Raw genomic sequence first — 126,109 nt, 5'->3', positions numbered from 1 at the left:
CCTGGGCTTTGTGGGGTTGTAGGACCTCGGGGCTGGGGATGTGGGGCTGGGGCTAAGGGTATGGGGTGCTGGGGGCTCGAGGCAGGGGTTGTGGGACAGGGAGGAGCTGTAGGGGCTGTGGATTTGGGATGCGCTCATGGGATGGAGCGTGTGGGTGGGAGGCTGTGGGATAGGGGACGTCCGAACAGCGTGGGCTGGAGCCCTGTGGGACGCGGATACGGGCTGGGGGGAAGGGGCGAAGGGGATGGGAATAGGGGATGGTGCTGCCTGTGGGGCCGAGGGCACGAGGAGGAGGGGCTGGGAGCGGAGCCCCTGGGGTCTGCAGCCCGCGGGTGTGAGGTGAGGCTGCAGCGGGGGGCTGGGGTCAGTGCTGGTGTCCCTGGGGGGCTCAGCTGGGCGCTGCCGGTGGCTGCAGACTGGTGTAACTGGGACAGCGCCGCGTGCTGGGGTCCCGACCTTGGGGTTAGGGTGCCCGCAGTGCCCCGTGCCTGGCTTCCCGCGGCAGGGACAGCCGCTGGGTGAATTTTTGGGGGCAGGCATGCAGCTGGGCACCCCGCAAGGCGACCTCCTGGGGCACACTCGCCCTTTTTGAGCCGTTTCCATCGCTTGCGCTGTGGCTCTTAAACCCCGGCGGCTGCTCGGGGGGCGGCTGTGCTGGGTGCTGAGCCAGCAGGTGGGGGCACAGCCCCTTGCCGGAGCGCTTGCAGTGCGGTGCCGTGTCCTTGGCTCCTTTTTGCAGCCCTCACACCTTTGTTAGGGCTTTTCCCCTCCCTGTTTTTTCGGCATCTCCCAAGGAACCCCCTTGCTGGTGTGTTCGGGCTGGCAATGCAGCTGGTCCTGTTCCCTGAGCGACTTGTTTACGGCGGGGAGGAGGGAGGAGGTGTGAGCCCGTTTCTGAGCGACACCATCGCCGTGTGGCCCCGCTGTCCAGGATTGTGCCCCTCACCTCTCTGTAGCCAAATTTGCTTTTCCTTTCACATACCCGCATCAGGAATCTGCTCCTGCACGCTGAGCCGGGTGGCTGAGACGTGCCGACACGGGTAGCTCGTGCAGTCCTGGTGCCTTCGTTTGCTTCTCTGAAATGCAGATGTGCTCTTGGGTCAAAATGCAGTCCTTTTTAATATACTGAACGCTCCAAGCCCTCGTTTGGAGTGGGGAAATTGCTGCGAACGCTCCGGGCTTGTCTGCGCCAGAAGATGGATGTACTCGCAGGCTGTTTAGATAAAGTGGAGAGGGTCAGCTGAGTTAAATACACACCACGAGTGTTATCAACCTCTTGTTCTAACAGCTCCGCCGCGCTCCCAGGCAATGTGTGGTGATGCTGGCCACCTTTTTTCCCTCCGGTAAGACGACTGCTCGCGCTCCTGGCTGATCCGTGGAGCGGGCGGGCTGGAGGCCGAGCGGCTTTTCGCATGGAGATGCCACGTCCCATGTAGGTGCGCGTCTGAAGGACGGTGAATGTCACAGCTGGCACTTGTAGCTGTTGTGTTCCTTAACTCAGCTGCCCCAAATCCCTCTGGGTTGGCACTGGGACGTGGTGGGGATCGTTGTGGTGCTGGGTGCAGTTGCAGCACGCACTCCCCGACTTGCCGTGCAGCATCTGCAGCAGCAGCCCTTGGCTTACGAGGGTTGCTGTGCCTGTGTGGATCCCGACCTTTGCACCACGGTTGCACAAGCAGCTGCCGGCTGCCCGGCGGTTATAAACCCCAGGGAGTGGCACAGGGGCAGCCCGCGCTCACCGCAGGGAGAGATTTGAGGTGGTGGCACCCAGGGACCCTCTGAGGACCGGGGCCCACGATGTGGGTTAGGCGTGGAAAAGGGGCTTTGGGCGATTTGGAGGCTTTCTGGTTATTTGCAGCGCTCTGTCAGCGTGTTGTGCTTTCCCTTTGGGTTGAATGGCTCCACGTGAGGAGACGTGTGCTTGTTTTACAGCGACAAGGTTTTCGGAGAAAAGCAGCCACTAAATCGACCTGCGGCGAGAAGCCTGGCTCTTGTTTGGGACAGGCTGGGCGCTGCTCACAACCCGTGTTTCCGTGGCGTTGTCTCGGTCTGCACGGCTCGTGCGGTGGTAATAAACTGCTGAGCGTGCTGCTGCGACAAGGAGATGGCTCCGGGACGTGCGAGCGCTGCCTGTACAACTCGTGTTAGCAGCCGCGCTCCTCCGTGCCTCCTCGCTACGGCAGCAACAGATGGCGTGTTGCTGATTCCATCGGGGATCGAGTTTCCAGAAAAAAAAAGAAAAAAAAAACACAAAAAAGAAAGGAGAAAAAAGCCAGACTTGAGTTTCAAAGCAGCTTTCAGTGTCGGGGAAGAAATGTGTGCAGTCGTCTGCACGTGTCGCCCGTCTCTGCTGTGGCCGGCCTGCCTGCACAGGGTGGGATCGGCTCCTGCCCCGGTGCTGAGCCCGTCGCTGCTGTCCTCGTTCCTCCGGAGCACCCTGACACCGTGCCCTGCTTCCCAGGGGCAGGGAGGGTGCTGCAATGAGTCCTGAGGTGTTTAATTAGCGCTGACCCTGCCTTTCCGCGCTCCTTCCAAAATAACTTCAAGGGCTCGGGAAGAGGGAACGTGAAATTTCGTCTGCCTGCTGCCCGATGCAAAGACAAAGGTCGGGGAATTACAGGGTGATGGGGAGGGAGGTGGCAGAGAGCCGCCCACGTGCTGCCGTCCCTCCTGCCCCTGCCGTCCCTCCGTGTGGCACCGACTGCAACAGGTCGGGAAGGCTTCGGAGGAACTTTGAAGTTGAAAGGTTTGCTCTGAAGTCTTACTCCTCTACCTTGATTTTTTTTTTTTTCCCCTGATGGTGATTAGGTGCATTTTTGAAATTAAAAACAATAAATATGGACTGGACGTGTGCCCAGGGAACATTGCAGCGCTAATGAAGTGGAAGGATTAATGGAAGATGTAAATTGGTGGAGAAGGCTAAGGTGCTTCCCTTGGTGGTTGACTCCTTAGGAGACTGCGGAGCAGGAAAGCTGCGTACAGGAGGTGCTCTTGGTGCTGGCAGGTGAAGAAATGGCAAAGCAGCTATCCAGGGCAGGAACCTCTTTGTGTCTAAGAGAATTTAGGGTGCAAGGTGGAAGCATTCAGAAGTGTCCCCTGTGGAGACGCGGGTCCTGCTTCAAGCCTCTGGCAAAACGGCCTCGAGCTGCCTGGGCCGGCCAAACAGCGCTGCGTGGTCGGGCACCTGCAGAAAGCGGCTTCATGGCACGTGCTCGGCTGCTCCTCAGAGCCTGCGGGGCAGGAGGAGGGTCTGTAAGGGAAGGTGAGGGTGCTCCCTGTTGGGGGCGGGCAGGGTGAGGGAAGCCAAGGCTTTCCTGCGCCTCCCCTGGGGTGGGGAGACCTGCCCTGGGTCGCTTCTGTTTTGTGTTTTCCCTTCCTCCAGCGGCTTTTGGCAGCCTTCCTCTTTTTGTGCAGTCATTTTGATGGCTGGTGCTTCTGGAGCTGGCTTTAATGATCAGGATGGTGTGCTTAAATAATGACAGAAATCCCCCGATAAGGGAGCTGGGAGCTGTGCTCTGCCCCTTGGAGCTTGTTCTGGGCAGTGAGGGCTGGGCTGGGCTGGCAGCTCCCTTCTCCTTTCTCCGTCTGATTTCGGATCTCTGATGTCGGTGTGTTTCGGTTCCCGTTCTGTAGCAGGGACAACTCAAGGCTCTCTAAATTCCATCTTGGTTACTGAGGCACTGAGCCCTGCTTTTCCTCTGCAGTCCTACAGCATTTCAGGTGTCCCAAAACCACAATTTGGGTTAGGAAATGCCTGCTGCTAGGCCTGGTGCAGGATGGTTCCTGCTATCATGTGTGGTCGGAGTTGTGTTGAGCTGGGGAACCGGCCTGGCCTGGGACAAATAAATCATCCCGTGCCATTTCCCTGCTGGTCCACAAGCCGCAGAAGATGCCCCCAGCAGTAAATCCTGTGAAAAGTGTTCTTCATCACAAAGCTCAGCTGCCCGCCGTGTTTATTGGGATTTAAACGTGAGCTTTGTCAGGGTCTGAGGCCTGCGTGCTTCCTGCTTACATCACCGAGCTGAGCCCTCCGGGTGCGAGACGTGCACCAACTCCTAAGGAAATCAGGGATTTCTGCAGGTAAGCAGGAAGCAAGACATGATAGACCGTGATAAGTCAAATGAGAAGGGAACGCAGAGGTAGAATTAAAGATAAAGTCTCTCCCCAGGGGGCTGATGTACCACGGGGTAACGCTAAAAATATTAGGCAAGGAAATAAACCCTGGTGGAAAGGCGGTGCGACCAGGAGAGGCAGGTGGTGGGGAGGAGGAGAGGGGAAGGAGCTGGGGTTCTGGCTTTTGCCTTAGCAGCTGGTGGGGCTGGCAAAAAAGTGGTGGCTCGCCAGGGGTTGGGGTGGCCTCCAGATTCACCGGCACAGTGCGACCATCGGGATCCTGGGCAGCTGCTACGGAGGGGGTCCAGCAGTGTGCACGGGGGATGCACTCTGCCTAGAACATGCCTCGGGTCTTAGGGGGCACTTCAGCCTCAAGGCTGCACAATTTTGATTTTTATTTGGCCGTTCCTTTGGGAAGCTGGAGGCAGGAAGCACGGAAACAATCTGTGGCTGGAAGCTCAGGCTGCATTCAGGAGGTTTTGCCAGTAGCAGTGAGCGATGAATTGTGCTACGGCCAAACCCTGCAGAAAAAGCTGGTTATTTTCCTCCACTGATGTCAGAAGACCGGACCTTTGTTGATGGGAGGGGAAACTGAGGCTGCTGTTGAGCCACAGATTGTGTACGTAACCTGTAAGTGTATCGGGGAGAAGCTTGGGCTGTGAATTGGGATTTTTTGTGTCCCTCTGGTGTGGGGAAGGCTGGGGCTGTAGCTTCGCAGAAGCTGCAGCAAGTGGTGTAGGCAATGTGCAGTGGGTCGGCCTGGTGCTTGCCTTGGTGTAGGAGATGTCACAGTAAGATAGTTAAACACTGAAAGTAGCTTCCCATAGGCCAGATGTGCCTAGAGTTGGAAAAATGGTTTCTATTTAAAAAAATAAAAATCAGGGCTTTGTATTTGGGAAGAGAGGAACGGCCACGCGGGAGGTCGGGCTGAGGCTGTTGGTTGTGTGTTCGTGCTGTGTTATCACACCACGTGTGGCCAGGGCTCACGACTAAGAGGGGAGTCCTGCAGTGTTCAGCTGAGGTGGTGGCGGGGACAGCAGCTCTGCTCCAAGGTCCTGGCTCCCAGGGCTGTGTGAAGGTGCACACGAAACAAAACGCTTCCTTATCTTCCCCCAGAAAAAGGAAGTTGCTCCTGGTGCGTTCCTTTAAACCAGGGCTGTGCAGAAACCACGGCTGGGACTTTCACTTTTCTCGGGGCGGTAACAGCATCTCACCCACTTAGAAACTGGGTTTGCACCCTGGCTTGTGAGCACTGCAGCAGGACAGATCTGTAATCGGGTGCGTGAGCGCTGGTACTGCCAGGGGTACGAGCAGCAGGGGCGTTAGGTGTGTGCTGCTGCTTTCTTGTGGATCGTTCCCTGAGCACTTCCTAACGAGCTCAGGAAGGCTGCGATCACTGGCAGTGACCCCTCAGCGTTCTGTATCTGTGTGATCCTATAATTCAGCTTCAGAACATCTTTGCTGCTTCAGTCAGCACAACTCTGCGATTAGCCTCGTGGCAGGGTTGGGGTTTCCTTGCCGGGAGCTGGCTGCCCGGCCTCGGACGGGTCACACCAGCAGCGCCCTGCGTTGCTCGATGAAGCTGCTCGTGCTGCGGGTTTCCCTTTGTAGGGCTCGGCTTCTGTGTCACACCCAGGCTGGAGCGCACGTGAGCATTGTGCTGTGTGTGAGCCCCCAGGGAGAGGCACGCAGAGGGCAGCAGCCCTGCTTGGTTCGGTGTGGGTAGCAAACAAAATGTTCAGGAGATGCTGGAGGAGCTGAGCTGAGTGGGTACACAGCAGATGGGCATCGATCGAAGTGCCCCAGCCTCAGGAAAATGCTCTGAGCATGGCACAGGGATCTCGGCTACCTCTGAGCCAAGTGCCTTCGCTGCCGGGCAGGCAGGGCCTCCAAGCTCTCTGCTTGTCAGCCTGCTGCTGGCTCTGTAACGTAGGTGGGTGTCCAGGTGAATTCTGCTGGCTCTTCCCTTCCCCTCGCTCTTTGCCCACGTGCTGAGCCCGTCGGCATCCCGGGACTGCTCTCTGGGGAAGCACCAGCCTGATTACTGCACACAGAGGATGAGGGGGCAGCAGCCTAATTTTGGCTTTGCTGTAAGAGCTTAGCAGGAGCATTCTGAAACCAAGCAGGGTTCAGAAACACCCACATGTTCACACGGGTTACCCCAAATGCTCAGAGAGAGGCAGGGGGCTAAGACGTGGTGTGAGGATGTTGGACGGGTCAGGTTGTGCTGAAGATGTCAGAGCTGAGCCAGTTATCCCCTGCTGGCAGGTGTCAGGACCCAAATCATGGCAGCATCCCCTTGTGCTGCAGAGGCTGGGACAGGAGCAGAGCTGAGCAGGCACACGGCACGGCTCCCAGGGTGTTTTCCCAACCACTAGGTCACGTTCCTGCCCAGGAGTTTTATTACAGCGTTAGCAGTGCTTGTGTGACTTATGCTCTGCCCCATCACAGGAGGGACAGCAAAATGCATCTGTGGCATGCGTTTACTTATTTTCGTGCCCTGATCTGCCTGGCTCGAGAGCTGGCCGGAGTCTCCTCGAGGGGTGTGAGAAGCCCAAGGACTGCGAAGGCGGCTCGTGCTTGGGGTGCCCACGGGAGCACTTGGAGCCAAGTGCTGACGGTTTGGTTAAAACACCAGCTGCAGTCCTGAAAAATGTGCATCTTGAGGACTTCAGGGCTCGTTTTATTGATGCTGGAAGTAGCAGCTGCGTTCAGGGCATTCGTGCAGAGGGATTTGTCCGTGGTTATCTGGGTGAAGTGGGTGTTTGTGAGACTGGAGTGGACCGAGTGGCTGCTTGGGATTCCCTGAGGGCTGTTTGAGCTGGGAGCCCCTACCACTGAGCTGGGTGGAGGAATTTTGGGCCCAAACCCACAGGTCTGTGAGTAAATGAAGAGGAGATACTCGAGCTACAAGATGCTGACGTTTCCATAGGGTTCCTTTGGTCCAAGAGCCCAAAACTGGAGAAACGTCTCTGCAGGTCTGAGTGCATCCAGAGCACGGGGTGTTGGGAAGGCAGGAGCTACACAGAGTTCATCTGGATGCTGGATGTTTAAGGAATGGGTTTTGGCACTCAGGAGGAAAATTTGAAGGCTACAACCGAGCTCGGCCAGCAGTTAGCTGCTGAGAGCAGTGGTCTTGTCCTCCCCTGCGTTTGTTCCCTGTTACACACTCGAGTATTTGCGGGGCCGTGCCAGAGTGAATCGCTCCAGCTGGCGGATCCGACAGAAAACTTGGTGTGCAACAGCCCGGATCCCAGATCCAGTGGAGGAATGGCAGAGAGCTGCAGGTGCAGAGGGGCAGGCTGTCCCCTTCCCTCTTCTCCTCTTTGGAGAGCAGCTGTCCCCATGCAGCCGTCCCTGTCTGCGTCTGGGCTGCCCCAAAATTTGGGGAATTTCTGTATTTCTGGAAGCGGAGCTGCTCCACGCTGTGACGTAGGTCCTGCGCTGCTCTGGCTGATTGAGGCTGCTTGGCAGAGAGCTGAACTTTCTAAAGATGAATGTACAAAACAGCGTTTGATATATTGGGAGCAGCTGAGCCAAGAAACAGCGCTCATCCAGCGCTCCTTTTTTTTTAAATGTAGTGCATTGTTTTAGTCAGACCGAAGGAAAAGCGAGCAGGCTGGAAAAGAAAGAAGTGAAAGATGGGACGCAGAATAGAGGTAACACATACGGGTTACACCTGCACCCATCCCACACCAGAAGTGAAACCCCTTTCACAGCTGCACTTGGACAAGGACGAGACGAGCTCCTGCAGGCTGAGCTCCTCCATCGCAGCTCCTGGCATGAGCAGGTAACGCGTGCTGGTGCCTCGACCCCCAGGCCAGCCCTTGGCCTGCCGTGAGAAGCTGGCACCGAGCTGACTTCATCCAGTTGTGGGGGCTCGATTCGGGGGATCCTTCAGCCCAGCGGGCGAGCTTTCTGGTGGGTGCCTGCAGCAGGGACAGGGGAGCCTTCCAGCACCTCTCTCATCCTCCAGCCTGCTCTCTGCTGTCCCACAGAAAGCTGAACCTCCGTGACACTGGATGTGGCGATCAGTTCAAGGGGAAGCATCCTCTCGAGGTGCAGGAGGTGCCTTTGGGTCTGGTGGTGGCTCTTGGCCCTGTCTGGTACGGCGGTGGCGCTGTGCTTTGCCCTGAAGAGCTGGCTCCTGGGCAGGGCTCGGCCTTGGAAATGAGAAATCCTATTTCACAGAAACTGGTAAAAATCAAAAACTGTTGAGGATTGATTTGTTTCTATAGCAACAGACTGGAGAAGCTAATACAGCTGCTCTCCGCAGAGAGGGGAAAAACAGGAATTGAAATGTTAGTCCTCCTGGGACCGCCGCTGTCAGCAAAACAATGATCTTCGATAGTCTGATGAAGGACTGAGATGCTTAATTAGAGGCAGGGAGGGCAGGAAGATGCGGGCTACGCTAGGGAAGAAAGCAGTGCTGGAGGGTGCGCACGTGGCCCCTGTGGTGTGCGGGACCTGGGAGCCTGTGCGAATCAGCACGGCTTCTTCGAGCAACGTCTGAGTTTTTTCAGGGGACCCCTCTGTGGAGTGCACTGCGAGATGGCCTTTGAGAAGTCTGGCTGAATTCTGGAGCTGAATTTTCTCCATCACCCCTTAACTCAAACCAGGCGTGGAGCTTTGGATGCTCCACAGCGACAAGTGCCAGGGCAGAGCTTTCTGCAGATGTTTGTCCTGGAAGGAAATCGTGCAGAGCACGCAGGCTGCCGGATCAGGTGCTTGAGCTTAAAACTTTTTCAGTTGTCCTGTGTGCGTGTTTGGGTTGGTTTTGACTTCACTGTTGCTTAAACGGAGAATTTTAGCAGACTGTAGTATATGACAGCACCCTTAAGGTGGCTGCTTTCCCCGGTGGTTTAGGAAGGTGAGCTTTTAAAGTGTCTGAGAAGCCCTGAGGTGCCAAGCGCACAGACCGTGTGTATGCACACATTCCTGGCTTGATTTATCCCACCTTGCGTGGCTGTTGAGTGCTTCAGATTGAAATCAGGACGTACATCTGAAACGAGCAGGATGTTAAGGAAATTACCAAAGCTGCTTTTAGGGCAGGGGTGCATGTGCAGGGCTTTAACCTGGCTCTCTGAGGGAGGCTGGGTTGTTTAGCTTAAGGAAAGTCAGGGCTTGAGTTCGTGTTGTTTAGGTTTGGTAAACCTAGATTGCATTAGCACTCTTCCCTTGTTATTCAAACACATGGTTTCTTTTAAAAGGAAATTAAATTTAAAAATAAACCTCAAGCTTTTTCCAGCTAGAAGGAAGTGTCTGTAGTGCTGCATGCTAAGGATGCAAGAACACAGCCCTGTCTAAAAGCAAGTGCCATAAATAATACGTAAATACATTATCTCATCAGATTTATATCTAATCCTATTGCCTGTTGTTTTTCAGACTCTTTTGCCAAACAAGCCTGAAAATGTCATAGGTGGCCTTTCAAATCTAATATTGAAGTGGGTTGGAAATTAGGTGAAATGACTTTTGCCTCATCCTAATTAAGGCACTATGAGAAATCCTTTCAAGTTTGGCATCGCGAAGTAAATTGCCTGGTTTTGAAATGTAATCCGATTAAAGGAGGCTAGTGCCTGCTAGGGCTTGAAGCCTGCCCATGCGACGGTACAGAGCCTGGTCCCCAGAGTCTTCCTCGCTGCTCTTAATTTTGGAAATCAGCACAATTTTCCCATATTTTTTTTTAGGAGGCAGGAACAGGTTTATGATAAAGGCTTGACTTGTGGAGACTTGAAAGCTTTGCACTCTGTCTTGGTTCTGGTGAAGCGTTGGCTGACCTGCAGCAGTTGTTTAAATGGCCTCGCTTCGTCCTGTGATCCCCCAAGGATGACTTCAGGTTGTCTTGGAGCGTTGTTAGTAACTACCTGTGTGAAATGCAGAACTGCTTGCGTTCCTCTTGTGACACTGGACTCCTCAAAGCTTTGTTTCAGCCTGGCGGAGTCTGGAGCCGTATGCCTGAAGTGCTGTGGCTCGTCTCCATTCAGTTAAAAACAGCTGAAAACACAGAGTTTGGAGGGCGCGTGCACTTAGTGCTGGGTTTGGTGTGTGGGGAGTATTTCCTTTAGCCTCAACAGGAACCGTTTCACAGAGAGTGAAACAGGCCGTGTCCTTGGCATTCCTTTTCGCTGATGATAGAGACCTCAAACGAGGAGAATTGGCTAAAACAAACAGTGCTGCCTTTGGATCATCCAGCCTGGGGGACGTCCTTCTAACACGACATCCAGTGTCGGTGCTGGCAATGGCCTGGCTGCGGGGGAGCTGCGGGAAGGAGCCCGCTCCTGCTTTCATCTCCAGCCTGGAAATGAGTCGTAGAGGTGAGAAATCTTACCCTGGGTGTCCTGCAGAGCCTGCACTCCAGAACAGCAAATGGTCTCTGAGGTTAACCCATGGGAGTGCGAAGTGGTTGTGCTGGGTGAGAAAGGCTTCGGTGGCGGAGCTGGGTGGAAGCCGTGCAGCCTGCCTGCAAATTGGGTGTTGCTCTGTCGCCACCGGCTGCTCATAAATGGCTCAGAGGAGCCCTTCTGCGTGTGTCTGCCTCCTCCCAGAGGGCAACAGCCTCTGCAGGAGGGGTTTGCTGTGGGCAGAGGTTGCTCCTTGTGTTTGAGCCCTAAGATGCTATAGCTTGTAAGTAAAGCTTCAGAATCATTCAGAGGAGAGGCAAGTCGCTGTTCTCCTCAGCCTCCCTCTTTATTCTTACCACTATCGTAGTGCCCGTGGTCTCATCCTTGTGGCTGGGGCTTTTCTAACCCGAGCTGCCCCTGTTTGACTTTGATTCCCATGTCCAGAAGCAGCAATGTGGGCTCCGCCGCCTGCTCGTTCGTGGTGTCCCTAACCGGCTCTGCAGATGCAGAGGTAAAGAGGGTGAACGTCAGCACTTGAGGTGTGGTTAGCAAATGGAAGAAATTTGAATCCCGAAGTAAACTGTGAATGCTAAATGTTGCAATTAAATGGCGTGTGGGTAAACATACAGTACGGTGTGTTTTCTTGTGCATTGACCTTAACTGTCTTGTGGGACTTGAGTTTTTGATGTTATCTGAGTTGGAGGTAACTAAAAACCCAGTGTTCTCATGCTTGCTTTGTGCTTTTTATTTTAAATTCCTTGGGAAAGTTGGGTACAATCTAATGGTCTTCAGTGCTGCTCTAAGATAGCTATGCAGAGCTGCTTTAAAAAAAAAAAAATAAATCATGAGGAGCTTGTGCTTTGCATCTCAGAAGCTGTCAGTGGTGGGAAAGCTTTTGAAGCAGTCTGAAATGCCTTTGCACCCTGGGTATGAATTGTTACAGCTGAGAGGCAGCTATTTGCTGGGGTGGAGTTGCAATGACCCTCAACTTGTTGAGTTAATGGAGAGTTTTGTCCCTGCATAAGCTTATAATCTGGTGGTCTGACTTGAGCATACATTGATACCATACATTAAAAAGTGAGGCTGGAAGAGGCTGGGCCACTGGAAGCAGCTCCTGGCTGGGAGAACTGTATTTAACCAGGAAACGGCCCAGAACTGCTTTTGTGCACTTTCAAATAAGCGGGCAGAAATATTTTAAGGGCTCTGAAACATTATCTTGCGTTGTAGATGTTCCCCATAGACAGCGTGTCTTCCTGGTGAGGAAGACGGATGTTTATGGTGCTGGCTTGTCATTGTGTGCAGAATCAAGTCTGGCAGGTGGGTAAAAGCAGAGCTGGAAGCTGAAGGTGTGCAGGGAAAGTGGGGAAGAGCTGTTGGTTGTGCTGCCTGTTCAGCAGTGCCAGGGATGCCGTCCCCAAGCTCTGCAGGAGCGGTGCCTGCCCTTCTGGCCTTCCTGCAGCTCCCCGGAGGCTGTTAGCAGCTAAAGGACCCTGGCATTTAATACATTTCATTTGCCTGGCTGACTTACACGCCTCTGTTTTTCAGCTCTGACCTTCTCTCTGTCCTGCAGATAGCGTAGACAAGTAATGACAACCTTATGGGAGCTCTCTTTGTGTTCAGAAAACTACCTCTGCCCCTCGTCCCAGTGCCTACTTCTTAGCAGGCCGGATTTCACCAATGCTCCTGGAGGAAAAGGATGTTCCTTTTAGCTCCCAGCCCGGATTTCTTAAGCTTCCTTAAGAACTATCATCCTGCAAGTCTTAAGTTGATGCTTTCTGTTTGCTTGAAGCGTGCCAAGAAAGAGCAGGAGCTTATCGCAACGCTCTGACCAGTGTGTCCTCAGTGTTCCCAAGAAGCCCCTACAGGTCACTTCTCTGTTTGCCTGCTTACCACTGCTGCCTTTTGCTCCATTGTTTCCCTGTTACTTGCTTTTGGGGCATCCAGTTAAAAAGCTCATCAAGAAGGAATTTACTCTGCAGTCAGTACCGTGGTATGTAGCCACCTCGTTTGTGCGTTGTTGGCGGTTCCTTTCTGGCTCGGCTCTGTCTTCTTCAGCCTCTGGGGACCTGTGACTAGGTCGGGGCACTGGGATTTGCCTCGTGCTTACAGCGAGCTCTGTGGGTGAAGCCGTGTGGTGGTGGTGGTGTGGCCGGAGGGCAGCCGGCCCCAAACGCTGAAGCGGGGGCGTTGCGGTGCCTCTGACTTCTCCTCTGCCACGCTCCCTTCCTCCAGGGCCTCCTCTCCCATCCCGTTGCATTCAGGCTTTGACAGAGTGAATAATTCGCTTTTTACTGAAGCTCAATGCTTCTCCCTGCTCGTATTGGTGCCCTGTGGGGCCTGGTCCGTGCGCGTGCCCTCGCCCTGCCCTCGCACACCTCCATCCAAAGGCCTCGTGTCGCTGCCATGAGGGAACGGGGACGCTCTGTGGGCCCCCGCCTAATTTGTACGGTCTCCCTAAGGCAGAAAGCGCACTCTCGATATAGCTGCTGGTAGAAAATAATTGTGTTTGCCTTGTAATTGGTGTAGGGAGGGGTAACTCGCTCCATTTCTCTGCCTTGGCGTTGCACGGCCTGCTTACCTGCTGCTCGTCTGCCCCAGGTCAGGCACCGGTGACATGAAAGGGACGAGGGACACAGTGGCCAAGGGGGGGTCTGGGTCTGTTGTGGCCTGAAGGATGGGGGAGAACACAGAGGGATGTTTAATTTCTCTACAAAACACGTATCTAAGGCGTCACGAACCAGGAGGAGGCGTCTGTGTTTTGTATCACCTTCCTGCGTGTGAGGCTCCCTGCTAGAAATCCCAAACCCCTGCTGAGATGGATGTGGGGTCAGATCCTTGTGGGTGCTGGGTATGAGTAGGAATTCGGATCTAATCCTGTTGATTTGACAATGAAAATATAGATGGGTTGCAGACTATGCAGCAAGGGTGATGTGCCCTGCCATCCCCAAACACTTCATCGGTGCCTCAGTTCCCCGTGTGGGGCAGTGACAGGCACTGGGAATGAAGTGCTCTCTGCCAGTGTTTTTTGCCCGAGTTCCTTTCGGTGATATTTTTGCTCCAAGCTCGGACCTTTGGTGAGTCTGCCTGTCAAAAGGGAGCGGCGCAGATGGACGGGTACAGCTCGAGACACGCTGCTCTATTTCTGCTGCTTGACTGTCACGTCCCTTGGGGTTCTGTAGCCTGGTAAATGAGCTCTCACGAAAGGAGAGGGGGGAGGGAAGCACAGGGCAAGTTTGCCAGCTGTAGCCAGCCTAGGCGCTGCAGCGTGAGCTGCTTTGGTATTTTCTGATCAGGAAATTGTGGCTGCCCAGGCAGCTCGCTGCCAGCTTTCTGGAAGTGCTGGGGAAGGGGACGCCTGGCACCTTGCTGTGTCAGCAGGACCCTGCACCAGCTCGATGTGTCCTGCTAATTTTCCCTGCATCCGCTTCTATTTTTTTTTTTAACCGTTTACCCCTCTTTTTAGCTGCATTTTCCCTACCTTCAGCTGTATCTTCTCCAATAAGTACTGTGGCAACAGTACAGCTTACCTCCGAATGAAGAGCAAGGAGTGCTTACCTTAGCGGTGCTGCTGGTTCCAGTTCACCGTGCTGTAATATCGTCAGCTCCGGGCTGTTTAATAGGACTTCCATAATGCTGTTGGCTTTATTGAATTCCTGCAGGAATGTTTTGCTTCCTTTTGTTCATTTTCTTTCGAAACCCATCCAGTCAGATGCGAAAGAGAATTGCTAAATACCAATTTCACAATGAATCGAGCTCATTAAAAGGATTGGAAGCTTTTAGCAATTGTTGTCAAACTTCCCCTGTCCCTTGGAGGTCAGTTCCTCCACCTAGAGCTAGGCAGCTTTTTCAGCTCCAGTGCTTCAGGTAAAATGCTACGTCTGAGCATTGGGTAGTCGAGGTTTGCTTCCTGACAAATTTGGGCATTCCAATTTGGAAATGCGGTTAATGGGGTACTAGTGGAGGCTGCATCTCAAATTCATGTGTGTGCATTAGATACTAGAGGAAAACTCCCTTTAAAACGACTCCAGTGAGCGTTTTCCCTTCTTTCCTTCTGAAATCTTATCTTTTCTGAGATCCCTTCTCAGGAACAGCGATGTTGGTGAGCCAAAAATGTGAAGGCTCCAGGGGGAGCCTGTGGGTGGTGACTTTTGAGTATCACCTTCCTTTCTTCCTTTGTCTCTTCCTAGAAATGTGCTGCCCTTGGACTGTGCACGGAGGGGGGAATGCTCCCTGCACTGCAGGGCACTGCAGACATCAGAAACCAGAGCTCCTGGCCATTCATCCCTGCAGATGCTCTCGTTTTCATGGTTGAATTTTTTTTAACGTTTTTTTCAGCTAAGCTTTGTTTAGATCTGGCCCTCCATCCTCTGTCATCAGTGCCAGCAAGCAGAGCCCATGCTGTAGGAGCTCTGCTCCATTGCATGTAATCAGCTGGAAATGCTCCCGTAATGGGAGCGGATTGCAGAGCGAGTGCCTGTAATGGTTTTAAGAATAAAGGGCAGCGTTTGCACTCAAACCAGAGCTGGCTCTTCTTCCCCTGCAGCTATTTGTTTTGCCTCCTGCTCCGAGGAGCTCTTTGATGTAGGGAACGTGCACAAGTGACCCATCCTGCCTGTCTGCCGCTGCATAATGCAGGAGGTGACAGCCCGCCTCACCCCCCACCATACATAAAGCTTAAAGAAATGCATTTGCACTGCCAGGAGCCATCTGTAAGGGTAGGGCCTCTCTCTTCCTAGCGGGGGATTTCAGCTCGGGTGGATGTTTTCCTGTTAGTGAAACCAACCTTATTCTGTGTCCTTACAGCAGGAGCCTGGGGTCTCAGAGGTTCAAGGCGGTGGCCTCGGTTCTTGTGCCATTGGGCTGGGTTTTGCAGCCTGGGATGACCTCCTGCTGCTGAGCTTGCCTTGCACAGCTCCTGGACTGATCCTTTGTGTTGCTGTCGCTTGGAGAACTTGCACAGATCTCCTGCTGTCTGCTCAGCCCGTCTCCACATCACAGGAGCGAGGGGTTCTGCGTTTGGAAAGCAAAGGAGCAGCCTGGCTGTCGGAGGCTCCAGTGCTGTGTGGTGTGGCTGCCCTGGTGGAAATGCTGGCTTTTTTTGTTCGTACTTCACGCTCTCAGGGCTGTCTGGGGTTGGGCAGTGCAGGCTGGACCTGCTGGCGATCTGTTGTGTAGCTATTGCTTCATGCTGAAAATGAGCTGGCAAAATGAAAGCACGCGAGGGGTGGCAGCTGGGGGTCTCACCCCGTGCCCCTGCAGGGGGCCAGGCACATCTCTGGCTGCTGCCATGTGTCAGCCAGCAAGATGGGCTGAATTGCAGCTTTGCCCCTGGTTCCCTTGCCAGCAGCTCTGCCTTCTCTGCTGGGTATGGCGAGAGCAAGCTTCTGCTTTTGGAGCCTGGAGCTGGGCTATGGTGGTGTGCGCGGCTTTGTCCACTGGGTCTCCTGCGTTTGTCTGGCCCTTCTGTCATGTGAAGGTCCTGCTGTTCCCTGTCTGAGCTGTCATCACATAGTTGAGTTTGGGATTGGTTGCCTTTGAGGAAAATTTACCTTTTTAACCTTTATGGGCTCCAATGTGTCTGGTAGGTTGTAGGGAAGGATCTGGGTTTGTTGCCTTCATGTTTAGCACTTTAACTGTTCAATCGCACGCATGCAGAGTTGATATTACCAAATAATTGGCAAGTGCTGAAGAGTAAGCCCTGAAGCTTTCAAGACAGAATGGCTTCGGTCTTCTTGTTGCAGTCCTGATGCTGAGAACAGGGGAGGTGTGCAGGGCGGTGCAGACCTGTCCTGGGGCTCGGACTGCGCGTGGTGGCATCAGTGTCCCCTGGCTGCTGCTTTTCCAGGCGTGCCTACCTCCAGCTGCCTTGCAGGTGTGCATCCCTTCCATGTGTGTTGCATTTAGCGTGATGGGGTTAAGTCTCTCAATCTTTCTGTCCTGTATATTCCATATCACAGTTGAGCACCCTTAGTAACGTGCCAAGTGCTCTACTGGAGGGAAGGGTGGAGGTAAACGGGAGCCTTAAATGAGGCGGTAGCTATGACTGTGCGCTGGTCTTCCACCATGCAGTTGGCTCCGTGTGTTATCTCCATGTCTGTTCCTTGAACATGACGGAAGGTACCCTGAAAGTCCTGGAATTCCCACCGGTGGCAGTGTGTGCCTTCCTCCTGGGGCACTGAAAGGAGTCTCTGTGGATGGAGTGCTTTGCACTGGGCTGGACGTGTCCCTGGGCTGGAAGTACGCAGGATTTCAGTGTGAAGGTGGGCATCGAGGAGTTGCAGGTTTGCTGACTTTGTGCCAAAATGGCCCTGAAGGAGAACCAGAGGAGTAAATGCTTTTACGCCTGTCATCCAGGTTCTTGAGTTTAGTAGGGAGCTGAAGTGTAGGGGGGTGTGGAGCTTTAGGAGAGGCGCAGATACCAGTTAAACAGCAGCAGAACCACTTTTGCCTTGTGCCATGATCAAAGCAGTCTCTGGAGAGCAAGGGGAGTGGACCCCAGTGTGGAGGTGGCAGAATCCTCTAACGGCCTCGGTGCAGGTGGGTGCTGCTGGGCGCCTTTGGGTGCTGGCTCCTCGAGGACTTGGTCAGCGGTCACCCGAAGCCGTGCCATTCCCAGTGCACACACATGGAGCTGGTTTGCTTCCTCTGCTTTGTCCATCGAAGGCACGTTCCCACCATCGCCCTGGCTGAAGGCACGGATCCTTCTCTTGGGAAACCTCAGCTTTACATCCCGCTGCTGGAAACTGGGCGGCCTGACAACTTTGCTGCAAAGGAATTTGTTTTTCTCACATGCCAAACCTACTTTTGGCCAAAACTTTGAAAGGAAGGAAATCCAGATGCGTGTAGGAGATTGAAAAGTTACTCTCACAAGAACTGCCCCCCAGTTTTTCTTTGTTACAGCATTGCAGGGCTCTGGTTTCTGCCCTTAACCACTCTTTCCTACCTGAGAAGTAGCTGGGATGAGAGACTTACTTTCCTGCTCTTGTTTTTTAAAATATCCACGAATTTTACTGCTTGATGTGATGCTGGATGCTCTTAGTCTCATACTTTCACTTAGCTGCCCCTCTTGGGTGCTAGGCAAAGCGTGGGTGGCTATTTCCATTAGAAGTTGCAGATCATTAGTTAAGATTGGCTGCTGTTTTCAAGCACCTCTTCTGTGGAAACAACAGCCCCTGATGAAGGTGCTCTCCGCCAAGGAGAGCGGCTCGTGGTGTCCAACACAGCCATCTGCGAGTTAAAGGCTTTGTGAATGCAGCTGGTGAAAGCACTTGGTGGCTTCCAGAAAGCCTGCTCGATACACAAATGCAGCTGCAAAATAAATAAATTCTCCCCGTAAATGTGTCCATGTGTCAGGAAGCTGCTTTTAGGTGGGGACAATACCTGTACAGGGAGATCCATCCTCACCCGTTGGCTCTTATTTCCAACACAATTGTCCTTCCTCGATAGATCGGCTGCCTGACTCGGCTCTGGGTGCTGTCAGCCCACGTTTCTGTAAGGAAAGAAGATGTGCTCTGACCGTGTGGGAGATGGAGACAGTAAGATGTGCTTTGCTGCTGTGTGAACTGCTGAAATGGGGGTGTTACCTCTGATGCTTCGTCGTGCTTTGCATGGGCTGGCACACTGTTAATCCCAGAGCTGCAGGACTGGGGCTGGCACTCCGTTCATCCCGGAGCTGCAGGACTGAGACTTGTGCTGACCGCCAGGAATGAGTCATCCCCATGTTAACAGCATCTTTTCTGCAGAGAAGCTGGCGTCGTTTTCTCAGTCTTGGAAGGAGCCCGGAGTTAGCACGCTTTGTGGCTTTAGGAATGATGCTTAGCAGTCTTCGGCGTGTAGCTCAGCAGTCTCTAAGTGGCTGCACATTTATTGCATGTGCCTCTGAGCTGTGGCTTTAACCTCTGCGCCGTGTCTCGAGGATCCAGGTTTCCTGGAATGGTGTGTGCAAATCCCGGCAGGATCAATTTGTCTGCTCGGCTGCTTTTGTTCTTCTCACGTTTGAAAACCGGCTGCTTTGCGCAGATGTTTATGATCCCAATGTTCTTTCCTTATAGGTGTTGCTCTCCTGCTCCTGTGCGTTAATTGCAGAGTAAATTTCTGCTTTGCAGCCCAGAACTAACTGCGTTTTCGTGGTGATTTTCACGTATCATGAGTGCTTTCTGGAAGGGAGAAGGATTAAAAAGCAGCGGGTACGCAGGTGCTGACACCGTAGCAGCTGAACAGTCCTGTACTCTGCAGCACGTTAATTCTCATGATTGGGTTGGCGATCTCCTGCTTCCTCTAATTTGAGACTTTTAGGCCCAACAGCAAGGACTCGGTGACTTCCAGCAGGCAGGAAGCGAGGCAAATAACCTCATGGGCGTTTAAGAAAGCGTGCTGAGAATTGCACCTTTTGAGCTGTCTGTACACAGCCTCGCTGCTCTGAGGGCTGGCAGCCCTGTAAATCCAGACCTGCTCTTTACCCGTGATTGTTTGAGCTCTGTAATCTTTTTCTGATTCACTTCACCATCAAGACCTTTTTCAGAATAACTTACTGCTTGCAGTGAGGGGGATTTCTCTGTGCTTCTCCTGGCAGTTTTGGGAGCATTCTCTGCTCTGACTTCCCTGTTTTTTCCAGTGGGAAAAGCTGGTGGCCTTCAGCTCCCTGAGGCCTTGCAGACCGAGCTCTGCAGTGTGTCCTTGCCGATGGTTCTTCTTGCCTGTGGTTTCCCCAAGTCCCGAGGCACTTGAGAAGCACGTGTGGCACTGGCTCAGATCACTCAGCTTCTTCCCTGTCATTCAAGTACATGAAGTTGCATTTGAGTCTTGTTTTCTGTGAAAAGGAAATTTTTGTTCTGAATCATTGCAAAAAGGACTAACAAAAAACCCACAACAAAACCCCACAAAATGACACAAGCCTTATCTCTTCCCTTTGGATCCCTTGGCCTGTAACAGAGCTCTTCTGCATTGTGTAGAAGGTAATTACTGCACTTGGTTGTGAAACGCTTGGCAATGTCGTCATGTTTGAAGTGATAAATGTGGATTACCGCATGTGTTGTTTTTTTCTGAGAGAATGATGGAGGCAGTGATGTTAGTGGGAGAATTTTTGTGCATAACAAATGCTTCCTGGGCAGGACTGGAATGCAAAGCGGGACTTCGCGCATTTACAGTGCTGGGATTCTCTGTAAGGCATCGTGCAATCATCCTCTGCGTTACGTGGCCACCCACATTTTCTATAGCAGGTCTGATTTTTTTTTTTATGTAATGGATAAGACAACACAGCTGTAAAATGGTGATGCCAGGCTCTTCAGTATTGTGCTGTTAGTGCTAACTGCTGCAGAAAGCACAATTCCTGATGAGCCTGAAGTACCAGGCGAAATTAAGCTCCCCTTGATCTGGGTGCTTGATGTTGGCCTGAGCAGAAAAGCTGAGGCAGATGAGGGGAGTGAGTTCCTTGGCTCACTGGGTTGGGAGACTCGAGTTTGGGAAGAGTCAGCAGAACAGAAAAAAAAAACGGGGGCTGTGAATGGTGCGAGAGGGTGGCAGTGCAGGCAAGAAGATGAGAGGAGAGCAGCCAAGGAGCGCTGGGTGGAAGCAATCATCCCAACTTTATAGCAAAGAAAAATCTGGACGAAGAAGTTTAATGACCTCTGTAAGGCAGAGATCACTGCTTTGGCTTCCTTTGCAGCCTCTCCGATAGCTGGAATCTGAGTGGGTTGCTCGTGGAGCTCCTTCCTGGAGCCTGCCAAGAGGGGCTGAGAAAGTATTGCTTGGGATTTAGCCACGTTCCCTCCATCCCAGGAATATTCTGCTTTAATCTCCTCCAGCCTGCATCAGCAGTTTATTTTTGGAAAAGCTATTGTGTTCTCGAGTGGGGAGGCACACGAGGAAGGGGTCGCAGCTCTGTCCGAGCCCCGCTGTGCCCTGCTTGTGCCTGTCTGTGAAATGGGCGCAGCGCTGCTTCTTTCCAGCAAAGCCGAAGCCCGCTTTCTAACCTTAAATTCTCACACGAAGCATTTGAGTTGTTTGTGTTATCAGTCTGCGAGCAGGAAATACCAAAAGAGGATTGTGTTAGTGCTGCAAGAATCTGGGGGTTGTGTGGATATTACGGGCCGGCTCTCCTCATCCTCTGGGCAATGCTCTGGGAGTTCATCGGCCTCCAGCCCTAACTGCCCCTTGGGCAAGCTGTCTCTAAGGCATTGAACTTGGACTCCAAACATCTGGGATCAGTTCTCATCTGCTTTAAACTTCCTTTGTGACCTTGAGCCGAGATGTTTGTGTGTGCTGGCCCCAAAGCAGTGACAGTGCCGGTGTTGCTCATTGTGTCTTCTGCACTGAGCGTGTAAATAGACCGGGGTGGCGATGGCCTTCAGCTGCCTGCACACACGGGGGTCCTGAAGTCTTTGAGTGCTTCTGTAACCCAGCTGAAACTGCAAACCAGCTCTGAAAACTCATTTGACTTGAAAAAGTTGGGTAGTCCTTCAGAGCAGTTGGCCTCTGCTGTAGCCCGTTGCCCCCAGACAATTTGGTGAGTAAAGTTACTACGGCCAGGAAGAAAGAAATGGAAAAGCAAGAGGACAAATATCCTCTTGTTTAAAGGAACTCTTGGGTTGGATCGTGACCTAAAGCAATGTGCTTTATTCAGCATTTTTTTTTACAAACAGGAAACCTTATTTAAAAAGCTACAGCGCTTGCTGAGTCACGGAGCAAGAAAAACTGAATGCAGGAATTAGTTCAAACAGAACAGATTTTGCAGGTTTTCAGAGCTGCTCTTGTATCGTTTGTGGTCAGTCTTAATTGCCTTCAGCAGATCAGGAGCGTTGCGTGCTACCCTGGTGCAGCAACAGGGAGGTGAAATCTGGGTGATCTCTGGAGAGGTTTGCTTTCATAACAGATGCAGCAAGTATAAAAGCAACCCCCCTGTGATGCAAAGGGCTTTTGGGGAACTGGGGGAGAAAAGAAAGCAAACACCAGTGGTAGTCGGATTGGCTCCAGACCTTCTCTGAACTTTACTGGGACCTGGTATTTACAGTGTTCTCCTTCCCATGCAGGGATCTGGTTTTGTGTTTAATTAGAAACAGCCCCAAATCACACTGTACGTCGATAGGACTTGGCTTTGTGCTCTGCTTCTCTCCACGCTGCTTCCATTTTTCACATGAGAAGGCTGGGAGCTGGAAGGAGACCTTTTCCCAAGGCTCCGTGACGCAGCAGGGAAGAAAACCCTGGCGGCTTCGGAGTTGTCATCCCCGCACTGGCTCGGCGTTAGGATTTCCTGAGTTTTGTTCTGTCTTGTCTGGTTTTGCTGAAGGCAATGTTTCTGCTGTCCTGTTTTTGAATGACTTCCCTTCTGCCTTGTAAAATCAAGGCAACAGGTCTGTCAGGAGATGCCGTGAAGGTGAAATCAGACATGGAATATCCTGAGCTGGAAAGGACCCACGGGGATGGTTGGGTCCAACTCCCGAATGACTCAGTCCCTGACACTGCACGATCTCACAGCATCACACATAAGTGCTCATCTATTTTTCTTGCTTCATTTCTCATCTGAACCAGGAGGAGGTAGGCGCTATTCCTTACGTATTTGTCCAGGAAGAGTTCCCAAAGTGGGGCTGGCTGAGCAGGGCTTCTTGGTGTGCTGTCTGTATCAGAAAGCTCAAAACGCCTGCGGGAGCGACGTCGTTCCCAGGAAGCCTGGAGGCAGCTTGGCTGCAAGAAGTGCAAATCTGTTCTGCTTTGTGCAGGGGATCCTGGAAGGGTTCTTTGTAGACTGCTTCCAGTTGGGGATTTTCTTGCTGTATGTTCTCAAAATGTTGTCTCTGCCGAGCTCGGGGTGTCTTCCTTTAAATAGCAGAGCCCATTTGTTCAAGTCGTGTTCTGGAGACGTGTGCGGCTTCGAAGTGCTGCAGGCTGATTCAGGGATGACAGCAGGGTGGTGAGTGGCTTTCTCTGCCTTTTCTCTGAACTTTCTTGGACGGTTGAGTCCTGGCTGTGACCTTGGCAGATATTTACAGCTTTTACCCTGGTCTGTGCGCTGCACATTAGGAGTTGGTAACCTCCTGATGCTCACAAAGCCTCCTGGTGCGGGCAGGTTCTTGCTGAGTTACTCCCATTGCCATAAACCTTTGTAACCTTCCCTGTCTGGCCTGAAGAGGTGAGACAAACTCTTCATTCAAAGAGCTAATCCCAGAGTACCCACCTCCTCTCCCATAGTGGTGGTGGTAGGGAGCGTTCCTGTTATTTTCCTACTATTTTATTTCTGGGAGCTCTGCCGTGGTTCCTACAGGTAATGTCTGAGACGTCGTTCAGCTCATCCCGCAGATGCACCAGGCACTGCGAGTGCTGCTCTGCAGGAACTGTGGGGTCTTTCAAAATAATCTTCCTGTGCTGATGTTTCTGTTTCTGCAGCCTGTAGTAGGCTTCTTTTCCTGTGTTTAGATCCCAAATAAGAAACTCAGGATCTTATCTTGGCCTGTCACTCTAATGCTATGCGTTGCGTAAATAAAAATGGGCTGGAAGATTTGGTTTCTGTGAAGTCAGGAGAACTTCGTGGTGTTCCTATGGAGCTGGAGAGGAAGAGAAGGGAGGAGACTGATAGACTCCCGCTGCCGCCCTGACATCTGCATATAAATAGTTCTCCTCTTAAATCCTTTCCAACTGCACTTTTGGGTGATTTGACCTTTCTTTGATAAAAGCTTTCTGTATTTCCAAGACCGGGTAAGGGTGGGGTGGAAGGGAAGGATACAACAGCTCTGTTAAAAATATCTTCACATCCCAGCAGTAGACTTCTCCGGTACCCGGAGCTCAGCGTTGAACCTGCTCCATCGTGGACTCCAAGTTTTCTTTTCCTTTGAGTTGCTGGAGGGTGTTTTGAGGTTTTTGAGTACTCTAAAACATTAACCAGAAAATGCCTGAGGAGATTTTAGGGAAGTGTTTTCCTTGCAAGGAAGCCATGCTCTGGTGGAAGATGGCTTCATGGGTTCCACTTCCCATTCTTGCTGCCCACTGGATGGGTCCCTTTGAGCAAGTGACTTGGTTGATGCTGGTGACACTACTAATCCTGGTTTTCTTTCATAAATATTCCTTTCAGCTGAAGTTTGAATGGTGCTGGCTCTTTGTATGTCTGCTCTGTAGGTTTTGGAGCTCAGCAGCAAAATCCAGCTCTGTTTGGCATGTAAAATGGTCGAACCTTCTGGCCTTGGTCAGGTTAGCAGCGTGTGTGGGGGTGTGTGCTGTATTTATAACTGCTCCAGACTATACACAAGGCTTCTGGCACTAGCTGTAACCATAAATTGCCACTTTAAATCCAGCAATAAGTTGTTTGGGCCACCACACAGCATGAGCCTGCTGCCAAAAGTAAACCAGGGGCTGCGAGTGACTCAGGTCCCCTTCGTGCTGAGGACTGTGCAGCTGGATGGGGTAAGGCATTTCCTGCACTCCATCCTCTAGTTCCTGGTGTCTCACATCTCCAGGACACAGTTCAAGCCATCGTCCTGCAGCTGATGCTCGTGGCACTTGGAATGCACTGCGTGCGTGCGGGGACTTGCTGTTTGCTTCTGAAGCTCAGGGCGGTGAGCGGAGCAGGAATGCCCCTGGATAAACCTCCTGATCCTTCCCAAATTGGATTTTGTGGCTTACTTCCCTGTTCCCCTGGATAAAGTTTCCCCTTAGCTGTGGCTCCTCCAGTGGAGCTCGGGGCTGTCTCAGGACTCCAGAGCCCTTTATAGTGGTGTGCTGGATCAGGCATCGCGCGGCGGAGAGAAACTTTCCATTTACTTTCCATTTCGCAGGGTGCTCGTGAATCCCACCTGAAATGCATTGGAGAGTGAGTGTGTTGCTTAGTTTACTCCTGAATTTCCGCTTGGTCTGCACAGGATCTCCGCTGGTTTGGTGCCTTTCCTGCTGCTTTTATACACTGGCGTAGCGTTTTCTGGCTGGGAGCCCTCTGGTAATGACTTACTTTAGAAAACCCAGTAACTGCTCGGGCTGTCTCTATCATACAGTGAGCTGTGGTGATTACGTGCTGGGGAGGAAATGAAGTGATCAGGGAAGGCCTGCTTCTTGGGGGGGGGGTGGGAGCAACAGTTAACTTGATTTAAAACCAATTACATGGGGGTTTAGGGGGTGCTGTTAACTTTTACCCCGAGTTTCAAAACAAAATAAAGGAGCAAAGTGTACTCCTTTAGGGAAAGAAGGGTTGTCTAGGCTTATAAATCCTGTATAACTCTTGGAAGTATTAAGTTTGAAACAGTCCAGCATACAGGGAAGGATGGGTTGGGATGGGGAGGAGGGTGTTGAGGACAGGTTTGTTGGCTTTGAGGAACGTGACCATGATGGGTTGGGTTTGTGTGCCCTTTCTGGACGAGGACGGTCGCGCTGGTGAGGGGTGCCTGACCTGGTAGCAGCAGAACCCAGCTCCTTCAGCAGCAAGGTTGAGAGCAGAGCCAGCTTCTTGCACGCGTGTTCCTGCACTGTTTTAAATAGGACACTGTGGAGGGATTAGAGGGCAGATTAATCCTGAAATCCTTGGTGTTCGACTTCTGAACAAGGGAGGGAAGTGTTTGCAAAAGCTCGGAGACCACCTACTTTTTCGTATAGACTGCTAACAGTTGTCAGATGGAAATGAATTTTGGGCGGTATGAGGTCAGTGTGGATCCACACCAGTGACCAGGAGCAGGCTCTGCATCCCACAGTCATCAACTCACACCTCTAGGGACTTGGCATGGGGGTAAAAAGGCTTTCCCAAATTCATCACAATCCTTTGGAGGGGTGAGAGTTGGGGTGGGTTGATGGCTTACTTCTCTTGTGGTCAACTTTAATAGACACATCTCCCACTGAGGATGCTTTTTGGTAAGCACGTGTGGCTGGAAGATGCCTGGAAGTGGGGGAACATGGGAGCTCTGATTTTAAAAAGATTTTAACAACTTGTTCTGATAAAGCATCGAGTAGTGGTCGTGCTGTGTGCTCTGTGACGCTAACCCCTCTGCTGGACGCAGCGCTGTGCGGTCTGTTCTCTGCGTTACTGCTCTTAACCACGGCTGTCCAGCAGCCACCAGTTTGCTTCCAGATAACCAGCTCGGCGCGAGGAGTCTGCTGAAAGTTGCCAGCTGTCCGTCTGTTTGGTGTATGCCTAAGTGTTCCCTGTACGTTTTCTGTCTTGCAGCATCTGGAGAGGGCCAAATGTGAACTGCGTTGACAGTACTGGATACACTCCCCTGCACCATGCTGCTTTGAATGGCCATAAGTGAGTCATCTTACAATGCCTTTGGTCACAGGGGTTACGAGGCGCTCTACAAGCTACGGTTTGTGTAATTCACTCACCGATCTAATGCTGTTCCCACTGAAACGTGGCCGTGGTGCACCACTACACCATCTTCAGGACGAGAAGTGAACATCAGTGCAGCAAAGCTATAGAGGCTTTTGCTGTTGCACAGTGTGAACATAAATCTTTATAAAAATTTGGCAGAACGCTGAGGTTTTCAACCACCCTTTTATTTATAAACAATTTGGATAAGTTATAACGAGATATTAAAGGTGGCTTCTCCAGTAACAGTCCTCTGCAGTCTGTCTGGTGTCCAATGTGTTGCTGTGCCTGCACCACCTAAAATTTGCTTTTGTGTGTTATTACATTTGAAAGTAACTCTGGTCTTCAGTGTGGTAAATCTTGTTTTGTTCACTGCTACCTGAGGTACTGAGAAATTGAATAGAGTTAAAATCTTTGTTCATCTTTATTGTGCTGGTGCAATTTACTTCTCACCAGAGTGGCTTGTGGATGACTTCAGTGCCTGTTCAGCTCCATTAGTATGAAGGTAGCAGAGATCTTCCCTGGACTCAGTAGTCTTTAATTTCTTTCCTTGGGCAGCATTGAATAGGAATGCTTTGAGATCACATTTCAAGAGGATCTCTGAAATACATCTGTTCAGATGAGTTTTTTGTACAGTAGTCTTACTGGGGAATGTAAGCTGCGAGACGAGGACTGCATATCTTATGGACTCGAGTCTCCTTTTCTTGCAGGGATGTGGTGGAAGTTCTGCTGAGGAACGACGCGCTAACCAACGTAGCAGACTGTAAGGGCTGCTACCCTCTTCACCTGGCAGCCTGGAAAGGAGATGCAGACATAGTGAAGCTCCTCATCCACCAGGGACCGTCGCACACTAAAGTGAATGAGCAGGTTTGCGTATTTTTCTCTAATGCTCCGTTGAACCATTTCCCTCGAATGGAAAGGGACTACAGCTGACTCCTGACCCTCCCGAACTAGTAGCAGTTGTTATAAAGTTAATTGCTGCTGGGATAAGGAGGGCGCTGCCTAAAGCAATGCCTCCAGGTCTGAGTTAGTGGTTGTATCCTAGTGAGGTATACATGATGGTTTATACAGAGAGCTGTAAATGTATGTCAAGAGAACCCCTCAGCACCTAGGAAGCATTCTCCTGCTTTCATACTGGGCTTCTAAAACTAACACAGTTTTTCCTTTCAGTTGCTGGATAACTGAGAAGATTTCTAGTGCTGTCAAAGGATACATTGGCTCCCTTCTTTTGGGAACTAATCGAAGCAGCTTTTAGTCTGTGTTTGGCCATGCTCTCTTAGCTACTCTCCTGGCTTGCCTGTAGCACTTGCTCCAGTTAACTAATTTGTAAGTCATAGGATAATTTTAGCTCTACCCCACCCCACATAAATCCCTAGCTTAATCTTAATGATTTTTTTCTCAATCAGGCAAGAAAAACAACTTGTAACTTCCCTGTGGCAGTCAGCAGGTATCTCATAATTCCAGGGGAACTTCTGACACGCTACTGCGGGAAGTCCCAAAGAATTCTTTTGCTTAAGACTTTAGATAAGTGAATTGTTTGACTGAATGAGGCCAGCTGAGCAGAGCTTAGTTTATGGTTCTTCCCTGTGTCTAGGGCAGATATCAATAACAGGTTCAAATCAGATGATTAAAGCTACAGGGGCCCTGGGTTGTGCCCACCCTCAGGGAGGGATATCTCCTGTCCCATGAATCAGCTCCTAACCACTCAGGTTTTCATCCAGGTGGAGGCAAGTAAACCAAAATAAGCCTCTGTCTTAGTACCACAAGGCTAAAAGCGTGTATCCATTCAGGAGTTAATTCACAAGTAGGTCAGATACTCATGGCTCGAGGTTTGCAGAATCTGTCAAAGTTGAAGTGAACATCTGGGAGCTGCGAGTTTCTGCTGTTTAATCTTGATCTGCTGTGTATACTTTTTCAGAAGCCGAGGAGCAAACTCCCCCTTCACGGAGTCGGGTTTAGGAGTCCCAATTCTGCTTCCAGCCATGCTTTGTGGGGACCAGAGTTTTCATGCCCAGGTGTTCTGTTCTGCAGTGTAAAGCTTGAGGCACCCGAGGCTAAATGGCTGCTTCTGAAGCATCACGAATTGAAAAATATAGTGGTAATGCTAATCACTACCACTCCTCAATTGAGCAGGAATTACTAATAGTGTGTGTTTTACTGTCTTTGTTGATAGCTTTCCAGCTTGGAGCTGTGCTTAGTAATGCATTTGGGCACAGCTGCAGGCATTCAGTCTGTTTAAATGGATTTGAGAAGTGCAGTAAACTGTTTACGATCAATCTGATAAGAATTGACTGAGGGCCGTGAGTATGAACTGCTCTGCTGTCGGAGCAGGACAGGTGTATGGGAAACCTTTGCAAAAGATTAAAAGCTTAGTGTAACCCTTCCAGGTAATGTTTCATTAATGTTTGTTTAGTAGGAACCCTTTTAAATGATAAAAGTCAGTCGAGTAGCCTGTGCTGCTCGAGTCCGGAGTCTCGTAAATGAAATGCACAGTGGTTCAGGTTACAGGAATCAGCTGCTGGAATGGCTTCTGCTGTTAATAGCTTTGACTGGAACAAGACGCTGTGTTCTGTCACTTCCACCCCTTGGGAGTCACCCATTGCTTTGTTGCTATATCTCACCCATTTCATTATCACATTTTTGTTCTTTTTCCTCTTCCTTTTTGTAGAATGCTCTTGAGATCAAAGAACTCAAAAAGTACGGCCCCTTTGACCCATATATCAATGCCAAGGTGTGTACTATGCTGACAGCATTTCACTGCATCATTACTCCAAGCTGCACTCGCGTGCTTCCAGGTGCAATGTCATCCAGTTGCAATAATAGCTGTTCAGTTTGCAGCTGCTTGGGGAAAAGTAAAATGCAAACATTTATTTACTCTGGGTTTTTCTCTTCAAAGCAGTTATAGAAACATAATTTAAGGGAAGCTTTTCCTTACTTTCCTGGGGGCTCCTTCATTGCTTAGCCTTGTAGGACTCACGGTGATGGTCAGTTTGCTTGATTGGGCTGGATGACTTCCAAAAGGTAATGTTATTTCAATTCAAATGCTTTAGGTATTGTTTCATGTGCTAATGTTGCTGATAAATGCAAAGAGAAGGAATTTTTTTTCCTGCTTAAACATGGATGCGTTTTCTCTGTGGGCTGTTTGGAGTGAATCTTCATGCCTTTTCTCCTACAAAATGCATACTGCTGTATTTGTTGTTTGAGTGGACAGTTAATTCTTTCGGTGGTGGCGGGGAGAAGGGACGGCAGTAACACTTACACCTCCCTTCCCAAGTCCTTCATGTACCGCTTATTGCATCAGTCTCTTTTGGTGTGAAGTCTGTTGTGTCGTCTCACCCTTCAGCCCTGGTCTTCTGTTCCTGTTTTCTTGCCTGTTTTGCTCTTCTCTTGCTTTTAGTTGTTCCTGAGCTACAAAAAGGCATGACATCAGCACTTATGATGCACTGAGGCTGAGCAATTGAGGAAGCAAGTAAGAAAGTTCCTGGGGTCACTTGTTCTGTCTCCCAGTGTGTAGATGGTGGTGTTTTCTCAGACACTCACCATTTTTCATTTTTATTTATAGTGTTGCTGCAGCCCACTGATGGCATAATCGTCTGCTGATTTATCATGGGATGCTTCTGCTCTCAGCCACCATGCCACAGTTGCTTCCAGCCAATTATTTTAGACTCAGCCATCCGTGACATATTTATGTCTCAAAGTTCAGTTGAAACTTTCACTCTGCTTGATCTGCAGTACCTTAAAAACACGCTCAAAATTCCTGAGGTTGCTAACCGCTGGGAGTTGTTTTTGCAGACTTCTATTTCAGGAAATACTCCAGCGCATACCTCTTCAAGTGCAAACACATTTACATGAAACTCATCCTTACCTGTGATTTTGACAGGAATCCAGCTGGGAATTTTGTGGCAACAAATGTCTTGTGGAAACGTATCGTAGCTGAGTGGTTGGTTCAGCTGGCTGAAGGGGAGCTCTCGACTGGCAATAAGGGAGTAAAATCTTATACACTAGCACTAGATTGTTGAATGAGGAAGGAATATAAAGACCAAATTGAGCTAGCTTTTTGTGGACTGATGTTTACAAAGTATTTTTTTTTTTTGACGTTTGCATTTTGAACTTGCAGGGCAGTGTTCAGGACGGCTGTAGTACTCTCAAGAGCAAGGCTCATGTTTTTTGAAATCAGAGCCTTGGTTTTAAGGAGAGATGGCTTATATGCTAACTGGTAGGTCCATCATAAACTCTGACCAGCTTACTGCTGGTTTCTGACCACATTTGAAGAGCATGTGGAGCCATACCTGTGCAACCCTGGATGTTTTCTCCATAGCATGGCTGCAGGTGGGAGAACCAACAAATGTCCAAGTTCAAAGCCTGACAGTCCTGGCTTAGGTGGTGCTTCCAGCTTCTCAGCTCCCCTGCAGGATGGGATTTCATTTAGAAATGATTGAATCAAGGTGTTTCATCTTCCCAAACATTTTGGGATATTTAGAAAAGGGGGGAAAGCATTTCTATATGGCTGGATGTAGATTAAATTGATATCCTGGTCAGGAAGAGCTAAAAGAGCCAGAAGCATCTTATTCTCCTAAAAACTGCAGGAAAGTGGCAGCTTCTTTTTGCTCCCCTTCCTTTTCAACATCTTTTATTTAAATGGCCTCTTATGCCTGTTATGGGCCTGAAGGACTTCTGAAAAGCAAATGATAGAAGCGAAGTTAAGAGATGGAGCTGCAACTGTGCTCCATTGACTCCTACTACCTCGGATCAGGCTATTTAATTTGTACGAAGGACCCAAGCAGCTGAGCAGAGCCAAAGAGGCAAAAGCTGTCATAGAGCTCAAGGAGAAATAAACTGCACCGCACAAACTACCTTTGTCTTCTTTAAAGCATCTGCATGAAGCAAATGATTCATGCAGATTTGGTTTAAAGTGCTATAAATCTAACTGGTCTGCTGAGAAAAGTGGAAGCCTACCATCTGGAGCCTGCAAATGAAACTGGGCAGCACAGCCACCCGCAGAGCTCCCGAGAGTTTGTTGGACAAATGGGGCTCATTTTTCTGCAGTGCTCGGCGTTGCGGGGCACCTGGAGGAATGGAGGAGGCAAATGGGTGCACGGACACAAACCCTCCAGGGAAGCCTCAGAAGTGGGTTAGGTGGGACTGAAGGGGTCACACAACCTCTTCCATGCCCCAAGGCAGGATCAAGGCTGCCTAAAACATTCCTGGCTGGTGTTTGTTCAACACTGTCTTAAAAGCCTCAGAGTGGCAACACCACAGTCTCCCTTGGCAGCGTATGGGAGCATTCAAACCTTTGCAGGGTAGAAAATTAGAAGAGTTTCCCATGTATTTTAAATAATATCTGCCTTTCTTTGATCAAAGCCCTCCTACAGTGAGTTAGGAGCAGGAGCATGGACAGATCTGCTTTCATGAGCTGTGGATGCTCCGCTGCAGTGTGCGATGAGCATAAGGGCTGTGGCATGTGGTGTCTGGTTACCAGGGCTCCCAAAATGTGATGGGACCCATCTGAAAGCAGAGGCATTTCTGCTTCTGTTCCCGCTTTGTGGTCTGTAGGCAGGCATCGGATGAGGCCCAGCTTCTTGCTCCCAACTGTGAATGAGGCGGGTGCTGGGATTCCTGCAAGAATGCAGCCCCTGGGTCCTATTGAGCGCTCTGTTTTTCTAAGAAGTTTTGAAATGTGAACCCTTGTGCCTTCGGGCTGCTGGGAAGGAATTTTCTTTTTCCATCTCAGATAAATACATACACTGGGTTGTTGTGCTCGCTGTTCAGGCTCCCCTCTGGTTTGTGCCTGGAAGGTGATACAGGAAGGCAGGCAGGCTCCCTTGCCTGCCTTCCATGGTTTTGGTATTTTGGGTTGCTCAGAACACTCCCCAGATAGAGGCAGTACAGACCCGGGCAATAGCAGCAGTTCCTGGTACCCAGCCCGTGATGGGGAAAGACTTGCTGTGATGGTTCAAAGCCATCACACCACCTGGTGGGCTTCGTTACAGGAGGGGAGTCTGGGGCCTTCACCCAGAGTGCCAGAGCCACGCGTAGCTTAAACAAAACGAGACGAAATTGCAGTACGCGTGGGGGAAGTCTTCAACAGCTATAGTATCAGAGGAACTTGTATTGCTATTCCTGAGCCATCAGGCAGGTGTTTGGGGTCTCTGTGTGCTTCCTTGAGGGTCATGGCCTGGGTGGCCGGGAAGGTGAGGGATGGATGGTGCTGGTAGAGCTGGGCTCTGGGGTGTGCTCCCCGAGTGTGCATTCCCTCCACGCAGACACCCGTGGCTCCAGGAGGGCTGGGGCTATCTGCTCGTCCTGCAGAAATGGGCCGTGAGCCTCCCTCGTGGTATGGGGCCCACCGATGGCCTTGGTCTGCCTGTGCTGTGGGCTCATGGGTTCCCTTCCATGTCAAATCCAATCCATGCCATTTGCCAACCGTTTAAATACCTTGAGATTGCCAGCTTAGGGGTGAAAGGTGTGATCTCTGTAGTTCTCTATTCTCTCCCCTTCTCACTCCGTATGTGTATTTTATGTGCAGACTTCTTTATTCTCCAGTAACTTCTGTCCACTTGTATGTGCGTTCCTCCACCATGGCTGCCTCTGCCACTCCAAGTATAGAGCCTGTTGTCTGACTGCCTCCTGCTCTAGCAGCGACGCCGTGCTTTCCTCACCCTCTGAAATACTCTGCACCGCCTCCTGCACGTGGCTGGTGCTGCTTGCTGCCTCCTTGGCTTTTGCTTTCACGCCAGTCGCAGCCTCCCCAGTATGTCTCGCTCCCCTTGTGCTTTTCATGTGGTTGAAAAGTGATGCGGTCAAATAGCAGATAAAAACAAGTAGGAGTTTGCATGCATGACTCCTGTAATCCCTCAAATGACTTAACACGGTAATAGGATTAAAGAACAACAGAGCAAGCTTTGTAGCATATTTGTGAACTGGTGCAAAATATTGACTGCTCTAACAAGCTGGTATTTAAGAAAGTCAAATTCAGATTCTCCAATAGTCCTCCTAACTCTATCAAGACAGCTTGTTGTTTTTTTAATGAGAACTGTTCTTAAAATGACAAATTCTGCTTCAGTTCTTTTAGCTAAAGCTGTTGAATTTTGAGGGAGGTCAAATAATTAGATAAGCGTTTCTATCCAAAGTCCTTAAACTGAAATTCCCTTTGTGTGTAGGACACAGTAGTAAACCTAGAAATTTGCCATGAACTTAAATTTGAAGGAAAGACTCTGAAATCTGGCAGAGTTCCTATTTTGTGCCTGGAGATGAAACGTTAGGTTGCTCGTCTTTGAACCCTTTGCATTGCTGATTTTAACCTGCCAAATGCTGCATGTATTAACTGGATCTGGCTCTCGCTGTGGAGGCTTTCATGCTGTGCTTGGACGTTCCTTCCTTCCTCCAGTTGACCTGAGACCTTGCCTGCAAGGGCTTGCTGCTGGAGTGATCTGGTGGCGCTGTTTGTTGCCTAACGCACAGACTGCATGCATTCAGCACCCTTTCTCTAACGCGGCCAGCCTGCTTGCAAGCCTCAGAATTGCAGAGGTGGAATGCCTGCTGTGGTCAGGATGAGTAGGATCGAAACAATTGAAGTTTAAATCCGAAATGATGACGATCAAGCTACGGCAGACTGCGATATGCGGCGCACAAACTGCAGCATGAATCCTGTCTTGTTTTTGTGGCACCCTCAAGTAGGGGATGCTGCCAGTTAAAAACAAGTCGGCTTTCCCCAAGCACTACAAGAACTAGTGGGAATCCAGATTCAGCTCCACAACCCCTTAAACTTCAGCGTGGTCTCTTGCTTTTGACCTCCATGCTTTGGAAACAGGCTGCTCCTTTTACAGTACCTATATCCCATAGAGCAGATTTCTCACATCTGGGTAAACCTCACTGCCCTGGATGTTTTTTGAAGCTTTTCCAGGCTTTTACTGGGCGGGTCGGTAGATTTGCTCACCAGGGGATGTCCGTGTCTGGTCAGTGGCTAGTGACATGGTGGAAACACCGCTCCGAGCTGTATCAAACCGGGCTCGCTGCTTGTTTTGTCTTGTTTTTGCATTTAAACTTCAATGGTTTGAGGGAGGCACGGAGCGGCTCTGCTCTGCCCGTTGTGACGCGCTGGCATTTCTCCCCCCCGCAGAACAACGACAACGAGACGGCGCTGCACTGCGCCGCGCAGTACGGCCACACGGAGGTGGTGAAGGTGCTGCTGGAGGAGCTGACCGACCCCACCATGCGCAACAACAAGTTCGAGACGCCCCTGGACCTGGCAGCACTCTACGGGAGGCTGGAAGTTGTGAAGATGCTCCTGAACGCTCACCCCAACCTTTTAAGCTGCAACACTAAGAAACACACTCCCCTGCACTTGGCAGCCAGGAACGGTCACAAAACTGTGGTCCACGTCCTCCTGGATGCTGGCATGGATAGCAACTACCAGGTATTTGGTGGGGCTGCGTGTGAGGGGCTGCTCTGATTGCTGGGGGATGGAGAACTCGTGGAGTTGCAGCAGGGAGGGCTCCACCTGCCTGTCCTCCTGTAGGGGATCACTTCTGGAAGATGAGCGATGGCTTTGGGTTCCTCTGGGCTGTTTGTTGAGCTTCTGGTCCCTCTGAGAAACAGGGATTCTGGTGCAGTGCATGCTTAATGCTTGCTCGGACGAAGAGCCACGGATGCATAGGGAGGGAGAAAAAAGCTCTTTTGCCTACGCTGTTCTGCCTCGTGAAACCGTGAGCTCTTGGTAGCAATGGAGGCAAACTGTTTCTCTTCCCATCAAGCCACTTGTAAACACGCTGCTCCACAGCACCAGATTCTACATGGTGGTCTTGTCACTCCTTGTCAGCACAAGACCTTTTGCTGAGCTGTGGAAAGCCCTTTCTTGGTGTCTGACTCTGGGAGGAGACAGTTCCTATTTTCCATTTCAAATTCTCGGCACTGTAATGATACTGATAGTTTGTCATCAGTCGTAGATACTGGCGCCCTCCCTTTGTATTTGGTGCAGTATATTTATTGCTTCTGTAACCTTCTGAAACATTCCTCCATCACCATTCCCCACTGCCTAGCTTCATGCTGTTTTTCATTTAATTTGCAGACTGAAAAAGGCAGTGCTTTGCACGAAGCTGCTTTGTTTGGCAAGACAGATGTGGTACAAATATTGCTGGCTGCAGGTGAGAGAATGATCCCCTTCTGAAGCAATAATGCGGTGATTCCTTCACCTAGCACTTGAGAAACCCCCTCTTTAGCAACAGCACTTCTCTCCAAGTGGTGTTCCTCAGAGGGTGTTACAGGAGAGGTCATCCCTTGGTGTTTGCCTCTAGGTCTGCCTCTACAGAGTTGTTTTTAGTGCCACACAGTGATGGTCACGTGTGTAAGCTGTGACTTGATTAAAAATGAATTTGTGCAAGTTTTGAAAATGTTCTTGATTTCTGCCTGCTCTTTACCTACTACCATAGGTATTGATGTGAACATAAAGGATAACAGAGGCCTGACAGCTCTGGATATCGTGAGGGAGCTTCCTTCTCAGAAAAGTCAACACATAGCAGCTCTCATTGAAGGTAAGCAGTGTTCCTCTGTGTGTGGGCAGGAGGGAAGAGTTTGGGGGGCTTAATTGTGCCTGTGCAAGTAAGGAATTGGGTTCTCTAGTCCTGGAAAGTGATGGAAGCAACAGAGCTTCAGGCTGGGTACCTTGGTGAGAATCGTGACGGTGTTGGAAACAATGATGCTCAAATGCTCAGGTGAATGGGGCGGCTGCAGGAGGGCTTCCAGGGGTGGATTGTAGGGGGATTAGCTCCTTTGCTGAAAGAGTGCGGCATCACTTGTACGACTTAAATGGGCTAAATTGAGCTTTGTTTAACTCACTTTATAATAAGTGAATTAAAATTAAGGGTAGTCTAAATCTGCTTGCAGAATGCAAAGTAATAGCTTTAGATATGGTCTTGGATTAATTCTCCTTTATGTGCCTGTGCAGGCAAATAGTCACCCACTGATCTTGTGTCCTACTCCTCACTTCATTGTGAAGCTTGGGCACGGATTTTGCAGATGAGATTTACAGAAAAGGCCTTGAGTACTTATTTATAAATGAGCTTGGCCTATTGTATCTGTCCAAATTAGGCAATGAAATGTGGCATCTTAGCTAAATTCCTACCTTGTAATTACACTATCTCAATTTCCTCTCAGCTGTGGAGAAAAAGATCAGAAGCATATGCAACTGGTATATATTACTCATGGTTAGCATTTGAGAGCTTTGCAGGTTCAAAGCACTTGGCAGACTTTTAATTAAGCTCTGCCTGTGAGGCTGGTAGGTATTATCTCTGTTCTGAAACCGAAGACAAAGATGGGCTCTAAAACTGAACTTATTGCAGGTAACTGCTGATAGTTTGTTCCTGTGAGGGAGCTGTGTGAGATGTCATCTGACTTCAATCACATAGGCTTAGTGCTTCTGACTTTGCCTGTGGTTAGCTAGAACTGGCTGCTCTGCTGCTTTATGGCTGCAGGCTGCAGCCCCATGTAGCCACGTAGCTTGTGTCTGTAACAGAGCAATCTGCTCCTCAAAGCCGTGTCCCTCCAGGAGCTTTGCAGCTTTCTCATTAGTAAGTCTGTAAAAGTTCAAAGAATTGTTCTTAACCTTGTGATTAAAGGGGTCAGCTGTTTCTATTTTGGGATCTGAGCCGCGAGGTTCAGTAATGCACTTTGGTTATTTTTTGGAGGCTTAATGAGCTGACAGTTGGCTGTCTGTCCACAGGGGAGAAAGTACCGTATGCCATAGTGGACATGCAGCTAGATTGCCATAAATTGATTTTGTTGCCCTACCTCGTTGCAGATTACACAATTGGGAGGAAAAGTGCCAAAGCTGCGGAGAAGACTGCCCAAGCAGCACTTGTTCCAGCCACTGATCCCGTGTGTCGGATACCTCAGGGTAGGCTTTCGTGCAACCCGGCAGTCACTGGCACTTCCTCCTGTGAGGGCTGACCTTCAGAGGCCAGAAGCCCCCAGTGATGCTCTTTTTTCCTCTCTTCCTCTCCCAGGTGATGTGGAGAAAGCAGTGACAGAACTGATCATAGATTTTGATGTGAACCCTGAAGAGGAGAGCCCGTATGAAGCTTTATACAATGCAACCTCCTGCCACTCCCTGGACAGCCTTGCCAGTGGGAGATCTTCAGATCGAGAGTCCATGAATAAGGAAGCAGAAGGAGCTGGTCTGAAAGCAGCAGGAGTCAGGCCTGTACGTAGCTGCGTGTGCTTGTCTCTGCTTGCCTTAGAAAGATAGGGAACTTATCTCCATCATTATGATTTTGCAGCAGGCTGCCAGTTCCTCAGTTTCGAGAAATCTCTAAAACCATCTCTCACGCTGATCGGAGCAGGCAGGTACCTCTTCTGCTTGTGTTAGAGCTGAGCTTATTTCTCATCAGCCACTATCAACACAGGACAGTGCAGATAAGCCACCGTTACCCACACCACCACGCAGCATGGCAAGTGGTCCCTTCTCCATGCCTGACTTTCACCCAGTGTTGCATCCTTATGCGTTCTGGCAGTTGTAAGTCTTGACTTGTCAGAACATGGCACTTAGCTGAAGGGTAGCTTATTGTCAAGGGAAAAAACTTCGGAAACTTTTCTGTGTGGCATTTCTCATCTTTCTCTTTGCTTTGCCCCAGACAAGGCTCCCAAGAAGTTATCTTTAAGAGTATCCTGTGGTCAACTAGTTGGTGGCAGAAGCATTTTTTTTTTTTTTGTGTATTACTTGCAGGGATCTGTAGAGGGTACTCAAGGCTCCACAAGGCAATGCAAAGCTGCTGGAACTGTCTCTGGAGAGGTCTTCGTCACCCTCTGTTAGTTGCATCTGCTGCCTCCTTACAATCAGTAGTAACACTGCTATGGGGCAGATGGGATGCTGGCCTTAGAACATGCTGTGTCAGCTTTAGGATTTGTTTTCTGGTTGTTCTTGCAAAGCCTTTTCTGTGGCTGTATTTTTGGACAAAAGGCAAAGCAGCAGTGAACAATCGAACTGCTGGTGGTACTGTAGCCATGTTTCCTCTCTCTCTGTAAGGATGTGCAACCTTTTTCCTGCACTGTTAGCAAATAGAGTAGAAATGAAACAAAAGCTTTAGAAAATGGACATTTCAGCCAGATCTTTTCAGTATGCAGTACAAGATGCAATGTGTTTGTTAGCTAAATCTTAGTGGCTTATACCCACCTCTATACTGTCCTGGGTTGATTGTGACTGATGTGAGACAAGCTCAGCTGTATCCCAAATGAGAAGAGGCTGAACTGCAGTGAAAAGGGAGAAGAAAGGGGGAATTGCTCTAGGAGCTTGCCAGAGTTTCTCCCAAAACTTACTCAAGCATTTTGAAATGAGCAGTTTCTGTCTGTTGTGTTTCCATTCGCCATTAGATGGAGCTGTTGCAGGGCAGGAGATGACCTAGGGATGTCTTTAGCTCTCCACCAGGACAAGGCAGTGCTGCTCTGAGTGCCTCCTGGCAGTCTTGGCATAGCTGAGGAATGCACTGCAGCACTGTCTCTTGATCTCCGGGGTTTTTCACTAAAAGAGGTGCCTCTGGAATCGTGCATTCCTGTTACTGTTTCATTAAGACACAAGCAATGAGCAGTCCTTCCCTGTGCATCTGCACGAGTTCATTACTGATCTTCACTGTGTGTTCCTCTGCCATAGACATTACCAACCTGGGGCTGAATGAACTGCCTTAAATCATGAATCAATAAACCAATGCCACCTTCCACCCAAGCAGTCTTACTCTCCTGAAAGCACAGTGAGTGCTCCCGTGAGTCTGAGCTGGCCTCGTGTGGTCCTACAGCTGTGAAGGAGTGGGCAGGGACACAGGTTCTGAGCAGGGACAGTCTGTCTGCTGTGCTGCTGTATTCGCAGCAGCGTGGATGTAGTGTCAGTGGGAGCAGAAGGGGACATGTTCTAGCACAGCGTACTGACAGTGGTCTTCTAAACTGCAGAGAGAACGGCCACCCCCGCCTGCCAAGCCGCCGCCTGATGAAGAGGAAGAGCAGCACACGGAGAAGAAGATAGGTCATGGTGCTTCCTGTGAGGTACGTGACACTTGATCTGGGATGCTTTACAGGAATGTGGTTTAAAGATCAGTCCTCCTAATGTGGGAGGAGTCAATTTTGATATTACTTCCCTTGCAAATTGGGTTGTGAAGTGTTCTTGCACTCCAGCGTTGCTGTTACTTGCCATGGGAACTTCCTTTGCGTGGTTCTTCCAGGGCACCTCTGTTTTGACCTCAGCCTTGCTTTCTTATTCTTGGCTAGGAATTCCCATAGGAAGAGTTTTTTTTTTTTCTGTATCACGTTGTGATATGGACTTTTGCCTGTTTGTAATGATCCCACCAAATGCATCTTCACTTGAGACTGAAATCTAGTGGGGCGTTAGTTCCTGCTTCCTCTTAGCTTCCAGCTGTGGAGGAGATGCGTGGGCTTGTAGATCCCACTGACCTGAACAGGGATCAAGGTCTTGAATTCAGACAAGATTCTGGCCCAGCATTTGCTAAAGCTGTCTTCTGCAAAGGTCATTTTGTTTGAGCTGCTTTTTAATTAAACTCAAGCTCTCTTGTTCTGCGTTCTGGCTCCTGGGCTTCCTATTGCTCCTTTTCATTCACCAGCCCACGAACTCAGATGTGAGGGCTCTCTGGGAGACCTCAGTATGGGGGTGGAGGTGCGTGTAACCACAAATGTGTCTTGCAAACCTCTCACACCCTGGAAAAACTTCAAAGCAAAACCAAACCTTGTGCATTTCTTCACTTTTCCAAGTGCAGTCAGATGCACGTAAAACAAGTGAAGTGTCTGCTGCCTTTGGCTGTCAGAGCACACTCCAGTTCACTAGAGCTTTGCTTTGAAGGTGTTGATCCACTGGGTTTCCTACAAGGCGTAATTGCCATCTGCTTTCTGAAGTATATCAAATCTACACATAAGCATACATTATTTGCTTTAATAGAACTGACTTTTTATAGAAAGTGAAGCACCAAACGGTGCATAAACAGAGCGCAAACTTGTGGACTGGTCTCTCTGCAGCTGTTGAAATGGTTTTCCAGCGTATGATATAACCAGTCACACGGCTGGCTCTGAGCAGAGATCTGGATAGCACAACTGGGAAGCAGAACTCGTTTATGGCAGTAAATATGTGGTGACTGCTCCTGTTGAATTGTTTTGCCGTATTTAATTATAGAACACCTCCTGTGTTGTCCTGCCGTTAAAGGCTTTAGAAACTGGATCCATTAAAGCAACCTTGTTGTCAAATGCTTGTGCACAAAGGGACTCACTAGGGAAATCTTGATTTGTGACCACTTTAATTGATAGTCACTGTGTAAAGCTGCCTGGAAATGACCTTCTAGATGTACTGAGAAGGCAGTTTGGGTCCAATTGATTCTTTTTCTTTGTGTACTGCTTCTGGGGTGCTCAGCTTCTCTGACTCCTGCCCTTCATTTATCGTCCCAGCACGTTCTCTCTGGGTTGGGCAGGCACCAACAAGAATATATTTAGGGATAGCTGTAAACTTCTTGAAGCAGCATCCTGATCTACCCTCCTCCAAACAGGCTCTCCCATGAGGGCCAGGATAGTTAGTCATCGAATGTTCTGGGGTTGGGCCAAACTTGAGTTTTAAAAGTAGTCTTTTTATTCCCTTGCCAGGATGAGGGCTATCAGTCAAAGCAGATGTGCACAAACAAGAAACTTAACTTCCATCGTGGAGAAACGTTAGCACAAACAGGCAAAAGAGCTGATTGTTTGGAGAGTGCTGCCGTTCGTTATCAGCAGAAACCTTCTGGGTTTGTAGCTGAATAAGGTTCTGCATTGTCAAATTAGACTCCAGTTTAATTTGTTTACTACTCATCTCCGAAAGGGAAGTACAGACAAAAGACAAGGCGCCGTGATCATTCCTGCAGTTTGGTCTGCAGTTCTTGGGGGCAGGGGAAGGAGAGAGAAATGAGATCAGTTAGCCTTTAAAAAGTCTTTCAAAAACAAAGTCCACTTCTGTGGATTAAGTACGCTTTATGGACATACTCGCTATTGACAACCTCTTATTTTTAGGCTTTGGTAATAGTGAAGAGATGTTGAATGCTCACCAGTATGTGTGATGAGTCAGCAGAAAGTTGTACTTGACTTTGTTACTCCTGGTTGCAGAACTTGCAGAGTAAGCACAGTTCTCCAACAAACACTGGAATTTATTTTAAGTGAATTTTAATTTGAGGCTCTGTTTAAGGCTTGTGAGGATAAGAAACGGGAAAAAATCAAGTGCAATCAGGCCTGTGAATGTATACACAGACTTTTACAAAGCAAAAGCTGGGAAGTGCATGCTGCTAGGGAGCTACTGTCTTCAAGTGTGCTCAGAGCATTCGAAAGAGGACGACACAATCCTCATCATCTGCAGGAGCCTCGGGAGCACACTAACGCCTGGCTGGAGGTCCAAGCTACAACTGTTATGACAGGCTGCTGCTGTGCAGTATTTTTCCAAGATCTCTGGCAAGGGCCTGTTACCTACTGTTATGGTCTGATGTTTTTGTGCCACCATCTGGTCGGAAGTTTTTTTCCTTAATTTGCTCATTATGAGCTCCGTCACCTGAAGAGGAGCCGGTCTGGCTGACAGCTCATGCTCGAAGCAGATAGAATAACTGCTTTCTTTGAGCACAGCCTGCTTCCTCCCATTGCAAAGCACACTTGAAAGCCAGCTGGGTTTATGCAGGGGTGTAGGATTCCTGTGTGTCTTTCCAAGACTCTCTAAATGGCTTCTAGGGCTCCTAGCTAGATCACAGGCGGGTAGGAACCTATTTGCCCTTGAAGAAAGTGATGCTTCCACCTAGAGGAAGAAACTGGTGGTGGTGCTTAGCCTTCTGTCCAGGCAGTGGCAGTTCCAGGAACCTGTGGGCAGTACGAGAGGGCCTTCCTTGGGGCGATGTGTTCAGACCTATTCTTCCTGCCTTGGCAGCAGGCTGGCATCATTTGCTCTCAGGCTCAGGTTTGACCCTGCTGCAGTTGTGTTCCTGGACAGGGTTGCCTCAACCTGCCCGGGTCTGGCCAGGAGATGGTGCTGAAAGGCAGCCGACCATGTGGGCAGGGTGCCTTGAAGCCCAGTTTAGCCCCATTGGTACGGGGATGGCACCTGTGGCTCCCAAAGGGTGTTAAATGCAGTTGGCCTTGAGGCAGACCAGGATGCGAGTCTGCAGCAAGGCTTGTCTGAATCCTGCAGTGAGACTGCTCCCTGCACAGGGATGGTGGCTTCCCAGCAGTTTGCTGGAGCTTCTGCCAACAAACCAGCTCTAATCAGAGGCTTTGGGGATTAAAATGAGCACAGTCACTGCTGGGCATCCTGAGGTTAAACTCTGTTCCTGTACTGTGTTGCCTGAGGTCTCTATAGTACTAAACATGCTGTACATCCTGAGGTTAGGAACACTAGGTCTGAATTCTGGAAAGGTGGCAGGGATTTGTTGTTTTCTCTTTTTGCAGCCATGTCCTGATAGAGCCGGTAGTTAAATAGTGAATGACGATGCAAATTCCAATAGCAACAGTAAGTCTGAGTTGGGATGAACAAGAATAATGTGCTCAGCTCTTTTCTCACCCCCCGGGCTGTCTGCAGACCTCGCACAGTAAATCAGTAAATCAGTCAGTCAGTGCTAGAAAGCTGTCAGCAGCCTTAAATACTAGAAAATAAAGGGATTTGGTGGTCTTTTTTTTTTTTTTTTTTTTTTTTTTAAGAAAAAAAAAGGCAGTACATTTTGGATAACACTCCACAGCGAAGGTGTCGCCTCTGCCAGTTCTGTGCCTAAAGCATGGCATAAAGAGGCCTTGTGCTTCATTGCAGGGATAAATAGCAGTGCTTTGTGGAGCACTACATTATGCTGTTTTTCATTAGGCCTCTGTTGCACGAGGAAAAAGCAGGGGAAGTGGAGCCGAGGAAGAGGAACACCCGTACGAGCTGTTGCTTACAGCAGAAACTAAGAAGCCAGTTGCGGTGGATAGAAAAACAAAAGGTAAGTGAGCATCCAAGAAGCAGAGCTGTTTGGCTTAGATGTGTTTAACAAAAATATAGAGGGCAGAGTAATTGGAACAATTAAATGCTGTTGGGTGGGGCATCTGGATTCTGTACTGCAATTGTTTTGTTTCCTGGTAATCTGCCCTCTTGTAAATGAGAGATCAAAACATTCCTGTACAAAATGTACACGGAGGAAGAGCAACTCCATTATCCTGACAGCTGAGACATTGCAGGGACCTCCTGTGTTAATTCAAAGTAAGCATACGTTGTGCACGGTCAAGTAACTGCGGAGAGGTGGAAGGCTGTGCCGTGCTGGGACAAGTGAGCTGAACCAACCCTGGCATCTCAGTGAGCCCCGTTCTCCATCCAGCTGGATCTGAAGACATCCTGGTGTTGTGTTTGTATCGGCAGACGACCAGCCCTGCTGTCCCAGTCACAGAGTCAACGTGCTGCTGTGCATTAAAGCTAATTTGAGATGTGAGCTAGCAAGGAAAATAAACCTGTGTAGAGCGAGCTCCTCTCTGGAACTGGCCAGGGTTAAGTATTGAACTTGGGTCTCTCGTCCCAGAGGGACTTTTGGGCTTTACAAAGGATCTAGGAACACCTTGTCTCCTGTGTTTGGCTGTCGCTGGGCTTTTTGGCTTACCTTCAACAACAACAATAAAAGATTTGTTTAGAGGAAAAATATCCCTTGCTTTATTCGAAACTCCTGAGCCGGAATTTGGGAGGATTTAGTTTGGACTCTAAACCTGGAAACCATCTCATTTTGAGGATGAACAGAGGATAACGAGGACTCAGTGTGATGCCTCACTGAGTGCCCTGTAAGAACTGCAGCTTTCTTCTTCCTCTCCTCTCCTTGCAGCACGATAGCTCTCGTTCCTTGCATCCTGCTGCACTCGGCTTGTACGGGGCGGCACAAGAGGTCATTGTTTTCCCACCAGCATTTGCCTCAGGCAGCAAGTGGCTTTGGCAGAGTTAGGATGCTTTTCAGGTTGGTGCTTTGCCTTCTCAGCTGGGGAATAGTGACAGCTATTGAGCCGGAATCTTTCAGGCGATCTTTTCAGCGTGCAGCTATTGCTGATTATTCAAGTGTGAGCTCCCCCTGACAGTTGGGCTCCGTTCTATGGCTGCCATAGCCAGGCTTGCTTAAAAAGTCATAAAAATAGAATCCCAAAGGAGGGCATGTGCTTGTTCTTGATGTCTCTTCCCTCGTGATGTGGGTGCTGCAGGCTCTCTAATCCCCATCCCAGGGAGAAGTGGAGGGGAACACCTTTAACCTGGTGATGGTCGGAGAGCGGTCCTGTCTTGCTGTACAGTAGGAAGATGCCGGCTGTGCCTCCATGGTTTGCAGTCTGTGGAAAGTGTTGCTGTGTTTGTAAAGAACCTGAAGCCCTCTCCAGTGCTGTGGTGGGAGAAATCCAAGGAACACAGCGGAGTTCTCATCTTCCAGGGCTTGTTCACTTTCTTCAATACAAGTGGTGCTATGGCTATCGCAGGGAGAACGAGCCTTGGGTTTAGAGGAGGTGAAGAGCTGCTTCTGGGGGGTGAAGGTGCCCAGCCAGTTTATTTCTCACCTTCTGTGTTTCTTAAGCTTGGCAGGGCCATCTCCCACTGCCCTTCGTGTGGTGCTGGATCTGGAAAAAGGAGGTGATTGTGAGGGAGATGACTGTGACCCTCAAATGTTTGTTTTCCAGAGTGTACCAGCTGTTTCCCAAGGCAACTCGGTGCTCCTGTGGCAGCGTCCATGTACTGCAGGAACAGGGGAGCTTTCCCAGGGCCCCCTGACAGCTTTCACCTACTTCTTGTTCTCCCAGGGACTTAGGATTTCTTGGCCCCAGTAGGAGATGAGGCAGCTGGTTAGCACTGACTTTGTGTTGTTCATCTTCTCGCAGCAGTTACAGGTAGCTTCTTTCTGCACAAGATGTTTCATAACTGCTCTGCAAGGCTGGAGCAGCTTTGAAATCTGCATTATTAAATGGGGAACAAAAGCAAACGTTGCCAGCTTTTGCAGTCGCTGGGGTCTGATGCCAGAAGGACACGGGGAAGGAGATGTAGCTGAGTCTGAACTGTGAGTGCGTGCTGATGTGTGGGGAGGAGACGTCTGGGGAATAGTGGAGTCACTTGGGCAGAAGTTAAACGAGGGCTGAGTGAAGAACTAAAGAGCAAATTGGGGTGTTTGAGAATTTTTCCACCTCTGGATCAGAAGGGTCCTCAAGCATCAAAGGCAGCAGTTTAATTCCAGGACAAGGAGCGGGCTGAGGCCTGGCTTTGAATTGCTTCTTGGCCCTCGATCTGAGAGGATGTGCTTCTAGATGTTACTTGATGACTTCTGGAGGAGTCTCTGGTCAGCAGAGAAGGACTCTGATCCTTACAGGCTATTGAGAAGGGCTTTTCAGGGCAGCTCAGAAGCAGGGTTTCAGGCACGCTGTTCTTAATGGAGTCTTTCATCTGTGATAGCAGCCTTTGTGCCTCTTGCTGCAAGTTGTCTTGTGGCCAGTGGCTGGATGAATGTGGTATTATCTGCCTGGCTTCGGTCGCCTTTTGTGTGCGCTGCAGCAGTTTGCTGTCACATGCTGGAGCACTGGGGAAAGTTGGCTTAATGTTTCGGGCAGGGTATCAGCAGGGGTGTGAGCCAAGTGCTTTCCCACCTCCTTTGGTAAGGCAACCACGGGCAACTGCATGCGTGAATTCGGGGCTGTTGGGCTTTGTAACAGGACTTGTAAACAGGCCAGGAGTGGTGAGCTGTGCGCGGACTGGTCAGGGGGAGACAACTGCTGCATTTAGAGAGAGATCTGGTGGAGATGGCAGGGTTCTGATGCTTGTCTTGCTTCTCAGAAGAGCTCCCCAGAAGTGCTGTCAGCAGTAACCAGCCTCAGGTAGGACTGCCTTGCTTCCTTCTGGTGGTTATTAAAGGTTGGTACTTGTTGAGGTTCTGCTGGGCTATGTATAGCCTGCGTGCTCTCCCTTTTTATCAGAGGACAGGCCCTTTTCCCATGGCTTTGATCCAAGCCTGCGTTTTTGCCATCGTAATGTATTGAGAAGCTTCTGTGCAGAGTAACATCAGTGATCTCTGGGCAGCTGGGACAGTGTTTCACTGCACTTTCTTGAAGGGCAATAGGGGAAGGCGTGCAAATGAATACAAGTTCAAGTAGCTTTTGGAGGATAAATTCTGCCCCAGATGACCAAGGTGATGAAACAAGAACTTGGGCACACTGCACACTTCTAAATTTCACATGCAGTACCTCACCATGTAAATGAAAGCTTGTGTTTCTATTTTACTGCAGTTATAGGTTATTTTTGCACCTCTAAAGTAGTACTCTAAAGGCCAGCTTCCCTCTCTTCTCTAGCCTTTCCTGCCACAGGAGCTAGATTTGTATGCCCATCACTTGACAAACTCTGGTGTGATGTAGCACAGGGAGCCTTTTCTAGATGAAGATTAGAGACTGGCACACGCCCTCCTTAGTTCCAGGGGTGGGGAGCTTGAGCAGAAGGCAGCTGCGATAACAAACTGATTCTCATAATGCAGGGGCACGAAACAAATCCTGCTGGTGATATATAGGGTCAGCACACCAGCTGAATCATGTAAGTAACCTATCCCAAAAAGGTACACATCCTGAGGTGGCCACTGGACAGTGGTGGTTTTGGCCTCTCTTCTCATCCTGAGGCTCCTTGAGTTGAGACCTCAAAAGGTAAGACCCGGGGAACCCTCTTTGCACCCAGCCTGTGCACCTCAATGATTTCCTTCCGACATCTGTTCTTCTGTCTGCAGCTTTCAGGGCAGGCCTGTGTTACATGCTCTGAAACGCTTCCTTCAAGACATTCCTCATCTTCTGTGCAAGTGGTGTTGCCCTCGCTTCATCCCTTCCTTCCCTGGCAGCTCTCTTGTATTTCAGAGTCTTTCTTCATCAGCTCGAGGATGAATGGGTGGCTGTGATTTCTGTGCAACAGGAGCCCTTTTGTGAGCCTCTGGAGCTGGATCTGGAGCACTTTGTTCTGGCCCAAGCGTTCCAGCACATGGCATGAACTTCTACCAGCCGCCTCTCTGCCTTCAGCAGAAATGTCAGTAAAGGTTAAGCTGGGACATGGAAGGAATGATCTCCAAGGGAGGAAAGAGGAGAAGGAAAGCTTTTGAATTAGTAAAAAGTAATTTCCTCCCTGCCAGGTTAATGTGACTGTCCAGTCAACACCGTGTCCCTCTTACAGGATCTGTGGTTTTCCTTATACCAGTCTCTCCTATGAATGCAGCATGTCTGATCTCTTCTAAGGTTTCTCTCCAGCATCACAGCTTCAGATCTTTTTGCAAGCCTGGTCTTGAAATCCTCTGATCGGGTGCTGCTGGTGCTCCCCAACCTCACTTGGAAATGGTGCAGGTGGGACTTCGGGGTGACACCTTCTGCCCTCCCTTTGGCAGCCTCAGCTACAGCACTTGTGGTGTATGTGCCCGTGCAAGATGATCAACAACTACTTCATTGTCCTGGAATCCTAAACTCATAGGATCCGGGATGAAATAAGCCCCAGCATCACTTGACACCAGTGAGAAGCGAGGTCTGCCGGCACGCTGCCCTGGCTGTTAACCTCCGTTCGGGCTTTTGCTGTTCCTGACTCAGCTGCCAACCCAGCAAGCTGCTTTTTGCATTTCTGTGGAGTAAACAAATGCCTGCGAGGGACTAGCCTTGTGCTCGTCAAACCCAGGGCGTGTGAGACCCCAGGATCTGAAGTGGCGTGCGGAGATAAACGGCTCATTCAGGGTGCTTTCCTGCCTGGTTTCTGGTGTGAGGACATACCACAAAAACAGATGTCAGTGTTTGGAAACGACCTGGTCAAGCCCAGTGCTGGAAAAGCTACTCAGGGGGGAAGGAGTTGATTGCCCTGTTGCTGCTAATAGCGGCTGCTTGTTAAAGATATGCAACGTTCGTTCCTTGATTTGCCTCTTAGTGAGATGAGGATTCCTTTGCCTTGGCTCCCAAGAGCTGCTGTCTCACATACCAACCGAGGAATTTCCTCTTCATGTCTAAATACCATCTTTCTATTTCAGAGCCGTGTTGTTGAGGTGCTTTGTTTTATTGCTCCTTTACAGCATAGTTTTATGTGTCTTCAAACTGAAGAATGCTTCTAGGCAGTAAATAGAAGAGTTAAAATTTCCAGACAGCTACACACAGGTACATAGGGAACGGAGGGAAGCAGAAGTTGCATTTCTCAGCTTTCCAAAGGTTTGCTTTTGCAGTTGCAATGTGTGTGTGTAACGTGACCAAGGTGAGTACTCATCTGTTGCTGCACATGCTTGGCAATTGGGATTGCTCAATTATTCATGATTTATCCAGGACCCCGGTACCTGATATCGAAGATGTTAGTGCAGGAGTATCCGAGAAGTGTCACATTTCTTTCGGGGACAGCCAGCAGTGCCCACAGCTCGCTGCCTTAACAGATCTGCCCTGCCTGTGCTCAGCGGTTGGCTTGCAGGAGAGAGCCTTTTTGATCAAGATTTTTATTGCGTAAACTGTTTATTTCTCTCCCCTGAGTAAGGAGGAGAGGTTAAACTCGGAAACCACTAGGGAGGAAAGCAATGTTTTTTCTTTGGGGAGCGGATTTTGGAACTCGCAGGTTGATTGCAGTCCAGAAGTTTTTCCCACCCTGCAGCTCGTGCCAAAAGCAGGGAGCGCTGCTCTAAATAACACTTCGGCCTTTATGGAAATGCATCAGATGTTCCAGGAGCCTCCGTCTCTGCTTCTCCTACCTCACTTGCTCTCTGCAGGATATAGTTAGCACTTCTCTTAGCCTTATATAGCAAGGACTGATAGTTAGTGTTAACAGGAATAAAACAACAAGGAGAGCTGCCAGATTGCATAAATCAGGCCAGTGTTTGGAATTTCGTAAATGCCATGACTTTGGGTACAAGTTGAGCACGCGGAACAATACGGAACTGTTCTCTCTTTATCTCTCCCTCCCTCACCGAGGGAGGGCAGGGGGAGAGCTGGAATTTTGCTGCTTCTTCTATGGTTTTTAACTTTTTTTTTTTTTTTCCTTCTGTTTTCATCCCCTTGAAGACCACAGGAGGAGCAGTGGCAGCCGCAGCCAAGACTCTGCAGAGGGCCAGGACATCCAGGTTCCAGAGCAGTTTTCAGGGTTGCTCCACGGTTCTTCCCCGATCTGTGAAATAAGCGAGGATCCTTTCAGGCTCGTTTCCTCCGCGGAGAAAGGAGGCACGGAAGCTACAAGCCACCCACCTGCTATGCAGCTGGAGGATGCTGCCTTACCTGCCTCTGGATCAGTACGGACCAGCTCTCCAGACCAAAACCAGAAAGCAGTCTATGCAACCGTCCAGCACACGCACGCCAACCGGGCGGATCCTGAAACTGTAGTCACGCCCCACGTGCTCCAGCACCCCGGCGGTGCCGAGGACGAGGGGGACAGAGGTGGCGCTGTGGGCAGAGCCCACCCGGGGAGCAAGCCCAAAGCCGAGCTCAAACTCAGCCGAAGCTTGTCCAAATCGGACTCGGATCTTCTGACCTGCTCTCCGACGGAGGACGATGCCATGGGGAGCCGGAGCGAATCGCTCTCGAACTGCAGCACCGGGAAGAAGAGGCTGGAGAAGTCCCCGTCCTTCGCTTCGGAGTGGGATGAGGTAAGGCTGAGCTGGCTGAGGAGCTCCTGTGCCAGGGATGGGTCTGCAGAGCACAAGGTTCTCCCCTGTGTTGGCCTTTGGAGGGGGTCCTGGGTGGTTTTCATTGCTTCTGCTAGCTCTCACATCTCCTCCACAGGCAACTGCTGATTTGTGTTTGAAAGAGGCTTAACTGGAGTGGGGGGAGAAGCAAAACTGCAGGAAATGGGGGGGCTTCTCAAAAAGTGGGGGGCTTCTCAAAGCTTATTGTTTTAAGTTACTTCAATGCAGGGCTTGGTTTCTCATAAGCAAGCCAGCCAAGTTTTACCTCCCCAAAATGAGGGAGAGCTGATAAGTGGTCCCCATGTCTTCACACAGACCTCTTTCCGATCCTTCCCCTGTAGGCTCCCAGCATTCAGAGCAGAGGCTTTTTTTTTGGGTCCCAGCTGCTGGGGGGCAAGCAGTGTCCTGGGTTCACGGAGATAGAAAGAAGAGAGTAATTAAGCTGCTCTGTGTATTTAATAGCTCCCGCTTCCCTCTTCCCATATTTATTTCAGAGGCTTGTTAGTCACTTTATTGTACTACAGGAGGCTCGTGGATAGTTAAATATTTCATGCTCAGAAAGTTGGCCCTAGTGAGCCACTCGGGCGAGATTAAGTGTCCCTCGGAAACCCAGCACCGCAGCATTACTGAAACATTCTTTGGAGATGATTCTCTGCTGGTAGAGCAGCGGCGCTGCAGAAGAGATAAGCTCAGATGAACCACTCTTTGTACACTGAAAGGAAATAAAAAACCCTGGCGTGTGCTGGGGGTGAGGGGTTGTGTGTGCCGGCCGTGTAAACTCGTGGCAGTCGGGAACTGCTGCCTCGTGGGATGGTTGTGCCCCCTGCTTGCCTGTCCGCTCACCAACTGAGGCTCTGCTGCCTCTCTTATCCCTCCTCAGAGATAAAATCACCTCTGCTGAAGGTATTGAAAGATGCTGAAAGCCAAGAGGGAATCCCTCCTCAGTGCGAGCCCATCCTTCAGTTCATGCGCCTGCTCCCTCCCACTCCCTGTATGTTTCAGGGTTGCCAAATATTGGTTTTCTTCTGGAGGTGCTCTGGTTGCAGAGGCGTTGCTGGTTAGTACCTGGACTGGTCGTACAGCAGCTGTTAGTGAAAGATTACATAGCAGAAAGTGTGTTTGAAAGGCCCAGATAGGTTTCCTGTGCTCTTCATGCCTAAGTGAGCTGTTTACAGTCAAATGCTGAAAGGGAAAGGAGCCTTGGGCTCTGCAGGGCTGCACAGCTTCACCAGTAGCAGAGGTCAGGCCTTCGTGTGCCTGTGCTTCCGCTGCTGGGAGAAAGCAACCTGCAGAGCTCCTTCCCTGGCTGTAAACAAAAAGCATCGCTTCCACCCTGCGCCAGCCTAACAAGCCACCGGAGGGAAATCAGCTTCCCCTTCACACCATGTTTAGGTGAGGAAATCATAGAAAGAACGCGAAAAATTCACATCTGCCCACAATGGAGCAGGTCGAGTGTAGAAAAAGATCGGTATTAGCAAAACCTGATGTTTTGGCATGTTTTCCCAGCTTCTGACATGATGAATTTAAACACCTTGTGCGATTGTTGTCATCGTGTAGCAGTGCCCTACAGCTAGAGCACTGGTTTGCCCTGGGGTCTCCTGGCTGTCACTGACCCCCTTGAGTGATTCTGGATGAGTGTTTATCCTCCCTGCCTCAGTTTCCCATCTGTGAGATAGCAGCAGCTGCTGCAGGGTGTTCAGGTTCCTGCTGAAAAACCCTATGTGAACCTAACCCTTCTCCCAAGAAGAGGGTCAAGCCACCAGCTGGGGATTCAAGCCTTTAGCTTGGTTTGCTCTTTAACATCTCAGGGCTCTGTACCGAGATATTTAGGGTCTCACTCTGACTCCTGGAGCACATGCAATGGTTGCACTCTTCAAAACTGTCGGCAGGAGGGGCACCTTCATGGGGCAGAGCATTTTTCTGTGGAAGCAGCAAGAAAGGGAGCTGCTGCTGGGTTTGTATGGCCAGGCAGTTCTCGCTCTGAAATACTGCGAGGCAGGCTTCTGTGGCGCCTGGTAAGAAGTGGTGAAGATGCACCTGCAGGGAACATTTGTTTTTTTTTTTGCAGTGATTTGTATGTGCAGAGAGGGGCTGATCCGGCTGGTCATAATGGCAACAATGAGACTGAAACATAAATGTAGTGCTGTTGTTAGAGGCTTAATTAGTCCTCTGAATGGGATAATGCAGCTGGGCTGAATTAAATGCGACTTGCAGCCTCCAAATTTACCAGGCTAATACAAAACCTTGTTGAGCCACCCCTGTTAGCGATGCTTTGGCTCTTCCTCTGTGTCAAGGAGAAACAATGGCAGATTTATACGCATTATTCTGTTAATTTTAATGGTCTTTATGCAGGCAGCTGAGGAAGAAAGTGATCCACACGCAGCTCTGCGACACGCGGCTGTAGCAAACAAGCGAGGGATTTCTCCCACTGGCCTTGCCAGCAGAAGGAGTGTCTGTTCGGGGCGCTGGGAGCGGGGGGAGGGACCAGTTCGTGCCCACAGACAGATGGGATCTGTGGCAGAGGCCAAGCTAGTGTTGCTCTGGGCCATGGGTGACTGCTCAGCTAGCCTGGTCGGCCAGAGGCAGCAGGAAAATCTGCTGCTTGGACGAGAGGGGTCACATCCCTCCCCAGCAGAGCGTCGCGAATGCCCTTTGTTGGAAGTGGAAGGTGGCGCCGGCTCCACCAAAAGGGTGGGATGGGGAAGGAATGATTCACTTGGCAAGGCTCAGCCCCACTCCCAGATGCAGGGATGAGCAGCTCCCCTGCTCCTAGCGCCTGGCCCGAACCACGGCTCGCGCTGACAGCAGAGCTCTGCGCTGCGGAGGAGCCTGCTCAGCGCCTTCCCATCCCGTGGAGCACGAACCCGCCGTGTCCCCAGCTGCTGGCAGATGTGAACTCTGCGAGCAAGCCAGGGAAATGACTGAAGCACGCAGCAATGCATTGCCCGGGGAGCTGGGGGCGAGGACCCGAAGTGCTCCGTCCTCCGCTCCGGAAGCAAGGTGAAAGGAAGGCGTGAGGAGGCAGCGCCGCTGGTCCGCATAAATATTTGAGTCCTCCCAAACTTGGCTGAGGGCTAAAATGATCAATTTGTTTTTCATAATCAGCTCATAAATATTTTGCAGCTGTGAGATGAGCACGCAGCCGTTGCAGCTCGCAATGAATTTTGCATAGGGGAATCAACTGTGTTTGTGTTCCCGCAGGAGGAGGGGGCTCTCGGCGCCCGGCCCCGCTGCCAGCCCGCTTCCCGGGGTGCATTAACTCGTGTCTGTGCTGCCTTCCCCCTCCACAAAGCAGCTTCAGCTCTGTGCATCTGCCCAGGACCATGTGCAAGCAGGTGGAGATGGGCAAACCTTGTAGGGATTGATCCCAGGAGGGGCTGAACTGAGCTCCCTAGTGACTGTCAGCTGGCTCAGGTCTCTGGATAGAAGGCAACCTGTAGCCCTTGAATATGACCAGTCAGCTGTTTATGGAAGGCTAGAGGATATAAGACATCTTTGCTTTGTCCTGAGCCCGTTCCATATGATCACTTTTGGATGGGTTTAGCTTTTAAATGATTTTCCTCCCTCTGCCCCAGCTTCTGACACAATTTTTCAGGGTCCTTTTCTCCCTCTGACACATCAGCCTGTCAGTGCTGGAGGGAGCCTGACCACGCTGGAGTTGAACTTCATCACGATCGCCCACCGAGCTGCTGCAGCTCCTCGGGGGAAGCAGCTTCCTGACGGTGATCGGTTCGGGAAGGGATCGAGGGATCTCACGTGGGGCCCAGGGCTGGGCTGCAGGAGGCTTCGTGCCGCAGTCCGCTGGAAACAAAAGCAGGGGCTGTGGCAAACGCTTTCCATCCCCTGTGCTGCTGTCAGGCTGATAAAAGCGGTGTTGTGAGTATTTGGGAGATGTGTCCTGCTCAGCTTTGGTCCTTCCTTGGCTTCAGCAAAACCCCAAAATGTTGGCACGGGGCTTGGCTTCGTGAATGTAGGTGCAGCGCCTCTTGTAACAGGTCTCGGATGTGTTACTGCAGCGACCCCTGTTTCACTGTTGTGCATATTCTTGCCCCGAAAACAAAAGCATGTGGCTTCCCCAGTGGCCTCAGCATCCGATGTTTGACGCGGCACGAGGCCGCTTGTCTGGACAAGCAGAAATGAGCTAAGGTCGTGGAAATCTCCCAGGTTTGTGTCAAACTGTCACACAGGTCAACATCAGTTAATGTCTGGGGTGTTACAAAATGAGGATTTTAGGCCTTTTTTTAAACAGAAAACCTGGTTTTAGTGGGCAGGCCTCTAGCTTTACGAAGCTGGTGCTGGGAAGGCCCCTTCCTCCTGTGAAGGGTCCCAGACCCCTGCCAAGGCCCGGGATTTGCTCTTTGGGGATAGCGAGCCAGCCTCTGCTGGGCCTTGGGAGTTTTTAGAGGCTCTTGGTGTGGTTGTTTGTGACACAGGCGTGGTCTGGGAGGTGCAGCTGGATGACCTGGTGTCACCAGCCCCGATGTGCTTCCATGCTTTGAGCTGAAACGCCTGGCGCCGAGGCCTGGCCTGGTAAGAAAAATGGTCTCTGAAGTGTCTGGGGGCAAAGAGCGAGGCACGCTCCTGAGAATCAGCTGCAGACCTGGCTCCTGACACCCCTTAATTCTCCTCTTCCAGCTGTCTGCTATCAAGTAAGTGGCTCCAAGGTTGAATTTGTAATGACAGGCTCAAAGGCTCCAGCTTCAGCTTCCCAAAATGAGGCGGCTGCTGTGGCTGCTGTCTTGAGCTCTTTTAGGGAGAGATTAAACCCGCTTCAAAAGAAACTCTGGGAACTGAATAAAACATGCATTTTATTTTAGCTTCCTTTAGAAAAAGGAAACGCACAGTCCACCACTTTGATGCATTTTTCCCCCAACTGAATTAGCTGATGAATTAATGAATATTTTGTCTAATTACGGCACCGGACAGCCATCGTTTCCTACAAGCGATTGCCTCTCAGCTCCTCATGTTGCTGTCAGCTCAGCAAGGTTTCTTTCCTGTTTGCAGTAGGTCTGGGTGTGTTGGTACACTGTAGGTATGTTGTAGGGGTGTTACAGCAGTTGCTGATCCATTTTGGGGGTCTTAATGTCACAGGAGCAAACCACACACGCATAGTGCCTTCCAGCCTGGGTTTTAAAGAGCTGGGGAGCAAGTTAGAGGTGGTTGCAGCTAGTGGGGTGGCCATAAATACTCCAGCTCCATTAACCTTGTCAGGCTGCTCGGGTATTTAAGGACCTGGTGGAATTAATGCCTCAGCTACACTCTTACTGCTGAGGATTAAGAACATTTGCATTGAAATGTGAAACTTTCAGGAAAGCTCTCGATGCAAAACCTGCCACTGCTTTAAAACAGCGCTCAGAAGTTGAGATTCAGAGCTGCGAGCTGGTGTTGAAAGAAAAATGCAAATATTTCCCTCGCTGTTCAGGGGAAGAGCTGCTATTTTTGGGCCTGGTGAAATTGCATCCTGTAAAAGCTCAGTGTTTCTTGTTCTGACAAGCTCACACGGCTTACCTGCTGGGTAGCGGCTCCCAGATGGCCCAGTACTGTAGACCCAAATCCCGGTGTTTCAGGTGAGAAATGCAGTTGAGAAAACAATATGTTCAGCCTCTCCACGCTCGTACCACCTGCAGCACACAAGCTGTCCTGCCTGGGCCAAGGACAGCCCTGCCTTGCAGGCTGTGAGGCTCCTTTCATCCTTGCCATCTACTGATGCTTCCTAAACATTTGTACTTTGTTCTTGTAATTCTGGTGTTTAAATCTGAAGGCTTCATTTTGCCCTGGTTTTGAGGTTGGGGACCAGGCCTGTTCTCCAGCTGCGGGTGCTCAGCATGCTTTGCAGCCCGTGTCCTTTGCCTCGAGCTGGCCCTTATTTCCAAGTACTCATTCCAGTTTGCCCTTTGCCCATTTTGAAATGTTTTATAAATTGTTAGTTAGGGGAAAAGTAGTAATGTGGTCAGTATTCTTATCCTGATTTCTGCTCTTCTAAACAAATGTGTCCTTCAGGCTCTTAATTGACTTAATTAGTGGGCTGATTCTTCTGTTATCTCCAGATCCCAACGTTTCCTCTTGCTTTCCTGTGCTAAGGTCAGGAATTCTTACATAACCCTCGATGTTAAATCTTTCTTTTTCCCTTTGCCCCCAATGGCAAGATTTCCTTCGTCCTGATTAACGTTGTGAAAGCTTTTGTGTTCTCACAGTTCAGGTTTGCTTTATTGACTGCAGACGCTGAAGCTGTAAACCAAGACTTGAGCTAAGCAAGCCAAGCCAAACTCAGACAACTTACCAGCTTTGTAGGTAGGAGTGTTTGGACTTCTGGTCTGGAAGGTGAATGTAAAACAAGCATACTTTATTCCTGGAGTCAGCAGCAAGGTTTAGACATAATATTTTTTGCCAGTTCTTTGGATCATATCAATTCATCTGGAACTAGACAGATAGCTGGGGTAGCTCTTCATTGGGCAGCTTTCAAAATCTGGTGTGATTTTGCAGCTCAGCACTTACCCTGGGCGTGGAAGAAGCCTTCCATCCAGGCATTCATAAGGATTTGTGGAAATGCCCTCAATCCAGAAGTGAACGCAGTGACTTCTCTCCTCTTATTTATAGACCACCAATTACAGGCTGAACATGTCCAAATTAGCGTGCATCTAGAATAACACAATTTCTGTCCACTATTGCTGTGTTTGTTAACTTTGGCTGTGTATTAGCCCAATATTTGTGAATCAGAAGCTTTTGATTCACTAATGTAAGTTACTCATGCTCTACTGGATATCTTGGTTATGTAAGGATCTGGTGATCATTAGTGGTTTCAAGACTCTTTCTGGACCAGGAATGTCCAGCCAGTGTCCTTACTAAATTCAGCCTTTCCTTATATTCTCTTCTATTTTACGTCACGTCTTCAAGCACTTCAGATGTTTTATTTTTAAAATTGTTTACATGTGTGTATATATATATAATATATAGTCTTTCTGAAGCCTCCAAAGCAGGCTTAACATGCTGTGTTGCATTCTGCACACTGGAGAAAACCTTTGCTCCAAGAGCCTAACGAATTGTTCTTGGCTTTGTGCCTTGGGATGAGTGAGTATGAAAATGTAGCTGTGGAGAGTCTTGAGTTGCTTCGATATTGTTAAGGAGATTTTGCTTTTTTTATTGCGAGTTCAAAATAACTCACATCCAGCCATTTCACTTCTCTGAGCAGATGCATTGTCTAATTTAGCCAGCTTTTTTGTCATATTAACATCTAATTTAACTGTGTATATTTAAACATACAAATACATGTATATATTTAAGGCTTCTGAAACTGCAGGTCCATGATACACTGGTTGTGAAGTGCAAATTTATATTATGTATTCCTTTTATTTTGGTACGTGTTTGGTTTTGCACAAATCTCTGAATTATGAGTCTATAGACAGGAGGAGAGTGGTAAGAAACAAGTCCCTGATCAAGGTCCAAACGAGTCTCTGTGACTGTTACTGAGGTAGAAAATGTGTGCGTTATCACTAACAAGCAGTCGCAGCGTGGCTTGCAGTGAACACCAAACTCAGCGAGTCCTCGCACTACGTGCAGAAGACATATGCTGCTGGAGCAGGATAAAGCACGGGAACCCTGAAGTTTGGGTTTTGAAACGTGCCTCCAACAACGGACTCACTTTTGGAATCCAGGTTTGAATTAATGAAAGCAGCCTTAGATTTTCCAGGCCTTTGACATTCGTTCTGCTGACTTCCTAACCGCTGGTACACGCAGAATGCACCGGGTGATGACACGAGGCTGCTGCTCTACGGGCTGCCGATGTGGAGAACATAAGAACATAAGCCGCAGCATCGTAAACTACATCAGAAGAGTGGTTTATGTGCTGTCACCGCTCTGGAAGTGAGATTCGTGGCCCGGATCCAAATTCCCAAGGACTGCCTTTGCAGTAAGGAGCCAGCAGGTGTTGTCCCTGATCCTCCTCCTGCTTGCACCCCCGTCCCTTTCAGAGATGTGTGGGATGCCATCCAGCCATCCCGCTGCTCCACCGGCGTATCCCAGCTGGGTCTGGGCAGCCTTGCTTCTACACTCAGGGCTGAAATATCAGTTAATGATATCAGTTCTCTATTAACCGGAGACTTCTCTGGGGAGAATGCCTTAGATCATTTGTCTTCTGCATCAGCAGGACAAACAGCGGAGCAGGCAGGACCTAATTGCGTGTTAAAGCAGCACCTGTTATATTGTCTCCCAGATCAAAGTCTGCACGCAGGGTCTTTTTGGCCTGCCTGCGAGTGCCCTAATCACAGTGGCATTTTGAGCCTGTGGCATGTCGGCTTTTCACAGATCTGTGTTTCTGTCTGTTGGGTTTGACCCCTCTATTGTTATCCGTGCTATTGTCACATCAGGCTGCAATTATTGTGTGTCTGCAAAACATTTGGAGGCTGCAGCGAGCTCAGTGCGTGGTGCTGGGTGCTCACCATGCCTTGCTGTACTGAGCTGCAGGAGCGGGGAGAGCTTAGAGATGCAGCTAAGGAAGGCGAAGAAGCACCTCACGTGTAGTGGGCTTCACGTCGGTGCCACTGCTGGGGAGGGCTGGCTGGGCACATTTTCACCATGTGTTTCCTCTTCTTGAAATGAGAAGCAGGAGGAGCCGGGCTGGAGCAATTACCACTGCTCCCAGAAGCCTGGAAAAGACAAAAGCGTTGGCAAAGAGATGCTGCTGCCATTTGGGGGATTTGTGGTGTAAATGAAGTGGGTATTAATTTTGGGATGCTCACTGAGGCTACTTAGAGCTGGTTTTTCATTCCGCCTGTCCCTCCTGCTCCGGGTGCTGGTGTTCAGCACCGCTGTGCAGCTGCTGCTGGACTCATTTGCTCCATCTTGACCTCCTCCATTCCCTCCGGATCACCCGCTGCATCCCCTGAGAGATGATTTCACAAGTCAGTAATTAAAAAAGAAAATCTGAGATCTCCGTTAAAGAGCTCTGCTTTCTTTTTCTTCTCCAAGCAACCCCAAAACAACGTGCCCTTGTTTACTGGCAACCCCATAGGATGCTCAGAGACATCAGCAGGGTCTCGTGCTCAGCTGGAGCCACCCCATAAGTACCTGACATGCTGCCAGCCGTGCTGAGACGGCTGGGAGCTGGGCTTTGTGTGCAAGCAGGATCTCCTCCTTTCAGCCAACCACACAGCTTGGGATTAATCTTAATTTCATTTTATTTCAGTATTTCAGCTTTGCTACAGTATCGATACAAAGCAGAAGCATCCGGTGAAGATGTTCAGTGCTTCCCCAGCATTGCCCATGGACCTAATGAATCTTTTTTTTTCCTCCTGTTTTTTACAGCAAATCCATTAGGCTGTAGTGAGGCTGATCACTTGGTAATTGGGGGCGTGTTTGTTGTACTCAGAGGGGTTTTTAAACTTGAGAAGCAGCTTGTCTGGATTTTATAATCTTAAACCCAATATGCCCCATCCCTCAGGTGTAAAACCTTAGAAATAATGAAGTCTTAACCCCTGACACTTGCTCGGAATTGCAGAAATTTAAAATACTGATAACCCTTAAACCCAACTTTGAGTAACTTTCAAGAATAAAACGCTGCTGGTGCTGCTGTCTCGTCTGCTGGGTTTTAGCCCTAGGTGAATTTGTACAGTAGGTTACGAACCCCTTAATAATAAGGATTTATAATGGGAATCCTGATATATTCTTAATTATTCTTATGCTGTAGGGTGTCATTATAACGCACTAATACCGTACACGTGGTAGATAGTGGGCCATTTATTTCTGCGTGTTTTTATTTAATTATAGACCTTTATCTGAATAACTCTATTGCTCAGTGTTCCTATTTCTTTGCCACTTGTGCAGGCATGCTGTAGCTTATCGTCCTCGTGACCAGGCTTCGGGGCTGCTGGCTTTAAGCTGCCAATTTGGGAAGGAGCCCCAGAGGAAGCAGAAGGTCTTGACCCCACACAGGGTTTTCCCTTTTCATGTGCAGAGCTCAGAAAGAGTGGGGCAACGGCGTGTGTGGTACCAGGAATCATATCCTGTAAGGGAAGGGAAGGCCAGGGAGCACCAGGCAGAGTTTTTGAGGACAAACCCTGATGCACTGGGCATTTCTGTGATGGCACAGCTGGCGGTGCCCCCGTTTCCCCCAGGTGGGGGTGCTGCTGTCAGCTTTGGGTGAGCTGCTGAAAGCGCTTCAAGGGAGACAAAGTAATTTTACGTGTGTTTTATATAGGTGTGCGTGTAAAGACATACCTCCAGCTATAAATCATGTTCTGTTTGGTGTAACACGTTCCCTGTTCGGGCGGCACCGGGGATCCTGCAGCAGCAGCAGAGGAAGGCAGTCTGTTCCATCTCGTTCCCTCCGTACCCGATTTAAACCTGATTTAACAAGCCTGAGGTTGTTACAGCGATTTCAGGGGAAAACACTTCATTGCAGTTCTTCTCCAGTGCCCCCGAGTAAACTCTAAACGCTGTGTTTTTTTCAGGGTGAAAGCATCAGAAGGGCTCTCCTTTGTGTACTGAGGCATAACTGGATTTTAACGGTGATATTTGGCTCCTGAAACACGCTCCCTGCAAAGGAGTGTGAGGAAGGCGTTGGGAAGTGAGCGCTGCGTGGAGAGCTTGGCTGGCATCGCCTGTTTTGCCTTAGGCACACTTCCAGCTAACGTCCTCAAACCTCCCCTTCAGCTTGGCCTTCCTAATGCTGACCTCAGGAAGCCTACAGACTCCAAACATGGCTGGCTGTGGGGCTCAGAGCCCCGCGTGGAGCTTTGTTTGGGATGGAGGTTTGGGGTTTTCCACCCGCGGAGCAGCAGCGTGGGTCGCTGTGCACGGCACCTGGAGGCTTTGACCCCCTCTGAGGGATTGGAAGGAGTGGGGGGCTCTGCTCCTGTAGGGCAGCAGAGCTGGGCTCTCGGCACTGTCTGCTTATCCAGATGCTGCCATGCCCACATGTATTATTTTTTTCTTCTCCCAAGACAACCTTGACGTGTCCTTGGGAATCAGCGATGCTCTGTGCAGGGATGAGCACAGAGCTCCTGCATTCAGAGGGGTGAGAAATCCCAGGGCTTTTCTGCTGGAGGTTTGGTTTTTCCCTAGCCCCTTCCAGAAAGCTGCACTAGCATAAAGATGCCCCCAAACCGGGGCGAGTGCCATCCTAACGGAGCGCTGCTCGATTTTGTGCTTTCTGAATGAAGCTTCCTTCCCCTGCATGCAAATCAGTGGATGCAGACAGCTCGTGCTGTGAAGCTGGCTTTTCTTTCGGTGATAAAAGACCCCGGGACTCGTTAATCGTCCTCTGTCTCTCTCAATGGACTCGCTGGCTCCAAACTTCAGCGCTGGCTCTGTGAAGGAAAATACGGAGAGATTAGCATGGACCCCACGGCTTCGCGTCCATCAAGGGCAGGGGAGCGGAGATGAAGCCTGTTGGGGCTGGCTGCGGAGCCGTGCCTCCAGGGACCACGTGTGCCAGCCCTCACGCTGCCTATCCTGGGAGAAGGAGCCCCAAAAGCTCTCCGTGCCAGGCCTTCGGCACTGCCAGCATCACATAGGATGGGGCTGCCCTCCTGCAGGAGCCTGACCCCCCTCTAGGGCTGCCTGACAGCCCCTGCAGGGTGCGTTCAGAAGGGAGGCGATATTTGGGGCTGGCGTTTTGGGGTCCTGCTCACATCAAAAGCCATCCCACGTCTGCCCCCAGAGCTGTGGGATGGAGAGTTGCTTTGCAGGACTTGTGTCAAAATGTCCTGTCTTGCTGGGAGAAGAAACCAGCAACCAGCTTGGCTCTTCTTGGGCCCTACAAACAAATGCCTTTTTCCTCCATTAATCAGAACTCGGTTGCTCGGGATGGTTTGTTTGAAGATAAAGTTCTGTTTGGGAGTAAATTGCCAGTTGCTATGTTGTCGTGGCTGCCTGCCTGCCTGAGGAGCTCACCACTTCCCCAGCCCCAGGATGACTCTGGGCCGCACCCAGCTCCTTTTTTTTTGGGGTATTTTTATTTTTCAGCAAAACTTAGGCAAATGCAAAAATAAACTGGTGAGCCTTGGTGCTGGTAACCACTCTGCAACTCCTTCCTCTGCATCCCTTTATTTGGGGCTTGCTGGAGGACTCATTTTTTGCAGCCTTTCTCCCAAAGGATTTCAGCTTTGCAATACTTTTGCTTCCTTTTGTTGAAGGGTTTCTGCTCAGGGGCCGAAATACCTTTCTAGCATGGATCCAGCTGCACCTCTCTTGGAATAACAGATAAGATTATACGAATTTAGGATGCAAAAGGATGTAGTTGTTTTATTTCTGTGGATGTTTAAGAATTGAGGAAGAAAAACTGTCCAACCTGTTCAGAGAGGGATGTGTGGTGCTTCAGTGGAAAAAAGCAGGTTAAGCCAAAACAAATCCGAACTGAGTGTTCAGGCTCAAGCTACGTCTGGGCTGCAGTGCTATATTTAAACACGGTATTTTTGTGTTTTAATAATTAACCACTGGGAAAGAACAGCCTAAAAAAACGGTGGTATATGCTATTTCCAAGGTATCTTCTCTTCCATCCCCATTTTAGTGCCACGGACTGCGGCTGAGGACTGGTTGTGGAGGTCGGGGATGCTTCACAAGTCGACTTTGGGTTTGTGTCCCTCCCCTCTTCTTATCTCTTTGCAACCTCTTACCACCTAGGACAAACCGATCAGCCTCAAGGTGCTGTTTGGGCTGGCAGGTGACCCGGGAAAGTTGTTTTTTGTGGAGGGCAGCGGGGAAGTGGGACTTCCCTGTGTGCTAATTGTGGCGTGGTTCTGGCTGCTGCCGGCTGGAGCCCGTGTGTAGCAAAGGATGAGCATGAAAGGTAATCCTTTGGGTGATTGTTTCATTGTTTTACGCAGCGCAAGGCAATCCCCTGCTTTTGAGGAAAAGCTCATGGGTGTTTTTGAGTGCCTCAGAAGCACCTGCAAGTCATCACTGCTGCATTTTGAGCGTGGAGCTGTCAGTGCTGGGGACCGAGCCCAGAAAGCAGCGCGGCCTTCTCCTAGCACAGGGCGGTGCGACCCAACCAAGTGAGCTTGGGCTGGCACCCAGAAGTAATCTGTGCTTTGAATCCAGCTATGGAAACGACCTGCAAGCAAACAAGGAAGGAAGCAAATTTGTCAGGGTGTCAGACCATGGCGACCTGCCCTGCTGCAGGGGAATTCATCCTGGCTGCCCGGTCGGAGCAGGGCTCCCTCTGGATTCGTGTTGTCCTCTTGTCTGCGGCATTTGGGCACCTGTTCCCTGTGTGCATGGGAGAGAATTGTCCTTGGGCAGCTCCTGGCTGTGTTGGGAGGAAGTGGGAAGGTGGGGAGAGTCCTCCTGGCCTGCGCTGCCCTCCCTGGGGCCGGGATGCTGCAGCCGCTCGCTCCCTGCAACAAGCACATGGGGGGGCTGACCGTCCCTAAAATCAGGTTAGAGCTTACTATTGTCCTTCCTGTGCTGTGGAAGAAGAGAACTGCAACTGGTAAGGGTGCAGGAGAGAATCCAAGGATGGAGCATGGTGGCGGAGGGAGGAATGTTGGCTGTCCTGCTGTACATCCTGGGAAATAAAAGATTTCTTGGAACGAGCAGCTGATGGAGGGAGCTGAGCTGCCTCATGCCAAACAGCAGCCACTGATAGCTCTGACCGACGAGGGGCTGCGAACAGTCATGAATCTGCCCCAAACGTGCTCTTACGCTCTTTGCCTCCCCCAGCAGCACCAGCAGCAGTCCCCGCACGTCTCCAGGGCTCGGCGGCAGCACAGCGTAAGAGACCTGCAAAGCGCTTTGCCTCTGGTGCTGGGAGACGGCTCGAGGGGCTGGGGCTGCCTGAACAAACGCGCTTCTCCCTCCTCTCCTCCTTCCCTCCCCACCTATTTCTTCCCTTTTGATGATCAGTAGGAGAAGCTTGGCTGGACCCGGGCGCTGCTTGCTCCAAATGATCCCCAGACCAAAGAACCTCCAGGGCTTCCAGAGCCACCGGAGTGAACGCCTTTCCGATAAAGATCCCAGACAGTGGGCACAAGAGCGGCTCCAGCTTGGAGTACGTATCTTGTAATGAAGTTAATTGACGTAGATCTGCCCAGCTTAATGTCCTCAAACTCCTGGAGCTTGAACTGGATTGACATTAAGACCCAAATTCGGCAGTGAGCCTTCGGGGTTGTGGCAGCATCCCAGAAATCCTTATCCCAGAAGTCCTGCTGCAGCCCAGGCTCGGTGCTTGCCTATAAAGAACAAATAAAGGCATCGTTATGAAAACCCTTGGTCTTATTTGGAGATGAGGTTTGTTTTGCACCACCCCCATATTTTCCTCCAGTATTGCCCGTCCGTTATGGACTGGTGGCACATCAGGGCACCACGAGCCTTGAAGGCTTTGCTGGGGAGCATTTGCTGCTTTGCTGGGGCAAAAGCAATGAAAACAGGTGGTTCTTGCTGAAATGGTGGCTGGCAACAAACGTGCCTTGAGAGGCTTGGGTTACCTCTGGGTTTCAGTCCATAACCTTTGCACGAGGCAGCTAATGATTTTCGGTTAGCTGCTGCTGTCTGTTGAGCAGAAGCTGCTGCAGCCCTCATGCTTTGTTCAGGCTGCATTGCAAAGAGAAATGGAAAAGTTCTTTAAAGCTGAGCTCGTGGAGAGGAGCGGGGCTGGTGGAGTGAAGGTGACTGCCACAAATGCCTCCAAAGGATGAAAAGAGTTAAAAGGCTTAATTGTGGTAGGAGAAAAACTCCACATTGCAGGGCAGACTTGAAATTATTTTTTTTCCCCTTCCTAACCAGTTCCAGTTTAGCTGACCCCACACTTCTGTTGTCGATACTGCAGAGTTGCTGATTTACGCAAGAGCCTTAGGTTAGCTGAAAAACAAGTGTTTTTTTTTTCCTTGCAGTTCTCAAAGCTGTATTTCTGGGGCTTCCTTATTCAGCCACATGGAGTCTAAATAGCGAGATCAGATGACACGATGACTAGCCATGTAATTTTTATCTGCAGAAAGGGCTAGTGATGTGAGCAGTTACAAAATGAGCCACCCTGCCCGTGTTTGATTTTATGCTTGTCATTTAGGAGCTGCTTTTGTCCACTTGAGATCGGGGTATTTTTGCCTTGGCCTCATTCTTTTTAGTGCATCCTTTTAAACTCGAGCTTAAAATCCCATTTCTTGTACAAACAGCTTGCAATTTTTGATAAAAGCTCTGAATGACTCGGCTCGTGTAAGTAAAAGCCTTCGTGTTCCCGGCTCTCACATCGAATCTCCGTTGTCATTTTTACCCTCCTATGAAATAAGGGATCCGATGGCTCATCCTGCTGCCCTGTTGGTGGCTCCGTTAACCCTTCTGCCAGGGTGTGACGGCTCCTGCCCTTTGTCCAGGACCTGCCCCCTGATGGGGAGAGAGCCCGGCACTGCTCGGGCGGTTTTAGCAAAAGTCACGTTCAAGTTCTGGCTGTGTTTGGGGGCAGAAGAGCAAAACCCACTTCTGCCCTGTGCTGACAGCAGGAGCTGCACATCCAGAGACTTCAAAACCCTGCTTTTATCATTCTCGAGCGTGCCTCACTTCCCTACATGTTCGAATTCTGATTTATTTCTTTCAGGCTGGTCTTCAAAGCTCGCAGTAAACTGGCGTTAACTGTATTTTAAGCCCAGCAGAAGTGTTTGCCCTCGTGCTTTTCCAGGGGCAGGGTACCGTGTCCTTTAATGACTCTTGCATGGACGGCGTGAATGCCTTCTCCCCAGTGAAACCAAACGTTACAGCCAACTGCCTCCGCTGCCCGCGAATGAGAAGGACTCGACTGGAGACCTGACTTGGCAGGAGTCTGAAAGCTGGCTGCTTTTTCTTTCACCAAAAAAATCCCTAACCTTAATGGAGTTCAGCCTCGAGCTCCGATTGATTTTGACTGGAAGTCAGGCCCCCAGCTCCTCGCCGCGTTTCCAGGAGCTCTGCTCACGGGTGCTTTGGGGAGTTTGTGCAGCTGCACCAAGCGAAGCAGCACGCCCAGGTCCCAGGCTTGTACAGGCTGGGGGACGAGGTCCAGGAAAACTTGGACTTCCTCCCCCAGCCTGTCCTTAAAAGACCAGGGAGAAAAAGCTGTGTAAGAGTTCATTTGCTGTTTTTTTCTCCCCCTGTGTTGCCATTCTGTGCATCGGCTTTGCATTCAGCAGCAGCCACTCTCAAGTGTCTCGCAGGAACGTTTCCTTGGCAGGTTTTTATTTGGGAATCCCACTGGAGGCTTTTTTTTTTTTCCCTCCTGTTTGGTTATAGATTGAAGACTGGGGTAAGCAAGCAGAGCTGAGCCTCTTGAGGGTCTCATTGCTGGCTGGAAAATAGTGGACTTTAATCGTAGGATGCCTTAAACTATTGAAAACCCTAAATTGACTTACTGAGCTGTAATTTATCAGCTCTTCCATCTTAACAGAGTTAATCTAGTAATTGTCACCATCCGTTTTCCCTCTGCAGCACTACATTACAAAATCTCAGTTTACAAACTCTGCTCAGTTGTTCTTCCAAGTTTCTCTTGTTACTTAAGGACTACTCTTGTAGCTTTGTAAAAGTTACAAATTTAAGGTTTTTTGTTGTTGCAAAAGCGATCATTTATATCCAGCTCCAAAGTGGACTTGAAAAGGCAGCATCTCAGGAAATAAAGTTTGTACCATTTCGTAATTGCGTGACTGTGAACTGCTCAGATCGGGGCATGGGACTGTCTTTAGCTCCCTCTCCTGGGCAGTTGAGGCGTTTGCCCCCACGGTGCTTTTGCATCCTTAATTTATTTTCAAACTCTTTCTGAGCGCCTCTGCTCTCAGCGATGCACACGCAGAGGTTTGGGGAACACGGTGCTTTGAAAACCAAACAAGAAAACGGAGACTGAGGTGAAGCCAGGCTCACCCTGCATGCTGTGAGGGCGGTAGCGACCTGCGTCTCTCCGGCTTGGCTGCTGGGGAAGGAGGGGCTGCATGTTCCTGCAGGGTGCTGAGCAATTTGGGGATCCCTTCCTTCTCCCTAAGGTTGTGCTCCGAGGGATGGGTTTCGTGGAGCTGATTATTTTCAGGCTGTTAGAGGGAAGGCTCAGCAGGGTCCCAGCCTCTCTCCATCCCTCCTGAGTCATCCACCCATAAGGAGACTTTTCCGGGCAAGGTGTTAAGGGCACCCTTTCTGGGTCAGAGGTACCTTAACGTCCTTCCCTGGATCTGTCCCATGGCAGTGAAATCCCGGGGCTCCCTTTACCTTTTCCTGCGGCTCTGTCAGTAATGCAGCACGTGCTTGTTTTATTTGCAGATTGAGAAAATCATGAGCTCCATCGGCGAAGGCATTGACTTCTCCCAGGAGCAGCAGAGGATCTCAGGTAGCGTAACCCAGCTCGTGTGTGTCTGTGTGTGTCTGTGTGTCCGTGTGTGTCTGTGTGTGTCTGTGTGTCCGTGTGTGTCTGTGTGTGTCTGTGTGTCGCTGCACTTAGCCCCCCCCAGGGGTTGGCTCTTCCTTTAGCACCCAGAAGGGAAAGGAAGGGTCTGGCACAGAGGAGCAGATCTCTCTTTCCCAGTATAACATTCAACACCGCTACCAGCAAGCTGAATTCGATGCTCCCCTGGGTGGATTAATTTTTTATACCATGGCTGTCCTTCCTACCTGGCTGGCTTTTGGGCTGGGTGAGGAGCATTACGGCTGGCACCCCCTGCCTGGTGGGGAAGGGGGCCCTGCTCGCCTGCTCTCCGTTAATTCTCCCCAGTGTCTGCATGTGTGTGTGCAGGGGGTCCTGTTTCTTGTTGGAAGTGGCTGTTTAAAATCTGGGGCTTGGTATTACTGCTTAGGGTACAATGCATTTTGAGGTGGTGCTTTTGCATCTTTGAATAACTCTAAACCAAGGTTATTGCTGAGAATCGTGGAGCTTTCATCGGTGGCTTCCAACACCTGCAGTGACTGCTCACAGCCCTTCCCTTGAGGTGAGAGGTGCTGGCTGGTGTGAGTGGTGCAGGACACATCTCGTGCTCTCCCGCAGGACTAAAATCAGCTCCAGTGGCTGGCTCATTGCTCCCCTCTCACAGCCCAATAACCAGGGCGTTCTGATACTTCACGCTTCACCACTGGTGTTTGCTGGGTGTGGAGGAGGAAGATGAAGATCAGGTTTTCCTGCACGTGGGAAAAAAATTATTTTGTAGCTTAGCTGAAAGGTGGGGTAAGGACTCCAGCCAGTGTCCTAGGGATAGGAAGCTCTGCTGATCTCTGAGCTCCTACAATTGCTGTTGTTCTCAACATAGCCCCTAAGAAAGTCGGACCAATTTGCTTCCACTTCTCTCCTGCCTTTTAAAATCTGTTTGTCTCAAGTTTTCTGTTCTTCTCTGGTGGGTAACAACAAAACGTTCTGTAAGCAGTCAGTCTGAAATAGAGCTGCTGCGTGTTTGTCTTCTGGCTGGTCTCACAATCCCCACAACAATCTCGCTTTTGTTTCAAATGCATAATGCAGCAGCAAGATGCTCTTTTCTCTGCCTCTTTTGGTTACATAAGTGTGGATCTGTCCCTTCGGATACGAGCAGAACCTCCTCATAGCTCTCCACACTCCCGTATTTTGTTCATTAAATCCTTTCAGTCCTGGGAGGCTGGGATGGGGATTTTGTATTTAGATTTGAAAAATGCGTAGTCGCTCTGATACAAGATCTACAGCAGCATTTAGGGTATTTCAGTGTCTCAGATCTGTGGTGTGGGTTGTCCTTAGTGTCCCAAACCACCTCCCAGGTGGAGGGGTTGTCTTCCCTTTCTTCAGGATGTTCCTACCCTGTTCAGGCCAAATGAAAAGGAAAGGAGCGTTTCATCTTCCAACACCCACTATATCCAGGGGAACTCACTGGTACAGGTTGTGGTTGCTCCTGAGCATGGTTGGAGGTAAAGCTGCTCTGCCAGCCCGCTCGGGGCCGTTTTCCCTGGCTAAGACAGCGGCTGGTGGGGACATACAGGCTTGGAGGTGACGTTGCTGTGCTCTGGGCAGGGCGAGGAGGCGTCCCTTGCCTTTGGGTTGTCTCACTTCATGCTTCGGTCTCAAGCTTTTAGTGCCTCTTGGGTGGTTTTCTTCTCCTCCAGGTGGCTTTTAAATCCATAGCCCTGCTCTGTCAGCAGTGTGACGTGGTGTTTGGCCATGAGGTGCGGGTCTCCTGGCTTTTCAGCAGCATCCCCCACTTAGGGAATGTTTCTGGGGGATGAGAGCGCTGGAGCAGAAAGCCTGTGTGGGGTGTGGGGTCCTGCTCAGGCCCCCCAGTGCTCGCCCTGCCTCCCGTGGAGGGCCAGGGAGAGAGAGGACGCTGGTGCTCCAGCCTGGGAGATCTGCTCCAGGGAAGGACTAAAATTAGCCCTTATGAGGCCTGTCATCTGTACAGTTCCGTGGCACAATTTTGTGTGTTGGATTAGGAGATGAAAAAATAGCCTGATTGCAGTCTCCTGAATGTCTTATGGTCTTAAGTCAGCACAGAGGGAAGCAAAACCAGCCTTTAATTGGCATTAACCTGGGCTTTGGGGTCAGTTTCCAGCTCTGGCCAGACTCCCCCTACCCCTATTTTATCTCTGCAGCCCTATCATTGAGACAAACCTTTTTTTATTCTTCAAATTTGTGTGTTCTTGTGCACGTTGTTTCAGCTGGAGCTTGTGGAGTGCCAGGTTTTAGTTTGGCTGCTGCAGGATGAGGTGCAAAGAGCGGCCTCTGCCACCCATCCTCTCCCAAACAGGACAGAGCAGCGGGAGCGTTGCAGAGATTTCTCCAGCAAAGCCCCTGTTTTCTGCAACCCATAAATGGTGGCTTCCAGAATATTTTTAACATTTATAAATTTTTCACCAGTAAAACTCTAGATAGACGCTCTATCATGGTTTCACATCAGATAAAACTCATCACATTTTTTCCCTGTATATTTTACCCCTGTGCTTCCATGACCTTGAAGTAAGTAGTTTTATTAATTGTATTGCGATGATTTAGCTGTGCATTTTGTCTCTGCTTCTTCAAATTTCCATAAGACAAGGTGAAGGAGGAATCCTGGTGTCATTTAGTGCATTGATTTTCCTCAAACAACAGAGCAATGTCCTCCAGCCATGCTTGCAACTGTTATAACTCTTGTCTCCGCAATGCAGCATCAGAGCGGCGGGAGATGATCCTGGGTTACAACATTTATGAAAATGAAAGTGTTTTAAGTAGAAGAGGCTGGGGTACGGGGAATAGAGCCGCCTGTGCTGAGTCTGTGTTCAGGATCCAGCCCAGAGCAGCAGTCAGATCCCAGTCTGTTAAGGTACCTTCTGCTGCTGCTCCTACGGTGACCTAATTGCACGTCTTGGCTCTGCTCGCAGGATCAAACAAGATCCCTTTGCAGTTTTACCACCTTTCACAGAAAGCATCCCAAACCTTTTTCTATACTATTTTTTTATTCCATCTTTTGAGGAAAGTGCACGTGAAGGGGAGGTGAAGCTAAGAGAGGAAGGAGGCTTTGATATCAGTGCACGTGTCACTAGAAGTGGCTGCATCCCCTGCACAGACCAGGGAACCAGCCTGCCTCTTCCCCAGCCGCCTGTCTCCACGTTTCTGCATTACTGAGCTGCTCGGGAGGCTTATTGAAATTCTTCACTTCCCGAGATGCAGCTTCAGTCCGGAAACCAGCAGTTTGTTAACAAACCTGCCCGTTCTGCTGCTGCAGGCAGAGCTGCGGGTGCGTTATCTCTGGATGGAGCCGAGTCCTGGCCTTCAAAGGAGGAGCTAATTGCTTGGCTTTAATTGAGCCTTTGGAAACGAGGCTGTTTGTAGGGAGACGCGGGGTACAGAGCTTGATTAAATGGATGCTGGTGAACCCTGCTGTCTGGGGACTGAAGGTGACTAAATATCATGTACTGCTCAAGGGTTTCAGAAATCTAAATGTCTTGGAAATGCTATCGGAGGAAATGCTTTCTGGTGGTGAGAGCAGTTTGGCTGTGGCAAACCTGTCCTCTGGGCCACCCAAACAGCCGGGAAGCATCCTGCCCATGTGGGGACACAGCCTTCTCCAGATGTCCCTTGGGGCCTCTCTGGGGGATCTTTGTCCCCCATCACTCCTGGTGGGGCAGCAGCTGTGCAGGGAGCAGGACCTGGGGTTGCCAGTTGCAGGTCAGCTCGGGTGGTGCGGTGGCCGAGCCCTTTGGATGTGGTTGATCTGCCACGCTCCTAAACGTGGGTGATGCCAGGCTTTTCCCAAGCACAGCTGTAGGTACTGATATTCACTAGACAAGGCTGCTTGTGACAGAGGTGCTTCCTCCCCTGCTTGAAGCGTGAATTCCCTCCTCTGCCTTTAATCAGGAGCCAGGACAAAAGCAGACCTCAGGAGCTTGTTTGTCTTTACTGTGGCGTGATGGAGGATGCTGGAGGGCTGCCACCGCAAGGAACTCTGTCCTTTTAAATAATTCTGTCCTTTTAAATCCTTCACCTCCAAACTGCTCCGAGTGGGCAGCGTCTCCAGTTGATGAGATGCTAATACGCATCTGCGCACACGGCTCCTGCCTGCCATAATAAAGCTTATCTCACATCCATTTGTCACTGGGGCTCTTGCTTTGGTGAGGAGGAACCCCCTGCCAGTTCCCACCGGGGGGTTAACCTGTGCCTGCCCTACATACCATGTACTGATTAGGGCTTGTGTTTCCTAGGGCCAAAGGGCTTTGCTGGGGGATGCAAAGCAGCGTGTGTTTTTTGGTCTAATCCAATGGCAGCCCTTTCGCATCCTGCTTTCTGACAGGCCCTCCCCTCCCCGAGCCGGGCTGTAGCTGTAGCAGCGCGTGTGATTGATCGATATCATTAGGGAAGAGGTCTGACATGGAGGGGAGAGGAGGAGCTTGCACTTCTGCAAAAGCTGCTGTTGTGCAGGGAGTTTTTCAGCAAAATGGACACCTGTCTCTGGAAGCAGGCAGAGCCACAAGCAGCGCATTTTCCTGCTGCCTGTGCTGCCTTCCACTTGGGGTGGGCTCCCTGGACACAGACCAGCTGCTGTGCATGTTCCCAGCTTCTCTTTTTTCTCCTTATTTACAAATGTGGTCAGCTGGAACATGGAAAATGCTTTGCCAGCCCCTTGCTTGAGGACAAAGTGCATCCTCCAAAGGGCTGCAGGTACCCTGATGCGTAGTTTTTAGCAGTTTGGCTTTTGCTGCTCAGGAGTTTGGTAGGGCTGTTTGAATGCTTCACATCACATCACAAACAGGCAGGGAACTTGCCAAACATGCTCTCATCCCCAACTCTGGGTGGACCTTGAAGGTATTGGGGCTCCCAACTCTAGTTTTGTGCCTGGGGTCCCTAATTTGCCTGTAGAGGTTAAAGTCCTTGTGTGGCAGCTGCTGAGGAGCTCAGTGTGCTTGGAGTCCATATATACAGGCTGTTACTGCATACAACTGGCTTGGGTGTAGGGAAAGTGGGGACCCTTGGGCTTCTGTTGGAACAAGGCCAGGCCCCTCCTGTCCCCTAGACATTCCTTGCAGTTTTGGGCAAATAGCTGGGTTATTTTGGGGCCCTTGCAGTTTGGGGCAAATAGCTGACTTCTGTAGCAGCGGTCCTTCCTCTGTAAACCAGCATGACAAAACCTTTGTCTTGCTATTGTGGGGTTAGGGATGAGCACGTGAAACTTCGGTGGCCCTTGGATGCTGGGATGGAGAGAAGCAGTGTGGCATCTTTGTGAAGTTTGGAGCTGGAACCTGTTTCTTGGTGCACTGCTCTCATCCCCACTCCCCAATAGAATGGGGGCAGAAAAATGTGAGGAAATAAAAGCTCGTGGGTTGGGATAAGGAACGGAGATCACTCACCAATTACCATCATGGCCAAAGCAGGCTCAGTGTAAGGGAGATTTAGTTAATTACCAATTGGCAATATATTAAGGCAAGCTAGGGTTCTCCTCCACCCACCAAGCACGTCCTTCCCCTACATGCTGCAGGGGACTGAGGCCTGTGCTGGGTCTGCTCCTCCCCAAACCCATCCTCCCACAGGCAGCAGCTCTTCAAGCACACGGCTCCGTACCACAGGGTCCATCCATCCCCTAGGAGCAAACTGCTCCAGCACGGGTCCCCCACGGGCGGCAGCTCCCCCCAGACCCCCAGCTCCATGTGGGCTCCTCTCCATAGCCTGCAGCTCTGGCCTGGGGGCTCTCCATGGGCCTCAGCCTCCTCCAGGCCACATCCACCTGCTCCACCGGGGGCTCCTCCATCCATGGGGGGGCTGCAGCGTGGAGATCTGCTCCTTGTGGGACCCATGGGTGCAGGGGGACAGCCTGCTCCACCAGGGGCCTCTCCACGGACTGTGGGGGAACTGCTGCTGCGTGCCTGGAGCACCTCCTGGCCTCCTTCACCAACCGGGGGGCTGCAGGGCTGGCTCTCTCGCCTTTTTCCCAGCTGCTGCTGCACAGCATTTTTTTCTCCCCCTTTCTTAAATATTCTCTGAGGTGTGACCAGCAGCACACCTTGGCTCAGCAGGTCCCTTCTTGATCCAGCTGGCACTGCCCGGTACCGATCCTGTCTGACCCAGGGCAGCTTCTGGCCTCGTCTCTCAGAGGCCACCCCTGTGGCCTCCCACCAAAACCTTGCCACATAAACCCAATGCACCTGGCCAACGGGGTCAGCCTCTGATTTCCTGGTAGAGCTCGTAAAGCGATCTTTCAGATGGATTTCTCTGGCTGAATCCTGAGGGTGGGGTGGCAGAGGTGAGAAGAAAAGGGATCTGTCACGGACCTGTGCTGGTGTGTGCTCTTAGGGATGAGGAGGGATCAAGGAACCCCATCTCTTAAAGGATGCTGGATCCCATCTGGGCCTTGCCTTGATGTTGTTTGTTTTTTTTTGGCTTGGGAATAGATGTTTGTATTCAGTCTCTCTGTGCAGGCCTGGTTTGCTGTCACACACACATTTATCTCCAGCAACCTACTTCTGATCAGCCCTCCCTTCCAGACGTGGGTCAGAGGGGCAGGGGAGCACAGCTCAGCCCCACTGCCCTGCAGCTTCTCGTCTCGCTGCTAGCTCAGAAATAAAGAAACCTGTGCCTTGCTTGCTGCTTTACAGCAATTTGTCAGGTGGCGTTTCTCTCCCCAAAACTGAGGAGATGAATGGGCTGTGCTCGGTAAATCAGGCTGATGCAGGCAGGAGGCACGCTGCGCTGGACAGCAAATGCATTTGGGGCCCGGTGAGTTAACTCTGCCATTGACTTGAGACGTGAGAAACGTGCCTGGTGTTCTGCTGGGCTAAAGAGGAAGAAATTTGTTAGCAATCTGCATTTGGTTAATTGATTTTAGTTCCAGTAAAGTTAGGTGCTGGCTCTATTTCTTGCATCTGATGGCGTTAATGACTACATTCTCCTGGCCCATCCATCTTGCCTAATGCACTGCCTGAGCTTACAGCCCCCCCTCTGTGGGTTTAAGGACTTCCACCTGATGATCAGCCCCAGCTGTGGCAACAAATGCCTGATTTGCTGCTTTTGCATGCTTTCTTTGTGTACGGACCATGCTTTCATCAACGCTTGCTTAGACATGCAGTTTTTTTCTTTCTAGTAAAGCTCAGTCATGTGTCTTCAGGCCACGCCAGGTTGTGCTGAGCTGCTCTCAGCTTCCAAGAGCAAACAGGGTGATGCTGGCTGTCAGGTGTGCTGTGCTTCTTCCTTCCTGCAGACAGGCTCGAACGTGGCATTAAGGGTTGTTACTGTAGCAGTAACAGGGCCGAGGTGGCCCTGTCCCTTTTCTGTTTTCTTTGTTACCTGAAAAACCTTGCAAGAGGAACTGAATTGCTTGGCTTGCTTTTTCTGCAAATTTTAAATACTGTAATTATTTCTAACTACACTCTGTCAGCTGCCCGCCGCCCCGAGACCTTTTAGAGGTAGGATTCCTAAAATTTGGAGCACATGGAGAAGGATGGAGCTGATCTGGCTGAGAATTAGGAGTTTATTTAATCAGAAGCTGGGGTGCAGCTCTTGCTGGGCGGCACAGTGACTGGCATTCATTTGCTCCTGTGTCATCCTCGTAACATGTAAATATCTTGGACTTTTCTGTTTCAGTCTGGGATGTTTTGGGCATCTGTTCTCTTCTTTTTCTTTTTAATATTAACCCTTCCATTCCCCCTCCAAATACCCCTGTTCATTTTGCCTTGATTTTAAGTGGTGTTTAACCAGAAAACCTGCACTTGGTGTCACTGTAGGTTTTCCCCTTTAAAAGCAGAAATACATTTATGAGTGTACAAAAGGCTGAGTAGAGTAAATAATTTTTTAAAAGCAAATTCAGGAGCTCAGAGGAAGGAACTGCTGTGGTTTCATTCCCCCTGCCAATACCCCAACTGCTTCCAGAAATGCTGTAGTAGGCAGCAAGCAGTTTCCTCACCTCTCTCTCAGTAAATTAATTCTGAGCCAGCCACAAATCACTTTGAACTGTCAAAGCAGACCTGTAACATCATTTTTTTTTTTTTTGAAAACCCAAGCCGTGCAGTCCATCATTGAGTAAATATTGAGAAGTCAGTAATTTCCACTAGAGAGTTATAAAGCTGCCGTCTCCCTCCCCTCTCCTGCAGCTTCTGCTGCGAAGGCTGCTCGCTGCTCGTGCAGTGGATGGAAGAGCTGGGAGGGGTAAGAGGATGAAGAGAAGGGAGGGACAGGCAATGCGAGAGCAGGAGACAGGACTGAGAGTGGAACGGCAAGCGTGGAGCTCGCTGCCTTCAGACAAAGCCTGACGCTGCGGCTCGCTGCAAGGACGTGTGATTGCCGGGGAAGGGACGCGGCTGCCTGGCTGCTTGTGGACCACAGAGGATCGACGGGAGGGAAGGATGGAGACCCCGGGCGAGCCGGAGCTTGTTGCATAAATTCCAGGTTTAGATGCTGCCCTTCTGCACAGGCTGCGTGAGGGGAGGGAGACGGAAAGCTTTTGTGATCTCTGCGTTGCTCGCGCTGCAGCGTGCGCTAGGAAGACCGGCCGGCTCTCTCGAACTCGCTGAGCGTGGCTCGCCTGGCAGAGGAGCACTCCCGAGGACCAGAGCAGCAGGATCCCTTTCCCCAAGAATTTCCAGACGAGACCGTGAGCTCTGCGTTGTGCAGCCATTGCAGTGGGTGGGGGTGGAAGGATGGCTTGGAAGGTGCCAAACAGCTTCAGGTGACCTAAAGGTTCAAAGAAAGCAAACTCGTTTTTCTCTTGATCATCTTTTTATTTGCATATACCCTTGAAACACAGATGTGCTAAGCAGCCTGAAAATTTCAGCCTGTCTTGCATAGCAAATGCCCTGATGAAAAGGAGATCTCTGAACTTTTCCTGTCATATCTCGAGCTCCTCTAGAGGAGAGGAACAAGTCCCTGGACTCCCTTCCCAGGGGCGAGGGAAGGAGAGCTTGTCTGCACAGCTTCTGTAGGGTGTTGGGAAGAATCTCATTTATCAGAGGCTGAGAGGAGGTGCCGGGGCATGTCTCTGACTTGAGCTGCTGCAGGAAGAGGAGAGGGTGTGCTTGCGTTTGGTCTCGTTTTGTTTTGACGTGCTTTGGAAGCAAGGAACTAAAATGCCTCATTCTCCAGAGCTGCTGCCTGTTTGAGTCAGGGGCTGGGATGCAGCAGCTGCACTTAGCTGAAGAAAATGAAGGAAGGGCAAATGCAAGCGTGCACCAAGCACCTGGCAGGACTGAATGCATTGTGTAAAACCCATTCTGGTTCCTCTGTCTCTCTTGCTGTCAGCCAGCGCAGCGCTGTAATTAGGCTCTCCGATGCAGCCAGCCAGCATGGTCCGAGCCACGTGCTGAATGAAATGCCCCGTGTCGGATAGGGGGTGACATGGCAGTGCCAGGACTCTCAGACTCATGCTCAGGGTCGCTCGCCCCTCTGCTCCTCGTAACGCAGTAACGGAGAGAAAAAGCTCTTACCATGGTTTGCCTCTTTCAGGACTGCTTGGGGAAAAAAAGTATAAGCCCTTCTTATCTTCTGCTGCAGTTTGTGTGCTTTCTTTGTCTTGCATGTCTTCCTGTGGACAGCTGCTCTAGCCTGGCTTCTGCTGCTTTTCTCAAAGTCCGTCGTGTCTGTTCTGTGTCTCAGCTGCATGAAGATGTACTTTCTCTCTAGCTGCTTTGTGCCTCCAGCGTGCTTGGCCCTCCCTGCTGGCCCGCTGGGCAGCGTTGTGCGTCCGGAGTCGCATGGACGAGCGGACCTGCACGGCGCTGCGCGGCTGTGAGCAGCTCCACTCCGTTCCCTCGCACCTGCGGCTGGCTGCGAATGCCTTGGGGGAAAGTTTGCTGCCCTCCTCCCGCCCCCTTCCGATGAGCCAAGCACTGGATCAGCATCCCCGTGGGGTTGGGCTTCGTGTGTTTGCCTGGCAAGAAACTCGCCCGAGCCCTGCGAGCAGTGCATGTGATGCCATGGTCCTGGGAGCGCTTCTTAAACAGTTTGCTGGGGCAAGGTGTTTCGTTTTCTGAGCGCTAACTGGGATACAAATTAAACCCGGAGCCCGTGGAGGCGCTGGAAGCTTGTTGTCCATGCTCTGTGCACACCAGCGGAATTGTCTGCCAGCTGATTTATTGTACTCTGAGCATAATTTTTTGAGTTTCTTTATGGTAATGACTATGATGTGGCAATGCCATCTGTCTTCCTCAGAGTGCCGCTGCTACCGCCTTAACGGTTTTTCCCTTTTCAAGCGTCTGCCGATTCCTCTCTCGTCAGGTTCGCGGATGCTGGAGCAGAGTGTCGGGGAGTGGCTGGAGTCCATCGGCCTGCAGCAATACGAGAGTAAGCTGCTTTTGAACGGCTTTGATGATGTCCGCTTCCTGGTAAGTTGCTGGTGGGACCTTTGGGCTCTAACAAACACCTCAGCTGGACCCCAACTTGTTGCGGGACCCCTGTGTCCATTGCAGAGCAGGTCTGGGCTCTGCAGCCCAACAGAATGATCTTGAGGATGCATAGGAAGTTAGACAAAAGGAGGAAACAAGGGTTGTGTTGGTTCATTCATCTTCCCGTTTGATACAGTTACAGTTGTTACAGTTTTTCACTGTCATTTTGCTATAAAATTTCATTTACTCCACCGCCTAAATGTTTACGATCCAATTTATTCAAGATACGGCACCTGTAATTCATTAATGTGTTGAAAAAGTCACTGAGCCATCTGTGCTCTGGACTGTCGAGGAGGTGGCAGACCTCTTGTTGGAAGTATCCTTACTCTAAGCACGCGGGCAGGGTGTTAATGAGCTGAACTTGATTGTGTTGACACTGTTGGCTCTGAAACCTAATGATGGCAGCACCCTAATGTTTACTATTGAGGGCTTTAGTGCATAGGAACTTGGTGGCATGGTGCAGAAATCAGAGTTTGCATGGGATGATAAGCTGCAGAGACAAATCGGGGTGTGGGGGGTGCTTTTTGTGCAGTTTAAAGAAATGCCCTTGTGTGTGGGCTCCTTGGTGCTGAGGATGGTGCGGAGAGGTGACATCCAGGGGGATGTCACTCCGTGTTGTGAGCCAGGCAAAAAGGGCTCCGAAAACACCCTGGCAAGTGAATGTGACTGTTCCATATCTGCGGGGAGCCTCCTGCTCTCCCAAGTTAAAAGCAGCACCCATCGTGCGGTGGTGGAGGTCGGTGGGGGGCAGCCGGAGAAAGAAAGGGAGACCGAACGGGGCACGGCTGGACGGGCAGGGAAGGGAAGGGCACTCGGGAGCAGCCTAGGTTGGGTACATAAAGGCAGGATGCAATTACACTCTTAAAAAACCTGACCAACAGGACAAACGTTCCTGTAAGCGTCACGGGATCTCCACCCAGCCCTGGAGGCTGGACGCTGGCAGCTGTGCCCCTGTGAGTACCCAGCCCCACGTCCTGGCCTCCGTGGCAAGCGGCTTCTCCTTTGTCTAGGTCAGGCACCTTCAGCAGGGGAGCTGCTGGTGACAAGTGGCGGCTTTCTCACAGGCTTCTGCCTCCACCCTCACCCCCAGGTCCCTGCTTAGGGTCCTCTGCCATTGGGCTGACCTTTGTGGTGTCGGCGGGCTGCTGGGCTGCCTCTTCCAGCAGGCAGCAGATACGGCACCTCCAGCTCTACGATAGATGTCCCGGTACAGAAGCTTAACAACAAGGGGACTCAACTTTCCATTTGGCCCTGGAGAAGCAGGAGCCAGAAGCTCAGAAGCAGGAATTTGCGTTGACCGTGGTTCTGTGCAGTGAGTAGCTGCCTAGCTGCTGACCGCCTCGTGCAGAATTTTCTCATTTGTAAGGAAATCCAGGCAGTGGGACGCTCTCTCCTTGCTCATTCCCTCAATTTTAAAAGGTCAAATAATTTAACAAAGATTTCCTGCAAACCCTGGCTGATTTCTTCTTTGCTGTTTATCCTTTTTTTACTGGGGAGTTGACTCTGGCACCCATGTCAAATCTGGCTTTTAAATCCTTTTATCTGAGCCTTAGGAACTTCAGGCTAATACAGGCAGCCCAGTCTGAAAGTCTAATTCGTAAAAATCTCCTCCATGCTGTTACTTCCCTTCAGCTGCTGACGCTGCGGGAGTAAAACCTTCAGATATGTCCAAGTGGGAACCGAGTTCGTTTGTTTTTAACACTGGTGATGATGCTCTTAGATGAATTATTAAAATTGTTGTAGACACTGAAGCTGGCTGCTGCAGTGAGTACTGAAAGGGCATCGGTGCTGGGCTCCTGCCGTGTCTGGTTGCCTGTTCCTTTCCTTTTTGATGCAATAATTTCTGTATTAACTCCTCCTTTTGGTCACTAATGTTTCAAACTAAGCAGCATTATCGTCCTGGGCTTAAAACAGTTTCTGTGCAAGGCTCAGTCCTTACCAGGACCATGTTGACTATTTCCAAGCCCAACGAATGCTGGGTGATGGTTTGCAAGCCGCCAGATGGGCTGTGAGGCTAATTAAGTTGTAGTAGCAAAAATTAAGAAGTTGGAGTCTTTTTGTACAGAAACACTTGTTTCCTGTCTAAGATTCCATGTCACATTATGCCCTCATTATAGTGCTGTGGGGTTTTTTCAGCCTGCCGAGGATGCTCCCTGTGCTGCCTGCATCCACGGGTGGCCCCTCTGGGAGCAAACAAGGAGCTTGGGTGTTGGGGAGACAAAAAAAAAGAAAGAAAAAAAAAAAAAACAAACATTGCAAGAACAAAATATTAGCTGCATGCTGTCAAATACAGAGCCTCCTTGAAAATCTCCTTAGTCTGATACATTTATGAGGAATTCTCAGCCTGCAGGATGTACAGGTGAGGGGGTTAAGAGATTGGTCTAACAAAGAGCACATCCTGCAGGGGGAACTGGGGGAGATCCAGCGTTGGTTGGTGCCATGGTGTTTGCTGCTGTTGCTTTATTAAAAAAAAAGTAAAAAATGGATTGTTACAATGTTGTAGTGCAAAGGTGGTAAGAGACAGAACTCAGAGGGTACAGAGGTTTGGCCTTTTGTTTTTTCAGTGCTCTTCTAGCCCCTTCTTTAGGCAGTTCTGGTTTTGGGAATTCCAAATTCCCTTTGTATTTTCACTTGGCTCTCGTGTTAATTCACACCCTGTGTTACAAAAGCCTTTCCCCCCCGACGCAAGGGAAATGATTCACGAACGCACAGCACGGTGAAGTGATTTTGAAAAGTTCCCAGTAAATATATTAAGCTTCTTAATCAGCTGTAAGGCAGAAATATCCCTTGTTTCCAAGAATAATAATTCTGTTAGTTTTGGAAACCCGGACTCGTTATTAGTTGATATGTGGCTGGCTCCCTCTGCTCTGCGGACACGTGGCCAGCAGCGATGGGCAGAAGGGAGGCGGCGATCCTGCTGCCTGCGTCCTTACCAGGGAGCACCGCGGGCCCAAGGAGACTTGGGAGACCTGCAGCTTTCACGGTTGATGCCAAAAAGGCAGGGTTGGGGATGTAAACTGTAATGCGAGCCATGAACGTTTTACGGGTTTTCCAATAAAAAGGGAAGGGAGAAGTGTGTTTTAGCAGATAGCCGGTGCGGGCGGTGAATGCTGAGCAGAGGTTTCTCTGCTCTGGGGAACTCCAGAGCTGCAGCAGGGACAAGTTTTAGCAGCCTGCAGCTGGGCGGCCCCAGGCTCCAGCAGGACCCCCTGCCACCGGCTGCCTTTATGGGAGCAGCGCTGCCACTGGCAGCAAACCTCTCCTTTCTGTTGCCCTTTGGGTCTGCTTTGGGAAGAGCGATGAGTGCCGTCAGGACTGGCCCTTCTCCTGTGTGTGTCTCTGCCAGTGCTCTTTCTTTCTGGGGGGAAATTCAGGACAAACACCAGAGGAACTTGCAGTACCAGTTAGCTCTGAGCGGTGTCAGGCTGTGCCTGTCAGGAACATTCTCACTTCTGCAACTTGCTGAAGTGAGGGCTTACAAAGCGGTTATCAGGGAAGGGCAAGCAAGGAACCACGCGTGTTAATGCACAAATTCAAGGAGTATCATCCTGCCTGGACGCAGTTGTGGGTGTTTTAGGAGCTGGAGCTGAGCTGGGAAGCAGCAGACGGGCTGAGCTTGCAGCGCAAGGCTGGTGCCTTGCTTTGTTCCAGCTCTTTAGACAGAGTTTCTTGATCAGTATTTCCATGATGCAAAATTCTTGTTAGAGCTGCAAAACAAAACAAAGTGCTGCAGTGTTTGCTGTGGCACACGAGAGCATCTCAGGGATGCTGACTGGTTGCAGTCAAACGCAGAAACTTGCCCGTTTATGACTGGTTCAGAGTAAACCATCCTGATCAAGTATTGACTCCGGTCAAGAGTGGATATTGCTGACTCGAGGCAGCAGGGTTATTTAAACATCAATCTGACGGGATGTTAAAATTCACTTGCAAATGTATGTGTTTCTGGGGAGAAAAGCTACATTTATTTCAGATGGTGCAGGAGGCTATAAAAGGGCTATAAAAGATGGGCTGAAGTAGCTTCATTTCCTAAAAGACCGAGTTCTCTTTCCAAATAGTGATACCTGTACTGAGCCCCGCTGCTGCTTCTGGAGAACTTCTCCTATTCCCTTTAAGTTGCTTTGCGTGCTGCTTCTGGGCAATGCTAGGAAAGGGCCTTTCCCTGCTCTTCGTGCTGTCTCTCTCCGGCTTGAACCCTGCAGTCCCTGGGAGCAGCTTCTTTGCTCGTCCTCTCCACTGCCACGCTGTGACCTTCACCGTCAGCAGTGCTGGCTTGGGGCGATCGGACTGTGACACCAAACTTCTGCTCTTCATGGGGGGCTTTAATTCGAAGAGCAGCCTGTTCGGCCAGCTGGGGATTTAAAGAGAAAATGGAGATGGTGCTTCAAATCCTCCTCCTCTGCTCTGCAGCTCGCTGGAGTTTTGTCATTAGAGGGGAAAGGTTTATTTGTGCGATGGGTAAACATCGCCGAATTGAAGCTGCTCGCTGAGGATTACTGGCAGTGGCTGCGCTGTCCTGGCCTTAGCAAAATACAGCTCTGCAAGTAGACCCAAATCCTCAGCAGAAGTGCATGCCAAATGCTAACAGCCCTAATGAACCAAGAATACCCCACCACCCAAGAGAGGCCAGCGCTGCTACCTCCCACGTGGAGGAATGCAGCCCTGGTGTCTGCACGGCGTTTCAGGAGACCCATTGCCTCATCCTCCACCGGAGGAGGAAAAGAAAAGGTCAGCTCACAAAGCCGTAGCAGTGAGTGAGCAGTGTCATTCAGGAAAAAAAAAGCACTATAAATCAATTTAATTGTCCTTGGCTGGTAATGAACCCAGGGAGCTGTAAGAGTAGGAAAAATGTCAGAGTAGGAACCGAGAGGGGTCCTGCTGCCAGAGCTCGGTCCCGCTGCGTCCCCTGTGGTCATCACTGCCTTTGCAGGAGGTGCTCTCACTTCAGGAGGTCGGGGAAACCAGTTCGGGGCTGTGAGATGCAGAGTGCATCCCAGTGCCCCATGGCAAACACGGGACGACCTGGGGAGAGAGGCCAGGCTGGGCTGTGCTGCGCGCTGGGGAGAGGAAGGATGGAGATGGTGGTGGCAAGGGATTGCAGCAGTTCACAGGGGAACCCTGACACCAAAACGGAGAAGGGAGTGCCATTGCCTGTACCTGTACATTAGTGGTGTGTGATCTGTTAGAGCCCATACGTTTGTCCGGGATGCTTGCTGAAGCTTTGCCCTTCCCTTGGAGGGCTGACTGCCTGGTGCTGTCTGAGACGGCTCCTGGTGTCTGAGAAGGGCAAACCTCACGTGCTCTGTTCGGTGATTATCCTGTGCCTGAACTTCTCATTCAGTCCAAAGATATTTCGATTCGCAAATGAGCAGGTGAAAGAGAACATAACCTATTTCTTATGGCTTTTTTTTTTTTTATTTTTATTGTTCAAGCCTGTGTTCCTACGGAGTGCGTGGAAAGCAGCTAATGCTGATTCAATCAGACAGCATCAGAAACGGAAATCTGTTCTCCTCGTGTAGTGCCCTGGGCTCCTTGAGGGTTTTCTTTTTTTCATAATTGGGGAGAAGTGGTAGAATTATGACAGGATTGGGAGAACGGGGTATCCGCAAATAATTTAGAGTAGTGACGTTAATTAGATTAAATGCAATTCAGTGCCATGTTAGATTAGCCTGCAGTGGTCTTCAGTGCAGAATAGCCTTCCCCCTCTCCCTCCTTTTGTATGCAAGCAGTTAAGAAAAATAATAATAACGTAGAGCCGAGGCTTTGGCTTGATGTGTGAGCAGAGCAGGGCTGAAACACAGCTCTGAGCGTGTGCCAGGCCAGCTCTGATGCCAGCCCTCCAGCCGCCAAGGGACACGATGTGCACGGGGCTGGATCCCCTTTGCCCTGCAACTCCCCGTGCTTGGGTGCTGGCTGTGCGCTGCTTTCACCTGCCACATGCTGCTGGAGCACGGGCATCTCCCACGAGCAGTGAGTGGGAGCTCTGCTCTGCACCTTCCCCTTCCCGACTGCCCCTCCTGGCTTGCAGGCGCTGCCCCCCGGGTGCCGCCAGGCTTTCAGCGTGCTCTGAGAATCGTTTTCATTTGAAACCAGTTCTCATTTTTGCCATTTTCAAGTAGCCATCTAGGGCAGAACTTAACTGCCGTATTCCAGTCGTGTTTTGCACCAAGTGGTGACCTCTTCAGACCAGCGACCTCTCAGAGATCCCACAGACAAGGTTTCACAGCTGCTGCATGTGGTGAGATAGAGAGAGAACGTGGCACGCTCGCAGCCCTCTGGGAATTCCTTCAGACAGACACAGATAGATCCGTGTGCGGCTCACGCCTGGGCAGCCGGCCTTGGTTTCAAGCTGAAGCAACCTCCAGCTGTCCAGGGAATGGAGTGGGCAGGAGGTCTCGAGCTGCTGGAGCTGGGCTTGCTCTTCCTAAAGGCTGTGCCGTGTGTCTCTCTCTGCCCCACGGCGGCGTTTGGTGACCGATCCTGCACGTTGGTGCGGGCTGAGCCGCTGGGGAGCGAGGGGCAGCTGCCACCTGGACGCGCCGGCCATCCACCCTTAACAATGGTGAATCCGATCGGAGGATCTCGGCAGCCTGGTTCACGCCGGCTGGCAGATTTATTGCCGAAATGGCTTTCATTTATTTTTATGACTTAGGGAGCTCATAAGCCACATTACATGGTATTGTCTCCTGTTTATCACTGCTGCCAGGATACTGGAAACGGATTTCTTCCTCGGTCCCCAGACTGATTTCGATGCCCTGGATGAGCACCCCGTAAGAGCGGAATTGGACCCTGGTGTAAGAGCTCCTGCCAAGCGTCTGAGCGGGGACCAATTCATGCAGCGAAAGGATTTTTTTGACAGCTCTCCAGTGCGTCAGGCGCTGCTTGGGTGGCTCACGAGGGCTGTGCTTTGTCTAGGACGGTTTGCTTTTTTGGGTTATCTCTGGATGGGGACGGTGCGAGCGTGTTCAGCCTCACCTGACCTGTGGGATGCAGAAGCCAGGCTCTGAGGGAGCACTTTGGGGACTTTTTGAGGGCTGGGGACCGAGGGCAGCACAACGCTGAGCACCGCGCACCATGAAAGCGACTTCGCGGAGAGCAGCGAGCTCAGAGTGGGTTTTGAAGTGGGTGGACCAGAACTGGCAATTTAGAGAATACTTACATTTGATTCATTAGTAGCTCCAGGCCCAATAAACATTAAAAAAGCCATTAAAGTAGCAGTTAATTTTTTTTGCTCTCAATAAAATTGCCTGAACTTGACAACCGTGACCGATTCCCTCCGTTGCCATTGTCACACTGCCAGTGTGCATGGGGGGAAAAAAATTAAGCAAAAATGAAGTGGCTGTGTGCTAATCTAGGATTTATTGTAGGCTTTTGTATAGGAGTCCTTTCCACAATCAATGCTATGTGAAGAGCTGGGCCTTCATTGTCAGGGCCTTGGCAAAACAAATATTTCTTTTCCCCTAGTTTCCCCTGAACTACCTTGAACTGCAGCTACCACTAAGGGAAGGCACAAAACCATGAGGCCAGCTACAAATATAAATTCTCATGGGCAAGGGCTGCTGTTGCTCCATGAAATCGGGGTGGGTAGGTCCCAGTTTTGGGGTCAACAGCCACCAGAGCGGGTTTGTCAGAGGGGCTGAGCACCCAGGGCTGGCTCGTGGTGCTGTAGGTGCTCAGCGGGGCCTCCGCTCGAGGCTGGATCCACCCTGGGAGGTTTTAGGTCTTTGGGGCTGTGAAAGGGGGTGAGAAGCCCCAAAGAACAGATCGTGCACATGCACAGACAGAATGCAAGCTTGTTTTTAGGACAAGGTAATGAATTAGTCCATCAGCACAGCGTTAGCTGCTCCTGCCCTGTTGAACAAGATTTATTGGACCAAGCACGGGTCCGTGCAGCCCCAGCACATCGAAGCTCCCAGCCAGGCTCTGCCCAGCACCGCAGAGCTCCGATGGGTTTGACTGCAGGTACGGTGCGAGGCCAAACATGCAAATTCCAGCCCCCCAGGGAACTAAGACCCTCAGCCTTTAGCTGCTAACGGATTTGGGGACAGAGTTTGTTGCTGGCTGCTTTGGTGGCTTTGTCAGCTCGCAGGAATGCCCTCGCTGTAGCTCATCTTCCTAAATTCCCTGCCTTCCCTTTCCCTCGGGGTGCTGCCCAAGGCTGCCGGGCTCTGAAGGCTGGTGGCTTTATAGAAGTGTGCAGAATCCTTCTTTGTCTTTATGTTTTTTTCCTGCCTCAGAAGGAGGGCTGGGCGAGTGGTGTGGGGGTGAAGGGAGGCGCAGCCTCTGTGCTTTGGGACTCGCTGCGTTATCCCTGTTCGCGCTGGCTCTGTGGTGAGCTGGATGTGGCTCCATCTCCAGCATCCAGGCTCTTGGTTGCCAAAAGTAAAGCAAGAGCAGTGACAGCAAAATCCTTGACAAGATGCAAATTGTCTTGAATTTACTGAGAAGGGGGAGAAAAAAGAGCTTTGTGTGCATTAATCTAAGAAAAAATGGATGCTTTGGCTCATCCAGCTGAAGGCACTCTGCTATAGATGTTTGCAGAAGCCTTTGTAGTCTGGAAAAGCTGTGTTTGGGTTTTGCATCTGTTGCTTTTAATAGCAAACACATTCTGGTCTCAGTTCTTCCCTGCAGTCCGCCGCCTGTCTTTAATACATGGTTTAGTAACAGCGGCAGCACTTGTATGAGCGTGAGCCTAGCGAGACAGGCGGGATTCATTAAACTGCATTGCTGGCTGGATAAGGCTCCACGTCCTATACGAAACTTTCTTTGCCTTGGGCCCTTCCTTAGCTGGAAAGAGAGAATGGACCCGAGCCAGGCTCTGTGCAAGAAGCAGCATCTGAAAATTGGGTAGTTAAGTGCCTGCGGAGCGCCCTGCTGGAGGAGCAGTGCTGGCAGATTTCGACGGCTCCGTTTTTGGCACGCTCGGCTTTGGGGTCACCTAACTGGCAGGAGGGGACGCTGCCTTCGTACAGTGCGAGCTCCGACTGTGCTTTTCTCCTTTGATGAGAAACCTGGAGCCTCGCAGGCTGTTTAATTACAGTGTAGGATGCGAAGCGTGACTAAAGCGGAGCCTTTGGGTTTCCATCCAGACAAGAGTTAGGGCACTGGAAGATCTCTGCTCTCCTTTGGGGCCACGCAGAGGGCAGGGACAGTGTTTGGAGGTGCCCCTTGTGGTCCTGGGCATCTGCCCCTCTCCGTGAAGGGAGCTCTTCTCAGCCCCGAGGAAGCTAAAGCACAGATTTGGGGATGATATCATGACACCCAGACTGAGGGCAGGAATGCTTCCTGGGCCAAACTGATGCCCAAAGGGGAGTTAAGGGACACGTTGTGCTCCTGTGCCTGCTGCAAAAAAAAAGCACAGCCTTTGCTTCTTAGGGGGTTGTTTCAGGGATCACCCCAGCTGTTCTAGGAACAAAACACTTCCAACAATTATTGTATGCGTGGGGTGCTGTACCAAAATCCAGATTAATGCCAGCACAAGTGCTCTAGGAGCAGCCCCTGAACACATCCCTGCTGCAGGGCGGGCAGTGCTGAGAGCTGCTCCTGATGGAAGTGAGGAGCTGTCGCCTGTGCCCTGAAGGAGAAAATGGTGAGGTGTGGGACGGACGGGGTGCTCAGACACCCCCGCTCCCCAGCATGAGCAAAAGGAGAGCTCTGGTCCTCCTGCAGCCCCGAGCTGTGCTCGCTGTGCTCAGCCTGGCAGCCTGCACAAGGTAAGAAGCACTTGTCACAACGGATACAGCCCGAGCTACATCTTCAGAAAGTTTGGGTGATTCTAATTGGCATTTCTGAGCCATGGAGGACTGGGTAACAGCAAAGCAAGTCCCTGGGAGCTTTCCTCTCCCCTGCCTTGGGCTTTTGCTGCGTTTGTCCTCAGAGGACCTTGAGCGGGTCCAGCCGTAAGCCTGGGCTCGGGGTGCTGGGGCTGCTCGGCAGCCTGCAGCGGGGCGCTCAGGAGATGGCATCTCCTGGCCTGCTTGCTGACCTGCCAGCACCAATGGCCTGCTTTTAAAAAAGCAAACAGCAAAAACACACACACACACAAAAAATACACCATACAGTGGGGTATTGTTTTTACAAACCTCACCAAAGAGCAGTTTCTCTGGAATTTTGCAGCCCTGCATCGAGGCAGTCTCCCTGGAGCAGCGCTGCGTGGTGGAGAGGCTTTGTTCTGCTCGTCACTGAGCGCCTCTTCCCTTGTTCCTCTGCGAGCTGCTGGGTGGGGATGTTTCTCCATTTCTCCCCTGCTTGTTACAGCAAAGGGATGGCTCCTGCCTGCTTCAGGGACAGACCCAGCGGCCTCGGCAGCTCGGTGCCTGGCAGGGCAGAGGGCAGAAAGCCAGGGCAGGGAGGAAGAGAAGGCTGAAGGCTGGTGGTGAGAAGCACAAACCCCTGGGAAAGGCAGGGAAGGAGGAAAGCTGCAGAGGACCCCAGCAGAGTCTTCGTGCCAGGGAACCCTCCTTGCTTAGGGGGCTCCTGATGTGAAGGATTTATCAGACACAGCGAGCAGGGCACTGAGCAGACCTGTGGCAATCGCTGCGTGGCGCAGGGGCAGGTGGCAGCGGGACCAGGGCACTGAGCAAAGCACCCCTGTCCCTTGGCTTTTGTCTGAACAGCGTGTTAAACGCAAACAGGTTTAAAGTCTGAGAATAAACAGCTCATCTGTTCAGCTGGCAAAGGTTAAAAGATCTCCAGCGTGTTTGCATTTAATTATCTATTTTAGTGCCAGCTTATTTTTTTCTTTGGAGATGAAATCCGGATGGGTATAAAGGACGCTCCTCCAAGCAGAGGCTCATGCACAATAGAGTAATGATTTATTCAGAGCTGCTCTGCTTTGTCTATCCTGGTTAAGTACCCTGAGAATACAGACTGGCACCGAGGGAATTTAATGTGACACATCAAAATAAGGAGTAGTAGAGAAAGCTGTGGCTCTTACAGTATTTAACTAGCTTGTACCCTTGCTGCACGGCAAGCCATTTTTATTGAATTGGAGATGCCAAAAGTGGGAGAACACCTATCGCCTTGCCTTGGGCCTGGCATGGCATATGTCAGCATAAAACAGGCAACCTGGAAATGTGTGTGCAGCCTGGAAATGTGTGAGCAAACTGGAAATGCGTGCACAGCCAGCTCCATGCTGCTCGTTTGGAGAGGGGCCGTGCTAGCCAGGCGTGGCTGTGCTACAGCGCACTAGCACCAAAAGGCTCACTGCTGGAAAATCAGCAGGAGTAAAAAATGCACAGAGGAGCAGCAAGCCTATTGATTTTGGTACGTGAGACTTAGGTGTAGCCAATGTCACCGTTTGCTCAGGTCCACGCTGCCCTCGCTGGTGTGTGCAAGGTTTGCTCGGTGCGCCCGCATCCACCCCGAGCCCCTGCGCCTGCTGCAGCTCCAGCACCTGGCTCGCTGGGGAGGAACCGAGCAGCTGAGCTCAGGGATGGGCAGGTCCCGGGGTGCTGAGCGGGCTGAGGGGCTGGGAGCTGCAGGCTCCAGATACCCACGCCGTGACCTTAACCTGCTGCTGCTGCGGGGATGTCGGGAGGCGTCCCCTCATGCTGCCCTTTGCCCCCCCCCCAGGCAGGAGGGTAATGCTTTGCTCAGCAGGCTTCTGGAGACACCCCACTGCTGGCTCTGGTCACCTTCTGTCCATTTAAAAGGCCCTTTAAAAGCTGTCTCGCTCCAGGAGATGAATTTCTTGCACACGTGGTTCCTCCCCAGGATGTTCTGGTGACCTCTTCAGCAGAGTTGCAGCTTGCGAAAGCGCTTGGCCGGGTGAGGTGCGTGGCTGTGGAGTTAAGCTGCCTTTCATCCTCTTCCCTGAGCCAAGTACACATCTCCCACTGCTACAGAAACACACTGAACGGGGCTTTTTGGCTTAAAAATTGTGAGCAAGGAAGGAGGGATGTGTTTCCTTTTCAGTGGGCTGCTGCTAATGAGCTGGGTGATCGCTGCCTCCGACAGCGGCAGCCTCTGTGCCCTGCTTGGGTCGAGGTTTGCTCTCTGCCTGGTTTGGAGCCTGGGCTGCTCTTCCAGCACATGGGCACCAGCAGATCCTTCCACCAGCAGAGAGCCTCCTCTTGCAACTGGGAGCAGCGCAGGGCAGCCTCCACGGCACAGTGCCAGCCTTGGCGGAGGCTTCGTGTGCTGTTACCGCTCAGGTGCAGGTTGGCTTGCAGGACACGAGGTGCAATCTATCAGCGTGTGGCCCCGTGGAGCTGCCACCCATCCCACGGTGCCATTTCAAGTGGCCCTGGGGGCGCTTTGCAGCTGGCAGCGGGTGCCCCAGCCCAGCGCCCAGCCTGCTGCTGCGAGCTGACCTTTGGGAAGGCGGGGAACAAAGCGCCCTCGTCAGCTGCAGGGCCTTCAGCCCCAGCTTTCGGCTGTTTAAGCAGCTCCCGACGACAAACGCTTTTGTGCTGCAGCTGTCTGCTCCAGATCTGCGGTCTCGGTCCCCCCAAGGCCTGCCAGGAATCGAGGGCGTCGGGCGGCTCTGCCTGCCAAGGGCGGACGGGGGCAGAGGAGCGCCCGTCTCGCTGCTGCGGGCGCTGGCGGTCACCGAGCGCCTGCCGAGCCCTGCTTCCCAGCCACCCGCTGATTTAATTTGCCACTGTCATTTGCTAAATAATTGTTTCTCTGCAGTCTGGCCTCCGAGGGCAGCTCTCCCAGCGACATTGCTTCGGGCACCTCTTATCTGCAGCGTTAATTCGCCGCTGCTCTGAGCACTCATCTCAGCGCCCTGCTGGCAGAGCAAATCCTGGGGACGGAGGGCCCAAGGAGTTACTGTGACAGGCTACTGACATGGCACGTGGCTGAGCCCCATCTTCCAGTGGGCACAAACTGAGCAAGCAGAGTGGGAAGGAACTTAAAAACTGCCCTTTAAAGAGAACAGGGAGAGATTCTCCCTCCAGCTCCCGTTCCCGAAGCCCTGGCCGTCCTGCCCGCTGGTTGCACAGCCCGTGTGCCCTTGCAGCAGCACGTTGCCCGACAGCCAATTTTAATTAGGTTTCTCTTACAAAACCAAAATGTGGAACAGCGGAGCGCTGGCAGCTCAGACCTTCAGCTGTGCCTCTCCCGAGAGCAGAGGGAGGCAGGTCCTGGGGGGGGATCTGGGTGCGGGCCGGCGCTGCGCGTCCCTGAGCCCCGAGCTCGCTGCTGCGGTGCCGTGGTCGCACGAGAGCCATGGGGAGCCGAGCCCGGGCTGCACACTGAGCTCCCCCAGGTACGGGGAGAAACGGGTGGTGGTGGAGGGGGGTGAGTAAGCACGGTCTGCATGTGTCCATCCCTTCCTGCTCCGCACGGGGCAGGGGGCACGAGCCAAGCTGTAGCCAAGCAGTGAGGGGCAGGCAGCGTGTCCCTGGGGGTGAGCTGCTCCCCGGAATGAGGGAAAGGAGGAGAAAGCTGAGCTCTGCTGCTCTCGTGGAAAGAAATGCGTTTTCTCGGTGGCCCTGGAGGGAGGCTGAGCAGAGCCCGATGCTGGGGGTTACTCAGATGCTGGGGGTTACTCGGGCGTTGGGAAATGGCATTATTAAGTAGCAATTTGCCTCTCAGACGAGGTCGCTGTAATGACGGCCTGAAACCCAGAGGCTGGGTGAGGACGCTTGCGGCAGGCTGTGTTGGGAAGGGGTAGCAGCACTGTCCCCCTAGGCCACCCTGCAGGTGCTGCAGTGCCACAGCCCCTCTCGTGCCAGCTGTGTCGGTGCCAAAGTGGGGACGTGAGGCTGCGTGGGGCTGAGCTGCCTCCTCGGGGCCAGCACCGGGGGCTGCACGGGCAGTGCTGGGGACCGAGGTGGGGTAGGGGCTGTAACGTGCATGGGCTCTGCTCTCACGTCTCCCCTTCCTGTCCCCACAGGGCTGTAATGTCATGGAAGACCAGGACCTTCGGGACATTGGGATCGGTGACCCGCAGCACCGCCGCAAACTCCTGCAGGCAGCTCGCTCCCTCCCGAAGGTGAGCGCCGATGTCCCCGCGGGGAGCAGGGCCCGGCGTGGCTCTGAGGGCAGAGGGAACAAAACCAGGCCCTCTGCCTCCAGCTGTGTCCCGGTGACCCCAAAGGATGGCGGGGGCAGTGGGGAGGGGTTTGGAGGAGGAACGTGTGGGCCTCCAGCTCCAGGGGTGGGATGAACCCTGGGAGGCATCTCGGTGCTGGGGATGGGGGGGTGTCCCTCCTGGGGGGCCTGCTCTGAGCAGCCTCTTCTGCCGTGTGTCCTTGGCTCAGTGGCTGCAGAGGTTGGGAGTGCCAATGAGAAGAGCAGGAGAAAAGGGGTTTTTGCAAGAAGAAAGGCTGGTGCAGAGCCAGGGAAACTAGTTTTAACCTCACTGACACCTCCCCTGCTGTAACCAGGGCCCTTGTTCCTGCGTGCGAGTTCAGAGAGGATTCAGCTCGCCTGCTGTGCTGGGAAGGCCACGGAAAGGGCTTTTCTGGAGCTGTTCTCCTCGCTTATGCCAGGCAGACCGTGCCTCTCGCTGTGGTTGGGGTGGGCAGTGGTGCCCTCGAAGCCCCCACAGCTTCTCCTGCCCACCTGGGAGAGGGCTCACGGCAAGGGCGAGGCTGCTGAGGTTCATTCCCTGTTTGTGCAGCGATGTTTTGTACATTAAAGCTGTGAGGGGAGATGGTGATAGCATTTAAACTGGCTGTAATTGCAGACGCTGCATGCTTTGGGCTCCCTGCCCCGGGGCTTTAACCTCTTTGTGCCTTGCGCTTTCGCAGTTAAAACCCCTGGGCTGCGATGGGAACAGCCAGCCTTCGGTTCCCGCCTGGCTCGACTCCTTGGGGCTGCAGGACTACATCCAGTCCTTCCTCTCGAGCGGCTACAGCTCTATCGACACTGTGAAAAACCTCTGGGAGCTTGAAATAGTAAACGTGAGTACTGCTGGGGTCCTGCCTGCCTTCCCCCCGGGCTGTTCCTCACAGGGAGCTGTGTTCAACGCGAGTGCACCACTCGGAGGGGGACGCTTCGCTTCGTGCAGGGGGCAGAAAAGCTGGGGGGCGTGCGGGGAGCTGCAGCTCCTGTGCTCCCCAAAGCTGCTGTGCATCTCTCCAGCCCTGCTGACGGCCACCCGCCTCTCCCTGCAGGTGCTGAAGGTGAACCTGCTCGGCCATCGGAAGAGGATCATCGCCTCGCTGGCGGACCGGCCCTACGAGGAGCCACCGGCCAAGCCGCCGCGGTTCTCGCAGCTGAGAGTGAGTCACCGGTTGTGTCCCCACTCCCGGTAGTGGCCGGGTGCTTTGCTCTGCCCTGGCTCGCCTTTGCTTTCCTCCCTTTTCTTTCAAAGAACTAATCCCGGGTCTGCCAGGAATGACCACCTCCTGCTTAGTGGCTGACACCTCTGAGGGGCTCAGGCAGCACATTTAGGGAGGGTGTAGGTCCTGGGTGGGCAGCGAGGCTCAGCGGGGAGGCTGGTTCAGCCTTCCGCTGCTTCTTTCATGCACAGGAAATTCAGCCTAGCAAAATCAATAAAAAAGAAAATAAAACCCCTACAATGTCAATATTTAAGTTAAAACTCCTCTGAAAGTAGGTAGCGAGAGTAATAAGTGTAGAGAGTGGTCTTTGAAAATTGCATTGCTTTTATTTCTCAAAAAAAAAAAAAAAAAGGCTTTTTTTTCTGATTAGAACAAATCGATTTGACCTGGAAGCTCGGGTTACTCCCGGCTCTCAGACACTTGGTGGTTTGGGAAGAAAGTTCTTGAAGTGCTGAGGCAACCACACGCAGCTGGCGGTGCAGAGGAGGGAGTTTTGTGTTGAGCCGTTCCCATGGAGGCACCTTGGCTGCTGCCGTAGGTGATGCAGAGCCCAATGCACAGCTGGTGCTGTAGATGATGCAGAGCCTGATGCTCCCACCCCAAATCAGACTGAGCGACCTCTGGCAATGTGACAGCCAGACCGGCTCTCACTTGGCTGGAGCCCTGACCTGTCTGATTCCTCCTCATCTCTGCTGGGTCTTCTCACAAGCACCCGCATCAGAAAACCTCCTGGTTGCAGGAAGGGGAAAATTCCCCTTATCTCAGACCAGCCTGAACCCTGGAGCACTAGGACAGAGAGAGAACAAATTTCAGGTGCCACGTTGTGCCGGGCAAACCTTGCTTTGGTTGGGCCACGCAGCAGCGACCGGCACCGTCCCTTGGACAGATGCACCCTGCTCAGCTGCTGCGATGGGATGCAGCTGGGATGTGACGTTTTGATTGCACCCCTGGGGAGGCTGAGATCCATCTCCTTGGGCTGCTGGGGTTGTCTGAGAGCCGCTGCTCCCGCAGCCAAGTAGCCCTCGGGGTGATTTGTGGATGTTGATTTTTGCTGCAGCACTGGGAGCTTTGGACGTCAGGCCCCTCTGCACTGGGGTGTCTGGGAGGGGAGCGGTCGTGTTTGCCGTTCTTCCTGAGAACTGCTGTCTGGGAGCTGGATTTAACAAAGCACTGAGCTTGCAGCTAACCTGCGAGCTTCGTAGGAGGGCAGCAAGGCACGCAGGGTGAGTGGGTCGCACTGCTTCCTCCCGGTGTTTGCAGATCGGCTTCCTGGAGCAGGAACTGGGAGAGACTGGGGTTTCCCCGTCCCAACCATCTGCTCCTTTCTCTGCTGCAGAGCTCCTCTCTTCTGCCCTGCGTTCCCAGGGCTTTTCAAGCAGTCGTAACTGCAGCAAGTTGTGCTGCCATGTCCTGGAGTTTTTAGGAACCAGAGTTAGGTGCAAGAAGCTTCGTGCTGGTGCTGCACCCAGAGCGCTGGGAGCCAGGAGGGTGACCCCACAAACCCCACGCCTTCACCCACCGCCTTCCCAGACGAGAGAAGCCCCGGTGGGAAGCAGCCAGCTTCCCTGAGACGTCCTCCTGGGGCTCGGTGGTGGGGAGAGGAGTCCTTTGGTGCAGCACCGGCCGGTGGGTGTGCGGGGTTTGGAGGCTGAGGAGGAGAACGGGGCCATTCGCAGCCCTTCCTGGCGCTGCAGCTGGTGCCTCCCAGTGCCTGGCTGCGGCTGGGGAGCGGAAGGACGTCAATGGCAAATTAAGCAAGCCCCTTGAATAGGACTAATGCGTGCTGCAGCTGCGAGCTCCCGGCGCTGCCTGCCGGGCCGCTTGGCACGGCCAGGCTGCGAGTGCTGCCTGCAGGCAGAGCCAGGCTCTCCGGGGGCGGCTGATCCCAGGGCTTTGCTCGGTGCTTTAGCAGAGCCCTGCAAACACCCTGCCCGCAGCCCGGCGTGCCTCCTGCCCTCCTCAGACAGGAGGTGGGGATGTGCTTGGCTGCTGCGTACCTGCCTGGAACCATCCTGGAGCAGAGCAGGGGTGCGGAGGGGAAAAGAAACGACCTGAGTGAAGGTGCTGAGCCACAAGACGGCAGAGCAGGGGCTGACCCTGGTAACTCTGCTCACTGCACCCGTTGTGCTGGGCAGTGTAAGGGGCAGTGCAGACCCTGGTCCTGGTTCCTAGGGAGAAATTATCATGGTGATGCCAACTGGAAGCCAGGGCACAGCTTTGGGCTCGAGCCCTTCCCTTCCTTGCGCTCTGGGTGCCTGCAGGGCAGTGGCTGCTGCTCGAGCATTGACTCGGCACAAATTCTGGCTGGGCTGTGCTGATAACACAGTGCAGATAACAGCACCTGCAGGACCAGCACACCCCAAGGGAAGTGCCAGCAGCCAAATCCTGCTCTGCTGGTGCTGGCTGCCTGCAGCTGCCCATGCTCCCAGGACAGAGGGCAGCGGGGGCAGAGGCAGCGCAAGGAAGAGCGCGGTGCGGGCAGGGCTGCGGCGCAGGCTGACGGGGACGGGTCTCGGTTTCTGCCCGTTTCAGTGCCAGGACTTGGTGTCCCAAACGTCGTCACCCCTGAGCCAGAACGACTCCTGCACGGGCAGATCCGCAGATCTCCTGCTGCCCTCCGGAGACACCGGGAAGAGGCAACACGAGCGGGGCAGCGAGGTTGCGCCGTACTCCAGAGTGGACCGCTACAAAGCACAGGTCAGTGCCTGCTTCCGTGCGTCCTGCAGCCCCCTCTGCATGGCTCAGTGCAGGCTCCCCCTCCTCTGGAGCCAGCGAGGAGTTAGGATGATGCACATAGGGTCAGGGAGCAGATCTGGCAGAGCTTCCATCACTGCTGCTGCCACCAGCAGCTCGTCTCGTAGGCCCAAAGCTGGGAAAAAACAAGGAAACCATGAAGAAAATAGGGAGGCCATGTAGTTTTCCTAGTCTTTTAGCTGAGAAAATAAGGAAACAGACAGGGAGCCTACAGACAGCAACCTGGGCCTCAGTCTCACCACTCAAATGGGTGACGTGCACATCCACAAGCACCTTCACCCGCAGTGTTCTGCCCCCTCCCAGCCCCTGTGAGATTTTGGGAACCATCAACCCCCAGAGCCCCCCAAGATCTGTGTTTCACCCCAGGGGAGGATGCGCTGTGGTTTTACACGCACCTTTCTACCCCTGCAGGAGGAGCGTCGGGAGTCAAAGCTGACCCTGCGCCCCCCCAGCCTGGCTGCCCCATACGCCCCAGTCCAGAACTGGCAGCACCAGCCGGAGAAGCTCATCTTCGAGTCCTGCGGGTACGAGGCCAACGTAAGTGGCTCCTGGCTTGTGTGGGTGGATGGGGCGAGGAGGCTGTGGGCTCAGAGTGCTGCACGGGGAGGTGGCATGCATCCTCCCCCCTCCCTGGGCGACCTGCTCCTCTGTAGCCGTGGCTGCTGGCTGCTCGCCGGGCTGTGGCCTTGCTTCGGGGCTGGGAAGTTTGCACCCGAAGCCTTTGGGGTGTCTGAGAGCATGTTAACATCTCCTCCTCCTCCTGACAGTACCTGGGCTCCATGCTGATCAAGGACCTCCGAGGGACGGAGTCCACGCAGGATGCCTGTGCCAAGATGAGGGTAAGGGGGCTGTGGGGACGGGGGGGTCGGCTCGCAGCCCGAGGGGGATGATGAGGAGAGGGCAACAGGGGGATGTTGGTGTAGCTGTGGTTCTCCAGACCCCACAGGCAGGGAGAGCAGGGGCCCAGGCCATGTAACAGGTTGTGGCCACTGCCACTGGTGAACGGGCCCCTCCCCAGCACCCTTCCCTCTAGTTTGTGTGGCTGTGCAGGAGGAGAATCAGGCTTTTTGCTGAGAAAACCAGGCTCATTTCACATCCCCATCCCTTCCCGTCTCCTTCCACCAGCAGCACGTTTTCTGCCTCCTGGTCTAAGCCCCCCAGGGACCTGTTCTTGAGGGTCTGTGCTGGCCCCCAGCAGGGTTGGGGTGGTGCTGAGGACGGGGGCGTTGTTCACAGCCGTTCACCTGAGTGTTCTTGTTTCCAAAGAAATCCACCGAACACATGAAGAAGATCCCGACCATAATACTGTCCATCACGTACAAGGGGGTGAAGTTCATCGATGCCTCTAACAAGGTGAGCTTAAAACACCTGGAAGCTGGTGCCTGGAGGGACAAGACCTGCAGTGCCACCTGCCTGAGGGGCTGCAGGTCGCATCTGGTGCCTCCAGAAGCCACGGCTGGTCCTGCAGAACTGCAACTGCTGGGACCATGGGGGAGCACCAGGGTGGTGACAGTTACCTGAATGCCAAAGGCTTGGCCAGCAGGCTGCTTGGGGACCCCGTTGCCATTTATTCCTACCAGGGGAAAGAGCTGGCATTGGTCAGGCTGGGAGAAACCCCTCCCTGTCCCCAGCACATGCTTTGTCACCGCTCCCTTTGCTGGGTGTGTTTGCCCTCCCCACAAGGGTGACGCTGTGGTTGTGTCCTACAGAACGTCATTGCTGAGCATGAAATCCGAAACATTTCCTGCGCTGCTCAGGACCCCGATGATCTCTGCACGTTCGCCTACATCACCAAGGACCTGCAGACCAGCCACCACTACTGCCACGTCTTCAGCACCGTGGATGTGGTGAGTCGGGGTGGAGCGTCCGGCCTCAGGGCTGTTTGTGTCCATCTCCCTTCAGGCCACCTCTGAGTGCCCTGAGGTGCTGCCAGGAGAGATGTTGCAGTCCGAGCGGTCAGAGCGTTGCTGAAGGAAGCGAACACTCACACCTCTTTGTGTGTGGGTTCGGTCTGTGTGATCAGACTCCAGCGATGGTTTCTGTTTCGGGTGGGTCCAGTCTGTGCAGTTGTGTAATTACTCAGCTTTATTGGCAAGGCAGAGACCAGGATCTGGCCCATTCCGGGGCTCTTACCTATTTCTACCCTAAAACCTTCCGTTAGGAGTCCTAGCTCAGAATGCTTTTACTTTCCAGCCCTCTTGACAAAGAGGATATTTGTCTGCCTTCATTACTGCAGTCTCCAGTGCTGAATAAACCAGGGCAGGAGATTTTTCCTCTTGGGGAATATGCTGTGAACAAAGCCCTAACATGCTCTCAATTACACACAGTGTAATAGGCTGATTTAACAGCCTTTTAATTCACTGAGTGTGTGGAAGCATCGCTTGCTTTTCTTCTTGGGCAGAATCAGTTATGCAAAACGTTTGGGCTTTTTTCTCTTTCTGACGCAAAACGCTGCTACACTGCGATGCCCAAGGGGCCACAGCAGGCTTGCAGGTGGCCCTGGGAAGGTGTGGGGGACGTTGCTCTGCAGAGAGGGAGCTGGGGACGTGGCAGGATGAGCCCTGCTGAGGGTCTGCGTCTCCAGGGCAAGCTCTTCCCTCGGCTGCTGAGTGCATGGGTCAGGGTGTGGAGCTCACGTGCACCTAACGGCTGTGTGTTTTCTGCTCTCTCCAAAGAACCTGACGTACGAGATCATCCTCACGTTGGGGCAGGCGTTTGAGGTCGCCTACCAGCTGGCCCTCCAAGCCCAGAGAGCGAAGCCGCTGGGCGCTGCAGCAGCAGAGACGATCGAAACGAAATCTTCCAAACCGGTGCCTAAACCGCGAGCCGGCGTGAGGAAATCTGCAGTATGTATGCGCAGATGTCATCTGCGTGGTCCTAGCTGGGGTTTCTCCTCGGCACAGTTTGCCTAAACCCCCTTGTCGTGGTGGGGAAGCCTGGGTGCAGACGGGGTGCCCGTAGCTTCAGGCACTGCTGGTACTGCAGCAGTTGTGGCTCTGCTGGTGGCTGTGCTGTGGTGGCGGGGCTTCCCCTGCTGGGATGAGGGTGAGAAGAGGTGGAAATGCCCCGGGTGGGATGGGGGTTAAGTGTCCTGCTTGGATCCAGTGCAGCTTCCGTGTGCAAACCTGCAGAGCCACAGGGAGCTCAGTGGGCACCCTGCAGTTTGCAGCGTGGGAGCGCCCTCGGAGCCAAAACGCGCCGAGGTTGGAGCTGCTGAGAAGCAGGGACTGCTGCACCAGCCATTGCTTTCCTTTAATGTCTCCTTTTGTCTGTGTTCTGCTTGCTTCCCCCCGCTCAGGTGCCGCTCCCTCCCGACACCCGCTGTTGTTACTGTCACACCTGTACAACACACCGCCCCTCCTACCTGCCGCTGCAGTCTGTTAGTCCCGGAGCTAAGGTCTTTACCCTTTTCCTGCCATCTCCCATTACCAACTGCCCTGGGCTGCCACCGGCCTCCCTGCTTCCCCCCCGTGCCTCCTGCAGTGCTCCCGTGTCCTGCCTCGCCGCCGTTTTCCCTCCCCGCTCGTTCCAGGGCCTGCACTGCGGGCTCCGATGGACCCCGGGGACAAACTGCTCAGAGTCTCCCCGCTGATGCAGAGCGGCAGCTCTCAGCTAACCGCGTTGCTCTTCTGGTGGTGGTAACCTTCCTGTAGGATCCTGATGCAGGAGGACAAGAGGAAAGAGCCTTGCTTGGTCAGGAGAGTAAATCACATGGGAGTTCACCTGCCTGGAGCTGTCTCCCTCTCTCCCCCTCTGCCTCTGATTTTTTTATAGAGCCGTCTCCACAGCGCTGAATTTTTCATGCTTGTTTGTGAAACGAAGTGAAGCTGTCGCTAGTGGTGATAGGGGCTTGCAGGCCTAGCTCAGGAAGTCATCTCAGGGTGCTGGGCTGAGAACGATGTGCTTAGAAATGTTTTAGCTGTGAAGGGCTCAAATGCCTCCGCAGTGAGAGCTGCTTCCCTGCACACGGCATTTTGGGGCAGAGCAGCAGCCTCTCCACGCGCTGAGTGCCCACTTGTTCTGTCCCAGCCTCGGGCTCCCGGAGGCGCGATGCCCTAACGCGCTCTTTCTCTCCTTCATTTCCAGCTGGAGCCCCCTGAAGTGGACCAAGACTCCCAGTCTCATGCCAGTGTCTCCTGGGTCGTGGACCCCAAACAGGACTCCAAGCGGACCCTCAGCACTAAGTATGAGACCACTATCTTCTAAAGCAAACAAACCCTGTGTCCACCTAGTCTAACCGTGCCTTTGCGATCTGATCTGTCTGCTGTTCTAAACTCCCTCTTCCTCCAGCTGCTCGCACTGAGCCCCGCGTAGGCACTACGTCAAAGGCAGCAGCACTTAAGAGACTGTAGACTTAAACGGCTTTTGTACCTGATCACTACTGAACACTGTGAATTCTCCTTACTCGGAAACAAGGGTAACACGCTGTTAGATGTCCGTGAGGTGGGAGGTGCAGAGGGGCGCAGGCTGGGGCAGTCGGAGCTGTGGATCCAGGAAGCCGCCTGCCGTTTTCACGTCTTTCCCCTCGCTCTGGCACTGTGAATCCCTGGGGCAACGTGACGTTCCCCAGGCCTTTTTTCTATTTCACCTTCTTATCCTTGGACTGATGGAGACCTCCCGTCTCTGCGGTGCACGCACTCCCTCCTCCTAGATCCTCTATTTCCCGACTGAGCCACGGCTGCATACTGTTCTGGTGAACTCACCCCTCCTCTTACCTGTCATTCGAACCGACACTAACCACTGTGATGCTGTCTGCAAATAACACGGTCACTAGATTTCCTCACGGGGTCCCTGCCCACAATCTCTCTCCTCGAAGCCTGGAGCAGAGAAGCTGCTCTGAGGGGAGTGCAGGTTTGGGCCGGGTGTGATCGTTCCCACTGTGAGCTCTGACCCTTCCCGGAGATCCGGCGCGGTGGCCCCCAGCGAGCGCCCGCGGGAGCTTTTCAGCTGCATGCATTTCAGTCCCTGGTAGGATTTTCCCCCGTAGCCCTTGTGTTTACACTCACCAGACAGACTTCTCGTGACCTATGGGTGTAGTTCTCACTTGTAAAGATTGTGAAGAGGTAAAGCACTGAAAGGCACGTGTTGTTAGCCCCGCGTTGGGGAGGAAAGGTGTTTGAGAGGGGCTGGACACTGCGCTGGCAGAGGTCTGGTAAAGCAGGCGGAGCTGTGCTGCGTTCAGCACGTTCCCTGCAGTTTTCCTTTTTTGCCGAAGGGAGAGATGTGATTGAAATCAGTCTGCTGCTGACCCAAAGCTTATTTTCAGTCTACAAAATGTTGCACGATGAGGGCTATAGGGATCTTGAAACATCTGTCGCCTTTCATCCTTGAGAGCAAGGATTTCATTTGGAAATGGCCCCGTGTCAGTGGGCACCTCTGCCTGTGCTGGCTGCTTCTCAACTGCGTGTTTTCCTCTGGGAGCGTGTCCCCATTTCTGTGTATCTCAGTAGAAGCCACTTTTAATCCCAGGCTGGGAATCGTTTGCACGAGGCTGCAGGGCACTTGGCACAGGTTGGAGCGGAGCTGGGACTGCGGAACAGTTCACATCCCCCGTGAGTGCCCGAGCAAGCTGTCACAGACCTGCCCCCAGTTCTTGCATTTGCAAACCTCTCTGAGATGAAACTGAGGAGGGGAAGGGTGACCTGATGCCGAGACAGGGCTGGAAGCAGGACTCCAGCTTCTCATTAACTTCTACTTCTCATTAAGTTGCTGCATGTCCAAGCAACGTAGCCTCTCTTTACCTCGGTGTCCCCGTTTTCAGGCTGGGAATGCACTTACCTACCTCTCAGGGTGCGAGGCTCGCTCCGTTTACAGAGCTGTTGCGGGGCTCCGTAGTGAAAGGCGCCGCAACTTCCACACAGTGGCAGCAAACCCCTTGCGCTCAGCTTCGCTCTCCCGACGAACGCCGTCCGGGTCTTGCAGCGAAGCCCCGGCTTGGGCCCTGCTCAGCCCCTCGCGGGCAGCGGCCGCGCACCCTTCCCGGGGGGAGGCTGGGCAGGTGGGGCGGCGTGGCCAGGGCCGTAGCTCGCTGACGTGCAGAAGTCTGAAAAAAACCCCTGGCAGCCCAGGTGTGAGGGGCTGGTGGTGACAGTGAGCCTGTGTTAGAGACCTGAAGGTGGGCGGCAGCCGCCCGCTCACCCGCGTGCCGTGGCTGCGTGGGCACCGCGGGTTACGTGGGCAGAGGGCACACGTGGGTCTCCAGCAGCGCTCTGGTTCCAAAAGAGCTTTTGGAGCTTACCCCAAATCTCCCCTCATGATCAGTGAATGGTCAGAACAGCAGCCCTGGGTTATTTCCAGCCATTCTTTAGGGGACAGAACGAGGAGCTCGCCTGAGTTTTACTGGGGCTTTAGAACTTCTGCCTCGCTGCTTCTGTTTCCCCAGACTTGTGGTGAAATCTGATGTTTCAACATCTTTATTTAGCCATTTTCTTGGGAATGAGTTTGATCAGTGGAGTCCTTTGTGGCTTAATGGCACTGAGTGGCAAACTGACTTCAAAATTAGGGCCAGGCTGGTAAGCATCCCAGTGAGAGGACTCAGGGGATTGTCTTGAAGCAAGAAAAGGAAAGCAGATGTATTTCCTGTGTTATGAAGCGATTAACGTAGACCCAATGGTTCCTCTGCCGATGGGTCTGAAGCAGAGGTCGCGCTGGAGTTGCCCAAAGCACTGTGGTGCTGTCCCCCAAGCCGGAGCACTGTGGCCAGCAGAATATTGCAGCGTCAGAGGTGCTCTGAGAGCTTGTTCTGGGGCTTGATTCCCAGCAGCTTTCCGAGCTGTACGAGTGCCCTGAGGGTTTGGTATCCTTCAGAGAGGAACAGAACCGATAGCAATGGCAGTGTAGCTTCTACGTGTAAGCATTTACCGTACAGTCGCCCACACCTATTCCTGGTTTCAGAGGGTCTGAGCTCTTGCATCGCCCCCTGCGTTGAGCTGGGAGCAGCAGGTTCCTCCCGAAACGGGGCCGCTAGTGCATGTGCCTTTCTGAGGGTGGCCGTCCAAACCCAGCTGGAATCACAGGCGGCCCTGCCCACACTACAAAGCTTCCTCTGTGTCCCTAACCCTCACGGCTGTGTCTCATCTCCTGGCTGTACGCCTCGCCTTTCCCGGCACTCGTTTGTGTATGACTCGGAAATCATTCATTCCATTATCTTCCTTTCTGTTTGCCTCTGAAAAGCTGATCTCCGGGCAGCTGTCTCCTACCACGGAAATGTAGTAACGGGGCAGAGACCTAAGAAGCAGTGGCCTGCTGACACGAAGATCATCTCCATCTGGCACTGGTGTCTGCCTCGGAGTGGGTGCATGGCTGCTCAGTGAGGGCTCCCAAAGCAGAGGGGGAAAGGGATCCCAGCCTCCAGCTGAGAAAAGCAGCTCTCCATTTCTAGCAAAGGAAAAGTTGAGACTTCCGAGGCCGAGAGCGATGTCACGTTTCCTAGGCTGAGGAGAAAAAAAAACTTCTTTCGACCCGTTTCTTTTTTTTACATGTGAAATGATACAGAGTAAATCCAGTTCGCGGTTTAAATGTAGCACTGCAGGTTTTTTTGGTGAGGGAAAAAAAATTATCTTTATTTACTGAGAATCCACGCAGTCCGGCAAGGAGTACAATAGAAAGTCTTAGCAGTGGGAGTGGTGTGCGCATCTCTAATGGTACTGAAAATTGCTTCAATTCTGGGTGAACAGTAGAGAAATGCCAAATTCTTGGAAATAACTTCCTCCAGTGTGAGAAGCCTTGCAGGGTAAGTCTGCATCCTTTGCTTTCCAAGCCATTCTGTGCTTTTATAGCGGATGGAGATAAGTTAAGGAAAAGAGTCTGCAAAGGATCTTTCACCTCCGAGTGGTTGTGGCCAAGTATTACCAATGGTACAAAGCTCGCTTCCCCTACAGAGAACTGTTGCATTGCAATACTTGACATTTCTATGGCAAGGACACAATTTCTTCCCATTTACGCACTGAATACCTGGAGGCGACTCCAGCCTCTTGTGCACCTGTCTTGTTTTTAAATGCAGTTATGCCCTGAAGGGTTGGATTTTTTTTAAGCTTATTCAATTGTGATTTAGCACTTTTTTGATACTAGCTCATTATTTAATTAGTGCAACAGTTTTTGGAAGATGAACAAAAAAAAAAAGGAGTTAAATTTTGGGCATTACACTGAAACAGTCCATACCCGAGGATAAATCATATCGACCCGAGGATGGCTTGGCCCCATTCGAAGTTCTGTATCCCCAAACACTGCCATCTTGAAGGTGTGCTGTGTGCTGATTTTTCTTTGAATTACGGGAGTATTTAACAGTAGTTTTGGCTGTGACTGATGTGTTTTCACAGAACTGTTCCTCTCGGGGGAGAGCTGTTAAAACAGTTGTGATTTTTAATCCTTCAGATGCAAAAACGTAGCGCAGCACATTTGTTACAATCTCGACAGGCATTGTAATGGTTGGGGATGTGGTACCCTGCTGCTTTACTAGAATGATATGCCCTAATAATTTCTGTTTAACTCCAGTTGCTGCTGTATGTCAGGATTTCATTTAGTCTCTCCAGCCAGTAAGAAAGGGGAGAAATGAACCATAATCCCAAGGGCATAGACCTGTAAATGATTAGGAGGGGAAAGTGGAGATTTTTTTTTTTTAAGTTGAATTTAGGAAACCTAACATTCCTTGTTATGCGTATGTTGCAATTCATACTGGTGTAAGTGTAAATATTTGGTGTGTTGGCAACAAGTCTTTTTGGAGAGATTGCAAATTGAACCTCTGCTTGGGAGGAGGGACACCTTTCTTTTTTTGATGCATGAGCTTTTTGAAGGTTGGCTTGGAGGTGACGTGGTGATGAAGACTCCAATCTTCAGGGGGCTGGAATTGGTGACCCTGGTGGTCCTTTCCAGTCCTGTGTATAATTCCATGGTTGTCTTTAGTGATCCAACAGTTCTTTAGCCAGATGCTCTTTCTCACTTAATAGACAAAGCAATTGTTTTGGCAGTGCATCTTCCCCTTTAATTTCAGTGGGTTTTGAGGTACTTGCATGCTGGAGACTGATTCTGGACCATGCCAGTCACTGACTCCTAGTAATTTGTTTAACGCATCCATTACGCAGTATTTTGGCTCTTCCTCCCTACAGGATTTCATGGTACCCGGAGGAAAGTGCCCCAAATTTCTGGTGCTGAATATGACTGAATTAAAATGCATCTGCTGTACTGCCTGCCTGGGAAAAGGTGGTGCTGCCCCAGGTTTTGTTCCCCTTTTGAGAACAGATTGTAGTTTACAGGCTTTGATTTGTACACGGCATGAGTCCAGGCTGAGAACTCAAGACAAACAAAGACGTTTGCTAAGATGTTTTTTTACTAAGTTTTTTCTTTTTTTTTTATAAAGGAGTGGATGATTTTTTTTCCAAATCGAAGTTGCTTTTTCCTTTTTAGTTTTGTATTTACAAAAACAAACAAACAAAACCACCTAACCGTAGCTGGTTTTGAGCTTTCTTTGGACTTGTTCTTTTTAGAAGATAAAAATTATGCAACTCTTAAGGGGTACATGCCTGTCTCCCTCCTAGGGAGGAGATAGGGCACCTTCCAGGATGTACCTGTAGTGAAAAGTTCATGCCTTCACAAGGCTGCTGTGAGACACAGACCAGATGCCAAATAGTACCTCCAACCAACTCGTTCTGTGCCCAGCTGATGTGGGTTCAGTTGCTTTAATGCTCATACCGCCCCACTTCAGAAGTTTCTAGTAGCAGAATTTTTCCTGGCTTTCTTCTGCTTGCATCATTTCCATGCAATCAGATCTTTATTTTAGAGCAAGCACAGTGTTTGCAACACTGTCTTGTTGCAAAAAGTCTCCCTTGTAGGTCTCCTATTGGCATTACTGCATTTTTTTTTCAAAAGGAAGTAAATGTGCTGCTCTTACCAAGTAGATCTAGTTCACTTTTCTTACCCGTGGAAGAATAACCTGAGATTCCCTAACAGGGCAGAGAACAGTCAAGTTCAGTTTGCAATGTAGACATTTTTGCTAATTGTGATGTATGGCAGTGGGACTGATTTGTAATACAAATGTTATTTAATCTGTCTGTATTTTGATACTTGAATTTCCTTTTATTTTCTGTATATACAATTGTTAATCTGTTCAAATTTGTCTGAATTTTCAACATCTTGTGGTACCAAACATAACCAATCCGTGCAACAACATAGACTGACCTCACTACAACAAGGCGAGATTGTAAATATTCCTGGGCTTCCAGCAGTCGTTTTGTTGTTTTCATAATTGTACAACTTAGAACAGACTGAATTAATAAACAAACTTAGACACACGTTTGCCCTGTTATCACTGCGACGTACGCGTTGTGCAGAAGTCTCCTGTTCATCTGTGCAAGCAATGCTGTTCCTGTCCTCATCTCACAGATGCGACCTGTGCAGCCAAAGCAGGTAAGAGAAAGGGGTGAGGGTGGGCAGCTGAGCGAGGTGTGATTAGTTCAGCCTAGTGCTGTACCAGTGTTGCTCTGCTTTGTAAATCCAAGGAACAAGAGCCCATCAGCAGTGTCAAGCAGCGTGCAGAGACGATTTGCTGCTCTTGTAGAAGCGAAGGATGGGCTGCTGCTCTGCTGGGAGCAGGCCTGATGCAATTCCTTGGCCGCAGTGCAGGGTTTGTGCTGTCCTGAGGCGCGTGGCACGCAGGATGTGGGGTGTTGGTGGTGCAAATCACATTGGTTGGAGTCGCTCGTTTTGCAGTTAATCATACTGATCGCCATATGACTGGGATTGATTCAGTATTGATCCTGAATTCTGAATTCTTTTGAGACTAATTTATGCATAAAAGCACATCCATGTGCTCTGTTAAAGATACACCTACCTGTAACACGATGGTCTCCAACCTCTTTGTTCTCCACATAATTGTGGGCAGGGCTGATTTTTACCCCTTTCCATGAACACCTGCAAGGATTGATCCACTGAGGGAGGACTGTCAGGACCCTAATTTACTGATGGTAAACACTGACATCAGTGTTCTGCTGCAGCACAGCAGCAATTAATTCATATAACAATTCTAACAGTTCAGGCAGCCATTGCATGTAGTATTTAACCTGCAAAGATTTTTGGCATACCAAGTAGGACGTTTTCTTTACATAAAATTAGAGCAAGAAATCCAGACGTTTAAATACAGGTGAAAGTTCAGATTTTTGTGTCAAGTGAAATCTGGCTGATGTAAAATACTAAATTCATTGGGGGCTGCTAAATTTATACCACATGCTCCATTTCTAATAATTCAGTAAGTCAGGTTTTCAAGCTAACTCTGAAATATATTGAGCAGTTTTAATGATCTTAAATACCATGTGGCTTTATCAAATCCAAACTGCGTCCCTGGGCTGTGACTAACATTTCGGCAAAGTAGGCTACAGGCCCACAACAGAATTAACACCTTGAATTAAAACAAAACAAAACAAAACAAAAACAAAAACACAACTGCATTGCAGTTTTATAACCTTCATTTCCTTCCCTACTAAATAGTGGCTTTTTTTTTTTTTTTGGGGGGTGGGGAGGGTGAAAAAAAAAGCATTCCCTTCTGTAGTTGAGAGGTTTATTCAGCTATTGACACGCTAAGAGTCACTTCCCAGTAGCTGTGGCAGCCCAGATGGGTTTATCTGATTGAGTTTTACAAGCTGAAGCATGATTTGAGAAACTGCTGGAGAATGTGTTCCACCCCTGCCCTCCTGTGTGGTACTTAATAAAGATGATCAGAAGGAATCTGTTCCTGCATCTGATTCTGGTTCTGCCTCTGGGAAAAGCACTTTCTTGAGAATTCCCAAGTAGAAAGGGCCAAACACCTGCCTGTTGTGGTGGATCACGCTTCTAAACCTGCGCCCAACTTCCTGCAGCTCTTCCTGGATGGCATCAAGACCCTTTGGAAAATCTTTTTGAGAATTCCATCCATCAGGGGAAATAAAACGGCTGAGGAACAAATGAATCCGCTGCTCTGTAGGGAGCAAAAGCAGGAGAACAAAAATCAACCTCTGTACAGCAAGCTAGCCTTTGAGAGAAAGGATTCCTTGTGCAGTTGAGAACAGATCCAAGGGCAGCTGCGTTGTTTCAGGATGGTGCAGACAAGCTCTAGATGGACTTGGGACATGGTGGATTAGTGTGGTCTTCTTCCAAACACTAAGCAGATGAGACAGCAGCCAGCACAGGAACCAAGGTGAAGCTACCTGATGCTAGGAGAGCACTTGAGTATTAGGTATACACGCCCTGTTTTCACTTTGTCCTGGGTTGTTGCTTTTAACAATGGCTTTACCTGGGATACTGGGCTGCAGGACGTTAGGTTTGATGGATTTGGCAATGCTTACACTGAAGTGGAGCAGTTCAACGATATAGATTTTTTGTCCACTCTAAGTTTTTGTACAGAACTGTCAAGCATCTTAGAAGCACAAAGGAATACAGAACTTCAGAGCCCAGGATTTATCTAGCCTGCCACAGCAGCATTTTAAAACTGGAATTATTCAAGCAGCCTCTCCGAGGGACACAGAGCTGAGGCTCATCTACTCAACTGCCTTGGATGTTGCTGTTTCAAGTATGTATTTGGAAAGTGCTGAGAGTGACAAAGAGCACAGACGAGATGCTGCTTTTTAGAAGTGGAGAGGGGAAGGCTGTCTGGCTCTGCAGCTTCTAACGCCACGCCATCAGTGAGTCACTGACATCACACGCTGCCCAGCAAGGTTGAGTTAGGCTATTAATTCAGCCTTCCGAATTACTTCAGAACAAAATAGGCTGCTCTGACATGGAAGGAATAAATCCAAATAATGTGATAGAATCTACGTGGGCTGAGAAGGATACTTAAGTGAATGCAGCACTGGGCAGGAAGAGCCTCACCTTATTTTCATAGCTGATAAAAACTTGTCTTCCATGTGGAAGTAATCTTTCCTGCAGTGTACGAGCTGCCCGTGGCACTGCAATCTGATGTGGAGCTAGTAGCGTTCAGAGTCTAATAAAAGGTCAAAATAATCAGCTCTTATCCAAGATATTTGAATAAATATTTTGATGGAGCAGCATTATAGGGCAGCTGGTTAGCTGAATACCAGGCAGTGCACTCCCTAGGGATAAATATTATTTAAAGATCTTAGCGTGGTGCTTTACTAGAGCCAGTGATTAAGCCCTCACGCTACACACTAGCCTGAAGATTGCAACACCACCTAGTAACAGACCTTGCACTTAGGCCTGTTTAGCTTTTAGCAAGGATGGTAGGATTTAAGAGATTTTCAAAGCAATTATTGTTTGGGAGTCTTTCAGGGTGAAATAGGAAAATCAGGGCAGTTTCTAAACCTAGCTTCTTGACCCTGCAGTAGTTCTGCACAATGCAGGGAGTTCCTTTGCTAGTACCTGTCCTGCAGGGTTATTAGCCTAAACCTTTTATGAAAGCCTCTTCATTGCTGAGGGAGACACAAGCTGAGAGACTCACCGATAACATGCCGGACTGTGTTGCTCTTGTCTGCGATGCTTTTTATCTGGCCTTTCAGGGAAGCACATCTGTCACTGGTAAGAGCAGGGTAACCCAGCTGCGAGAGCGCCCTGCTGACTTCCTGCAGCACCTGATCGCCGATGTCTTGCAAAGCTTCTTCACACCTAAATCACACAAAGGAATACACCTGCACTCCAACCATTCAGCAGATTTGCTGGGGAAGGGGTCTCAGGCACAGAGCAAGCAGGGAAGTCTCTCCACGTGCCCTTTGGGTGTCATCACGGGCAGGGAGCAGCATCTGACAAACCCCACTCGGCCACAGCTCTGGTGCCTGCTGCAAGTGAGCCACGCTTCCCTTCCTCTGCTCTTCGGCAGGCAGGTAGCTGCCCTGAGGCTGGCTCCTGGGACACGGGGCTCAGCACTCCTGACTGCTCCCTTTAACCAAGAAGGGACAGTTGCCCTAGGGAGCTGACACCCAGCTAAATACACAGGCTGGCTTCCCCCGCTCCTTGCAGTGGACCTGGCTGCCATTTGGATCTCAGATCCCCTTCTGCTGCCAAAGGAGGTTCCTGCTGCTCGTCCCGCACCCAACCAGTACCTACACACTCTTCTCCTTCTGGAAAAGAAAATGTAAATAACCCACCTGGTACAAGACAGCCCTTCCAAGAGGACCTTTGTTACCAGTTTCAGCCTAGCTACAAACCCAGGTGAGCCAAATAAGGCGCTTCCACACGTGCTGCTGGTCACTAGCAGGACTGCAGCTGTGGTGGCAAGCTGATTCACCTGCGCTCGGACTTCCTGCAGCCGGGCCTGGTCCATAAGCAGTGTCTGTGAACAGAAACCAGTCAGCCTGTGGGTGCAGAGACAATAGCTGTGATGACTGAGCAGCTCTCAAGCCATGGAACTGGACTGTACCAGCCCCATGACGTTGAGTGGAGGGAAGCAGCAGAGAAGGTTAGTTTTGTGGAAAATCCAACTTGTTTCCCATGGGGAATAAACCCCGTACAATGACTCGTGTAAAGGGGACAGAGACTCTTGCTAGTTCTTTCTATAAAAGACAGAGAACCTATACACTTGTTCATTTTGTATATCTTTATGCTGTAAGGGTGTCCCAGCCCTCATCCTACCTCAGGGTATTCCTTTTGTCCAGGCTCCCAGCAGAGCAGGTTCATGTATCCTTGATTTAGCACAGCCGTGAGGCTTGGCAGAGCTGGGCTGCCACCGACTGCCCCCTGTAAGGCTGCAGAGTGGGGCTGTGACTCTGAAAGGGATGCAGACACTTCTGCTGCTGCTTCGCGCAGCCACTCTGTGGTGTGATCCAGGCTGTCTGCAACAGGGTTTAAAAAACAACAAAAAAAAAACATGTTAAACTAACTGAGTAAGAAGTGGCTACGTGATGTTCCAGCTGAACGGGATGCACATCTGCAATGCCAGGGCACATGCTGGGTCCTGGGGTGGTGGGGGGTTTTGCACCTTCTCTAATTTTCAGCATTAATGTCCTGTTGGCAGGGCACAGGGTTAGGCCTCCTGACGCTGGTATCTGGAGGACTTTATGCTGTAGAGAGGGTTTCAGTCTTTGAACAGCACCTCTAATTAAGCCTTATAAATGAGAGAGGCAGCCAGAGAGAAATATTCTACAGCCTAGCACAGAAGGGATGTCTGCACCAAATGCCAGCTTTTCATTTAAATACACCTGCTAATACCATTTTGCTGATTCCTCTGGGGGTCTCAAAACACTTTAAACTTGCGAGCTCTTACAGTCACTCACGAGGCAGCTATTAGGCCCATCTTATGCATGCAGAAACTGAAGCACACTGACTTCTTTTCTGCAGCGTATGGTAGAGAAGAGGCTGAGAAAGGGACCCAGGAGTCCTTCAGCTTTTAGAGGCACTTCTCTTTTATTTTACTGAGCATGTGATGAAAGCATCAGCTTTAGAATATTCAAGGTCCTTTCTGGTGCTTCATTATCTCCCACAGAAGTAATAGGTCTCGTCTCCCTTCCCCACTGACTTACTGGGAAGCTTGTCTAAGAGTTCCTGGAATTTCTTCCGTTCATACTGGATGGAATGGTCCCGCAGGTGGGGGCGGAGGCTCTGGATGCTAAAATTCAGCATATCCATTTTCATCAGGTCCAACACCCGGAAAATCTCCCTGGATGAGACATGGTGAATTGAAAGGTTAATACGTTAGTAAAAGCGAAAGTTGTGGGTCAGTTTAGAATGCTAAGAAAGGGAAACTCAGAAATTCTTTACTCCGTATTCTGACAAAGGGCTTTTCAGTATAATTGGAGTTCCCTAAAAAGTACTAGAAAAATTGGATTTACTTCACTGAAGACTGTTCTATTATCTAGGAGCAACTGGGCAACACGAGTGTAACTACCCTGAAAAAGAACCAAAATCAAAAAAGGAAAGTAATTCCAGGGCAGTTTCTGCTTAACCCAGTGTTTTAATGTTGAGGGTTCTGCTGGTCTGCATAGCCCAAGACAGAGGGAGCATCGCCCACCTGAAAAGCTGAGCTGGGTCTGTGAGGCTTTGCAGTCCTTGCACTTCCTCATCTCGAACGGGTGCACACAGCATTGCCATCATGTCAAGGATGTACGTGGTGAGGCCATGGATGTCCAGAACCCCGTGCTCAGCCTCTTGTCTAATTAACTCCATGTCAAGGGCCTCTTCAATTCGGCTTTGCAATCGGTTGTGTCGTGGCAGCAGCAATGACAGCAGAGCCTGCCAAAAGAAGTAACGCTAATTTTTAATCCAAAACCACAACAGATCTTCGGAATTGCTCAACAGGAATCAAGGTTGGCCTTGAACTGAGACTCAGTACACAAACTGTGGGGCACACGTTGCGTTAAGGGAATGTTTGTCTCTAATGACTCACTTCAGGACGTCTGGCTACTGTTTCGCAGATTGCAAAATCTCCTTTATCACCATGCACAAAAGAAGGGAGTTACCTGCCTGGAATCTAATGGGAAAACTTGGACTGAAGAACTCTATGCAACTTCATGCTCCGCTAAGAACTGTTGTCTTTTAGTTCTAAACAATGTTCTCGAAGACCACGCTGTACACTTACACAGTAGGTACAGTTCATCATATAGCTAAAGGTGTCTTTGTACAGAGAATTGCAGTTTTTGGTTGGCAGACGCTATCCCTGGAATGGCTGTTACTAAAACCAACAGCTCGACAGGCTTTCCATTGCTTTGGTAGAGCGTTTTTTAAAGACCTGAAACCAGAGAATGAGTTTCCCTCTCAGACAGACTTTAAGGTGCAGTTGTGTAACTTATATCTCCCTATAAACTGTATGGAGCTTGTTTTTGCCTCTCTCTTACACATGTTCACATGGGAATATTTCGATTTAAGGGGTGGGGTGATGATTAAGGGAAGACTAATTCTAAGGTCTTCCCTGTGCCAGGATCAGCTGACCTCCTTTATCTCCTGCAGCAGCTGGATTGCCTGAGTGTAGTTGGGGGGGCTGGCAGAGATCTGTTCTTTCAGGCTGTCCCAGAAAGCTTTGTGCAATGTCTCCTTCACTCTGGTTTCAAGGCTAAGAAAGAAGAGAGGGGATCAGGGGGTTTCTCTTAGCGTCAGATAAACACAACCTCTCAGTTTAATGGGGCCATTCCTCTCTGCTTTCGTTGTAGTTTAGTTCTTTTGACGTTTTCTTCTCCTCGTCTTTCCTCCAAACTGGCAGCAATACACCTCATGAAAATCTCTCTCAGATTAAATGTCCCATTCATCTAAAACAGGACTCCATCCTCTCAACCCTGCTCATAAAACGCACTTAGCCCCTCTTAACTATGGGATAAAAAGAGCATAGTATTTTTCACAGAAACTCTTATAAGTCCTCAGAGAAGATCAAGAGAATATTTTTCTAGCTAGCGCTGATGCAATGAGAAAATGTCAGCAACTTAAAACAGATCTTTAACTAACGTACAGACAACTCAGAGCTGTTCAGTGAAAATTCTGCTTTGTTCTTGTCAAAGCTGCAGCTCATGCAGCTGAAGCCTCTAATTCTTTCAGTGTTAGTGAGTCACATCTGTCATTCGCTGTATTTAAGAACTTCTTAGTAAATCGTGAAGCAACGAATAAATAAAACAACACAGTTTCCCCCCCCCCTTTTTTATTTGTTGCTTCAGGAACTCTTTTCTTTTTACTTCTATAGTCAGAACCTAACCTCCTTTCCATGTTCTCACATCTTTTCTGTAATGTGACAGAAAGAAGCCTAGCCTGAATATATATACATATATGTGGTGTATATACATTCAGGTATACGTATTTATATACACCTGAATGGGGAGAAGTTGCCCATTTGCAGTTTGAAGTCACCATTCAGCACGATTTCATGCGCGAGGGTCAGCTTGTAGATCTCATCAGAGATTTCCTGCAGCTCACTCACGGACAGGTCCTGCGGAGGGCTGGCTGTAGGCAAGCAGGAGAAAATAAAGACCGTGAGGAGGACGGCTCAGCAGCCTCCTGCGAGAAGAAGGTTTAAAAACTGTTGGAGAATGAGGAAAAAAGAGGGGCAACTTGTGTTTTAGGGGAGGAACGGGCTTTGCAAGGGCACTTTGCTGTTGGAGGACGCTGTGAGCTCGCTGGTCGATAGCAGGCTGACCCCTACTGACCGCTGCTCGGCATCGCCTCCCCCGCGGGCAGCTTTTTACCGGGGCCGTGACATTTCGGGCTGCCTTGAACGGAGGCTGGCGGGTTTTTATCCACCAGCCTAACCCTCGGTGTGTCCTCCTCCAGATTAAACCCTCACAGGGGCTCCCCTCAGCCCCGAGATCCCCCTTTTTGGCGATGCCCCGCAGCTCGCCGCTGAGGTGCCGGCGGCTCCGGGCCTGGCCCCGCTGCCCCGTACCGGGTGCCCGCGGCCCTTCCTCGCCGCAGTCCCGGGGCCGCCCGGCCGCTGCCTCAGCGCTTGCCGGCCGCAGGGGCCGCTCGTCGCCGGAGCTGGGCTTGGGCATGGTGCTGCCAAGGCCGGGAAGGGGGCGCCGGGGTGGTAAAAGGGGCGTTACGGTGGAAAAAAAGGGCTCCAGGGTGGTAAAAGGGGCGCTGAGGTGGTAAAAGGGGCGCCGGAGCCCTGCCCCCTGCCCCGCCGCCCTCCTCCCCTCACGGGGCCGCCGTTGGACTGAGGCGCGGCGCGGCCCGCGCCCGCCGCCCCTTCAAACGGGACGAAACCAACGCGAGGCGGGAGGGGAGGAACCGGCTCAGCGCTTTCGCCCATTCCCCCCGCCCATCCCGCGCCTACCCCTGGGTGCCAGCCCCCGCAGGCACCTAAAGTGGAATCCGTTCCGTGGGGCCCCGCTGGTGGGCGCTGAGCGGGTGAGGCTCGCTGACCGAGCGCCCGAGCCCCCAGCGCTCCCCCATGGTGGCACCCGATGGGCCGCTCCGCAGCGCACCGTCCGGGCGGAGGGCTGCCCGTCACCCCCCCCCCCCCTGTGTGCGCGATGGAACGCTCCAGGCGCCGAGCCGAGGCAGCGCGGCGGGGCTGTCCCATTCCGAACCTGGGGGGGGGGAGGAGGAGGAGGCACGAAGCTCAGGGGCCTCATGGCAGACAGGAGGATGAGGAGGGTGGGCGCGAAGAGCAGGAGGGCTGTGGTGGGGCGGGGGGCGTCCTGCCCAGAGAAGGGCTGTGAAGGCGAAGGGAGGCGTTGCTTTAGGCTCAGCACACCTCACGGCCCAGGAGAGGCGGCTCCGTGGGCTCGGCACCTCCAAAAACCCAGCTGGGAGCTGGGAGCCGCCATTTGCTGCCTGGGCGTGGTGAGGCCGAAGGCTGCTCCTTCATCCTTCAGCTGCCCTCCCCGGCGTGTGGCGCTTCGAGTAAAACATAAGCAAAGCACAGAGCAAAGCACATTGTCACCCCTCACCACCACGTCCCTGCTGTGCCGTCAAGGCGCCGTGTCCCACACCAAAGGCAGTGCTGCTGTGGCCCTTCCCGTCCAGCCCCAGCCCCGTTTTTGGGCTAAATTCCGTGTGAATGCCTCGGGAGGGCTGTGCAGGACAGAACGGGCTGCAGCAGAACAAAAGGCAGTCGCCATGCCCGGCTCCCGTTGCCCTCTGTGGAATGGCAGGAATTTCTCCGCCGTCCGAAGGCTGGGGGAGTCACGGGCTGATTGTTTTTATACCTAAAGCCGTGGCTTAGTGGCTGTCAGCTGCTGGGGTATTAACCTTAGAGCTGTCAGAGTGAATAAAGCGAAAAAGCCAACTCTAGGGCTGGAGGTTGCAACAGCTGCAGTGTCCCTCCACCTAACTTTTCTCTTTTTTTTTTTTTATCAGTTTTCTCTCTGGTAGGCGACCCTCTGTCCATGTACCCTCCTGCTATAACCTCCCCTTGACCTGCCCAGCACTGGAATTAAATCTGGGGGGCAAAATGCCCAGCCCGGGTTGTTTGTGCTCTCATGAAACATCTGCCTCTCTCCTCCCAGCACCTTCCCATTTCCTCAGCATCCTCTAACGCCCACAGCAGGCACCTGTGGCACCCACTGTGGAGCTGGGGGGTCACAGAGCGCTGCAGGGCCATGGGGCAGGGACTGGGAGGTCTTGGGGTGCCCAGTGCCCGGCCCCACGTGTGCGTGGGACAGGGAACAAGAAGCGGCCCCTCCGGGAGCTGGGGCCTTGATCCGCCCCTCCTGAAACAGCTCAGCCCTCCAAAGGCTCTGAAACGCCTAAGATGTCTGGGTGCTGTGGCTGGAGAACTGCAGAGGATGAAAGGCGCAGCCCTGGCACGCCATGTGGGGACGGACAGCCCAATTACCGCATGTAATTAGTTACAGCTTCGCAGCTGGGCTGTGCGAACGATGCTGCAGCTCTCTTAGCCCCGTGCAGTTGCAAAGGGAAATGTCCTGGGTGGGTTTTAAAGGTGGCTGGAGCTGCCCACATTGCCGTGGGTTTGTAGCAGGCCAGGAGCGTGATTAATGCAGCTCAGACGATGAGTTGAAACCCGTTTTGTTTCTGTAAACAACTGCGTGCCGGGGAGGCTAGCCATAGCCTGAGCCCCTGGCTGTCCCACTGTGCATCTGCAGCGCATGGTTGTGTCAGAGCCATCTCCTGAAACCCTCGGTGATTTCCTCAGGCCCCCAGGGAGCTGTAAAAATCATCCCATCAAAAAGCAATAAGGGAAAAGTGCTTGGCTCGGGCAGCGCCGCAGTTACATCAGATGGCGACCGGCCCTTGGCTTGGGGGGTGGATGCCGCTGAGAAAGGAGCTGGGAAAACCCCGACGTGCGGACAGCTCTTTCCTCTTGCTCAAAGCACCCCAGAGCTCGTCTGGCATGTGGGGTTTGCCAGGTCAGCACGGCCCTGGGGGGGGATTTGCTCCCCCCTGAATCGAGGGCCCTGCAGGCCAGCAGCACAGGCCATAGCACTGCTTGCTGTGCACTCCGCAGGAAGGCAGACTCGGGAATTTTTAATTTTATTTTTTTTTCATTTGTCTGTTTTTCCAAGGGTGGACGCACAGCAGATAACGCGTGTCGTGGCGCAGCAGGCTGACCCCAGGCAGAAGCAGGGCTGTCTGCTCGCCTCGCCTGAGCTGATAATTATTGGAGAACTCTCCCAAAATAGCACGTGCAGTTCATGTTGGTGGCTTTTGGGAGAGTTCTGCAATAATTATCAGTTGGTGGCTCCGGCCTGGAAAGTTCAACAGCAGGAGAAGGCGAGGGGAGTAAAAGCAACGGGGCCCCTGCACGCGGTGCAAACATTGTGTTTGCACGTTCAGGAGCATCAATGCAGTGGGTTCATCCCAAAGAGCAGCCATGAAAGGGCACGAGGAGGATTTTGGGGTGGATTTTCTGCTCAGAGTCCCAGGAAGGAGCTGGCAGGCAGCTCGCGGGCAGGAAGGGCACTGGTTGTGAGAAATACACCCAGTAAAGCTCATCGTGGGGCCAGTCGGGGCCAAATCCTGCTCAGGAATTTCCCCTTGTGCCCCCTGTGCAGCTCCATGCGATGCCAGCTCCTGCTTCTGCCCCTTTCTGATCTTCAGCTTTGTGTGAGGAAGCCGAGGGCGGGGAGGTGGTGTTTGTGTCAGAGAATAAAAGAGCACAGCCCACTGGTGCCTTCAATTTGCTCTCATCTCTCCATTTCAGAGCAGGGCCCAGATCTCCCAGCCTATAAATCCTGGTCCCAGAGGAGGCAGTTGTGTATTTAAATGTATGTGCATTTGCCCTGCATTCATTTCCTTTCCCCAGGGACTGGTGACATGAAGAACTGTAATAGCTGAATGCATTTTTAATGCCTTTCCTGCAGATTTCTGCAAGGGAATCCAGTTCCTGGGTGGCTGTAACTTGCCGCAAAGGCAGAGGACCTCGGGAACATTGGTAATAAGTGGGGTAGGTTTTTTTAATCTACCATTTTAATGAGCTCCATCCATCTCCCTGATTAGATTAATCTAATTTATTTCATCCAAGCCATTTAGGTGGAATTCCGACGGGGGAAACGGGGATTTTTGAGTCTTCCAGGGTGAGCGCTCGAGTGTCAGGCAGCAACCTCCACGGGGATATTTCCAATTTGCCCTTTTATAGCCTCGGAGACTTGTAACCCCCACATTCACATCGGAAAGCACCCGTCTGTGCTGCAAACCTGCCCGTATCAGCAGCATGACGGTGACGATGAACCCAGGCACCGCTCCCTTGCCCTGATTCAAGCAACTCCCCCAGGAGGGCAAAGCCAGGCTGGCCTGCCAAAAATGCACCCACCCAGCAGGAGCAGAGGGAGCAGCATCGCTCTGGCTGCCCCTCCACATCCCAGGGGCAGCAAAATCTCCACGTGGGAGCATCCCCACTGGCAGCACGGCTTCGCTGGGCGCAGCGGGAGGGAAGGGCCCGCTTGTTCAAACAGAAATGCCTTCGGCGGCGGGCGCAGCCAATGGAAGGGGAAATGGGTTTTTTGTTTAAAAGATGGCGTTGTTTTCTCAAGTCTGACGAACGTGAAAGTCCCCATTTAAAGGAGGCGAACCTGCAGTGAAGTCGGTCACTGTTTACACGCCCACGCGCCGACTGGGGCGGCCGAAAGCAAACTTCCTGGTGTATCCTGATCCAAATCACCTGGGAGCGGAGCTCAGCGAGCACAGCGCCGAGCTGTGAGCGCCGCGAGCAGGGCTGCGGCTCTGTTTACAGAAAAGCAAACCCAGTCCAAACGGGGGACGTGAAGCCCGGCTGGCATTGCAGCCCCAGCTCCCAGAAAATGGGGGAATTTGGAGACTGCATGCTGCAGCTTTGGCTTTGCCAGAAATCCTCCTTACAAGAGGAGAACGAGCGGGGTGGAGGGCAGAGAGCCTGAGCAGGTGTCTTTGGAGGGTGTGGAGAGGGGAGCTGGGGAAGAGGGGAGTTTTCCTCTGCCCCACGAGCCAGGAAAGCTATTTTTGCAGGAGCTCCCGGTGCACCAGACAAGGTCAGGATTGTTTCCGTGCTGGATGCTGGTGCAAATATGCGGCCGGGCGCTTGGATCCCGAGGAGCTTGCAGTTCCCCGGCAAGCAGATGAAGTATTAGTGCCCGTCTTGTCCAGGTGAGGGGATGGAAACGCTGGGCTGCACGGTTCTGGTCTTGATGTCAGGGCTGCCGTAGCCACTGGTGGCAATTTGGGAGCCGGCTGGGTCGGCGAGTTTCCTCCTCTCTTTCAGCGTGGACGTGCCCCATGGTGTGCTACGTGTTTCCCCGGTGACTTCAGCAGCTATTAATTCCCTGCTCCTAACCCAGAGCGTGACCATCTCCGTGAGACATCCCATGCACCTGGGCTGCCCGTGGCCACCTCGGTCACGGCGCACGTGGCAGGGCGGTGGGATTTGGCCACCTTCAGCAAACCATTGCCCGCCCAGCCCGGCCTCTTGTGGCCAGCGGCTGATCTCAGCGCGTGGCCAGCCGATCCCGTCACCGCGTGCCCAGGGGATGGGTTGGCACTGGGTAAACTGAGGCTTGCAGGAATTTGGCTCGTGGTCACGTCCTCAGCCTGTGACGGTGCCGAGGAGCCGCTCTCTGCGCTCTCTTGCCCCGTTGGATGCTCCTGGACACAGTTTTGGGCTCTGTTGGCAAAACATCGGTGCTGCTGGCTCGGTGCCCTTGGGAAATCTTTGTATTTGCTGACTTGACTCCATTTGTGCTCATGGAGAGCTCAGCTCCGGTGGTGCCGCGGCGTGGGGAGGCCCAAACCACACACAGCGCTTGGGCAGGGATTTCAATCCCCCCACCCCAAAAAAAAGTTCAAAGGTGTTTCGGCTTAATGCGGTTTATCTAAATTGCTTCATGTTAGTTAATCTGGATTAACGCAAATGCTCTCGGAGTGGCTGGCTGGGGAAAGGCTTGCTAAGCCATCCCGACACGAAAAGACTTTTCCAAAAGTGAAAAGTTTGAGCTGGGGAAAAAAAAAAGAAGGCAAGGTCCCGTTTTGCGTCCCGAGTGCGTGCGAGCCCTGCGAACCGAGCACGGCTGTTCCCAAATCCAGGGGCTGCCTTCGAGGGCTGTCTTTGGGCACCCCCATAACTGGGGAGCTGAGGAGCTCCCCCTGATCTCTCCAGGGCTGTGTGAACCCCTTTTGGGCTGGCGTGCAGCTGTTGGCCCGATTACTGAGAAAGAACCAAGGTAAATGGGAGGTCAAGCCCAGATTTGGCGATTTTGGTGGGCGCGAGCGTGACTGAGGGCGCCATGTGATGGGGACGACGTCCTGGTGATTGATCTCCACGTCCTCTTCTCTCCTGGGAGCTGGGATTAGGAGAGATTTTACAGCTGAACGGCCAGCATCGCCTTAGGATTCAGTTTGCAAAGGCTCAGCCCTGACAGCCTCTCCTGGGGAAGGACTTTTTAGATATTTATGGCCATTTGGGCCCATCACTTCATGGATCACCCCTGCATGTCTGTAGGAACTTCCCACCCTGAGAACAAGCAGAGAAACGCCCTGCGGGGAAACTGGGGCTCCGGGAAGGGAACTGCAAAGCTTCAGAGAGAATCATCTCATATCTGTGCATTCCCCTGGGATTCGTGTGCGCTTTTTTGCCTTGCAGAAGGCTTCTCGTGCACCCTCGAGCGAGTCCTCGCACCTTGGAGCTGGGTTCCTCCCGTGCAAGGGGGCGAGAACCCTTCCTGCAGCCACCCGTGCACGGACCGAGGGTGCTCGGGTGCTGCGGGGAGGGCCGGGGAGCGACGGATCGGCGCCGGGAAGGATCCGGCCCCAGCTCCAGGCAGCCGCAGGCGAAGCTCGGCGCTCCCGCGGAGCGGGGATGGAAGTTGTAAGCGAGACCTGGGCGCTGCCCAAAACCTGGGGACTCCCTCCTCCCCCGGCCCCAGTGCAAACAGCAGATTAACAATTTATTTGACGTGTTGCGGCTGGTTAGTTTCTTCGCCCGCTCCCCTGATCAGAGGGAATAAACGTTGCAGTGTGCAATAATGTTCATTTCAGGTGAGGGTAAATATAGAAAGGAAAACCTGCTGAGAGCGAGCCATTTATTTCTGCGTTTGGAAGCCTCTGCTCATAAACAGTCAGTCATAGCCATTTGGAAAATCCCAGCGTGGTTTTCTTGGCCATCCGAGAAGAACGTTTACTTTCCTGTAGGTTAAGAAGTTAGTTTTAAATTAAAAAAATAATAATGGCATCTCACTTCCAGCTGCCCTCGGGTGTTTAGGGCTTGTTGACACACTAAGGCCGCTCTGTTCTCCGGCAAGGCTGCCCTGGTGTGGGATCACAGAGGGGATCCTGCAGGGCTTTCCCGGCTGCCGGTGCTGGGGAAACTTGTTCTTTGATTTCCTCTTGTCCCCCAGCTTTGGGGGGCTCAGGGGGATTTCGAATCGGGATTTGCTCAGAAATCTCAGCTGTGTGCGGGGCTGGAGGGTAATGGACAGGGGTTTTGGTGGAAACACCCAGCTTTTGGGGTTGTAAGAGCTGGTAAGGATGCAGAGAGATGCTTGGGGTGATCCCAAGAGCCCTGGGACTTGGGGGCTGTGTCCGCAGGGAGGCAGCGGGGCTGGGGCAGGGGGACGAGCCCGTTGTGCTGTGCTCACACCACACCAGGAAAACCTCTGAGGGTTTTCGGGACAGCGTGCCAAAGACAACAGGACAGCGCGAGCTGCAGGAGCATCCCTCAGCCGTGCCCCGGCGCCCAGATGCTTCAGCATAGGAGAAACCCCAAAAAACAGCTTTGTAGGACTCAGCTAAGAAAGGTGAGGACTCCCCGACCCAACACCCAGGCTCTGCTTCCCTCCTTTATCCCCACAGCAGCTCCGAGGACAGGAGCGGGACGCGGCGAAGCGGCCACCGTGGCTTGGCACGCTGCTGGCTCCGCGCCGCTGGCACTGGGGGCCGGGAGCCAAGGCGCTGCAGCGGGCTCGGAGCGGCCAAAGGCTCCCAGCTCTGACGTCCTGTGCAGTCAGGAAGGGTCTCTCCATGTTTTCCGACAGGCTTGGGATTTGGCTCGGGTTTGCCTCGGGTTTCCGAAGGCAAGAGGCAGTTAAGTCTCTTGGAAGAATGAATTAATTAGCGAATGCCTTTGGTCAGGTCAGCGCCCTCCAGGAGCGTTCTTCAAGCCTTGAAAGCGGCGCCTCTGCACCCAGGTAAGCCGCCCTGAAAGGCTCGTGTTACCGGGGTATTTTAAGAGCTATACGTACATCAGCGCGGAGGAACCCTGCTTTTAAAAAAAAAGGAAAAGAAGAAAAAAAAAATCCTCCCCCAAAACGCGCTGTTGACTCTAATGGTGGCATTTGTGTAAGCAACAAAATATTGACGCAGTTGGCTCAGGGCTGGCTGGGGCTTCTGGAAATAAACTAATGCCTTGTTAAATTGTATATGGAAATGCAAGTGGGAAAATGACTGACATCTTACACAACTCGGGCACATAAAATCGCTGCTTTACTACAGTGTGAAAAAACTCAGGAATTAATAGGTCTCCTTCTGCTCGGGGGCGTTGGATTTATCCCCGAGTAAGATCCATAAACTATTTTAAGGAGAGAAGTGCTACTTTTAAACGCACGCGTCTGGGTCCTGGAGTTAAAGTGGTGTCACCAGTGCTGAGTTAACCCCTTGCCTTCTCATCAGCCCCTGGGGTAACGCTCGGCGGAGCCACGAGCCCCGTTCTTGGCAGATAGTGCTCTGGGTGGATATACAAACACATCGACACCTGATAAATAGAAATAAATTATTTCTGGGGGCATTGAGCACGGTGTGTTCTAACGACCTGGGTCAGAAATGCGTTTCAGGCCTCACTTCAGCAGAACCTGAACCCCGAGCTTGATTTTACATGCGTGGGACCTAAAAATGCCTTTAAAAGCAAACACCTGCTCTGCAGCAGCGCCTGGGCTGAGCCCGAAGCAGACGCGCTGAGTTCTGCCGTCGGTGGCTGGGAGATGCATTGTTTGAGTGGCTTCTAGGGGAAAGACGATTAACAAAGCTTCAAAGAGCGACGAGTTGCTTTCCTTGCTGCCCGAAGCCCCTTCCTTCTCCACCCACATCCTGACGAGCTGCCAGTTGGTGTACACATGCTGATGGAAAAGCAGGACAAGGTACAAGCTGCGGGGAGCTGCCGGCAGCGCGGGGTGCGAGCCACCAGCAGCAGCCGCTCGGGTGTAATTACACCCCCCCCCGCGCACCGGAGTGCGATTTCCCAGTAATTATTCTGGAAGAAAAGCCTGCCTATTTCTGTAAGGGCTTATGTCACTTAGAAAGCTGTTATAAATTCGAGCTGGAAAAAGGGACCCTTATTCTGGGCTAAGTGTGGTTAGTGGTTAGCTGGGAACGGGGCTATTCCTGGCGCTGCCAGCGACCTTCCCGGTGACGCCGGGTAAGTCACCTCACCTCCGCCTGTGGCAGCTTCTCCTGCTGCAAAGTGGGAATTACAAACACGGGCTTTTCTCCGCCCGCAGGTTTGGGAAGCCCTGCGACGCTGGAAAAAAGGTGTCACAGCGTGGCAGGCAGTCATTTAGCACGACCCGGCGCTTTTCGCCCCCCTTGGAGGCATCTCCATCAAATTGCAGGTTGAGGAAAGCAGAGATGTGCCCGGGGAGCTCGCGATGGGGATGGGCTGAGCCTCTCGAGCCCGGGCCGTTGGCTTATTACTGGGAATGCAGTGTTTTCCTCGCTGTTTTTAAAAATAGCCCATTCTGTTCCCAGTTTGGGACCGCACCCCTCGCTGGGGCATCGAAATGTCTCGGCTGCTGCTTCCTCGAGCCAAGTCGTGGCAGTGAAGACTTGTGGGGTGCACGAGCGGCGTTATTGAGCACCCGGCGTGCAGGAGGGGTCCTGCCGGGGGCAACAGCAGCGGGGTGCCTGTGGTCCTCATGGATGGGGGGAGAAGGCAATCTCCTGGTTCTCAGCACAGTGGCTTAACCCCTTGGCCTCTTCTTCCTCCAGTGCCCCTGCCCTATTCCGGAGCTGGTTCTGCAAGCCCTGAGATCAGTAATGGGGCTTTTCCACCCGCTGCTTCGCAGCAGCTTCTTGCACAGCCTCAGAAATCCCTTTTGGCCCCAACGCCGTGCAAATATGCCCAGGCAGTGCTGAAGATGGGGCTCATTTCTAGCATGTGACATTCAATTCACGCTAGAGCTGGGGAGATGTGGTTTTAAAGACTCTTCTCATTCTCACCGATAGCACAGGACCGCTGGTGGCCGGACTTTGCTTTGGAGAAGCCGGCACTGAGGCACCACCATGGAGATGCAGGGAGGCGAGGGAAGCATCAGCCCCGGCGCCTTCCCACAGCCTCCATCCCTGCTCGGGCTCTGCAGCGGGGCTCAGCCCTGCTCCAAAATGGGCTTGAGCCAACGAGACGGAGGAGAACAAGATTTTTACAGCCCATTAGTGCTCCCCAGAGCCATCCAGCCCCTCTAAAAGCAGTGGAAGCCACAGGAACATTGAGGCTGGTGTCCAGAAGATGCCAGCCTGCCCCCCAGTTTTGTGTCCCTTCCTCGGGGCTCTGCCAGAGCCAGTGACCCCCCCAACAGCCCTGGGGTGCTGGAAGTCCCCCCGGGAGTGCCACGATGAGCTGGCGAGCACCGGTCCCGGTCCGGCCCCGAGCTCCCTGTCAAGATGTGCATGGGAGGGTTCCAAGTGCAAATGTGTGTTTGCTAATGGGAAATGAATTGCCTCTTGCCCCGAAGGCTTGCAGCTTGAGGAAAACAACGCAGGGTCTAAGAATGACCTCATATTGCCTCCCAGGGAATGTTTTGCCAGATGAAGGGGGGAGAGGCAGCATCAAGACAGCACAATGTATGTATCTCTCTCCCTGTGTAAACATCCCTGTAGCTGCAGAAACCTCTTAAAACCCAGAATGAGAGGAGAACAGCTGCTTTGATCTGTGGATGTGGTTGTTATTTTCTAAGTGCGGATCCTTTCTTTTTTTAATTTTGCCTCAAATTAAAAAAATGCCTGTTGTGATCTTTTGCTTTTATTTCTTGGCTGGAGACCCGAGCAGGGTGCAGTAAATTTTCATTACTCCCCATGTAACCGTTTCAGCATGGTCGACAATTCCTCGCCGGCTCTTCAGCGCCGCAGCACAATGGGCCGAATCTGCTGGCCCTACATGAAGCCGGAGCAAATGGGTTTTGCCCAGAAGTGCTCCACGGGGAGTGGAGGCAGCGGGGAGGAGAGTGCTGCCACCTCCTCCCCTTCCCGACACGCACACACACACACACACACACACGTGCACACGCACGGGCACACGGCGGCTGGGCTCTCCATCCCCGTTGCCTCTGAAGGGTTTTGGAGAGGGGCTCCCGGGGCCGGATCTGTGCCAACCCCGCACGGCAGCGGCAGGAGCTGGTGAGGAGCCACCAGGGCCGAAGCACCGGGCTGTCTTTCAGGCGATTTAAGCGTGATTCATGGCCCTCCCTCCAGCCTCCCTGTGTGATCCGGGGAAGCTCCATCCGCCTGATTTTCCCCATCTGCGCCGGGAAGGGGACGGCCTCTCCGTGCCAAGGGGCACCGCGGTGTGCACAGACCCGTGGTGGTGCAGGATGCGTGCTGGGACCCCCACCTTCTGCTCTTCCAGCCCTGAGAACCGGGTGGCACAGTTTGGGGAAGAAAACCAACTTTTAAGGGATTTTCTTGACATCAGCAGCCCATCCCAACCATGGTGCTCTGCAGCCCTTCTGCATTGGATGAGCCAGGCGCAGGGCATGAGTGGTGCTACCAGCAGCTAAGGATGTGCTGTAAGAGGCAAGATCCACCCCCAGTGCACCATACTGGTTTAACTGGGAGCTCTCAACCGGTCCCATCCCCAACAGGAGCGAGGAGCTTGATTTCCCCCCCCGTGCCGTCACGTGGCCGCCCGGTGTTTTGGCGTTTTGATTACATACGGCACTGTGTATTTAGGGCTGGTTTATGGGTGTTTATACTAATGCGTAAACCTGTAATTTAGAAGCTCGGTTATAAATCAACATAGCTGAAGGTCTTGTCCCTCGTGCCTTGAGATCGGTCGCCAGATTTAGAAGACAGGTTAGAAAAAAAAAAAAAAAAGAAAAAGGAGGGTTTAGTTTTCCTCTGGTTACAATGATAAAAGATCGCGGGGTGGGATGCGAATGCGGCCGGCCCCAAGGTGCGGCTGGGTGAGGGGATGTGGGGTTTCCATTTTGGCTTGGTCTCATGACAGCAAGCTGCAGGAGATCCCTCTGGCTTTCGGCAGATCCCTCGGGAGGTCACGGCACCTCGGCTTGCAGGGACCTCGGTTGTGCCCGCGTGACGAGGAGCGGAGAGCCCCTTCCCCGGAGGCACAGCCCCTGTCCCAAAGAGCCCGCAGCACGGACTGCCGAGGGGACCTTGCTACGGCTTTGGGACATCCGAGCAGGAACACGGAGCAAAGCCACGCGGTGCAAAGCGGCTCAGAGGCTGCAAAGGCTGGGCTGGGGCTGGCAGGAGAGCCGGGAGCCCCTTCCAGCAGCCCAGCAGGACAGCACATTCCTGCTGGTGCGTCGCGCTCCTCTCCGGATGCACTGGGATTTCTATGTATAACACTTTTTTTTAAACAGTTTTAATAATAATTTCTGTATCCCTGCACCTCCCCAGGCTGCGCTGAAGCCTACTGGGGCCGGGGAGGGTTGGCATTACTGGGTTGACACAATGCAGCGAGATGTTGGGACAGGTCACGTAGGTGCACGCGCTGCTCCACTGCATTTCTTGTCCACGTCTGGGCGTCTGTCCTCCAGCCGGTGGTGGTCTCCTCGCTCTTCTGGAAGGGGTTGGCTCCCGTGTGGGTCCCTGCATGCCCACGGCGGTGATCCAAGGGTTAGGCATTTTTGTATGGAGAGCACAGACCCAGAGATTCCTCAACATGTTCCCATCCAGCTGAGGACCCCCCTCTCCTTTCCACTGCAAGACAGCAGTGAGTGCCTGGGCTTAGCTGGGTGTTTTCTGCAGCCCCCAGACCCCTTGAGTTTACCTTCAGGGGGCTGTCAGGACAAAAGGGGCCAGGCGAGGCTGCCGGGGCAGCACGGTGGGCTGGGACGACCCCAAGAGCTCCCAGGACAGGTGGGATGCCTGCACACCTTCCTGCCACCCTGCTGCCTGCCCCGGCTCCCTGCTGCAGCCTCCTCACCATGGGGATTTGGGATTCGGGGTGTGGGAGCACCCCAAAAGAGAAGAGAGGAGCTGCCAGCAGGTCCCAGTGAGAGGATGCAGGCACGGTGAGGGGGGCTGGGGTGTTGGGTGTGGGGATCAGGCTGT

General features: G+C 51.7%; 2 protein-coding genes across 2 annotated transcripts; one reads left to right on the top strand and one right to left on the bottom strand.

The window, feature by feature from the left end:
- Nucleotides 1–25,062: 25,062 nt before the first annotated feature.
- On the top strand, nt 25,063–103,090 carry ANKS1A (ankyrin repeat and sterile alpha motif domain containing 1A; the record flags this gene model as incomplete). Its single annotated transcript, XM_084301962.1, has 24 exons — nt 25,063–25,067; nt 25,588–25,668; nt 26,439–26,595; nt 28,397–28,459; nt 33,848–34,144; nt 34,796–34,871; nt 35,157–35,258; nt 36,524–36,619; nt 36,729–36,925; nt 38,662–38,754; nt 42,569–42,686; nt 48,733–49,310; nt 66,555–66,621; nt 76,912–77,018; nt 90,922–91,020; nt 91,781–91,933; nt 92,147–92,254; nt 94,847–95,011; nt 95,480–95,605; nt 95,836–95,907; nt 96,335–96,421; nt 96,778–96,915; nt 97,744–97,914; nt 99,155–103,090. The coding sequence occupies 24 exons, from the start codon at nt 25,063–25,065 to the stop codon at nt 99,272–99,274; spliced, it is 3,276 nt and encodes a 1,091-aa protein (XP_084158088.1). The 3' UTR covers nt 99,275–103,090.
- Nucleotides 103,091–106,773: 3,683 nt separating this feature from the next.
- Nucleotides 106,774–113,448, bottom strand: TCP11 (t-complex 11; the record flags this gene model as incomplete). The annotated part of the gene is made up of 9 exons (XM_084301961.1): nt 106,774–107,012; nt 108,489–108,652; nt 109,132–109,316; nt 109,616–109,815; nt 110,503–110,639; nt 110,991–111,211; nt 111,908–112,028; nt 112,771–112,903; nt 113,244–113,448. 9 exons carry the CDS (start codon nt 113,446–113,448, stop codon nt 106,774–106,776), a joined length of 1,605 nt encoding a protein of 534 aa, XP_084158087.1.
- Nucleotides 113,449–126,109: the final 12,661 nt, after the last annotated feature.

The sequence above is a fragment of the Netta rufina genome (assembly GCF_964035555.1).
Source record: "Netta rufina genome assembly, chromosome: 26".
Taxonomy (NCBI): domain Eukaryota; kingdom Metazoa; phylum Chordata; class Aves; order Anseriformes; family Anatidae; genus Netta; species Netta rufina.
This window is presented reverse-complemented; position numbering and strand designations above follow the sequence as displayed.